This window comes from Tursiops truncatus, chromosome 14, assembly GCF_011762595.2.
Source record: "Tursiops truncatus isolate mTurTru1 chromosome 14, mTurTru1.mat.Y, whole genome shotgun sequence".
NCBI classification, from domain to species: Eukaryota; Metazoa; Chordata; class Mammalia; order Artiodactyla; family Delphinidae; genus Tursiops; species Tursiops truncatus.
The window spans coordinates 32,143,381-32,287,559 of NC_047047.1; the positions used below are offsets into that span (position 1 = coordinate 32,143,381).

At 40.6% G+C, this 144,179-nt stretch overlaps 1 long non-coding RNA gene across 1 annotated transcript; it reads left to right on the plus strand.

Annotated features, from left to right (window-relative positions):
- Nucleotides 1-10,991: 10,991 nt before the first annotated feature.
- On the plus strand, nt 10,992-118,289 carry LOC109551235 (uncharacterized). Its single transcript, XR_004521770.2, has 16 exons — nt 10,992-12,113; nt 12,523-13,570; nt 24,789-24,956; nt 34,991-35,113; nt 44,618-44,853; nt 58,235-58,494; nt 70,801-70,971; nt 72,695-73,053; nt 75,651-75,839; nt 77,050-77,229; nt 90,872-90,967; nt 93,806-93,905; nt 94,707-94,780; nt 109,130-109,275; nt 110,877-110,997; nt 118,021-118,289. It is a non-coding gene; the product is annotated as an uncharacterized lncRNA (long non-coding RNA).
- The last annotated feature ends 25,890 nt before the right edge of the window (nt 118,290-144,179 follow it).

Here is a 144,179-nt window from a genome sequence, read left to right on the forward strand (position 1 = left end):
AGAGAAAACCGGACATTCCCTCATCGAAAAGACTTCCCTGAATGTGGGAATCAAAGCAGGGCTCACAGTAAGAGAGTCAATATTCTGTTTGAATCTTTGAATTACTGCAAGGGAGGTTCAGGTCTCTGTCCTCACTCCATGCCCTTCCTGCCTCGTTTTAAATCCTCTTGGGGAGGCGATTCCCCCCAAGACAGTTACACCCCATCTCTAAGAGAAGGAGAGCTACTGTGTGTAAGGTCTGTCCCGCTAAGCAGTATGGGCTCTAATTTCATCATGACATGATGGAACTGATCAGTTTCTTTGTATAAAATCTTAAAAGGGCTCCATGGACCCTTTAAGCCAAAAAAGGGCTTTTGAAAACAGTTCAGGAAATGGCCATCATGGAAGCGATTTCCACATGTGTCTCTCCCTTTAGGAGCTGATCTTTCCTAGACTCTAATAAGAAATGAAAGAGCAGCATATTTTCTTTTGAAAAGAAGGCACAATTAAAAAAAAAAAGTCCCCAAGAATCCTGTACGTGGGAATGACATGCAGGCCATTAGCTTTCTTTGCTTGGCTTTCAAGCCGATCTGAATTCTCAATTTGCTGCGAGTATTCCGCTCCATCTAGGTCAAGAAGAATTAACGTGTGTGTAACTGAAGTGGAGTGTGGATTTTTAGCAGAGCATGTGATCCTAAGAACACAGAAAGATAGTATAAATTTGCATCTTCTTAAGAGGAACCCTCTGTAAAAACACTGAAACCATTTTAATCCGATAAAATAAAAAGAGAAGGGGTGGAAATTCCACCGGAAGACTTCACACAACCTTTTCTTTTCATCTGAGTAAAGAATTACAGAATCAGCTGTCCGGCTGTCAGATGTCTCTGGGGCAGATTTTTTAAATTGTAGTGCACAGAGAAATGGAAGATGAATATCATGTTTTGGAGACCAGGGGAACAGCTTCTGTTCTTGGGGGATGAGTCATGCCCTTCTTCCTGAAGGCGTTTCAGAAATGAGGGTTGAAGCTACCTGAGGGGCAGAGAAGCCAGTGTCCCAGGAGGTTCCATGTCATCAATGAGGACACAGAACATATTCTTTAGGGTATCTGAGCCCCTTTGATGTCCTGCCGTGGAGCAGCATCTTGGGCTCCTCCCAGTAGAGTTGCCGATGATTTACTGGAAACCAACATGTGGCTCATCTTGTGGTATTTCTTACGTTTCTGATTTTGAATTTCTATGAGCATTAGGCTTGGTCTTTTTCCTTCTTCTCTCATGTTGCCACTGGGCTGTGCAACCCAGACTGGAGTCAGATTTCTTGGAATGAGTTTCCTGTTGATTCGTGCCCATGCTTTTTCCTCAGCTCAGCATTCATGTGTCCAAGCCATTGGGTGACATATACAAATAGGCAAACGGTCCTAACTACTCTTCTGGCAATAGACCTGAGAAATTCAGGATAATTGCTTAAAGGGAGCATTTACTCTTGAAGTTGGTCCTTACGATTCAAGTTAGTTCAATTTCACAAGTAGTTTGGAGGGTCCACAGCACTATAGCAGGTGCTGTTTGGACTAGAAGGACGAAGAAGATATGGTTCTCTCCCTCAAGGACTTTACAATCGGGTAGGGAGGACAGTAGGGTCTGGAAAAAGTCTGGTAGCGTGAGATACTCACTGTGCTGTCATACAGACAATGGAATCCTGCAGGAAAAGTGTGGGCAGGAGTTGGGCTGGAAGGATAAGAAGGGTTTCACCATGTAGAGGAGATAGGAGGTAAGGGCATTGAGGGTGAAAGGAACAGGAATAAAAATGCTTGGATGAGGGAACCAGCTCTGTGTGTGCGCGGAGGGGGAAGTGCAGGGTAGTATAGACACTGTGTGCTAGATGCTGCTGGAGATACAAAGACAAGTCAGGCTCCAGGGCGTCCCAGCCCCAAAGATCTAGTATGGAAGACAGGCACGTGCATAAGTAACTTTAATATGAAACAGACTGCGAGAGATGCTGGGGAGAGTCAGAGGCTGCACAGGCTCTGAGTGCATCTGAGAGAGAGATTTAGGAAGGAAGAGTTTCTTAGGACTTAGCATGATTAGATCCAGGGAGTTAGACAGTTAGAAAAGTCAAAGATGACTTTTGCATTTTAAAGAGAGTACCTTTGAATGATGGAATAATAGACACACATTTTGCTCCTTGTTCAGATAAAATTTATAATTTTTGCCCTCTCATTCTAGACAACATACTCTGGTTTTGTTCACACTTTGGGATATTGATTTATCTAATGTCCTCATAAATGAATAGAAAAACTAAAGGCTACCCCAAAGGATAACAATCTACTGGCCTCAAGCCCTGTCCGCAAGTAGGTGCCTTCTAAAATAAGTGCTGTGCATGCGACATATGAAGAGTGAATGTATTTGCAGCGAGTGAAGGGTGTGGAGGAGACGTGGTGAATTAAAAATCCGGAGGAGTTAAACATCTGAAATGCTAATATCTGGAAAAATCTCATAGAACGTTTTTTTCTTCCAAGATGGCTTGGTGGGCTGTGGTTGTGGTGGGAATGATCTGTGCGTCAGGTTGGGATAAGTCACAGCTCTGAGAGAATGGGAGATGGGAAAATGTGTACAATAAGCATAACGTCTTGGGAGGAGAGGGGGAAGGGTTGAATTCCAGTCAGATGGCTACGGACTGTCATTTACTGAGCATTTACTACGTTGCAAATCCACGTGGCTGTAAGCACATTATAGCTACGAACTCATCTGAAGTTAATAACAACCTTATTAAGTAGATCTTATTATTACATTCCTTTTACAGATGAATAAACTGAGGCATTACACGTAAATAACTTGCCAAGACACACAGTTGTAAGTGAGTGGTACCCAGAGCCTTTGCACTTAATCTCTTTGCCAAAATCAGTCTCGATAAGAGAAGGTAAAAGAAAAGAGGTATTCCACCTTAGAGTGTTCCTGTAGAAAATAGTATTTTGTTTAGATTTGAGGAAAGGGAATTTGTAAAACTGTGTTAAATTCGCCGGGGAGAAAAGACTGGGTCATAGAATCATACAGTTTTAGAATTTTAAAGAGCCGTGATCTAGTTCTCATTCATAATAATTTTTTTTTTTCGGTATGCGGGCCTCTCACTGTTGTGGCCTCTCCCGTTGCGGAGCACAGGCTCTGGGCGTGCAGGCTCAGCGGCCATGGCTCAGGGGCCCAGCCGCTCCGCGGCATGTGGGATCTTCCCGGACCGGGGCACGAACGCGCGTCCCCTGCATCAGCAGGTGGACTCTCAACCACTGCGCCCCCAGGGAAGCCCCATAATAATTTTTTATTTTTTTCGGTGAGGGAACTGAGACTAAGAGTCAGTTAAAATCATCACATATTTGTTTGCTAGAGGTGATCAACGTACACGGAGAGAGGCAGAATGACGCCCGCCAGCTTGCTGCTATGACCCCACTGTGGGCAAGGACCAGGAAGCAAAGATCACACATCTTATTTAACACAGGGCTCTAACTCTGGAAGGAAACCTTGTAGCATGAGGGAGAAGGTCTACTTGACTTTCTAGGGAAGCAAAGTGGACCTCCAGGGGACTTCTGAACCAACTTTCAGATGAAGTGCTTACATTTCTCCTAAGGTGCCCTGATTAGCTGTTCAGTCTTAGCCACTGGCAGACCAGAAATAACATCCCTTTCTTTCTCCATAAACTTACCTCCAATAAATTCTTAATGTACAATATAGAATCTGTGTTGACTGGCAACTCGCTTTTCCGATCAAATCCAATACACTTTTGCATTCATTTGATGGTTAGTTAAAGTCCTCATAAGGACGATCTGAATGTGTGTGAGGTAGGTTTGCACAGTGGTGAGGGGTCTGGCAGATTACCTTGAGATGGCTTCAAGTTCAGACTCCACGATGACTTACACGTTTTGTAACCTTGGGCAAGATTCTTGACCTCCGTACGTATCAGTTTTCTCCTGTGTAAAATCAGTGAAATAATAATCCCTGTATCATAGGATTTTGGGGAGCATTAAATGAGACATTGCAGATAAAGGGCTTAGCATTTGCCTGGCTCATAATGAGAACTCAGTGTATCTTAGCTAATTTTAACGAACAAAATAAATTCATTGTAAAACTTGTATAAGTTCATCATTATTGAAAATATAAATTACAGTAAGATATATAATGAATCAAGAGTTAATAGTGTTTGTTTATTGCAAATAGCAAACTTCCTTTTCCAAGTTGGGTTTCCAAACTCAGGGTCCCTCTCAGTAGGGCAGATAACCATGTTTGGAAAACCTTTTATGGAGACTATTATGTTGTTTGAAATCAGTCATGGGAAGGTTCCTGTGAAAAATCTCCTCTGGAATTAGAGTTAGGAAATGCCTCTCTCCCTCTGAGGCTTTCTAACGGAAAGGAAAGCCACTTCACTCCCATTTTATTTTGACTGTCAGTAACCCCGCTGCTAAGTTTTGTGCTTAGCTGCAGAAATTTTCTTTAACATAGACTGGCTTTTTATTTTCCTTATGTCTTTTTACTCATTTTAATGATTTTTCAGTTTTATGATATTTGTCTTATATTTTAAGCTTTCTCAAAACACTTTTATAAGCTGGAGGAGAGAGAGCTAAGTAAATACCACAAAACACTACCACGCAGGTGGTTTTTCTTATAAACAAGTCTTACGACCAGTTCTACACCACACCTGATTTGAAACATTTTTTTATTTGACCAAAAGTCCAGTCAAAATGGCAAAGTTGATTTTTATATAAACATTTATTTTATGTTTTCAAAGAATGGAATGTGGAAGTCCCACCTTCACATGCCATTTAATTGCAATGGGGAAGGGGTCTTGCTGTGATGTAAGCTGACCTCTTAGGGACATAACTTGCTAATGAACCCAAACAGTTAATAATAATGATACAACGAAGCCGAACAACCAAGCAAACACAGCAGCTAACGTTTATAGAATATTCTACAAGGTATCCTCATATATCCAAGCTCATTTACTTTCCACATCAGCCCTGAAAATGAAGAAGCATTATTTTCAGCTCCATTTTATATGAGGAAACAGGCTCAGGTAGGGTTGGAGTCATGCTCCAGGTCTCATAGGAAGAAAATGCCCTAGTCAGGATTTAGAATAGATTTTGATTAAAAATCCCACGTTCTGTCCACTATTCCAGGCTGCTTTCCCAAGGCCTAACCTCTCGAGTGCAGTAAGCAAGGTCCTCCTTTAACCTCTGGCTCTGCATCCGAAGGATTGCTTGATGGAGGAAGGTAGGAGAAAGCCAAGGGTTTCTAAGTAAGAGCTGTCTTTCAGGTACATTTCATCTGGGGGTTTGTCTTTTTCTTGTCTAAAACTAGGATGAACCTGAATGTCAGTCTCTTCGTAGTTGGGAAAGGGGTTTGGCTGAAAAAATTCTGCAACAGCAGTCAGCTGGGCCCACGGTGTTGGAAGAGAGTCACCTTTGCTGACATGGCTGTACTTTCATGGGTCTATGCAGCGAGAACCTATCTAGAGCCATAAAGCCTCAGTAGTGAGTTCAAAAAAGGCAAGCAGTGAATTTTCATGAATTTTAAATGTCTGACCTGAGAGTCTTGGCTATTGGGTAAAAATAAATGTGACCAGTTTGAGTGAGACTGGGTGTGGGATGAAGACTCGCCCAACAAATGAAGATGGGGCTTCATGGAGACCAAGACAGCCTCCAGGCAGAGTTTCATCAAACACCTGCTGGGGAGGGATGAGTATCTAAACCTGACTTAGACTCTGGTTCTACCCATCTGTGAATTGTATTTTATGTGTAGGTGAACTGTTTAGTGGTGGTATGTGGTGTATTCCATCATGTGAGTTTAGTTCTTCCCACCCCTTCCTTTTGTTATCCTTATAAAACACTGAGTTATAAGAGCCCTTCAGGTATTGCTATGGAAAAGCCAGTGACTTGGGTGGACCTGGCCACCATTTGCCTTCACCACCCTGGTTCCTGGGCAGACTTGGGTCAACAGAGCTCCTGGCAGATCTGTGTCTGCTCTTATTCAGATGCAGTGCTCCTTACCAGCAAGAAGGCCGTATTTTCTTAGAGACTTCCTGATTGTTCAATATATTTTCTTCAGGAGAATGTGTTTTCTTTTGATCACCATTCCAGAAAATGGCGGAAACTTAGAAGGACACTAAGACGTCTCTGTTTTCCCCCTGAACAGCCCCTAAATTTTCAGAGTTTGAACTTCTAGGTCCTCCTTTTCCAAACTTGCAAGCAAGAGTTTCAACGGGCAACATAAGTTTGCACAATGTTACCTTTCTAGAAAACTTCACATTTTGTTTTGTTTGCTCCAGGCACACCCCTCCCCAAACCACATTCTTCACCTCTGAGTTTATGAGAGAACAAAAGTCCTATCAGGAGTAACGAAACCACCTGAATCATTCTTTTTATATTTCCAGAAATAGTTTATGGGGCCACTGAAAGATGTTGATGCTATCTTTTTAATATTCTGAGAAATAATCCTATTAAACAAAAAACAAGGGAAACTGTTATGCCCACAAGGCGGAATTACCCAAAGCCTCCTGGCAGGGGTCGAGTTACTTGACAAAACCCTAGCTGTGCGGGGCTTCTATCTCTCCATCTCGGGCTCCGTGAATGAACAATAATTTGTGGATTCTGCTCATCTCTCTTTGCCAACTTTGTTCTATGGAATTAGATACAACTTTGACAAATTAGAAAAGGCTCCCCCGTGCCCGCTGTCCTCAGAGCAGCACAGTCCGCTGATTGTGTGCTGGTCCTCTGAAGTCCGGCCGTGTCAGGCCGTCAGCGGCAGCCCGGCCACCAGAGCTCTCTTTTTAATAAGCAGATCTGTCAGCACCAGGTCCTTCGGATCTTCCGACCTCTCCTTAATCCTCAGGACGCACTGACTTTCTTCTCTGTTTCGCTGATGGCAAAAGGCCCTGTGACAGGAAAGAAATCTCTTCTTTGTTTACAGCATAGAGGCAACAAAATTAACCTTTGAGATTAACTGTAAATGAGTGAGGATCGTGTTTTATCTTTCCCCAGGACCAGGGGTCAGGATTAACACATGCACGAAGGAGGGAGCGTTTGTACGCGTGGGCGTGCGTGTGCACGCCCCTCCCCCGTTCCCATTATGGCCCCAAATATCTTTCTGCTATTGTCCTTTCTGTCTCTTTCTTTCTTTCTTTCTCTTTCTTTCTTTCTCTTTCTTTCTTTCTTTCTTTCTTTTTCTTTCTTTCTTTCTTCCTTCCTTCCTTCCTTCCTTCTTTCCTTCCTTCCTTTCTTCCCTCCCTTCCTCCCTCCCTCCTTCCTTCTTTCCTTTCTTAATTGAAATAGAGTTGATTTACAATGTTGTGTTAGTTTCAGGTGTACAGCAAAGTGAATCAGATATATATATATATATATATATATATATATAAATATATATATATAAACTTATTCTTTTTCAGATTCTTTTCCATTATGGATTATTACAAAATATTGAGTATAGTTTCCTGAGCTATACATTAGGTCCTTGTTGGTTATCTGGTTTTTTAAAAAATTTATTTTATTGAAGTATAGTTGATTTAAAATGTTGCATTAATTTCTGTTATACAGCAAAGTGATTCAGTTTTACATACATATATACTTTTAAAATATTATTTTCCATTATAGTTTATCAGAGGATATTGAATATAGTTCCCTGTGCTATGCAGTAGGACCTTGTTGTTTAGCTTATCTATTTTAAATATAGTACTGTGTATATGTTAATCCCAAACTCCTAATTTATCCCTCCCCTGCACGTTTCCCCTTTGGTAACCATAAGTTTGTCCTCTATGTCTGAGTCTACTTCTGTTTTGTAAGTAAGATCACTTCCTTCTTTATTCAGGTGTGGGTTTATTCTGGGATGGATAGAGCTAGTGAATGATATTCCATTTTTCTAATCTTCAATTGCATTTCAACTCTTACGAGAGGGATTATAAAACATCAACATATTATAAATGATGCCCAATAAGTTAAGGGTAAAAATGTCTTGGCTAAAGACACAGCATCATCCAGTGAAGTAAACAGTGTCTGGGTACTGGGCAAGAACTATGAATGACACCACAAAGATAGGGCAGAGTGTCTCTTCATTGGTTTACATGGCAGTGTATTCATGTTTAACAGTGTTGGATGGCAGCGTTGTGGTTCTCCAACATACAGGGAATGCTTTTCTGGTAAATAATCCTCTCCTGTTTTGTTTTTTTTTCCAAACACAAATTGTTTAATAAGACAAATATTTGAGAGATCTTGTCCATATTCATTTCTAACTGATTGTGTTCAAAGTGCAGTTCGACTCAATTATATTTGCTTAAAATTTTTTGACGGTAAAGTTGATACAAACAACAGCTATGAGATGAAATTTGTATTGGGGAGAGAATGGAAGCCAATTGCCTCAATATAGATGTTATTCTTGGTCTCTGGAAACTCTTTTTTCTTTGCCAGCTATCACAATTTTTATTTTTTTTTTAAAAAGTTTTAATATGCTGCTACTTTTTCCTATAGTCTTTTTGAAGGTGGGACCAGATGAGGTTGAGACTGGATTATTTCTGACTTATGGGGAGCCCAGAAGTAGACTCCAGACATCCTCTATGTGCTGCTGAGAGCATCAGGACCTCCCATTCTGCTGTGTGCTCTCCATTTTTGATGGGTTTTTCACCTTCAAAACCCAGCTCAATAATGACAGGGAATCACCACCTCCCTGGTGACCAAATCCAGGCATCCTACTTAAGGCTCCTGTCTCTATTTCTCGAAGTTGCTGAAATGTGTCCGGGACTTGGGACAGTGAATCATTCTGGCCACAGCCAATGCTTAAAGCCAATGGTTCTATTAGAAGCATATTCGGATCCCAGTTTCTTCGTTTTGGGGTTGGCTTCTGTGGAATCTGACCACTTCTGTAATTTTGTTGCCTTTTGCCTAACAGAATTATTTTTTGCTGCCTTCAGTTCTGCTCTCTCTCTTTCTCCCTTTCCTGTTTAATGAACAGAACAAAATAAAGTGACATGTAAGCATAGAGCTATTTTATTTTTCACTCAACGGTGGCCATGATCATAACAATGAAAACAGAAGAGAAAAGGGACTTCGTCGTAGGTGCAAGGTTGGGGTTATGCAAAATGGAGAAATAACCAGGTCAGTGCCCAGGAGCCCATCATACAATGATGAGCATTTCAGGGGAATGAAAAGAACATGTACGTTGGGATTCCCAATTTCTCTGTTATCATCGTCTTGGGCCAGGTATTTAACATGTGCTGCATTGGTTATGGCTGAGGAAAGTGCTTGGAGGAAGCAGTTCTTTAAGTTTACTTGTTGTGTCTGGGAGGTAATAAAGATCTTTATTTACAAATAATGCACTTTCTGGGAAGTGCCTTTGTGTGGGCATTGCACACCCTAGCAAAACGATGGGTTCTTTGTTTTGCCTCTGTGGGAAGGGCAAAAGTTGGTCTGCAGGACACTGTTTTGCAGCCAGACTTTTTACTCTCTGGGTGTGCGACACTGTTCATCATTTAACCTCTCTGCAACTTAGGATTCTCATTTCTGGAATGGAGTTAATAATGTTGTTAGAATAACTGAGGAACCAGGAGATGAAAGGACTGCACTTTCACTAATGCAATTTACTTCGCGTTTGCCTGGTATCTATCTTTTGAAATGCTGTCGTGCCACCTCCTCAGGGAAGCCTTCCTGGACCACTTGGGGGCTGAATGGCCCCCTCCCCTCCTTGGTGAGAGCACTTATCTCACTACATGTAGCCCTGGGTTTATTTGGCTATTCCACCACTTGCCTGTAAGTTCCTTTAGGATAGAAACAACGATCCTCATCTTGTATCAAATGAAACTTAGAGCCCAGCTCAGTGGCTGGCTCCCAGTAAAGGCAGTCAAATGATGGATGAATTGAACTCTATCATTAAAAGCGGTGCTCAAAAAGGCACTAGAAGCAAATGTCTATCAGCTCCTCATGGCAATGTATGGTGAAACAAATTTTAAATCAGTTTTCACACATTCTTAAAATAGAGTTTCCTAAAAGTCCATGGATGGGAGGGAGATGCAAGAGGGAGGAGATATGGAGATATATGTAGACATATAGCTGATTCACTTTGTTATAAAGCAGAAACTAACAGACAATTGTAAAGCAATTATACTCCAATAAAGATGTTAAAAATAAATAAATAAATAAAGTAAAACCAAAAAAAAAGTCCATGAAGTCTAAGGAAACAAAAAATAAAAGACCTTTACTGGGAAAAAAATTTGGGGTACCATTTCTCCCCCCTGCTTTCTCATATGAAATGATGGAGAAGGTATAAGAGTAATGATTGAATACTGGGGCAAAGATAAAGGCTTTGGGCAGACCCTGGATTATATAATCACCAGTTATACCCAGTATTCCTGTGTGACCTGCAAAACAAAGCATCTTTTTAGCCGTATAAAGTGATGTAGAAGTATTTGAGGCAGGTCTTTTTGATGTGTTTGCCTGGCAGGTGAAAGAACAAAGATACATGTACCACAGTGTTCATTGCAGCACTATTTACAATAGCCTGGACATGGAAGCAACCTAAGTGTCCATTGACAGATGAATGGATAAAGAAGATGTGGCACACATATACAATGGAATATTACTCAGCCATAAAAAGGAGCGAAGTTGAGTTATTTGTAATGAGGTGGGTGGATGTAGAGTCTGTCATACAGAGTGAAGTAAGTCAGAAAGAGAAAAACAAATACCATATGCTAATGAATATATATGGAATCTAAAAAAACGGTACTGATGAAGCTAGTGGCATGGCAGGAATAAAGACACAGGTGTAGAGACTGGACTTGAGAACACGGGGAGGGGGAAGGGTAAGCTGGGACGAAGTGAGAGAGTGGCATGGACATATATACACTACCAAATGTAAAATAGACAGCTAGCGGGAAGCAGCCGCATAGCACAGGGAGATCAGCTTGATGCTTTGTAACGACCTAGAGGGGTGGGATAGGGAGGGTGGGAGGGAGACACAAGTAGGATGGGATATGGGGATATATGTATACATAGAGCTTATTCACTTTGTTATACAGCAGAAACTAACAACATTGTAAAGCAATTATACTCCAATAAAGATGTAAAAAAAACGAACAACGGAAGTTATATTTTGGATTTTCCAGAAGTGAGGACAAATCTGTAAAACTAAATTGATTTCTCTCAACACACATGACCACTTTGATAGCGCTGGTCTGAGGAAGAGATGGCATGGTTTTTCTCTCTCATCTGTTCCTGTCTTCCTTCCCCTAACATCCGGTATTTCATAATAAAATTTCCAACAGATACGGGTTGTTCAACAGTCACTAGCAATACATTAATTAATTATGTGTGCCAGACTTTCAGCATATAATTAAGCTAAACAAAACTGCATTAAAGTAATATGAATAATTTGACTTCAAGCCACCAAAACAAGGAAACTGAGTGAAAGCAGAATCTCTGACCTCACTCACTTTAGCATATTGGAGGAGACAAAAATATAATCAGAGTTATAAATCATACAGCTGCCACAATACGGTGATGCAGAAAGGAAGTTGTTCTGACCTTTGATTTGGAGGAGTTTGAAAGGTAGAAATTAAAGTGAACACTTTGTTCTTCTGCTAGAAATAAAATTCTTCAACTAGGAAATACAAAACCAACAACAAAATACCTTTCCTTAGTTATGTGGGTAACGTCTGTTTTTGTTGTCTTTTTTCAGGTTATTTTCTTACATTTTCTTCAATATGATTGAGGTACAGAGCCTTGACATTGTCTCAAAACTATTTTATGTCGACACGTTTTACTGTCTCTAAAACTGAAATTCAGAGAATAAACTATATTTCACATCTACAAAAATAGGATAAGCTCTTAATACCCCCCCAAATTATAAAAGTGATACTATTCACTGTGGATTCGTTTGGAAAATGTGGAAAAGTGTGTAAAAAAAAAATCCATTCATAATTCTACTGTTTTGAGAATCTTGAGAAAACCACAGTCAAGACTAGTTTTCTTCCAGTTAGAGTGTGTGTGTGTGTGTGGGTTGATGGTTGTCATGTTATATATACACTCTGGTAACTGCCTCTTTCACTTATGTTTCACATGCATTTTTCCATTTTAATAGAAACCTGTCACATGGATAAATGATACTTTATTTAACAAGGTCAGTGTTTTTTAGCATTCAATTGTTTCCAATTTTTAATCATTATTTTAGAAAACCAATGAGCTATCCAATGTGCAACAGAGCCAGGCTTTAAACATTATTTGAAGAAAGCAAAACACTCAGGGAATATTGTCAATACTTTATAATAACTATAAATGAAGTATAATCTTTAAAAATTGTGAATCACTATATTGTTCACCTGTAATTTAGATAATATTGTACATCAACTGTATTTCAATTAAAAAATAAAATAGAAAAGCAAAACATTTGAATGAACATAACTCTGTATGTACAGTGAACATAAATCTGTATGCATGGCTCTGATTTTTGCTTCCTATTAACTTCCAAGAGGAGTTCTTTCAATAAAGGGTATGAGCAGTTTTAATTCTCTTGTTACCTCATATCAAAGACTCATCCAGAAAGGCCAGAGAAGCTAAGCCACTTGCACTCCCACCAGCACGGATGAGCCACATGACCAGCCCTGAAAAAGGATGTTCTTAGAGGAGTATTTCCATAGAAACTTGGGGTGAGGGTGGGGGAGGGAATGTAGAGTCATAAAATTGAAGAATCTAAATTGTTTTCCTTGTTTTCCTCCATGCACAAACAGCGGCAGCAGAGGGAGAGAAGGAAAAGAGTTGTGAAAAATGGCAAAGGCCATCTGAATGTATTGTTCTTATGAGAACCTATCTGTGAGGTATGAAACCTATTCGGAGCGAGTAGCCAATTCATCCCTCATCGGCATATCAGGAAGGATTTAAAGTGCAAAGATGCGATGAACCAGCTTAAAAAATGAAAAGAACCAAAGCACAGAGGGCTGCGTATCCAGACTCACTCACCCAGTAAATGGATATCTTCACTGGTAATAGATTTTGTTCAAGATGCCACCCCACCGCCTTTTCTGAGAACTGCTCTCCCACCTGGCCCATGAGCGTTGGCACCTAGCAACTATGGCTGTACCCCTGCTGTGCTGATTAGGCTGGCTGGCTCAAGCTAGGTTGGCTAGAGATTTTCCTGAAGATAGTAAGTTGGTCTTTCACATAAGCTGGTATCTCTTTGGTTTCGAGGAATAGAAAACTTGACTTACACCATCTGAGGCATAAAGGTATTTTGTTGACTCACATACCCAAACTGTTCGAGGAGAGACTTGGACTCTTGGAGTGATTTGATGGAGGACTCAAAAATGATGTCATCCAAGTCTTGGCTTCCTTTCCTTCGAGTTGGCTCAACCCTCTAGCTGGCTTCCCTCACGGTCGCAGGTTACAGCAGCCCCAAACTCACATTCTCACTCAGACACGGAGAAGAGTGACACTGTGTCCTAGCTTTCTAGACAAATCTTCCCTGGATTCACTCTAACTGCAGCTACTTAGGCCTGTGTCTTTCCCTGAACCAATCACTAGCCATGGAAATGGAAGCCACTGGTTGACTGAAGCCAATTTGAGTTTCCCTCTAGAGTGGAGGTAAGGTCCATCCTTCACCCACTGCACTGCTGGGGAATTGGAATAATGTCAGGAGCGGGGAGCTACATCCCACAGAGGAAATCAACAAATATGCACTAACATCTCCCTTGTGGTTGGGACTCTAATTTGTAAAACTGGTTGTCATGGGGGGTGAATTCTACCAAATGGGTGGAGCAGCAGTAGAATGACAAAAAGAAAGCAGGTGGGACAGAGAAGCAGAAACAGGAGTGAGAAGAGAATACTGATGAATTTGTATTTATTTCTTCTAGTGCTTTCAAGGTCTAGTTCTATCCTACCCTCTGTTCCTTGAGAATTCCCCATGTCCTTATAATAACCGCCCCCCTTTTTGATTAAGTCATTTTGTGTTGTTACCTGCAGCCACATGTGCACCAGTAATGGCTTCTAGAACATTCCCAAGTCCTGCCTACCTTTGGCTCAGACGTGAGCCTTCCATTTGATAGTTCTGTTACCTCTTTTATTTTTATTTTTTTTTTGCGGTACGCGGGCCACTCACTGTTGTGGCCTCTCCCGTTGCGGACCACAGGCTCCGGACGTGCAGGCTCAGCGGCCATGGCTCACGGGCCCAGCCGCCCTGCAGCATGTGGGATCTTCCCGGACCGGGGCACGAACCCGTGTCCCCTGCATCGGCAGGCGGACTCTCAACCACTGCGCCATCAGGGAAGCCCCTGTTCCCTCTTTTAAAGGTGATCTTATAAGGTGTCTTGGATTGAATGCAGCAAGCAGGAACAGGGAGCAGTAAGAGCTGACCATGAACCTGAGACAGGCTGGCAATAGTTTATCGCACCCATTTGATATGGGTATAAGGACGACATTTGACTCCATTTACTTAGCAGATGTTTATCAGTTCCCGCCATGGGAATGTTGCAAAAATCTTCAAAGAAGACTTTTCTCCCCTCCTCCCTGTACCTTGGATGCAATGTTCTGTGAAATATGTTGAATTTTTTTTCTTTACAAAACCCATAAAAATGTCCTGGTTGACGTGCAATGTTGTGACAAGCCCTAGTAGATTGTGTCAACCATATTACCTCATGTTACATTAAGTGACACATTGTAATGTGATTGATACAACATGGGATGACACATCATAATGCAAAATATCATCTGGAAAATGTAGAAAAACAACAGAAGACTCGAAGCCACTTTTACTTTCAAATTCTTTGAATGTGATGGTGGAAAAGATCTGCTTCATTAGGATAGTCACCTGGGAAAGGATTCAGGTCTTGTCTGGGTTTGCTGCTCTTTCCTTCGTAATTAACAGGGAATGTAGAAAACAATTGCATCTTTGGGGACTGATAAACTCCGAGTTTGAACTGAATGTCTCTAAGTCTTTGTACAGTTCTTCAGTGACACTATCTTTTCTGTGCATTAAAATTGCCTTCAGAACTTTTATATCAAAAGAACTCCATCCAGCCACCCAAGTTGATATTCTCTTTAAAATCTCTGATATTTCTTTCCCTCGTTCTCCAAAGACTGGGGAAAAAACACCTTTTCAGATTTCACTCTAAGGTCCATGAGGGTCTTGTAGTGGAATACCTTTTAAAATGTTTACTGTATCTGCAGAGTCTCACACAGTGCCTGGCACATGGTAACACTTAATATGTGTTTGTTAAATGACTTATTGAAGAGTCTTTATCTTTAATTATACTTTATTTGCATTTATTGAGCGGCAATTAATCAGATAGAGTAAAGCACCATGTATGAGTTTCTTAGCGCTGCCACAGCAAATTACTACAAACGTGGTGGCTTTATTCTCTCATAGTTCTGGGGGACTGAAATCTGAAATCAAAGTGTCAGCAAGACCAAGCTCCCTCTGAAGGCTTTAGGGGCAGGTGCTTCTTTGCTTCTTCCAGCTTTTGGTGGCTCCAGAGCTCCTTAGCTTGTGGCCTCATACTTCCAAGCTCCACTTCTGTCTTCACATGGCCTTTTTCTCTGTCTCTGTGTCGTCTTCTCTTCTTTTTTTTTTTTTATAAAAAACAATATTTTATTTATTTTTTATACAGCAGATTCCTATTAGTTATCTATTTTATACATATTAGTGTATATATTGTCAATCCCAATCTCCCAATTCATCCCGCCCACCCCCCTCCTGCTTTCCCCTCTTAGCATCTATACATTTGTTCTCTACATCTGTGTCTCTATTTCTGCCTTGCAAACAGGTTCACCTGTACCATTTTTCTAGATTCCACACATATACGTTAATATCGATATTTGTTTTTCTCTTTCTGACTTACTTCACTCCGTGTGACAGTCTCTAGATCCATCCATGTCTCTACAAATTCTTCTTCCCTTCTCATAGGATCCTTGAGTCCACTTGGGTAACCTCGAGATGGATGATTTCATCTCAAAATCCTTAACTTATTTACATCTGCAACTACCCTTTTTTCCAAATAAGGTTGTATTTACAGGTTCCTGGTGGATATATATTTGGGGGGGCCACCATTCAACCCATATACCCCAATTAACAAAAATAAAGATGGGGGTATGTTAGGGAGGTTAACATTTTGGGTTGACCGTTTCATAAAATCTCTCTGTTTTGATCTGTGTTGAAAACCTTGTCTGTTTACTTTCACATCTTAGTAATGATAGTATTATGAAGTTGATTATATGTTTCTTTAATAATAGTTATCTCTGTAATATCACAGGCAGCTTTCCTCATCTGAATATGAATTTGCACTATTAACTGAAGATAGAGAGAATGGAAAAAGCTGAGATGCGTTTATTGGCTACAATATAGACTCTTAAAGTCCTTTAAAACATGCCAACTGACCTCATGTCCTCCCTGAATGTGTGTGAGATACACGGGCTTTGTCCTGTGTTTAAACAGAGTGTATGGAGGGATTCTGGCTAGTTGATGATTTTGAGTATGTAAAGTTTCCCTAAATGTGAATTTCATCCCTGTTACCTACCCTTATGCCCATATCCACCTACAGAGAGGAGAGAAACAAATTTGGAGTGACCTCTCCCTTGTGAGAGAGGTAACATGAGAAGGGGACAGGCTATTCAAGAGAGAAGGTGTGGCCTTGCAGTCAGCTTCAGAGCCACCAAATGCTCATTCAAAAGAACACTCATTCTCTAAAAATGTGTGGCCAGATCCTGATGCCAAAACATCAGCCTCTGTACACCGGTGCCAAATTGAATCTCCGAGACAGAGCTTTGGGTGAAATAGAAAAGAATAGCTTTATTGCTTTGCCAGGCAAAAGTGGACAGAGCGGACTCATGCCTTTGAAAACTATGTGTCCCAACCCGGGGGAGTTTGTTGAGGAGTTTTATGGCAACAGTTCAAGGGTGGGCTCGCTGGTGAGATTAGGGTGTGTGCAGGGCCTGCACTCCTCTAATCTGGTCTCAGGTAATCTCCTTGATGAGCTCCTCTGGTTCCTTTAGTCTGGCCTCAGGTGGTCTTCCCTGGTGTGAAGAATGGTGGCATCCTCCACTTGTTGGGCTTTAATTCTATAAAGGGCTTCAAGGCATTGTTATGTGTATCCCTTGAGCTGGATACATATACAACCTGCCCCAAGGCTGCACTATTGTTTCTTGACTGCTCCTCTCTTGTCTCTGTATCCCCTCCCTTCCCTGTTTAGCAACTGTTCAGATCTGCCCTTTGGAGCTCAGGGAAGGTCCTGGAGGCTGGAGGGGGACAGAAGGGCTTCCATGCCCCGGACCCCCACAGGGTCTTGCTCAGTTTCTTTCTTTTAATTTAATTTTTATTTTTGGCTGCATTGGGTCTTCATTGCTGCACGTGGGCTTTCTCTACTTGCGGCGAGCAGGGGCTACTCTTTGTTGCTGTGTGGGGGCTTCTCATTGCGGTGGCTTATCTTGTTGCGGAGCACGGGCTCTAGGTGCGCAGGCTTCAGTAGTTGCAGCACATGGGCTCAGTAGTTGTGGCTCACGGGCTCTAGAGTGCAGGCTCAGTAGTTGTGGCGCGTGGACTTAGTTGCTCCACTGCATGTGGGATCTTCTGGGACCAGGGCTTGAACCCATGTCCTCTGCATTGGCAGGCAGATGCTTATCCACTGCGCCACCAGGGAAGTCCCCCTGTTCAGTTTAGTCCTCTTACTCATGATGGCCAATATGCCTCTGGTCCTTCTTTCTAACAGCAAGGCAGCAGGACCATAGTTTTATATTAACTTTTCCCCTCTTTGTTCAATATCTTGTGGCTGCATAGAGTAATTTAATAAATCAAAATCATCTCTTTCAATTTTCATAGTGGCTACATTGGTGTTCTTTTGAATGGAGTTCAATTATTGGGATGGCATATATTACTTTGAATCATTTTACAGCTCAATCAATACACACATCTTCATAATAAATATTGATGTTCCTTGGAAGCCTCCACCAGTGTCCCACACATTCAGCATGGCTGTTAGGATTCAGGCAGCTCGGGGTAATTAATATTTTTATTTTCTCCTTCCATTGAACTCACATCTGAATGTGGCCCTTCAAGAGGGAAGAGGAATTCTGAAACAAGTCAGTTCAAAAGCTATTTTACACTAACAACACTTCACAAAGAAGTTTGAGAACTGAAGTGTGCTCTGGAACGCCACTCCTACAGAATAAAGACTCAACTCATTGGGGAAAATGAATAGCCTAACTGCTTTCATCTTTGAAAATGACCAGCCAGGAAGAAATAGAATGTTTCCCTAGTAGGTTTAGAAAAGGGGAAATCTTAACTCAACTAAATCCTCAAACAAATATCAAAGGCTTGTAGCTAGGAAAACAAAGAGGATACCTGGGGAGTGTCTTCTGAAGGTGCAATGAAATCTGAACATCTGAAATCCCAAGATCACTATGTTTATTAAATAAGGTTCTTATCTGATCTTATATCTGAGTATATTCTTACAGTCAGATATAACTGATGATTTATTTTGGAGTTCAGAACACAGTGAATTATTGTCAAACAAATAGGAACATGTTTGAATTGCTAAAATATTTTGGTTTCCAGTAAGAACTGAACCCCAATCTACAGTGTCTACAGTGAAGGCATGGGGTCTCACCTACATCTTCACAAACGAAGAACTAGACTCCCCCCTCCCCAAAACACGTATTTCCTCACAAAGGGGTCACGTAATCTCTGGTATTTGTTCTTAATCATAATGTGTATACTATATACACCCATTTTTTAAAAATTGAAGTACAGTTAATTTACAGTGTTGTATTAGTTTCAGGTGTACAGCAAAGTGATTCAGTTATATATATATATATATATTCTTTTTCATATTCTTTTACATTATAGGTTATTACAAGATATTGAACATAGTTCCCTGTGCTATACAGTAGATCCTTGTTTATCTATTTTATACACAGTAGTGTGTATCTGTTAAGCAAACACCTAGATACTCTCTTTTTGTTGTTGTTAACTCTTTGGAACCCAGAGCATTGACAAAGTCATGTTAGTCAGGAAGAACTATCAGAAAAAAAATAGAACAGTTTTTTTGGGGGGGGGGGTTGGGTTTTTTTTTGCGGTACGCGGGCCTCTCACTGTTGTGGCCTCTCCCGTTGCGGAGCACAGGCTCCGGACGCGCAGGCTCAGCGGCCATGGCTCATTGGCCCAGCCACTCCGCGGCATGTGGGATCTTTCCGGACCGGGGCACGAACCCGTGTCCCCTGCATCGGCAGGCAGACTCTCAACCACTGCGCCACCAGGGAAGCCCAGAAATAGAACAGTTTTGAATTACAGCCTGAGGCTAAATTGTGAGACAAGAAGGATTTTGTTTATTTGTTTCACAAGCTTAGAAAGTTTTTCCCAAATGCTGAAAACGGCAGGTCCTCCAAGTGCCTACTGTGTGTACACAGAGCAGTGTTTTTCAGATGTTTCCAAAATATCTTCTCCAGTCGGTTTGTATCAGGTATTGTCCCAATGATTTTATTTTGCTCTTGTAATTTGAGCTACATTTCAGTGCTGATTTATTACTGGAACATGAAAATCCTTGCCAGTGGTTATAAAAGGAAAAGGCAAACCCTTCGCACGTTTAGCAGTATCACAACAGTGTTGACTCTAAACTTTGAAATCTTCAAAATGGTCTAAGCTCAGAGCCCTTTCTCTCCCATTTCTGTGCAATTTATTTCAAACCTTTCCCAGACCCAGAATTTTGAACGTTTCGTGTTGTATTTTCCTACTTATTTTTATCTCTGTTGCTCCTAAGACTAGAAAGCAATGCTGTTCAGAGTCAGAAAATTTTAAGTAAGAAAATGAGAGCCCTGAGTGTAAATTTAAGGCATTCTATGTTGCTTTACTTCTGTGTATATATTGGTACTGGTAATTTGATAACATAGGGCACTGAATGAAGAAAGTGAGGAATGATCCAGATATGAGGGAGCGTGCACTGCACATTCAGACCTTATCAGCTCCAGGATCAGTTATCTGTTTGAAGAAAATTACATTGCATCTGTCAATAGACTTAATAACTCAGTGCCTGCTATTTGATAATGGATAATCACACAAATTCAGGAAGCTAGACCATATGCCATTCCAGTTTTCTATTCTCTTATTCACCTTAATTTTCTAGATGAGTGAAATTATCTAGTCCTGGACTCAAGATGGCATACATGGGAATAGAGCCTGCAGGAATCCAGCTGCCTCTGATGTTAGCGGCCCACAGGGCGCGGCTGCCGGGTTATGTCTGCGACCCTGGCAACTAATTGAAATGGGCAGAGTTTGGAAAATTGTAAACCTGGACAAAGCAAGTGATTTATGGTTGGAAAAATAATAAAGGGTGGATGTGGGACAGCTGAGGGAATTGGCTGGTGGGAAAAAGTGAGGCCGTAGGGGCCAAGGATTCAGGCTCTAAGGAATAATTCTGATCTCTGTATTTAGACCAGGAAGACTAGAGACTAAATGGTGGAGATGATTTAGAGATGTTTTTCCCTGGAAGCAGGGGATGTTTCAGGGCTCTTCTTTTGTACTGATCCAAGATGCTATTTCTATTTACAGAATAATTTCTCTACTCTCAAATAATATGGTCATAATATCACTTAGTAGTGATTTTGATGATGATTGTTGAGTGAATTAATTTTAATGATAAACAAATAGATGTTCCTTGTTCTCAGATATCAAGAAGATCAGATGCAGGTACTTTCTGGTGTGGACCCGGCTGCCCGGGGACGTCATCAGGGACTCAAACTCTTTCTACCTTTGTGCTATGCCCTCCATACCAGGGTTCTTGTCTTGATGCTTGTTTCTGGTGGTCACCAGGTGGCCACCACATCTATATCCTCCTGTGCAAGATGGGAAGAAAAGGACTGAGTCATCAGCATTTGCCCCTTCACATGAGGAGAAGCAAACCGGCTCCAGAGGCTCCCAGTAGACTTTGACTTTCATCCCATTAGCCAGAACGGTGTCGCATCAACATCTTGAACTTCCAAGAAGCTACACAAGTGAGCATCTCACCTGCGGCTGGGCATATTGCTGCTCAAAAACAATCAGAGTTTTGTGAACAATGAAGGAAAAAAGAATACTTATCAGTTGGGCAATGAGCAGGAGATGCCAGAACCATCTACTTAAGATTTATTGTGGAAGAAGACTAAGTGTTAGACAACTGTGCTATCTCACATAATCACAGGGAAGAGGTGGTTCAAATGATGTCAACAGTGGGGGCCACGGGGACACCACTGTAGTCTCTCTTTACATGGTCTTTTTAATAGGAATGAATTAGATGGTTCGGGAATTTGTATCAAATCAAGCAAAACCACAAGGCTATACCAGGGAGAGCTGACTCAGCAAGGACAGGAAACTGAATCCACATTTCAACCTGGTTCTTGGCTAGAATTATCTCCTAGGTTTCTACAAGGCCAGAGTCTCAACTAAGCTCCTCTCTGTCTCTCTCCCAGATTTACTGACTTTCAGACCTCAGATTTCTGTGGGCTGGGAATAATAATCAAATCATGTTCCTAGAGGAAGAGGACATCTTGCTGCAATAAGAGTCTATCACCTATTAACTGAATCACACAGATAAGAACATGAAAAAAGCTACGTACATTTTGTACCTGTGCTACGTTTCTTTTTCTCCCAGGCAAGCTCACAGGGTTTGATAGGCATCTAACGTCTCCAGAAATGCTAGAGAGGGAAGTTGAGGCAGATCGTACTGTGTTTGACAGATACGGATCCTGAGACTCAAAGGCTTTTTCCTGAGTCACCAAGCAACAGTCACCACTGCAGATACTGCTGAAAAACTCTTTCCACTCGGCCACATGGCCTTGCTGCAAATGGATGCCTCTCAGAAAGCTAAATCACTACCTCGAACGAAGACAAGGCCATTGGTCAAGCATTTTCTTATTTTTTTTTTCTAAATATTCTGAGTCTCATGACATAGGCGGATTGTGTATTTATGACAACAGCAGTTTATTAATTAATTTATTTTTGCTGTGTTGGGTCTTCGTTTCTATGTGTGGGCTTTCTCTAGTTGTGGCAAGCGGAGGCCACTCTTCATCGCGGTGCGCCGGCCTCTTACTATCGCGGCCTCTCTTGTTGCGGAGCACAGGCTCCAGATGTGCGGGCTTAGTAGTTGTGGCTCACGGGCCTAGTTGCTCCACAGCATGTGGGATCCTCCCAGACCAGGGCTCGAACCCGTGTCCCCTGCATTAGCAGGCAGATTCTCAACCACTGTGCCACCAGGGAAGCCCAAGCATTTTCTTTTGAAGTGAGGATTTCCTTGAGTAGTCAGTTAGGGTGCGCCAAATGCCTCAGCCAGAGGATGTTCCAGGAGCTGGGCTTGTCTTGGTAGATTCATGAGGGCTTGACAAGGTCACCATTTTTGTTTCTGCATCTTTTAAGCGAGAGAAAAATGTGTTTCCAACTTAGAATTTGTATCCTTCATTCTTGTACCTAATTGTGGAATAGCTGTGAATAAGTATGTAAAGTTGTAATGGGCGAGTGTCCTTCTTTTTTCTATCATTTACTCACTCAACTATTTATGGTGTATCCACTATGTTCTGGGTATGGTTCTAGGTGGGGAGAATACGAGACAGGTGAGCTTGCTGCTCCCTGGGGCTTTCTTTATAGCAAAGGGGAGACACAAGCAGCAAGTGCGTGATTAGTGCTTTCAATGAGCTGAACTCAGAAGGTGGCAAACAGAATATGACTTCGTAGTTTTTCTTACCATTGTTCCTTGGAAACTGACTCTTGCACTATTCATCCTCATCCTGTGGACAAAACCTGGGGCTAGCAGCATCATTTTCCCACTTTTAGTTACAAGAAGAATCTCCAAGGTATTTGAAGGGTACTGCTCTAAGACAGAAGAAGGTAGGTTTGCTGAGGGAACAGGAAACCAAAAGCACCATGGTCACCTTCCTTCCTGGGAAGAGGGGAGAGAGCCTGGGAGCAGCTGAGGTGGGAACTCAGATGGGAGCTGGCCAGGTCCTGGGCCAGGAGTGCGGGTTTTATTTCTAGCTTGGGCAGCAGCAGTATCAGAGGGTTTTGAGCAGGAGAGTTATGTCCTCTGATGTGTAGTTTCAAAGATCACTGACTTTTGAGGGGGAGTGGATTGTAGGGAAGCAAGTGAGGAAACAGAGACATGGGTGGTTGGGGGAGGCTCCTGCCCTTTGTCCAGGGGAGGGAATGAAGGTGAGGAGGAAGATGGTGAAGATGGATTGGGGCCTGCAAAGTCTTTCAGGTGGACCCTTCTCTCTTCTAGTCCATGAAACCTACCCCTGTGGCTGCCATGCTGTAGTACTTAGTAAGTCCTCCATGAATTTCACATGGACATCTTTGTGAGTTAAAGAAGTGCCGTTGGGCTTCCCTGGTGGCGCAGTGGTTGAGAGTCCGCCTGCCGATGCAGGGGACACGGGTTCGTGCCCCGGTCCGGGAAGATCCCATGTGCCGCGGAGCGGCTGGGCCTGTGAGCCATGGCCGCTGAGCCTGCGTGTCCGGAGCCTGTGCTCCACAAGGGGAGAGGCCGCAACAGTGAGAGGCCCGCGTACCACAAAAAAAAAAAAAAAAAAAGTGCCGTTTATGTGATTTAAAGAAAAATGTGTCTTGTGGCTTCCCTAACTTCTTCTCTAATATCTCACAACCGCTTTCTAAATTTAGATCTTAGAATAAGCATGTATTAGAGGCATAAAATCAGGCTAAGGTAAACTTTCCCTGACTCAGAATTTTTCTAATTGTCACACCTTGGCATAATTCAGCCTTCAATCCCTACACAGAAGAAAAAGCATCATTAAATATTGGAATAATTTAGTTGACTTTTTAAAAAGGTATTCTCACTGCCCCTTCACTTTTCCTCTCTCTTTCTCTCCCTCTGCCTTCTTTCCTTCTCTCCTCCCTCCCTCCCTTCTTTCTCTCTTCCTTTCTTCCCTTCCTCCCTTCCTTCCTTCCTTCCTTCATTCCTTCCTCTTTCTTTCTTTCTCTCTTATTTCATAAATAAGAGAATAGGAAAGCAGAGGACTTCATTTGAGAGAGAAAACTCAAGGGGCAGTGCCATCACTTACCCAGTTTTACATTTATACACATTTGTCAATAATTATTTTGAGGAAACAAAAGGAAATTCAGTGGAAAATAAAGAAACAATCCCCAGTATAACCAGAAACCACTCCCAGAGCCACCATAAACGTTCAGCACAGTGCATGGCTTCAAAGCAGAACTTGTGAAGCAAAAACCATGATTAAGGTGTCCTTGTGCCTGTTGGGAAGGGATGCGTCAGGTCTCACAGGGGCCTGGTAAAAGGACTCTGGGGTGAGCTGAGTTTGTGACTGGCCAGGATAGACCTCAGTGCCTGCTGTTGAGCTCCCAGACCAACACCAGCATCTGTCTCTGGCCTCACTGCTGTAGGCTCAGTTCTGTCTGCGACGACGGCTGCCTGTCCTGACGTCTTGTTCTTGGGGCTGACGGCTGGCTAGGGACAGAAGTGGGGAGTTGGCCACCTGCCCTCTGCTTGTGGGCCCACCTCCTGTAGGCCAGGCCCCAAACAACTCCAGGAAACTCATTCTCAAGCAGGGAAGAACACAAAACCTATGAAACTTAGGAGACGTCCTTCTCTTTCTTTAAGGCATTTGCTTCCCCACGAATGGTCCAGTTCCTCTGTGTGCCCATCAGCCTTCTCTGCTTCTTCAAGGCAGTGAGTTGGCCTGGCCACAGACCCTTTCCCTCTGCGGGCCACAGGCCCTTACCCTCTGCGGGCACCACGGCCTGTAATATCTCCCAAGATGTTTCTGTTTGTTTCAAGGCAAATGAAACTTCATGGAGCATTTCTTCCTTCTTTCCCAGAGCAAAGGCTGGCACAAGGGAGGGAGCGGAAAACGGAGAAAGTCAACTTCTCAGCACCCACAGAGCAAAGTGCTGACCCAGCCAGCGAGGGGCACTGGGACCAGAGCTGACTCCGGAGCAGCTGGCGATGCGCAGGGCCCATTCATCATGCAGCTTCCTGAGCGGCAGGTGAGCGAGATTCCTAGGGATCCCGTGCTCAGTCTGTAGCTTAAGAAATATAACAATCTTACTTCTTCTCTCCTCTCTCTCTCTTCTCCCTCTCTCTCTTCTAAAATAGGAGGAGATATTTTTCATTTCTAACCCAGATGCTACTATTTCTCTGTTATTTGCACTTACTGTGTTGAAATGCAACAGATGTTTCAAAAGGCTTTAAATTCCTCATGCGGGTCCCTGACAAATAAACTGCACACATAACTTTACAGCCTTCCTTTGCTCAGACTCTTGGCAGATTCCCCCCCCCACCCCAGGGTGGAGAGGGGGAAGAAGAATTCTGTAGCAAAATGACAATGAAAAGAATATAATAATAATCATGACTGTTTATTGAGCTAGGACGTTTAGTTACCCCAAGTAGTTTTCCCTCTGTTATTATTAGTTTTTTTTAAATAAATTTACTTATTTTTGGCTGCGTTGGGTCTTCATTGCTGTGCGCGGGCTTTCCCCAGTTGCCGCGAACGTCTTTGTTGCAGTGTGTGGGCTTCGCATTGCAATGGCTTCTCTTGTTGCGGAGCACGGACTCTAGGCACCTGGGCTTCAGTAGCTGTGGCTCACAGGCTCTAGAGAGCAGGCTCAGTAGTTGTGGCGCACGGGCTTAGTTGCTCCGCGGCATGTGAGATCTTCCCGGACCAGGGCTTGAACCTGTGTCCCCTGCATTGGCAGGCAGATTCTTAACCACTGTGCCACCAGGGAAGTCCCCCCTCTGTTATTTTATTTGACACTTGTAGCTATGCCAAGAGAACAGGTATCATTGCCCCCATTTTACTTATGAAGAAATTGAAGCACACACAAGATAAGGAAATGGACTGAAAATAAAGCTGATCTATATGTGAAGATAAGAACTTGAAGACAGATCATGGAATCTTAGTCTTTGAGCACACACACAAAAAACCCTGAAATGAATTCCTTCAAGAAACCGAATTTCCCAGCCTTTACCAATAAAAGAGGTCCCAGCATAAGTAGCTCCCACATGTTATGGGATTTTAGCCCTCCTTGTAGTCTTTCTAATAGTCCCTAGGCATGTGTCAGGTATATTCACCAATGGCTTTCTGATTCTCCGCTTCCCTTTAGATGTCTGAAGCCATGCGCCTCACCCTTGCCTTATGTATGAGTACCTTTCCTTGCTGAGAACGTCTAGAAGCTCCAGTGCCAGGCCTGTCACCCTGTACCCTGTTGGCTGTACTGTGCTGGAGCAGGGCTGTGATCCGTCCAGAATGGGACAGTCCTTCTCCCCGAGACCCTCCTGTCTCCCAGGTACTCCCTAAGTCTTAGACTAACAGATTTTTCTTAGAACCTTCTCTCTGCCCAGGGCCCGAGCTGTGTGCAGATCTCAGTCTCTTCCGTTGTCCTCTCCTTGTCTCTGGTCCACCAGTTAATCAAAGTCTGACACTTAGGTACACAGAGTGCATAGCACTCTGCTGGCCCTCCCTCTTCAGCTCTTAAATATTAAACAGCTTGAAAAGGAATGATGAGTTACCTGAGCAACAGAAAAGTGAAGGTGTTCTTCATGGCATCCTTGCTTGCTCCTGAGAGGTCTTCGCTGGCAGGTCTCCCAACAGGACCAGTGAGTGGCCCTGCAATCTAGATGGGAGCAGAATGCAGCTCTGTCAGTCATCTAGTTGGTGAAGGTGATGGGACAAAAGGGTGGGAGCCCTGGGCTCCTTGTCATTCCTGCCATCTCTCTGCCAGAAGGCTCTTCTCTCACGGGATCCAATCTCTCACCTCCTTCAGGTCTTTGCACCAAGATCACCTTATTAATGAGACCTTTCTTAACCACCCTATTTAAAACCACCCTGGGCCTAACTAACCTACCTCTCTGTTTAATTGTTCTCCATAGCATTAAAAAAATAGACATAACATAAAACACATGTAACAAAAATTTATCACTTAGCCACTTAACTGAACTTCTAAGTGTACCATTCAGTAGTGTTAAGTATATTCATATTGTTGTGCAGCCAATCTCCACAACTTCTTTGTCTTGCAAAACTGAAACTCTATACCCATTAAACAATAACTCCCCTCTCCCCTTCCCAGCAGCCCCTGGCAGCTACCCTTCTATTTTCTGTCTCTATGAATTTGATTACTCTAGGTGCCTCATATGTGTGGAATCATACAGTATTTGTCTTTTTGTGACTGGTTTATTTCACTTAGTGTAATGGCCTCAAGGTTCATCCATGTTGTACCATGTGCCAGGATTTCCTTCCTTTGTAAGGCTGAATAATATTCCACTTCACGTATATAGCACATTTTGTTCATCCATTCATCCATCAGTGAATACTTAGGTTGCTTCTATCCTTTGGCTATTGTTAATAATTTGTCTCCATAGTATTTTTCACTTTTATTCTAAATTAAGTACTTACTCGTTTTTTGGTTTGTATCTCTCATTAGAATATCAGGTCAAAAATTTCTGTCTTTTTTGATTCCTGCTATGTTCCCAGCTCCTAGAAAAGCACCTGGAACATAGTAGGTACTCAAAAATTTTTGCTGAAACATGGATGGACCTAAAAGATTATCATACTAAGTGAAGTAAGTCAGACAGAGGATGACAAATATCATATGACATCACCTATATGTGGAATCAAAAAAATGATACAAATGAACTTATTTACAAAACAGAAACAGACTCACAGACAAAGAAAACAAATTTATGGTTACCAAAGAGGAAAGGGGTGGGGGAGGGATAAATTAAGTTTGGGATTAATAGGTACACACTACTATATATAAAACAGATAACCAACAAAAACCTACTGTATAGCACAGGGAACTATATTCAATATCTTATAATAACATATAATGGAAAAGAGTCTGAAAAAGAACAGATATAAATATATATATATAAATGAATTGCTTTGCTGTACACCTGAAATTAACCAAGGTGGTATTAAATGGTCTCTAAATATAAGAGTTATATTATCTCACTTATCTTCAGGTCACCTACGAACCAAGGTCCCTTTCTTTCTTCAATCAGACAATGACTTTAAAAACTGAATGCACAGGGCTTCCCTGGTGGCGCAGTGGTTGAGAATCTGCCTGCTAATGCAGGGGACACGGGTTCAAGCCCTGGTCTGGGAGGATCCCACATGCCGCGGAGCAACTAGGCCCGTGAGCCACAACTACTGAGCCTGTGCCTCTGGAGCCTGTGCTCCGCAACAAGAGAGGCTGCGGCAGTGAGAGGCCTGCGCACCGCGATGAAGAGTGGCCCCCGCTTGCCACAACTAGAGAAAGCCCTCACACAGAAACGAAGACCCAACACAGCCAAAAATAAAAATAAATTAATTAAAAGAAGGCTCAACATTAAAAAAAAAAAAAAAGCTGAGTACACAGGTGGGACTTGGCTGTGGTCCTCACCAATAGGACTGTCTCAGTTCTTTTCTCACAGGGGCTGATGGGAGGGGTCCTAAGACACATTTCTCAGGACAGCAGCCTGATGTTTCATTGCTGCCCCCAGTCCGATGCTGCCAGATTCCTCAAGTCATAATTTATGTGTGCAGTTAAGCTAGAGGGAAAGAAGAAGGGTAGGGGAAATAAAAACTCTTCTTCACGTATGTGCCTTGCCTTTTACTCATCTCCATCAACTATAGACTTTAAGGACCTGATTCCAAACAAGAAAGCTGAAAGAATAGCAGTGTTTTCTTGTAATAATTATTGATGAAACTGAAGCCCAGCATTCAGTTGAGTCCCTTCCAAATCCTCAAATATCAAATTGTCCTTAGAATAATCTGAGTGTAGATGGCTGCAGTGAAATTCTTCGAACATTGGTCACTTAGGGTCACTTAAAGTGTGGTCTGGGTACAAGCAGTGACATCAGCCTCCTCTGGGAGCTCATTAGAAATGAGCCTCCTCTGGGTACAAGCAGTGACATCAGCCTCCTCTGGCCTATCCCTGACCTGCTGAATCAGAAGCTGCATTTTGAAAAGATCGCCAAGAGACTCAAATACACCCTATCTTAGTGCAGGCTGCTATCACAGAATACCATAGATTGGGTGGCTTATAAACAACAGAGGTTTATTTCTCAGATTTGGAGGCTGGGAATCTGAGATCAGGGTGCCAGTGTGGTTGGGTTCTGGTGAGGGTCTCTTCCAGATTACCGACTGCCCACTTCTCATTGTATCTGTTGTATCCTCACGTGGTGGAAAGAGAGTTAGCAAGCTGCCTGGCCTCTTCTTTATAAGGGCGCTAATCCCATTCATGAAGGCTCCACTCTCATGACCTAAATACCTCTTAAAGGCCCCATCTCCAAATACCCTCACAATTCCAGCATATGAATTCTTGGGGGACACCAACATTCAGTCCACTGCATACTGTAAAATTTGATAACGTTAGCTTAAGGTATTCACTCATTTAAATAATTTCTTCTTCCCCAACTTCTAGGTACAATTACCCTATTGTAATTTCAGAGACTAAACTCTAGTCCGCACAAATAATTTGACGACAATAGTTATTTTGCATTTTATCTGGAAAGCCAGTTTATTCTAAAAGATCTGCTAATTTTCAGACTGTGTAAGTCACCTTTTGAAATCACAGTATCAGAAAATAAGTCTATGCAATTTAAGATTCGGGGGCAACTTGTGGAAAAGAACTTCAAACAGAGCAAAAGCAAAAATAGTGCTTTGGATTTTAATTATCCTTGCTCTTTTTTCTCAGAATACTTAGGTCCCTACTGGACATTGTATATCTAGAGGAAGTAGAGGGCTTTAAGTGAATTAATGTCATCCTACGTTTCTATGTCTGTTCCCCCAGACTGAATTCCTGCAGTACTTACATCCAAATTCTCTCACTTGTGTTACCCCCATTTCTGCTATCACCGCTTCTCATGAGTCCAACTCGAGAGTGCAGACTCTTAGTGATATCATTTCAGATTATTCACACTTTCCCCCTTCTGTCTGAATTATTAGATGAACTTGGGGAATACACACACGATACCAACAAACGTTTCTATCTGTGGAGCTCAGGTGTCCAGTCTAATTAGTTGAGCCACTATCGTTAGCTTGGTGATTTCACTCTTCCTTGTTGGAGTAATTCCTGTACTATGATATGTCCATAGGACCTAACTGAAGTGCAAATAGACTGGGGTTAATAGTTTAAAAAATATCTGTCTTTGAGAAAAAAAAGAACATGCTTGAGACATACTCTTGAGGCATACTCTGTGTTCTTTAGGGAATATTGTGGGCCAGGAGCCCCCGTGAATCAGAACTTGACGTTTAACAATCAGATCATGGGAGTTTAACCTCCTCATTGGACAGATGGGGAAATTGAGGGTCAGAAGATTTCGTTGTTCTGCCCGGGGTGACATGGCTTGTGGGAATCAGATGAGAGGAGAACTTGGTGATACCGTCTCCCTTTGCTAAATAGAACATTGGGATGTGTGCTGACCGCCAGTCCTGCAATTGAATGCATTTTATTTAAAAAACACAAGCAGGTATGCAGCCGAGAACTGCCACTTAACCTTCTGGTCCCCAACTCCTGCTGTGAGAAGCATCCCCACACTAAAAACAGGAGGACATTTTGAATAAGCAAGTGGCATTGGAGGTTTCTGTCTCTGGTCCTGTTAACAATAGGCTAAAAATTGGCCCTGACGTAGCGAGGGTGTACTGGTGACCTCTCCGGGGAAGTGTCTCTAGAGCACTTTGTTTTCTTGTGAGCTCCTCTTTCCATTTTCTGTTGCCTTAAAGTCAAGCCATAGAGAAACGAGGCAGGATGCCTCAATTTGGGCCAAATGACCTGTGTAATAGCAATAGTTACAACTGATTCCAGAGGACACACTCTCTTTGCTTCTTTCATTTCTGTGTTATGAGGCAAATAGAAAGAAGAATGAATATTTGGAGCAGGGAGTGAAAAATCACCAACTGTTTGTCTGGAAAGACACCAGCATAGATGTGTGAGCCCTTAACCCAGGGCAGATTAAAGCGCTTTTGACATGTCATACAACCAAGATCAGATACCACAATTCTGAGAGCATCGTTAAAAGACGTACCGTTGGGGCTTCTCAGCTTTAATCACAGGTGGTGATGAGGGCCTTGCCATGATGTGAGTGTCCGTCATACATACAGGCTGGCAAACCTTCCCTGGCAGAACGATGGAAGGGGCTGAGGCATAAAATAATGGTAGTGAAGTGCTGCTTTGGGACAGCTGTCCACCGGTGTTGAAGAAGCTGGGTTCTTCAACCAGGCAGGAGAGAGAGAGTGGGCGGTGATTCGTTTCTGTTTAAGTGTCATGTTTCATGTGGTAGGGTTGATTTTAATTCAGGTTGTATTTGACAGAAGAGGAGCTAGTTTGATTCCAAACAGGATCAGGTAAGTGGCTGATTAAATTCCGAGTTGCTTTCAGTTAGCAAAGACTGTGGCCAGAGATGGTTTCCAACGTACACAGGTGAGCAAGGAGCACATCCCTGGACCCGCAGCAGGCTGTCCTACCACCTCAGCTGGCCTGGGCCTGGTGGTGGCAGGTGGGAGACCTCTAGGAGTGCAGTGTGGTGTGGGGCCAGGGCTGGCCATCGGCTGCCCCTCCACCCTGGAGAGGCCGGGGCTGCCAGGGGAGGGACTTCCTTGAAAATCAGTGAAGCACGGGTCCCGTGTTGTTCTACAACGGAGCTGGATCAAGAGTCCGTTGTTAGAGTTGTGGGTGATTTAATTACAAGGAGGATGGAATTTTGTCTCATTTGTCAGCCCTCCCCTTTCCCTGTTTGGAAATCATGCTACTCCTCCACTGCAGGGGTGTGGTGACTGCTACATGTTATCTATGTAAAAAGCTCAGACCTTTTAAAAAAAAAAAAGGCCCCATCTGGTTTTTATTCAATTCTACTAAAACATTTAAAATATTGTTTGTGTTCTTAAAAGTATGAAAAGCCAGATGAGCCATTTACAGGCTTTTACAAATACATATTTCTCCTTAGACATGAGAGATAGTTATTTGCTCAAGGTATAGGAGGGGAAACTTCAAAAGACTTCAGTTTGCCTGCAAACCCTGTAACCCAGAATTTAAAAAGCATCCCGGGTACCTCTCCCACCGCTCTATTCACTGCATCCTTCACCTACAAGCGGAGACGGGGCTCTCCCCTGAAGCTTGCCCTTTGCCACGGACATTAACTCCCCACCCAAATACATCACCAACGATTTCTCTGTTGATAGATATTTTTCTTTTTTTTCCCACCCAAGCCAGAACCAGGACTGTTCTCTTTTTATTTCTAGATTTTTTTTCCAAACTCTCTGGCCAGCCCTGGGAGGTGCCTTTGGTCATTAATCAGCAAATGGTGTCTCTTCATTCAGCTCATTTTTTTCTCTTAGGTGAAATCCTGAGCCTCAGGTCAGCCTGAGAGTGCTAATGATTACTTGGTTAATAACTTCAAGTGGAAAGTAGAAATTCCCCATGTCACACCGAAGACCACCAGCTTTGGTCTCCATATTTTCGAAAAACCTCTTTTTAATGGCTCTGCATAATTCAGGGTCTCTAATTTTAAGTGGGTCTGTGGTCATCTGCACTATAGTGTATTTCAAATGATGCCAGGCCAGAGGACAGTAGTTTTGTGGAGGAAGTCAGTGCACCTTTATATTAGGAGAAAATTACCATACTTCAAAACATTGTCCCCTGCAATATTTGGGACATACTTATACTAAAATATTATTTGTTATGTATCTGAAATTCAAATGTAACTGACCATCCTGTATTTTATCTGGTAACCCTATATTAAAACAAAGGAGTGAGACCATTTTATGTGGCCACTGCAGTGAGAATATGGTCCAGCACTGAGACTTCTGTACCAGGAGGGCGTATCAAGAGAATAATCCGTTTAGGTTACTTTGAACTGCAGGGGGAAAATCTCATCTATGGCTCTAGATCAGAGTCGAAGAGATCAGACTTTGCAACAAGTATAAAGTGAGATCAGGAAAAAAGAAAAAAAAGAACAGTCACATTAAAAAAATAAATAAAATAAAAATGTATTGTCCACATGGCAAAAATGAAATAAAATAAAATGAAATACAGAGAAAAAAAGAAAGAAAAGCAGATCTAAATCAGGTGACCCGATTTGTCAGTTTTCTGCGTGAGGATGTTCTCTATTACCCATGCGTGTCTTTCTTCCTTTATTCTCCCTAAACTGCTCGTAAAGATGGATGTGGTTTGCTATCTAGTGATGCTATAGGAAGTTGAGCATTAATGAAGAAAATATGGCTGTCTGTCCTGGCTCAGGGCTCTCTTGGTGCTTAATGCTAACCAGCTTCTCTCCTGGTTAGTATTAAGATGGTGTCACAGGCTCTCTTATGCGGCCAATACTTAATGCATATAACAGGCTTGTTAAGCCGTTAAGGAAATAGGCATGGACCACAAATCTGCCACCATGGCGTCCTGACTCCTTGCTTTAGATCGCCACGCTGCTGGGGGAGGGCAGACCCTTCTGCGGAAGGTAGGACACTGGGCTAGAAATCCGGAGACCAGGGACACGTGGGCACCCAGCTTCCCAGTCTGTTTTTCAGTTTGTTTGCCCTTCAATTAGAGTAAAAATAATCCTCGTACTTTCTGTGTAAAGGAGTGGATGTAATAATCAGACAAGCTAGTGAATGTGCAAGTCTCCTGAAATGGACAGAATACCAGATAAACACAAGAGAAAGTTGTTTCCCTTTGCTAGTTTCTGCTGCTCTCTTCTTATTGGTGGGATGGCCAGATGTCCTAGTTTGCCCAGGACAATCCAGATTTGTGCCTATTGACCCAGTATAGTTATTAATAGCACCTCTTTCACTCACAAACATGGAAGATGCATTATGGTATTGCTTGAGTTATGGTAAACGTGTCTGTGAGTCCCAGCCTAGGATATATTTGACAACAGAGACAGAATACTTGATATTAGGACTTGGGAATTTTGATTTGTCAGAAGTCACACCATTGCAAAGAGGCCAGGGTGAGTGCCCATCTTCTAATCCCAAGGCGGGGCTTTGTTGCTACACCCAGTCCCACTTGGACCCAGGTCCCAGGTGGAGAATGGAGTGAGAATATCCTTTTCTTTCCTTCCCATAATCCCAGAGGATAGGATTCCTCAACCTACTGACATTTTGGGTAGGGTAATTCTTTATTTTAGGGACTGTCCCATGCACTGCTATCTAGTGATGCTATAAGAAGTTGAGCATTAATGACCTGACACCTTGTCTAGAACCTTCTCTGAGCCCAGTACCTTCTGAACAAGGATGTCTCCCTCTTACTTCCAAGCAATATTGATAGCAAATACTGAGTCTGAATATTTGCTCATTCTTTTGCAAAAAGCACAGGCTTTAAGCTTGGGATCTTTGTCAACCAGTATCTAATATACTTTGCAAATGCTGAGCTGGGGCTGTAACTGGGGCTCTCTGATGAGTGTGCTGTGTCCTCATTCTCCTTGTAAAATCAGTGACCTCCATTTTAAAATGTTTGTTGAGGAAAAAAATCACCTAAAACTCCCCTCTTGGGGGGTGATCTGATGGCTTGCTTTAGAGAAGTATGGACATCGTGATTCTTCCTGTGTAGTTGTTAAAGCCTGCCCGAGACTCAGGAGCACAGGGGGAGGGTACCACTATTTATCCTTTAATGCCTAACAATCTGGGGCAGGACAAACATTAAACTTCAGTATAGTCCTCCTGTTGTAGCTGATCTCTTTCAATTCTAGATTAAGGGAGAGGAATAGAAGCAAGGAGAAGCGGGTTCCCTGGGGGCATGAATATTGACAGGGAATTATGAATAATTAACATGGATATTAACCAGTAGCCGTAAGAACAATGATGAATCATCGTGTTTCGGAGGGAAGTTTGTTTGGGATAAAACAAGGACCGTGAGAGGTCAGTGAGTGAGAGATGCTTCAGTACGTCAGAGTTTTCTAACTTCCAAAAGTGCAGGGTGGCATGGTAGGACTTTAGGACTTGACAATGGAAAACTCATTATCTTGCTTAGCTGAGCTGGACTCTTGGTTGTCAGTTCTGAAGAATCTCTAAGGAAGGAAATTCTAACAGCTTCTTTTTTTTCTTTTTTAGCTAGAGTTAGCATCCTCAAATATGAAAATAATTGGTGCTCAGTAATAAAGGCTGTGAGTACATGTGGGCAAGAGGACGAGATTTCGCTGGAATGACAGAAGGAGTCATGGTTCCAGGAAGCAGGTAAGGATTCGGACGTTGACCCTGCATAGCCCAACCGTTGCTGTGGAGGGGAGAGCGGCACGCGAAACCAGTACCAGGGGCCCCTCAAGCCAAACTCTTCCCGCTGAATAAATGAGCTAATTCTATGATATCAGCCAGTAGATGGGTCTGTCTGTTATATCTCTTCTGATTATTACCTTGGCCATCAGACAGTTCTGCTACATTACTCGACTGCACTGCCGAGAGGGAATCGACAGTATTAAAACGACTCCATTGCTTTTATGAACTGGCTCTAGGAGACTCAAGTCCATTTCCATTACTGAGATGTGTCGTGCGTCTAACCAAATGCTTTTGGAAGCAGATAATTAGGCATTGCAGGCTGTGATTGTTTAAAGAAGATATACGACGAGGTTGCAGTCTTCAGCCATGGTTCTGTGAAATGTCTTGTCGCCTGAAGATCAGGCTTACTTTCAAAAGTGCCTCCGGGATTATTTCAGTTGGGAGTTGGGAAAACGGCAAGACTGCCTTTCTGGAGCGCACACTACAGTAGAGGCAATGGCAATATTTAAAACTCAAGCAGTCCTTGAGAAGCAACCGTTGAGCAGTTCTGAGAAATTCTAGCCCCATACCTCCCTGCCCCGGAAAAAAAAATCACACCATCATCGTGTCCGAGAAATCAGGGTGTTGCTTTTGAAATTTTAACCTTCTTGTTCTTGAAATGCCAGTGCCACCATACATAGTTTGTATGTTCTGATATAAAGCATATTTGAAATCTGAAAGCATTTAAGAGTTAAATAACACCAGACCAGTATCTGGAATAAATTACAGAAAATGCTGGTGTAAAGGGAACATATTTACGACACCTTGTAAGACCCCAAAGAGAGCCTTAAAGAGAAAAGAGTCTTTTCAGATGAAATATATCGATGGCCTGTGGATGATAAAGGGGAAATATATAAGGAGACCTTTTCCAGACCTTCCCAGGTGATCAGAAGTAAAGGTAAGATGATCATTGACCCCACACCTGAGTGAGATCACGAGCCGTGTCCACTGAGACTCCATCAGTACTTCCAGAAGGTGCTAACTCTGGGATGGGCTTATGAGGAAGTGACTCTAAGGTAGGTATACACGGATCGCAGTAGGAAGGCGTTTCTGGAAGCCAGTTTCTAGACCTACATCAGCCGACAGTCAGCTAGAACCTTGATGTTCAAAGTGTGGTTTGTGATCTGCACCACTTGGCGCTTTAGAGATGCAGACAGACTCTCAGGCTTCCCCCAGACCTACTGCGTCAGAGTCTACATTTTAACAAGATGCTCAGGTGATTTGTTTGCACGTTCAAGTTTGCAACCTCTTGGGCTCTCCTGCAAATGCTTCGGGGATAGAAATCATGTCATCTCGTCATTCTTTTATTTATTTATGTATTTAACGAGGATTCATTGAATGTCTACTTTGTGCTCGGCATGAGGCTAAGCCCTGGGCTAACAGGTCTTAAAGAAAGACAGGATTCTTGCCATCATCATATTTTATTTTTTAAATTTCTTGAAAAAATAGACATAGTATGCATCTTACAGACCATCATTCTCTGAAGTACTTCATGTATATTGACCCATTGATCCTCTAACAACTCTGTGAGGCAGGTACTATCATTTTTTACATTTTAGAGGTAAGGGAATGGAAGCACAGAGAGGTTAAGTAACTTTTCCAAGGCCACACAGCTTGGAAGTGGCAGAGCCAGAATTTGAATCCAGAGAGATCCTGCAGAGGATCCTGCAGAGTCCAGGCTCTTAACTATGATGTTATGCCAGCAGTAACTCAATCCACTCTTTACAACCTGTGATTTTGCTTTTAATAAACAGAATGCTAGTGATGGTTTAAAACTTAGCTAGGCAGGTCAGGGAAGATGTTTGTGAGGAGATGATATTTAACCTGAGACCTGTGGGAAGGGAAGGACCCAGTCATGCAACAGGGGGAGCGCCTTTGAAGCAGAAGGGATAGCAAGGGAAAAGACTGGAAGTAGAAAGGATGTGGTCTGTTCTGAGAACCTCCTGAAACCATCATGACTGGAACATGAGGGAAGTGAAGAAAGACAATAGAGGTGAGGGCTGGGGAGGTGGAAAGAGTAGAGTCCCTGGGGAGGTAAGCAGGGTAGGTGATGCAGGGCTTTGGAGGACAGGGATGGAGTTGGGATAGTATTCCAGGTGACCTGGGAAACCAGTAAGGGTTTAAGCAGGAAAGTGAGATGATCTGACTGCCCATTTGAGTGCTGAGATGGGCATGCACTGAAGGAAGCTAGCATGGAAGCAGCAGATGTCCAAGAAGCCATCGAGAGTCTATCTGAGCGGTCCGGTTGAGAGATGGCACAGAGAGGAGAGCACAGATCTGAAGGGGAGCAGAATATGCCACCCCAAATATGCCTCTTGACGTACAAATTATTTTGAGCTGATTGTTTTTGAGAGCCAGCAGTCACAGGAGAAGCTCGGGAAACAGAGTAGATGTTACCCTTCTGTAAGGAAAATCTCCGCTTATAAAGGAAATCTCCATTTATAAGGCCATCTCCCTCTCTGTCCCAAGAAGAGAATGACTTTAAAGCACTAGAAACACATCCCTGGGGAAGGCCACATCCCACTTAAATCTGCATAACAACCACACCCTTGTTTACTGTGTTTTCCTGGTCGCCTCTCATGTAATTGGCTTCCCCTCTGCCACAACATCTTTCTTTTGTCTGTCTTGAGCTCAAGATGATATTTAAGCTGGTGGCTTGGACTATCTTGGGGAGTTTATTCATTGTTCCTGGGTATCTTCCATGTATCCGTGATGTATACATGTTAACGAACTTCTATTGCTTTGCATCTTGTTAAACTTTTATTACTGGGCATCTCAGCCAAGAACTCAGAAGGGTGGAGGGAAAATTATTTTTACTCTCCTACAGACACAAGATCTGATTTGGAGACAGGACCAAAAGGAATGGTTCCTTGGACACGCACGCGTGTGTGTGTGTATGTGTGTGTGTGTGTGTACTACCAAAAGATAAACTGAAGCATATTACATTTTTTTAGGAGTTTATTTGAGCAAAATTTGATTTGAATCAGGCAGTACCAAACTGGAAGTGAACAGCAGCGCTTCACTGACAGGAGCTGGGGAGAGACTTTTATAGAGAAAAGGTGGATGCAAAACAAGAAAATGATTGACTGACTACAGCTTAAAGCCTACTTCGTTGTTTGTGATCGGTTATCCTTAGGTTTTGATTTCGTAACCTTGAGGTATTTACAGGCTTAGATTCTGCATAGGCGGCACCTGCATTATTATTATTAACCACCTGAGTCTAATAGCCTCCTTGTTAAATTAATTTCACAGGACACATGTGGATATGTGTGTCAGTGTGTGTGCACTCTTCTGTTCTTCTGTGGGGTGGTGTCGGTAAAAGGGAGGAGTTAGATTACGCCAGGGTTTCCAATTTGAGCACATTGGGTACCCAGCTCTGCTAGTCTCTGGTTTGGGTGGGTGGATTCTACTTAGGATGTATTCAATTTGAGATGCTTGTGGGGCTTCCAAGTAGAGATGTCAGAAAGGCATCTATGTCTTTCCAGCATTTAATTCTGGATCTAGAACAGAATCAGTACCATTAGGATCTGTTGAATTAATTTCAGGCAAGAAGACCTGGTAGGAAAAGCTCCTTAGGTGTTTACTATTGCTTGCAAGTTGCTCTAGCAGAAATCAAAGGTTTGCTTTTATAGTCGAGAATGACTTAGAAATGTAAACAGTCACCACCGCCACAAACAAACCACAAATGATGGAGAGGTACCACATTAATTTAATTTACACTAAGGTTTGCATGACAAACACTAGAACCTTCTTGAGAGCAGATTTCTGTAGGTGCCTTGGAAGCATGTTTTATTAGCACGAGTCCTCAATGAACGCTATTTTGAATGTGATGTCCAAAATGAATTTTGCTCAAGGCCAGTGCTGTTTCATTAAAGTAAATGTTGTGACCACAAAGTCTTTAGAGAATGTGAACATTGTCTGAAAGTCATTCACCTCCTACACAGCCACATCATCTGCTCTCCATACTTTGTTATCTTAGGTTCATCTATTCTATGACTTCGTCCATATCCGGGTCACAGAATGACTCAGCCTACGCTGAGATGTGCAGAAAAAGTATAGTTTCCAAATTTGTAGGCTGGTTCAAAACTTAGCCCACTAGGGTAAACGATCTCTTTGAGTTATTATTCAGATTCCTCCCTACACCTCATCCTCTCTTAAAACGTCAGAGTAAAGGAGAAAGATCTTCATAGGTTCAGGAAGAAGGGGTTGCCCCATGATTCTCCTTGGGTGAGTGCTGACTGGTGTCTGCTGAGATCTAGTTTAGCTGGCTGCTTCCTCCGGGCATTCTGCAGCTGATGAATTTGTGGTATGTTTCATAGCTCATGGTCCTGATTCTTTCCGCTTCTGTAGTTCACTGTGAGTCTCTGTCAAGTCCTCAAAGGGTTCCTGGACCAGGCCATCCACCACAGACCCTAACTCCTGCAAGGTCTCCATGGCTGTGCATTCAAAGTCTATGACACAGGCACATATAACTGCCTACTTCTCCATCCCCATGCCCTTTCTTCTTCAGACCTCCAAGGGGAAAGAGTTTTTTTTTTTTCTTGTCATTTGCTCATTTTTCTCAAAGTGGCCCCTGTCTTCTCTATTTCAATGGGGCTAAAATGGAGAAGCAGTACAAGGCATATGGAAACACACATTGGAAAGTATTTTGAAAGTAGACTGGTGATACATATTTGGAGTCAGAGAATGCTGATGAGAGGCCCAAGGTAGTGTAAAAGAAAGCCAGGGGAAGTCTCAAGATACTCTTTTTTTTTTTTCCCTTTTTTTCTTTATAGCTGCGTTGGGTCTTTGCTGCGGTGCGCCGGCTTCTCACTGCGGTGGCTTCTCTTGTTGCGGAGCACGGGCTCTAGGCACACGGGCTTCAGTAGCTGTGGCTTGAGGGCTCTAGAGCGCAGGCTCAGTAGTTGTGGCGCACGGGCTTAGTTGCTCCACAGCATGTGGGCTCTTCCCGGACAAGGAATCGAACCCGTGTCCCCTGCATTGGCCGGCGGATTCTTAACCACTGCGCCACCAGGGAAGTCCCCTTACGATATTCTTGATGACAAAGTGCATCCATCCAAAAGTGAGAAAATTGGCTCCTGAAGGAAGAGTATCACATCTCTTTGGGGTTTTTTTGTTGCCATATTTTCTTCATTGGCAAAGAAAAACCTTACTTCTCCTGTAACATAGAGCAGAGTGTCTAAGAAAATGAAATTGATTCAGTTGAGCCAATTGGGACTGTGTGTCCCACATTCTGCTTAGTGCTGTGGAGAAGATAAAAGATAAAAGGCACATTTACTATCCACAAATAGGCTTCAAACTTCTTGGGGAGACATGACCCACACTTAGGAAGCAGTTGATTTATGAGACCAGGTTGGATAGAATTGTTGGGGTAAGTGTGTGGCATAGACCTTGAATGCTAGAATAAATGAGGATTGGGAAAACCCCATCGGCTTGGAGACCTCAGGATACAATGGTTCATACGCTACGTATTACGGATGGCTGTGTTGCAGACAGGCAGAGAGGTATGGAAGGGAGAGGGTAGAAGGGAGAGTGTGGACGGTAGGAAGGTATGGGAGCAGCAAAAACCAAGACCTTGAAGTATAACTGCATAGAATTTCATATCCATATGGTAGCCACTAGCCATATGTGCTTACAAAGCGCTTAAAACATGGCTAGCTCATATCACAGTATTCCTGGAATAATTACCTTGCAGCTCATATCAGTGCAGATTGCCACATCTTCTTAGAAGTGTGCGTGTATTTTTTGAGGACGTCATGATGTCCCTTTAATAATAAAAAGATACAATTTTAAAATGTTTTATCATAGATTATCCATTTAAAAATTTCTATTACAAATGTATCCTGTATAATATGCACAGTATTTTATAACTGTAGTACCTAGGTATATTATCAATAAAATAAATACATTGGAAAAAAAATATGGCTAGCTCAAACTGAGATATCCTGTCACTATAAGATACATACGAGATTAAGACATACGAGATTAAGTCTTAATATGAAACAAAGGTAAACAACAAGGACCTACTGTATAGCACAGGGAACTATATTCAATATCTTGTAATAACCTATAATGGAAAAGAGTCTGAAAAAGAATATATATATGTATATGTATAACTGAATTACTTTGCTGTCCACTTGAAACTAACGCAACATTGTAAATGAACTATGCCTCAATTAAAAAACATGAAAAAAGTAAAATATCTCCTTAATAATTTTGAAAATACTAATCACATGTTGAAATGATAACATTTTGGATATATTAAATTATATTATGAAAATCAATTTTCCTGTTTCGTGTTTTAAAAAGTGGCTACTAGAAAGTTAAAAATTCCATGTGTGGCTTGCATTCAATTTTTATCAGACAGCACTGGGAGAAAGAAAGATGTCAGGGAAGAGACGGCCTAGCTGAAGAAATGGGTCTGTGCAGACCACAGGACCCGACTTCTCAAGGCGGACTTTTTTATGTTAAAAAAAAAAAGCTTCTAGGAAAGTAATTGCTCATTCAGTACTAAAGGCAAGCAAAAGTTCAGTAATATTTCTAAATGAACCATTACTATATGGGTTTCATACAAACTCTAGCAGTTTCATATATATATATATACATATATGGACAGATATGGGTAAGACAACCTTAGTGTATCAGAATCTGTGGCCCCTTGGACTGACTCTGAGGTCCTCTTGGTGTCTGCAACTGTAACTTTGGAGCTGCATCTGGGTAGCCGTGATGGCACAGTTGGCAAGAGAAAACTGGCTGCGTTGGGTAGAGCCTTGAGTGTCAGGCGTAGGAGTTGGGACTTTATTTCCTAGGCAGTGAGAAATCTTAAATATCCTACACTCTTCCACCCTTTCCTGTGCTTGTCTAACTGCTGTAGCCTTTTGAGGGGCTCTTGTCTTCCTGCTGACTTTCACTGTTCTTGAAGCTTGGGTATTGTTGGAAGCATCCTTGATGTCCACAGGAAGAAGTTGAAGGGGATTCTAAGAGACTGGGTTGAACCTTTCTGGGTGTCCTCAAACCTCTTTTAGAATCACTGGGGGGGTATCTGGTCAAGTCTGCATGCTTGGGTGACAGCTAGGGAACTGCTATGATCTTGTAGCCCGACACCCTGCTGCCCTCTTATCTTCTAAGTCTCTTGAAATCCTTTTCCAGCTTGTGCTAAATGCCTGACTTCCATTTTCAATGTCCAGTCCCGTCCTGAAAGATTTGAAGCATCCAACTTACCTGTCAGGTAGAAGATAGCCGTAACCCCTTGTCTAAAACCTGCATGTTTGAGGCCATTGCCTGGAAAGCAGGCCTGTGTGGGGCAGTCCTTGTGTTACTGCTGGGTGTCATCTGAGGTTGGTGATAATTATGGTCAATAAGGCCCATACCTGAGGGGTTAAAAGGAGACGTTATAAACTTGGGTAACCTTGCTACTGTTTGGGACACAAAGATTTATTTTCTGGATTCCTCAAGCCTTTCTCGGGAGATTTTGTCCTGTAAGTCGCGTTGACAGATTTATCCTGGACTCCTGTCATCTATGGCTGTTTTCTCACTAAGCAAGTGGAAGACAAAAGCCCGGGAAGGTGACTGCCAGCTGAGAGGTCATTTGTGAATTGGCGCCATGAAGTGGACATAAATTATATGGATTCCGCAAGGCCTTAGCCATTGCTTCTGCCTTGTCCTAGATTTTTTCTTTGTGATGGTTTTGCCATTGGTGTTAGTATTATTGTCTGCAGAGGTAATTAGAGATTTAGGCCTTGCCCGTACAGAGACAGAGGCCATCACAATTCCTCTCATAGGAGGGAGGGTTCATTAAAACAGGCCAGGGGAAATTCCATGATCCCGGGCTTTCCAACAGCATTTCCAGGAACACTTGAAAACTGGTGGACTTGCCCACCTCTCCTGCTCACCCCACCATCACCACCACCCACGGCCAAGGGGAAGATTCCTGTTTGACTTCGGTTCATCCTGAGGGTTTTGGTAGGAAGGGAGTGAAAGGATAAAGGCAATGAGAGGCAAAATGGTAGGAAAATCATAGAACTTTAGTCCTAGAGAGACTTTTAAAGATATCAGGTTCAGTTTTTTTCAGCCTTTCTTTGGACGTGGAATCCTTTGTTCAAACAGAATTGTTATAGTTAACATTTGTTGAGCTCCCACTAGAAACTGAGGAGTGAACTAAAGGTTTCACACGTATGACCTCATTCAGTCTTCACAAAATCTCCAATGGTAGGTAGTGTGATTGTCTTTATTTTCCAAGCAAAGGAACCAAGACACAGACGTTCAAGAACAGACGTGAGGTCACAGAGTTAGGAAGAGGTGCATCTGTGATGGGACCCTGGCACCTGGCGTCAGAGCTGGTAGGACCCAAACTGGACATGGTGGGGATGTCCTACATGTCACCTCTGTGCCCTAGTGGGGGAATAAAATGAACAGAAAATAAGGGAACTGCTCTGATTGGAACTGGGGTGAGGTGCAGCCCAGACCTGACCCTACACCTCTCACCCCCTCACCCAAGGGCCCTTAAGGGGAGCCAACCTCCTGATCTTGTGAAGTTCCCTCATGTTCCTGGCTGATGAAGCTGAGAAGCTGTGTTTGAAGGTGCTGGGCCTTGCCCCAGGGTCACATAGCCCACTGATACCAGAGTCCAGCCATCTTGATTCCCAGACCACTGCCAACTCCAAACCCCCAAACCGCCACACCAAGACACCTGACTGCACCTGAAATCCTGTTGTACAATTTTCTCAGAGCTAAAAAGTGACAGAGTAAGCCCAAAGGATAACTAGAATGTTCTACGGAAACACACAGTTTTGACACAACTGGGAAGTGGCACCTACCCTTCCACGTCCCTGCCAACAGCTGATGCCACAGTTGTTTAGGCCAAAGCCTGATTTCCCAAAATTATGCCCACCAAATGCCCGAGGATTTATTCTTAGAATTTCTCACATGGTTTTGGTTGTTACCAAGGCAACGTCCTTTAGGGTCGAAGCTAACGTGTCCTCCCTGCCCTGCTGACACTTTGGAGTCTGCTTTCTTTTGCTTTGCTGTGCTAAGAGCCTTTCTAGAAGAGCTATTCCACACTTTTTTTAAAGGGGAATTCACTGCCCCTGTCTTCCTCCTTTTAGTGGACTTCCTCCTTCTCAAAGAAAGGAACTTGACATTTTTAATTCAAACTCCCTCAAAGGACTTAAATCTGCCCTGAGGTTAAAAAGATGCAGGCAGTCCTACTGAAATTTAGTCTTAGTTACTTATTCCACTGCCCACTATGGGTGTCCAAAGTCTTCATGCCTGAGCAAATCTTGCCCTGCTCTGGGGAGGTAGTGAAAGTGTCCCTTTGGATAGAGAGCGTGGAGGCAACACCTGGAAAGTTACCTGGGGAGGGGGATGGTTGATTCTCTCTCTCTCTCTCTCTCTCTTTTTTTTTTTTTTTTTTTTTGATGTTTATAGCAGCTCCATTCAGAATTGCCAAAATTTGGAAGCAAAGAAGATGTCCCTCAGTGGGTGAATGGATAATTAACCTGTGGTATATCCAAACATGGAAATTTACTCAGCACTAAAAAGAAATGAGCTATCAACTCATGAAGAGACATGGAGAAACCTAAAATGTGTATTACTAAGTAAAAGAAGCCAATCCGGAAAGGCCACATACTATATGATTCCAACTGTATGATATTCTGGAAAAGGTAAAACTATGGAGATGGTAAAAAGATCAGCGGTTGACAAGGGTTGGGGGGCAGGGAGGAGTGACTAGGTAGAGCACAGTAGTTCTTTAGGGCAGTGAAACTGCTCTGTATGATATTATAACGGTGGATACATAGCATGTACAGCGACAAGAGTGAATCCTAATGTAAACAACAGAGTTCGGGCAATGATGACGGGTCCATGTAGGTTCACCAACTGTTGGTTGATTCTCTTTTGTAGCCCCATGCTCTGTTCCCAAATATGGATGCGGTCTTCCCTAAGCCTGGATCCGAGGATCCAGAAGGAAAGGCTAAATGGTTTTATATCTTTGAAAGCAAGAATTACTCTTTTTTTCAAAACTTTCAAAATTTCTTCCTTGCAACCAGGGCTTGTTTCAGGGGCAGGTGACTTGGTCAGTTGTATAAGGCACTGAGCTCAGAGGGGATCCTCCCTTGAGTTAATGCTCTGCATTCACCATCTTGAATTCTTAATGATTTTTTAACATGGAGTCTGGCATTTTCATTTTGCGCCAAGCCCTGTAAATCACGTTGCCTGTCTCATCTACAGCCCAGTTTGGGATATGTGTGTTTGTGGTGAGCGTAGGATAGAAAAGTTGTATTTGTAAGGGAGTTATGACCCATTCTGGTTTGCAGCCTTTTTTTTTTTTTTTATAAAAACTCGTTCTAGCATAAGAATATGTGTTTAATTCTGAGTAAAAGAATCTGTACTATATGAGAAGCATGTGGTTACACTGAATTCAGTATCTCACCTTTGTGAGTTAAAAGACTAGCCATTTCTCAGTGCCTTGTGCTATTTTTGGCTTATAGATCCCGAGACTCCAAAGTATGACCTTTTCTAACCAGTGCTTGCCTTGCTGGCAGTGAAGTTACCATGGGTCAGGGCCCAGATGCTTCATCTGTTGTTTTCCCTGTGGGTACAGAATGAGACTTCCTAATAAAGTAAGGAGTTTCAGACTTGTTTATCATCTTTCTACTTGATAATAATTAAAATAAATCATCAAATTACTTCTAGAAATTTCAGGTCATTACATTCAAAAGACCCAGTGTTATTTTTCAAGGTAAATGTTGAAAAATGCCAACATCGTAACAAATTAGTTTATCCATTTAATCCTCAGTAAAGTCATAATAAAATATATATTGAGTATTTGAAAGAAGACATTAGTAAATATTTCATAATACAGTTATAATTATTAGCAAGATTATCAACATCAGGTTTAAGATACTACAATGAAGAAAAATAACAATAAAATACGGGAAGAACATAAGTAGTTAAGTTATAAAAAAAGATAATGTAATTCTTAATCTCATTTGTCAAGGAATGTCAAAAACCAGAAGTCTACTTTATTCTGTAATTTAGAGTGAGGCAGGGGCCAATTAAGCCCTGTCATCTAGTTCTGTAGCTCTACTGTTGTTTGTAAATATATATGGAGCGCTAGGCATGGCTGGGTAGTTTTGACCTGTCTTCTGCTCTCTGCCTTCGCAGAGAAGCAGACCAGAATGCTGACCCTCATTTTGAAAGACTGAGTGATGTGTTTGGGGGTCTTTATGCTTTCTTCAGACGTCAAAAACTCAAGGAACTACAAGGGGCCACATGGGCAAACAAAATGGGTGTGTGCCTGCGAGGGGACTGGGATGAATTGGAGACCCATGTCCAGTCTCAAGTGGCCAGCCCTATACAGTTGACCGGAGGGAACAGTGTTGTCAGAAGTTCTGATTTTTCACAAAGTGTAGGTCGTCTTCACCGAGAGATTTGGAATGTTGGCTTGTGAATAAAAAATTTTTAAATTCCACTGTCCAAAAAGCAAACAAGCATCTATGGCTACATGTTGCCATGGGTTCCCCATCTTCAGCCAGTATCCTGTGTTCTTTTGTGTGGCCTGGGGCGTGGATAAGAGTAGAGGGCAAGGAAGACATCTTAGGGACCTTGTTTCCAGACTCAATTTGTTTTCATCAGCTAGAGTAAACAGATGCCTTTTTCATTAGGTTATGGGGCAACCCTTTTCTTGTTCGAATTTCACATGGTTCCTTATTCGTGGACTCCAGTTGCCTAATTACAAAATAGGAGTGAAAACCTCCTGGTCTTTACTTCACATTGAAGTTTAGAAAAGAAAGCAGTAGGTACAGACATTTCTGACTGAGCAGTGTGCAAAGAACAGGACCCCATGGAGAAGAGGGGAAAAACATAACTGTCTGGCTATTATTTGACTTAATCAACATAAAAGCTCTGCATACCATTCTGACATATATAATGGAACTGAGCATATTTTAATGGGGAAATGACCTAAGTGACCCCATCATTCTTCACCTTGAAATTTTATGAAATCAAATAATTGACTTCTTAGGATTTATGAACTGTTTTCCTTATTGGTGAGCTCTTAGTCTAAGCTAAGTATTTTTGATCAAGTTAGTAAATAAAGCCATTATCATTTATTTGTATATAGAATTATAATCATGCCTGTGTACAATTTATAACTGTGGATGTTAAATTTTATGGAATCAAATAACTAGAATATTAGAATAATCTGTGTCTCCCACTAGCATCTTTCTTAGATTACCCATCTTTATTTCTGAAAGCGAGCCAAAATTGGTTTATTTTGATGGAAATGTGTGTGTGTGTGTGTGTGTGTGTGTGTGTCTTCCCAGAGAGCAGCTTTTGATATTTACAGACTCAATGCTGTGGCCAAAGTTCATTACAGGACACCCACCTTCAGGGATGCATATAGTTCTTGCAATTATCCCTAATGGATTATCCCTAATTTCTGTCTTCCTCCTTGCTCGCTGTTTTCGTTTCGTGCCTACCTCATTTTCCCTCTCACCAGCTTAGTGACTGTCTCCTAGGACTCTCTTCAAAGCCAAGTGTAAATCTTCTAATGATTGACTTCTTTTTCTCCAGTTTTACGCTTCCAAATTTTCCTTCTGAACCATCAGAGGCCATCTTCCCATCATATTTCTTTTTCTTCCTTCCCCTGAATGTTTCCTACTTAGCCCTATACTTCAAACCGTTTCTTCATTCCTTACAGTTTAGTATAGTCTTCTTTCAGCCCCACCTTGTTACCTAATTTCTTGAATTCTTAGATCTTTTTCTTGCTTCCAACCCATTTTTCTTCCCCATTCAGAAAAATGCTTTTTTTCTTCACTGCATCGTCTCTCCTGAGAATTGAACTCACAATTTCCCCTCATCTCTCTCTGCCCCCATTTTGTCTCTTTCCTCTTTCCTCCTCTTCTTTCTTTGAGCCTTCTTATATTCTCAGCTATTTTCAAAAAGCATTTAAAGCAGCTTGCAAAGATGTTTTCAATAGAGTGAATTAAAGAAAGAAATTTAAGAGCGAGACATGAAGAGAGTTGGGATAGAAAATGTGATGTGAATGAGAAGTGAGGTTAGTACACAACCTCAGCCGTAGTCGAATTCCCTGGGGACTCCTTGCTTTTTCCTCTTGCTTTTCTCTGGTGATCTTTCTCCCTGGAAGCACGTCAGAGAAGACTTCCCGGAGCTCAAGGGTCAAAAGGCACTGTGATCACTTAGTCAACAGTTTGTTGGTGCCATAGCTAAAAGCTGGGGTGACAACAGCTGGGCTTCGGAGAGTGTCCAAATACCAGCCATTTTATTACTGACACCAGAACTTACTGACAACCGCTTTTCAAAGGGAAAATGCCAGTCATGAAAGAGTTGGCTGTCACCTCCCAATCTGCTTCTAGGCCTCATCACATGGTCACCCAAGAATGGATCGTGGGTCACCCCCAGTTGCTATCAAGTCGCCTCCGCCGGACTGCACTTGCCATTCCCTTTCTAGTTTTGCAAAAGCCCTGTGAGAAGTTTCCAGAGCTCTCTTCCACCATTCCCTTCAGGCCCTGGGCTAGAGGCCATTTCTGTCCCTGGAGTTTTTTGGGGCTTGGGACCATGGCAATTTCCTGGTGGCTGGTTCTACTATTGATCTTGATTTCCTTAACTATTTCTTCTTCTTTCTTCTGGAAATTTATGCCCGTTTCTGGCATCTGCCCCGTTCTCTATGAACACTCAGGCAGAGAATTCATTTGATTTTTTTTTTTTTTTTGCCTCTTCTGGCAGTAAATTTCCCTTGCCATTTCCCTGACCCCTTGTTCCTTACGTACTTAAAAATGTCTTGTTTGTTTCAACCTCTTTTATAATTTATCTTGCGTTCATTCTGCACCTTTGCGCGTCTTATCATTTTTTCCACTGCCTTGATTTTCCTCTGTAATAGTCAAGGACCTCCTCCACCTGTATTTTATATCTTGCCTAAATGCCCCTTCTTTGTCTTTGAATGATCTTCCGGACCCCAGCTTCCTCTCCCCTCATCTCCTCCCTCTCCCTTGCATGCCCTGCCTATTTATTTATTACCAGGTACTGCCTATTGGCCGGTAATCACTTACATTGCTTTTCCATTTTTTTTCTTCTCCCTTGCACCCTATCGCTTTATCCCACTGTCACTCTTGCATTAATTTTTCAGCCACCTACGACTCTTCTGAGTTGAGATGACTTGCTGCTGCCTCTGCCGCAGGCGCAGTGTGACACAGAAATCCAGCCCACCTGTCTCTTCTTTCTTCTTGCAATGAAGAGCCATGTTATTTCAAGTGCCTACCCATCGTATAAGAAATCACTCTCCAACCATATGGCCTAACTTATGGCTGCAAATAAAAATTCCCCAATGTTTTGCTCCTCACACGTTTTCACTTCCCCAGCACAGCTTGGGAAGTCCAAGATGTTAAAATCCCTACGGAGTGCATATTTTCATGAAAATTCACTTTCTACTTCTAGAATATTTCTTCTACTCACAGAGACTTGACTTTTCAACAGCATTATAGAGAGTGTCACAACTTTTCTAGCCTGACGCCCACCTCTGCCTGTGCTTCTTTTTTAAGGAAGGCAATTTTGAGTGGTTGACCTAGTTTGTTTTCCTCAATTCATGGGCTAGAGGAGTTATCCTAGTATAAATATAGGCTTTAAGCTCTTTTTCACTCTAACTTATGAATCAAAGCTCATATTAAAACAAAAAGGCGTATTTCATTTAAGTGGATTCTGTTTCTGGGGTCTTGTGTGAGTGGATGCAGGGCTACTTTCTACAGTGCTCACAGTGGTAATACTGTAACATTGCCTCAAACTCAGCCACTCATGTGCAAAGCCAGGGCATTGTAAGCAGTTGGTGGCAGCCGCATGGGGTCCCTTAGGACCTGATCCTTCTCCAGAGATGTTATAGAACAGCTTTGGAATTAAAAATCGGCACTAAATATACTTTGGTGTGGTGTATATTATGGAGATAACTTCTGTAATTAATTGGCTGATTGAAGTGATTGACTCATTCATTGATTCGTTCTTCATTCCAAAGACTGTCTGAGGATAGGAACAACGCTGGCCATATCATCACTTTGATCCAGTCCATGTTCACACAGTTTGGTAGAACTAATTTCTCCAAGGCTGTGGTCCATACCTGGTTATTAGGTCTTGACTTGATTATTGTTGACTGAGAGGTTTCCTGAGTTGTGATTTCCTATGTAGTCATTAGAGCATCCATTGCTTTTGGAAAGAAATCAGCAGACATGGGTTATTCTCTGGGCTCCACGCCTAGGTCACCGTGGGGTAAATGACTTAACTGTTGATGTCTCTTTTTCAGTTTATATGTCTTAAGAGCAGTGCTTTTCATTCTCTCTGGCTCCCAGTGATGCCTTGAGAGTGATAGGACATGGCCCTAGGAAGCAATTGAAAGGAAGAGCCGAGTACTGGTTAAGTAGATTTGCACTTACGATGTTAGATTTAACAGCCTTGCCTGGTAGATTTCGAATCACCGCTCCTTTGAAAGCTCTACTCTCTGAAGTCTTCTGGAATTCCCAACATATGATGCAGAGATTATAGATTTACCTGTCCTAACATCTTAGAGAGTGTTCTAGAAGACAGGGACTTTAAAATTTATTTGATGGCCATCCCTTCCACTTTTTTCTGTGTCCCAGTTACACACTCAAAATGATCACCTCTGAAATATGATGCTGAATCATTTATTAACCTTGAAAGTATACCTTGGGTATATGCAATGCTATGTTCTTACTGTTAATTCTTGGATCATGTTCTCAAAGGTGACTATATGTAGCACACATATAGTGTGGAAATTTTCCCTTTCCTTCCCTAGGAAAACCAGTAAACAACGTTCCCATCCTTATCGTAGTTCCTGATATTTTTTTTTACAAGAAAAACACTTTATTCCACAATTAAATATAGGATGGTATCAAAATAGCCCTAAGAGGAGTAATACAGATTTACATTTAAACCAAGGTTTAAACACGTGATACTGGACTCTTTTCTGGGCAGATCTGGTTAATCTGGAGACATCCTAGGTTCCTGAAATGTAGGAGTGAGACCTGAAAACAGATTCTGTCATCCTCACAATTTTGCCTTTTGCATTTTCTCAGTCCCTCTTATCACTCTATCCCAGCTACTTTTTAAAAAAATTGAGATTTAGTTGATTTACAGTATTATATAAGTTTCAGGTGTACAACATAGTGCTTCACAATTTTTAAAGATTTTACGGGATCTAAGCTACTTTTAAGAAGCCTTAATTTGCTTTGCAGAGCCCTTGATTCTTCAGATTCCATGATATTATACTTTTTGACTAAGGTGGAGACAAGATCCACAGAGCAGACTGGTGAAGATGGGTCGAGTGTTGTGGGAGAATCATTAGAAAATAACCGAGCTTTCCCCACCCCCTCAGCCAGGAAGGGGTCGGAGGACCCTGTTTCTCCAGTGGCTTCTGTTCCTGCCACTAAGCACAGAAGTTTCAGATGGGGCCAACACACCTTGAAGGGCTAGCAATCTCCCTTCTTACCTCTAAAGATGAGCTGTTTTTATTAGTCAGCTATCGCCTCAATACCATCCATAAAAAACTACCGCAAAACCTGGTGGCACACAAAAAATATTTCTTGCCTACATGTGTGTTGGTTGGCTGGTCCAGGCTCGGCTGGGTGTGGCTTAATTTGTATCTGGGTTCAGGTCTGCTTCATGTGTCTCCTGTCATCCTGGGACCTGCAGCTCCAGGAAGCTCTTCTTATGGCCATACATAAAGATAGCAAGCCTGCTTAGCAAGCCAATTTCCAGTTGTTCTAGAAAACTCCAAGAAGCCAAGGCAAGTCACATGACAAAACCCAAAGTCAAGGGGTGGGAAAGAGAATTTTGTTGACCAGGAGGCCATGTTGAGGGTGTGACTATTTAATACTACTGTAGGAGATCGGGGCCGATTGTTAAATATACCGCCGGCTCTGATCAATTAACATTAAAACTATTGGACATCCTCAAAGACTAAGACACTTAAAAAAGTGCCTGGACTTTTAAAGGGTAAATATTAATAAGAATAGCATACATTAATTTTTATGGTAAATTATAAAATAATAGAATATTTTCTATTATTCCAAGCTCCCCCATATTCTATCTTAGTTGGGGTCTCAGACCAAATGTAGGATATATGTGAGTGCGCTTGTATTTTTAACCATTTATCGAGCACTGACTCTAAGCTAGGCATTATGCTAAGTAGTTGTATGTTCATTATCTTATTTAATCTGTTCCCTGTTCCCACGAATATGGCATCATTATCCACTTTTGAGAAGTCTGAGCCTGAGAGAGCTGATGAGACTTAACCAAAGTCACAGAGCTATTAAGAAGTAGAAGCAAAAACTCACCGGGTGGCTTCAAAACATTTTCTCATATCTACTGTGCTATGTCCTGCCCTCCCATCATATGAAATCAACAAGCTATGACGTCGATGTTATCATTTTCATTTCACGGATCTGCAAAAAGAGAAACAGACAAGGAAAATGGATCCTGGTGCACAGGGGTGGTGCTAGCACCAGAATCGTCGTGTCCTAGACCCAGTCCCTTGGTGGCTTCAGTGCTGGCCTCAGACTGACTACTGGGATTCATTTATTTTTTAACCCCTTGTGCTTGTTGGTGTTCTGTCCCTTCTTCCTACTGCCTCTTTCTCTCTGGGTTCTTTAGTCCTCACCTAGATAGAGCTGCTTCTTTATAGATCTCTTGGGAGGATGAGCTGTGATGAAATCACATCACTATGCTTCCCACCTCTCTGCCAATTTGGGTTTATTTCTGTTCAGACACGGATTTGGCTGGCAGGGCTGTTGACGGTTATATGCCGAATTATTTCAGGTTGTTCCCCGAGCCTGGTCCACAAAATGGAATCAAGCAAAGGATACTCTGACTGTTTTTAGGAGGCACACTCTAGAGAACAGAGAATGCCGTGCTTCAAGGGCCAGCACCTCCTGGGGCTGGGATGATGACAGCTCTGGACTGATGTGTGTTTAAAATAGATTTATATATGTTCACGAAATGATTTTCTAGAGTAGTTGTGGAGGGGAAAAGAAGCCACAAAAAGCAACTTGAGGGAGGAATAACTTGGGCGAACAGCAGCTTGACTTACTTTACTTTGATTATTGGGAGTTTTTGTCTAAGCGTGTACCGATAGGCTAAATCTCGTTCCGTTTATACCTCCTTCTGCATCTCTGCTTCAAAGTTGTGGAAACGAGCGGCTTCCCTGAATTTGATGGCTGTTAGATGAACTTGGCTCTCCCTGAAAACTTTCTTAGTACCTCCCAGGAGCCAAGGGCAGGCAGGCCCTCCTTTGCCGGGATGTTATTCTGGACACCACGCCCTCCCTGATGTGAAACACCCTCCTCTGTGGTCAAAAACTGGAGCGAAAGAGCCAACCCTGAGGCCGGGATTGGGGAGGAATGTGAGGGGCCACCCCTCCCTCTAGGCGTTCATGGCACCATGGCCACCGCATCACTGAATCCCAGTGTTACCAGGTTAACAGAGGTTAAAAGAAATAGTGACCTGAGACCAGCATAGGCTTGGAAACAAACAACTTGTCATAAAGTTGAATGTAAGAGGGAATGAAGTATTAAGTCGGGAAGGGGTTGCAAATGCGGCTTCTCTTATTGATGTTCTGGTTATGGTTCATTGTTTACTAATATCGGGGTAAGGGAGGGAGAGAAACACAAACCAGATGGAAAATAAGATAAACATGCACAGTGGGAAAAGCAGTGAATTGACGGTGGGGAGACTGGGCATTGTCCCTTTTCCATGGGCAGTTGTGTAGTTTGGGGAAAGTTACTTAATTTCCCTATGCCTTCTGTGAAAAGAATTAGGGCCGAACCCAAACTGCTTCCTATAGAGAGTTGATTTGAGGAACTAATGAAATAAAATACATGAAAGAATTTTGGAAATGGGAAAGTCCTATCCAAATATCAGGGTTTATTATTCTTTCTTAATCCTGCCATTCCACTGCCCTCTCCTCTCAAAGAACAGAAAAAATGTTGGCACAGGATAATGTTCACAGTTTGGAAGGAGAAGTAAGTTGTTGCCTTTGCACCCTTCATGCTAACATCTGTCACCCCAGCTCTGACAGCTGCTTCGAAGTTTCCACTCTGAAAGTAACAAAACAGGGTTGGGTCAGCCCCCAGTCTCTACTCTGCCGTGATCCAAACCTTATTAAAAAATTAACATCTCTTTTTTCCATATGCTTGGAAAGAGGCCATGAAGGAAAGCTCTCGACAATCTTTTTATCCTGTTTTTCATCTGGTTTGGGTTTCTCCCCTCCCCCACCCCAATATTAGCAAATTATAAAATATAACCAGGACATCAATATGAGGAGCAGCATTTTGGAAACCTTCCCCACTTAATAATTTATTCCCTCTCACACAAAACTTTGCGATGAGTTGTTTTGTTTCTCAGTACCCCATCCAAGAAAATCTCCCATTCAGTAATATTAATAATAATATATTTTTAAACCTTGACTTCAAATTACAGTAAGTGCCAAGAGGCTTTAGTTGCTATTTTGTTGAAATAATATCAGGTTCCCTGCGATGCTTTACATAGCTGTCATCTCTGTGATATGATACTTCTGTGATTTATTGACTTACTAAAAGTGCTGTCATTGACTTGTCATAATAAACTTTTCTTAAAATATGAAAGCATAGAACATTGAGTAATAGCTCAAACCAGGACACAGCCTCAGTTAGGTTGTGGATTTGGGTTTGGCGGCCTGAAGTTCATCTCTTACGCCTTGAAGATGAAAGTTCGGCCTTCGCCTCCTCACACTCCTTCCTCTGCTCCCCCTACCCCCCGCCCCAGGCTTAGTTGTCACCAAATAGATGACCTGAAGGACTGACCATAAGTTTCAGCCCAAGGGTCAGTGCTGTGTCTGGAAAGGCTTTCCAGTGGCCTCAGCAGAGAGAATTCCAAACGCTGGGATTCTCACCCGACTAATTTGTCTTTGTCAACGGGCTTTGCATCCACCGGGGTGGTGGAGGGGTTAATCTTTTTCACAAAGGGAAACATAGTTGGCCATGGAATCTGAGTTTTTTGTGCATGGAAAGGGGAGCAGGGAGGAATTTTGAATCAGGGACTACCCAGATAGAACCATGAGAGCATGGAAGATTCGTAGTTAAGTTTCTGCCTCCGTTCAGGGATCTGTACCTCTGCCCCTGTCATGCCTGCCAGCTGGTCCTCTTGACTTTGGAAGGAGGTTGATCCTGGTGACCTGACCACTATTATCCATTGAAATATGCATACTCTGACTCTGGTCTTCCCAGATTCAGCTGGCTGTTCTGATAAGTTTGTGGTGATGGGACAGGGTTGGGAGATCCTCCCCATGTAATATACATGTATTTAAAGTGGAGGTTTAGGTAAATCAGTAAAGGTACAAGTCCTAGATCCCAGGAGTATAGGAGTGGGGTAAGGTTGGGGGATAAGGGAACAAGAGAGGTAAGGGGGATAAAAAGGAAAGCTAAAAATAGAAATGAGAAAGGACAAACAAGAAAGTCAAGTGATAAACCACAATCTTGAATAAGGAAATGCAGTAAAGCATTTATGGGTATATATTTTTATAAATATATATGCACAAACACACAGCCAAAGCCCTAACAGGTTAATTAACTGTCACCAAATTACCTTTGAGAGTCTAAATTTTAATGTAACTTTTAACCAGATCAAATCTTATAGAAACTATTAAAAAATTTTTTTGGTTTTCTTTATCCACAGAAATTCCACTTGCATAGAAGGGTTGAGTGAGAGATTTTGTCCATTTTTTAACTGAGGGAAACACGTTTTGAGAAGAAACCATGTGTATCTGTAGCAATATATAATACACATCTTTGAAGTTTCATTACACTTTAAAATCATTTTGTCACGTTAAAAGTATAAATATATAAACGTATTTAAATATATGAAGAATTTTGAATGCTCACAAAATGACCATGCTTGGACCATCTGGAGATATGAAGGCTTGAACAAGGCTCCAACAAAAAAACCCAGCAAACAAAGTATGCTCAACAAAAACTTGCTTACCGACAGGTAACAAGTCAAGGTGTGTGGTAAGAGACACAAAATTTATGTAGAGAAAATGTTTGTGTTCTAAACCAAAAATTCACTTGAGAAGGACTCCTGATTTTGTTGTTGTTATGATTTCACATTTCGAGAATAAAAAAGAAAAGATACAGAAATTAACTTTCCTTATTCAACCAGCCCTTTTGTGGCTAACGCTTGGTGTTGTCAGTGCCAATGGATCAAAAATATTGAGGGCCGTTCAATTTGTTCTCCCAGGATAGAATGCTAAGAAATCAGTCACTAAACCTATATCACAGAACTGCTCAGAGAATGAAATAGAAAAGCATTTTGAGACAGGAATAAAGACACAGGCCTACTAGAGAACAGACTTGAGGATATGGGGAGGGGGAAGGGTGAGCTGTGACAAAGCGAGAGAGAGGCATGGACATATATACACTACCAAACGTAAGGTAGATAGCTAGTGGGAAGCAGCCTCATAGCACAGGGAGATCAGCTCAGTGCTTTGTGACCGCCTGGAGGGGTGGGATAGGGAAGGTGGGAGGGAGGGAGACGCAAGAGGGAAGAGATATGGGAACATATGTATATGTATATCTGATTCACTTTGTTGTAAAGCAGAAACTAACACACCATTGTAAAGCAATTATACCCCAATAAAGATGTTAAAAAAAAAGAAAGCATTTTGAGAGAGAGAGGGCTTTCAATGGCTCTATAAACATAAAATAAAATATTTTCAGTTACCGGTTACTGGAAATGTATGAGATGGTCCTCTTATTGCTACTCTAGATCTTAAGCCTCTTGAGAATAGGCATGAGATAATCAGACAATCAATAGGCTATAGGGTCCAGGAGATACACTAGGCACCGTGAAGATTCTTTCTTTTTTTTTTTTTTCTCCTGCAAAAATATTTATGGAGCTCGTATTATCTTCTAGGTCCTTTGGAAAGTGCAACCAACGCAGCAGTAAACACATCTTAAGATTCTTCATGGTGTTTACATTCTAGCAGAAAGAACTGATAAAACATGAAGAGTTGTTTTTTTTTTTTTTTTCCTAAGCCTCAAATTGCTTACAAGCTGGATTGGATTGAAAAGAAACACATTTGAAAGAGCAAAGGCGAGATAGTATATCATAAAAAGGGCATATGTTTGAACACTTCAGAACTTCTGAAGAATAGAAATCCATGAGCTATGGAAGACTTTGAAAGGAGATCCAGTATTTTTGGCCTTGAAAGATGAATGAGGTTGAGAAGGGAAGAGGGAAGGGGTTCTTGACAGGAGGAGCATCAGTCGGCAGGGATGAGAATAAAGGGGTCTGCATCCTCTTTATATTCAGCGGATCTAGTTGGGGGCCAAGGACTGGATGGGCATCCTACAGGGAGGCACCCTTTCCTGTTCCTCCTTTAAGCTCTTATTGTTGACAGAATGAGGGAAAGGCTGGCTTACAGCACATGTTAGCATTGGTAATATTCCTGCAGGATGACACACCAAGGGGGTGCCTTTACCCATATTTGAAATCAATGCCTTGTTGACAGAACTTTTTCTTGGAGCTGGAATGCAGGAAGACCCATGGGTCTCATGTTGCTCTCCCCTGGAAAAGCTGGTAAGAAACCAGGGTTGGACTTGTAACTCACAGGAGCCTGGCATAGGACACAAGGAATTTGGTGTGGCTCACTCAGGAAACCAATTGATTGGGACTCAGATAAACCAAACATAAAATGCAAATCCCTATGCTCTTCTGAGGTTGTCTATTTCAGGACTAAATTTAAAGGTTTAAAGGGATTTTTCCCCTTGGGGAAGAGTTAAGTGGAGAGGAAGCTATGTAAAGGAAAAGAAGTCAGTTCTTCATTTTTTTTCGGAGGGCATTCACAAGGTAAAAAGAATTGTAGATCCAAACTGAAACAGAGAAACACGATTATTTTAGAGAAAGTCAGTCAAATCCTTTGTTTGCTGTTATGGAAACAAAACAACTGCTGAATTGAATGATCCTAATGTTATATTTTTTCTTTTTCAGCTGTTCTTAGAAACTTGTGGAGACATAGCAGAAGTTTACACAGTCTTAGATTAATTCCATAACCTGTGTAAAAAATTAACTGCCTCAGAGATAGACCTAACATTCTAAAAGGAAATGCATGGAGTCTGCACAAACAACCACAGAAAAATAAACGTTACATTCAAAAAATCAAGAAAAGCATTTGAAGAATAAAATTACAAATTTAATAAACTGCACAGTGGCTTCTTGAAGGACAAGCATGTGTCTTCCAAAGAGGTCTGGTGAGTCTTTGCAATACAGCATGAACTAATGTGCTTGTTATATTTTGACATAAAATCCAATATATAGAGAGAAGCAGCTAGGAGGACATGTTTATTTAAAATAAGTGAGGAAAGAGATTGGATAAATAAATAAGTGGGAGAGAATGCACAAATCTTCCGTAAAGAAGAAATCCAAATACTGTAAGTAGATACCCGCTCTCTAGGAGATAAAGCTTAATTCCCCTCCTTCTCAAGTGGGTGTTGGATGTAATGACATGCTTCCAAAGAATAGAGTATGGGAAGGAAAAAATAGTAACTTTACAGAGGAGAAACCTGGCAGATCCCATCTTCACAGAGTGAGCAAGGTGTATATCAGCAGTAATAAATCATGTTGATGTCCACAGAGCCTCTTATATGATGCAATGAGAAGGGTACTTGAACTCTGTGGTATTCTTTCCAAAAATCCACAACCCCAGTCTGGTCATGAGAAAACATGAGACAAACTGAGGAATGTTCTACAACATACATATTCCTCAAAATGGTCAAGGTCATGGGAAACAAGGAAAGACTGAGTGGGTGTCACCAGCCAGAAGATTGTGGAGGTGTGACTAAATACACAATGGTATCCTGGATTGAATTCTGGAACGGAAAAAAGGACAGTATTGGAGAAACTGGTGAAATCCAAATGAAGTGTGGAGTTTAGTTAATAGTAATGTACGAATGTTGATTTCTTAGCTTTGGCAAGTATATCATGGTCATGTAAGATGTTAACACTGGGAGAAGCTAGGTGAAAGGTATACAGGAACTCTCTATTATCTTTGCAACTTCTCCGTAAATCTAAAATTATTCCAAATGATTACTGCTCTTTCTTTTCTCTCCTGTCTATTCTCCATCCTAGATTCCATGAGTGTAGGACTTGTACCTTTATCTAATTTCTCTGTCTCATGAAAGGCAAAGCTGTTCTTTGCTAAGTAGAAGCAGATAATAAAAAATTCTCCCTCATTTAAAGCTCTTTTTTTTTTTATTTTTTTGGCTTTTTCTTTGGTGCCATGAGGTCCCAGTATATTTATAAAACTCTCGAGTTATCTTTACTCATAAAGTCATGAGAAAGTAAATTTTTTAAAAATCTGAAAATGTTAATACCCCTAAAGATTAGATTCAAAAGACTGTAAATAGCTAGATTATCAAGTAAAGATATATTTCAAGTGAAACACCAACTGTATTTTTAAATGCCACCAATCCTTGAAGTTCTGTTATGAAACCTCACATCCTGAGCACAATATTTCAGAATATCCAAGCGAAGGACAAAGGATCAAAGATATACTTTCTTCTTATTTAAGGGTCTTCTTTCATTTTATTGCAGGGCCCTGGGGTAACCTCTCAGCTTCACCCAGTGTTCACCAATCACTTGCTAATAACTGGAGCTGAAAGAGGGCTCTGCCCTAATGCCATTATGTTCAAGAGCCATGATTGATTGTGTTATAGTATGTTTTTGAAACCTAATTACTGTCTGAGTGAGTATCTGAACTCATTAATCTTTAGTCCTGTAAATAAGTAAAATTGACTAAATAACTGGATTTCTCTAATGATGGTTTAGGTTATCTTTGGACCTACTGCCTTGCCCTACCCTCTTCGGGGCAGCAAATTATTTTGCTTAATGGTAATTGCTCCCCAGTTTTGAAATCAATTTGTAAAAGTCGGCTTATAAAACAATTTTCTATGTTGCCCTGTGATTGCTTGGTCCCTACTCTGTCTTTGTGGTATAATGAGCACATCCCGTGATGTGTTCACAAGCCACTGTATTTGCTGATGACCCTCCTTTGTGAGGAGGGTCACATCGCTTAATGAGATAAGAGGCTGTGTGTGTGTGTGTGTGTGTGTGTGGTGTGAGAGGGAGGGATGGGTTGGAAGAATGGCTTTCTTTTTCCTTACTAACTCTACCTTGTTTTTTTCCTCCCCACCAAAAGAGAAGAGAATTTCATATAGCATGGCCTGTTTCATATACTCCAAATAAGGTAGTAATCAGTAAAGGCGATTTCCTTCTCTTTTCTCTACTATCCAACTCCAGCATAACTGTGGTGTGGCATTTCACTGTACTTTCTTCTTTCTCTGATTTTTTTTCATGCTTTACTTGTTGTTACCATTTTATTATACTTTAGACCTGTTCCCCAGAGAGTATCTCTATGAGGGAGAGGATTAGGCAATGTTCACATGTACTCTGGGACTTCTGTTTCCAGTCAAGATAGAGTAACATAGACTGGTTATGGTCTCCCTCTGAAATAATTAAAAATCAACACATTGGACATCAGGCATCAAAGGACAGAGATCCCTGAGAGATGAGAAAAACTTAATTGAGCCCTACAATTGCTACAGCTTATAGTCTTGAGAAAGTTTACAGGCTGTGGCTCAAGGAGAGAGGACTCCCTGAATGAATATTCAGTTGAGTACTAATCAGGACATGTGAATGAAGAAATTACCCTGGAAGAAGAAAGAATCACTCAGAAGTATTAGAGAGAACAGGACCTGACATTCATACAAGGCAAAGAATAGTGATTGTTTCCACCAGTCAAATTGGAAAACTTCACAATTCTTTGGTCATTGGGTAGAATTTTAGAAGGTTTTTGCTAGAGTAATGAGAAACAAATAGCCCTAGACCTAAGGCTACCTAGCAAAGCTGAAAAGAAAGTCAACCATAGACCAAATTTTCCAAATAACTTAATATCTCAGGACAAAGTTCAAAAATATTTATGGGAATTCAAGAATATCCAACATCCAACAAAATAAAATTCACAATGCTTAGCATCCAATTAAAAATTACCAGGCATGCAAAGAAACGAATATATAACCGATCTGGGTTGAAAATCAATTAATCAAAATCAACCTAGAGCTGACAATAGTAGTAGAATTAGCAGACAGGACATTAAAGACAGTTATTATAACTATATTTCATATGTTCAAGAAGCTAGAAAAAAGATTGAACAAGTTAACTGGAGACATGGAAGATGTAAAAAAAAAACCCTAAATCAAACTTTTAAAGATGAAAACTACAATATAATGCCTGAGATAAAAAGCACATTTGATGGAATTAACAGCACATTAGATATTACAAAAGAAAAAATTAGTGAACTTGAAGACATAGCAATAGAAACTATCCCAAAGGAAACACAGAGAAATAAAGCTCAAGAAAAAATGAAAAGAGCATCAGTGAACTCTGGGACAACTGCAATCAGCCTAGCATGCATATTATTGGAGGTCTTGAAAGGGAAGAGGAACGAGACATAAAAATACTTGAAGTGGGACTTCCCTGGTGGAGCAGTGGTTAAGAATCCACCTGCCAATTCAGGGGACACGGGTTCAAGCACTTGTCTGAGAAGATCCCCCACGCTGCGGAGCAACTAAGCCTGTGCAGCACAACTACTGAGCCTGCGCTCCAGAGCCCTCGAACCACAACTACTGAGCCCACGTGCCTAGAGCCCATGCTCCACAGCAAGAGAAGCCACCGCAATGAGAAGCACGCGCACCGCAACCAAGAGTAGCCCCCGCTCACCGCAACTAGAGGAAGCCCGCGTGCAGCAATGAAGACCCAATGCAGCCAAAAAAAAAAAAAAAACCTTGAAGAAATAATGGCTAAAATATTTCCAAATTTGATGAATGCTGTGAATCCACAGATCCAAGAAATTAAATGAACTCCAATCATAAGAAACATAAAGAAAACCACACCAAACATATTGTAATCAAATTACTCAAAGCTAGCAATAGATAAGATCTTAAAAACACAAAAAAAGACACACAGAGGAACAAAGATCAAGATGATGGCTTATTTCTCATTAGACACAATGGAAGAGAGAAGACAGTGGAGCAATGTCTTTAAAATTGTAAAATAACAAAAGCAAAAATTGCATAACCAGTGACAATAGCTTTCAAAATGAAGATAAAATAAAGACTTTTTCAGAAATACAAAAACTGGAAAAATGCATCATCAGGAGAACTGTATTATAAGAAATGTTAAAGAAAATCATTTAAGCAGAGAGATGATACCAGGCAGGAATATAGATCTATACAAGATAATGAAAACATTAGCTACATAGGTAAATATGTAAGGTTCTTTTTTCTTATTAGCTAAATCTCTTTAAAAGACAATGGACTGTTTTAAAAATAATAATACAGTATAACACCGTATACGGTATAACATACGTACCGGTAAAACATATGACAAAGGCCAGGAGAGGAGAAATGGAAGTATATGCATTGTGAATCCATTCATAAATTAACATTTACTGTTTATAAGGGTGAAAAACTGTTTATTTCGCATCTATTATGTATTAGGCACTATTCTAGTGGTTACAGATACTATGGATAACAGAAAAGATCCCTGATTTCATGGATTGTACATTTCAGTGAGTTGGCAGTTAACAGACAAGTACACAAATAAACAGGAGAATTATAGACCGTTGCAGGTGCCATACAGGAAATAAATAGGATGCTATAATAGAGAATAACAAGGTATAAGGAATGAGTTAGAGTGATCAAGAAGGTTTTGAAATGACAAGGGGACATTTGTCCTGAGATCGGGGAGATGAGAAGCCAGCCAGTTGAGAATGAAGGAAGAGGATTCCAGGTTGAGTTAACTTCCAGGCAAAGGCCCTGAAGGTGGGTAAGAACTCAGCCATTTCTTGAAACTGTCCAAGGGCTAGTGTGACTGAAATATAGTGAGAGAGGGATAGAGAGGTGTGAGATGATGCTGGGGCAGAGGTCAGATCACGCAGGGTCCTGAAGCCGTGGTCAAGGTCAGGGATTTGGGCTTGATTCTAAGCACAGTGGGAAAACGTTGAAGAGTTTCAGCGAGGGAGTAGGATGTATGGTTTCCTTTAAACAACAAGGCAATTTTGTTATAGTATGAAGAACGGAAGGTAAGGGGCAAGAATAGAAACAAGGAGGCTAGTCACGAGCCTATTTCTGTGGTTGAGGGAAGAGGTGATGGTGGTATGAATAGAGACAATGGCAGTAACAAGAGAAGTAATTAGATTAGATATACATTTTGGAAGAAGAGAAAGGCTTGATGATTGAATATGGAGGCCAGGGAAAGGGAGAATCTAGTAAGTAGTGGATCTGGGATATGACCCAGATCTGTCTGAGTCCCAAATTTTTTTTGTTTGTTTTCAGTGCTGCCATTAATATGTTGAACACCTGTTATGAATGGTGTATCTCATCAGTCATGAAAATATCAAAAAGCATAAAACCATAGTCTCTGCCATTAAGGACAAAGATAACTGACAATAAAAGAAACATATGCTAGGACCTAAATGACACCAACAAATCCAATGGAAGAGAAAGAGAATGGATCAAAGAATGCAGACTCAGAGGAGATTGCTTTCACAGGGAAGGAGAGAGCATTGTGTGAGGGTGAGTGACCTGAGCAAAGACCTGGAGTTGGGAATTTACACAGAGTTTTCAGGGAACGATAGCTACACTATGATGGCTTAATAGTAAAACAAAGCATGTAGGCACAGCCTGAGACAAATGGTGAAAGCAGAATTTGAAAGGGAGAATCGAGTAAGTAGTGGATCTGGGATTTAACCCAGATCTGTCTGAGGTTTGTTTGAGGTTTTTCTACCTCTTCATATAAATGAAAAGTAATTTCTTTACCCCTTCTCTTTCCTTGAGCTTCTTCTCTAAATAAGAATATACTAGTGTTTTTCCTAGTACTGTGGTGGTCACCTGTGAGCTGTGATAGTTGCAACTTCCTTGAGCATTATCAGGATGTATAGATGTAAATGGCAGTAGCCCTACCCATTGAGAGTATTCTGAAATCTCTACCAGACTCCAGAGGCACCAAAGATTAACCCAATAGATTGGTCCTATGGAAAGCAGCCTCAACTTGCCAGTCTTATGGAGTCAAGGAGAGAATCCTCAGAGAAATGATCCACTGGAATTCTTTGGTTTGGTTCTGGAACCAAAAGGTGGCCATTGCCAATCTTGGGCCCCAACTTGAGGACTGGAAGTCTGAAATTCCCAATTTACTAGCTCAATGGCAAATTACTTCCAACTGAGCCTTCTGCAGTGAAACCCTTACTTATTTCCATGTGTTTCCAGCTGTGCAGTAAGAAGAAATTAATCAGTTCTGAAAAAATAACACTAGAATCAAGTCTTCTTTCTTTCTTTTTTCCAGATCAAACTCCAGACTCTTTTCAAACAAGGAATAGTTGGCATCAATGATCTTCCTTTTCATCTCTGCTTGCATCCCACTTCCAGTAGTTTGAACTTATTTAGGTTCTAAATACTTTTTTTTAACCTATAAATTATTGGGCAAGTGTGTTATTCATCATATTCTGGCTTTGTACACACACACACACACACACACACACACTTCACAATTCCTAGACAACATGCTCAGTTTAATCAAATGATTCCTACTCTATCAAAGTATTTATTTGGAAAGTTTATAGTTTGAGAATTAATTATATTTTTAAAAACTTTGTGACTGGCTTGATGATAGCAGTTGAAGGTAATGAGATAGCATTTTAACTCTCAAAAATAAACAATAATATTAGCTCTATAGTACAGCCAAAATATTAGGGCAAATGAATAAAAGAATGTATTTCCACAGGTTGGTGGTTCTGTATACAAACCTCTCACTTCCACACAGGGAATACATTTAAATTTCTATCTTTCCAGAGGCAATAAAGCAAATTTCTGATATTTGATTCATATCACCTTTCAGGCTGCAGTTTCAAGGGAGGTCAGTGTTCATCTAACCCATTATATAAGTCAAGCTGCTTCTCTTTGGGAGATGGTTGGTTCACTGGTAATTGCTAATCCCTCTTCTAAGAGCTGGGTGTGTTCAAAAATGAGGAGGAAGAAATTTGGACACTGGTGGGGACCCACTCTTCAATACCAACCCTCTTCTTGAGTGATATTCATCTGCTCCAGCCCTTGGTGATGCCTTGGGTTTTTTCACCTCTGCATATTTGCTGACCCAAGTTTACTATTTAGGACCTTCTGTTCCCCTCAATCTACTTCCATTGCTTCCAACCAGCTTTCCAGGCCCAGTGAAAATCTCACAGCTTTTGCAGGGCCCCCTGACCACACCAGCCTGACCTGATGGCTTTCTCTCTGAGGTCTCTGTTTGGGCTTTTTGCTGTTTTGGGTTGTTTATGTCCTTCTCATGTCTATCTATCCAGTCTCCCAACTAAATATAGATAGATGAATATTAAAGATGTTAAAGCAGGTGATCATCTACTGCAGACTTCTCAGTTTGCAAACATTTGATCCAGTGCTCTTTTGACTGAGCCCTACTACTGCTTATTAATTTTACCACGCCCATTAACTCTCGAGGGCAGTGATTTATACATTTATTGAGTCATTTATGCATCACTAAGTAAATAGTCATTGAGCGTCCGCTGGATGCCAGGCTCCATCCTAGACACTTGGAGATATAGCAGTGACCTTAAGAGAGTGACCATGACCACTGTCTCAAAGAGCATGCATTTTTGTGGAGGACAGAGAAATAAACAAAGTAAGCAAACAGAATAGTTTTAGAGAATCAGTGCAGTATATAAAACTGAAGAGGATAAGTAGGGCAGTAGGGTAGAGAGGGATGGTGAGAGCAGAATGCTACTAGGGCCGTCAAGCAGAGGAGATGGCATTTGCGTTGAGATTGGAATGGTGAGTTGGCGACAGTCTTGGGGATGGGTTCTGGGAGAAGAATGTTCCACTCAGAATGAAGAGTAAATGCCAAGGACCTAGGTCAGAAAAGAGCTTGGTGTTTTCGAGAAGAAAAATATCAGTGTGGCTGGAGGGGAGTCAGAAAGAGGAAGTAGGGCAAAAGTGGTGAGAGATGTCGAGGTAGGCTGGTCCCAGAACATGCATGATAAAGCAAGTGAAGAGTTTGCAAGTCATTGTCATCAGAAGCAGGAAGCTCAGGAAGGCTTGATGTAGGAAGTGACATTACGTGAGACATGTTTGAAACTGATGACTCGGGGAGGGTTTTTTTCTTTACTTTCTTTTTTTTTCTTTGTCTTGCTTTTCCTTTTGCTTTTATTTTGAGGGGTATACCATAAATAAAGTTCATATATAGTAACTAACTGTCCAGCTGCATGAATTTTTACATTTGTATATACCTGTGGAACTACACCCATAGTAAGATACAGAACAATCCCAACACACCCCAAGGGCTCACTCATGCCCTGTCCAGCCATTACCTCCACCGCTATTATGATAACTTCTATCACTTCTAGTTTTGCCTATTTTTGAACAAAATATAAGTGAAATCACATAGTATGCACTCTTTTTTTTTTTTTTTTTTGGTCTGGAAAATATTTCTGTGTGACATTCTATGGAACGAATATCTCACAATTTATCTTACAAATGATGGACTTTTGGGATGGGGTGATTATGAATAAAGCTGCTATGAACCTACTTGTACAAGCCTTTTGGTAGACATATATGCTTATTTAGGTTGGATATATACCCGGGAGTAGAATTGCTCCATCTTAGGATTTATATATTTAGTAGATAACCATCAAACTGTTTTCCAAAGTGGTTGTACCAATTTACGTTCCCACTTAAAATACATGAGAATTCTAATTCTTCCCATTCTTACAAACACTTGGTATTATCAGTCCTTTTAATTCTGTTTTGGTCGGAGTATAGTGGGGGAGGTCTCATTGTGGCTTCTTGCAGGGGAGTGGAAGGGGTTGTTTCTTGTAGGTGTTTATGATTGTGTTGTTGATTATACAGTTTGGTTTTAAAACTTCGATTTTCAGGCTTCCTGGCTTTCATTCCCTTTTCCCAACACCACATTATTATTTTTTTTTTCCCCTTGTAATACCCCCAAAGAGCAGCATAAAAGCCAAGCAGGCTGATATGACATCATCATTGTCTTTCAGGAATGTGAAATTTCATTTTTTATAGATTGACCCTATTCCAAGATAGAAGGGAAAATAGAAAACAGGGCTTAGAACTTGAAAGAGAAAATTTGGGTCAGGCTCCGGCTTAATGCAGTTTCCATTCTTGGAGCCAAAAGACCTTCTAGTCAATGCACAAAGGGAGTCACTGGGGTGGGGATTGTTGGTTTCATTTCATGCTCATTGTATCACTGCATCGGGGTATCTAGGATTTTGCCCTCATGAAGAAATTAAGGGCGTTATGCTTCATTTCCTGTTTTGGAAAACAGAGTCTCTGGCTTAAAAAGGCTACTTGCATATTGTTTTAAAAAATTGGGTTGATAGTTCATCATATCATAATTAAACTAATTCAAATACTGTTATTTTCCAACAGCTTTAATGAGGTCTTCCACTTGGCAGAGAACTATGAGACCCCAAAATATTGCCATTTGTTAAAAGATGGAGAAACTCTGATGACAAATGACTCTATTCAGCTGCATTTCGGTTAATAAGATTTATGCATTAATCTAGTTATACTTTGTTCCCTCGAGTTTGGCAAACTTCTGAAGTTTTCCGATTTTCTACTGTGTCTCCTGCTCCCCAACCCCATCTCCTCCATAGAGAATTCCTGGCGTCTGAGTTAAAATAGGTGGAAATATTCTCTGTTTCCAGCCGAGGCTCCCCAGCTTGGTTGGAATGCTCGTCTGGTTGTAATAGAGCCTGCTTTTCGGCCAGCAACTCTTAAAATAGCTCCTCGGCTTATGAAGCAGAAAATAGAAGTTTGGGCAGCCCAGTGTCAGCTTACAGGATGTTGCTGGCTGCTTGCTTTGGGGGGCACTGTTGCTCTAGCTTGAGAACTCAGAGAAAGCCTCTGGTGAGTGATGGCTCTCCTTTGCGCAATTTTGTATCTGCACTTCTTGTCAAGTAATCATTACAAATGTTTCGTGGAGAAAGGAGTTGGCTCCGAGCAGAGGTCTGCCTCTTGGAAGAAGTGAGGCCCTGAAGGGTGGGCACTGGTCTGTCTGTGGTAAAATTTTCCCCTTTGACAGTGTAATTAAGTGGTAATTAACCAAATGAGTGTAAATGTTGAAGGCTGAGATAAATATCTGCATTTCCTTAATCTATTTTTCCCCTCTAAAATTTGATAAAGGAAACTTGGATTTAATGGAGGATATATGTCAATTTTTTTTTTTTTTTTAAGATTACAAATCTGTTTAGAAGGAACTCAGGTCCACGGGTTTGGAATTCTACAGGAAAAGTTAGCAGCGTATAAAGATAGAGGAGGTACCATAAAATGTGGATGCGCTATTGCAATAATTATGTTAAGAAGGCTTAGTGGAGCTACCTTTTGGAAACATCTGGTTTATTTCTGCTCTTTCCATATCCTGCAGATGTTGCTGAACCCATGAAATGTACTGACAGGAGAATACATTAGCTCACGAAGTCATTCCAATGAATAAAGCAAAGAATGGCCTCTTAACTTTCTAAAAAATCTAGTTAGGAAAGAATTCTGCTTTCAGAGCAGGCAGAGATTAGGCCAATAATTGAGAGGGGCCCAGGGCCTTCTAAAAGTGTCAATAGTGATCTGTTCTTGCCAAAGGGGAAAAGAGATGCTTTGTGGAGGGGCGGCCAGAGTAATAAATGGGAATCTTTGTAATTCAAGTACTTTCTCATTACCTTCCTTGGTTAGTGATTAAAAATAGGGCTGAGGATGGGGCAAGGGAAGCCCACTCCTTCTGCGATTGGTCTTAGAGCTAAAGGTTCCTGAGTCCATCTGGAGTTCAGCTCTTCTGCCTCACCTCCTGGCCTCTGGAGCCCCAAGTGAGACTCAGAGGCAGGTAGACGGCTCGTGTGGCCAAGGCAGACGCTGTGGGAAGGATGCATAATTGAGGTACCATCTGTGGCATGGGGCTGATGACAGCTGCACGATGCCCTGACACTGCTGTGTCAACACCCTCGGCAGGCAGGAAAAGACAGGGGCAGGCGCATGTATGCTAAGGCTTTGGGAGAGCAGACACAGGCATCCCTGAGGGGGAGGGCCTGAGGAGTTTGAGTTTATTAAATAGGAGTTGGTTGCCTATGAGATTAACACCCTGAAATAAATGCAAAGTTAAGAAATATTTTGGCCTCCAGCCCACTTGGCAGGAGGATTAGGAACTTGGAGTGGTCAGAAGGACAAAGCCTTAAAGGGCCAATGTCACATTTAGTTTCTGGCCAGCTGTGATCTCTAAATTTCCCTATCATTTACATCATTCCTTTGGGTTATAGCGTCATGTGATGTGTTCCACAGACCCCTATTAAAATGTGTAACAGATGTTTTTCTGGCCACCGGCCTGGCAGACGAGAAGGATGCACTCATATAAACCTATCTATGAGAAACTAGTATTTCTCTGGTTCAGCTCTGAATCGTTGAACTGCCGTTACTGACATCCAGCCCTATTTGCCTCCTTCCCTCTGGGGCAAAATGGATAAATCTCTGGGATGTCTCAGAAAAGACTTTCTTGCACGTTCTTCTAGGGTTTCTGGCTTCCTTCAGGTCACTGAGGAGGGGGTCTCTACTGCTTGAGCCAAAGCCCTCCACTTCTTCAACAATTTCATGTATGTTTCCACCAGGCACCTAGCTCCTGGCTGACTGTTTACCCCTTTCCCTAGGTCAGGAGAAATCTCTTATGAAAATCATGTAAGCTCTGTCTCCTCCTCGGAGAATGATTTTAAATTCCCCCTAACCTTTCTCCCCACCAGGGTTACACCTTCCTTCTTCTTCTCTTTTGCAACTGGCAAATTTCTGCTTTTGATCCTTCAGCTGTTATTTCCCTATACTCAATTGACAGATTAAACCCAATATGACCAGTTTTTAAACCTCTTTGGGAACTTTTGACACTAATGTAAATGTGTAACTTCAGGAAAGAGGTTTAGCGTCGCTGTCATTACCATCATAATAATTTTTAACGTTTATACCACCTTTTAGAGTGAATGACATGTTTTCCCGTCTATTATTTCTGCCGATCCTTAAAGCAATACTGATATAAGCAAGACAGAAATTACGATGCTGAGGTTACAGGTGAAGAAATCAATGCTCACAGAAAGTAAAGCTGTTCATTCAAAGTCATGTGGCCAGTTCAGCTGGGATTCAACCCATTTCAGATTCCAAGCTCAATGATTTCCTGCACATAGAGAGCCCTTATTAATACTTTAACATGGTAGGAACTTAAAAGGATAGTCCACAGGATGGGAATGTTTTTGTAGGGCAGTGTAAGGATGCCAAGAGTTCGAGAAAGTAGGGGATCCAGACAGAAACAGAGATATGGAATCTAGAACTCCTTTTCCCTAAAATGTGTACTGCAAGATTTCAATAGGTATATTGTCAGCTAAAGAGTTCCATAACCAGAGAGGCTTGATACATATTAAATTAAACAATGTCATGAAAATTTTCTGATTACAGCATTCCCAGAGGCTTTGACACACAGTACGAATTGCCAAGGCAGGGATCAGACATGCCATGAGCATTTGCAAACGTGTTTGATACAGGGCCCTTCTTGACTAAACCATCTCATGACAACACCCTTGGGAGAATGCTGGTCAAAAACACCATCATTTACTACCTCAGATGAAGGTAAGTCGGTCAAAGAGGGGAAGGGTGAGAAGTGTTCAGATGTCAGGGAAAGATCTAGAAGTCAGGTTTATTCTGTTATCTAATTACTGAATCAAAAATTTGATCATTCAGTTTAGTTGATTTTATGTTAAGGTCCTAGAAAGGGTAAAACTAGTATGTCAATATTCCAGATGTGAGATTTTATTGGAAGAGGAACTGGCAAGACTAAGGGGGGGGGGCAATTGGGTGAGAAGACCATGCAGGAAGAGGATGGAGAGCAGGTTCTCGTCTCGAATGTCTCTAAATAGTCTTGGCCGTGTGACTTTGGTCAAGTCACTACACCATCTGGACTCTGGTTCCCTCTACTATGAAACAAGCAGAATAGATTAAATGGTTTCTTTTCAAGGTTTAATAATTCTATGAATAAACGTTATATGTTAAAGAGGGAGATAGTGGCTGTCTAAGGTGAAGATGAATTGGAGAGTTAATTTCCTGAGGAATCTTAATTTCTATAGATGCTAGTTTAGCATTGCCAGAGGGGAAAGGTGAGAGGCCAAGTGGGATCAGAAGCAATTTGCCTTGTGGACACCAGCAGACAAAGGGTCCGCCATGTTACCCCTACTATTAAAGACAAATGACCCCAGGATTCCAATCTGAAAGCCAGAGAAGAATCATTAGATAGCTAGCCTTGAATGGAAAACAGAGATTACCTTACCAGCCAGACAGCAGGTTTTGGAGAAAAGAGGAGGAATGAAGGTTAATCAGAAAACCTACTGAGAAGGGAGACAAAATCATCAGAGAGTTGAGGAGGTTGGTGGAGGAGTCAAGGAAATGGAGAATAATAATTGAACCAAGTGTAGGGGGAGCTCTTACAAATGGGGAGGGAGAGAAACTGGGGTTGGGAGGATGGAAGAAACATAAAAATACCTGAATGGTTGTGGCTTCCTGTGAACAGATCTTGACACCCATGACACAGGAGGAAGCTGATATCATATGCTTCTCTACTCAAGACCCAAAAAATATAAAAATTGAATTCCGCACTGTTTCTTTCAAAGAGGCTCTGGTCAGGGGCATGAGAAATACTGGAATAAGAGTTAATAGTCTGAATGGATAAAGAAGATGTGGTATAGATACATACAATGGAATACTACTCAGCCATAGAAAAAGAATGAATTAATGCTTTTTGCAGCAACGTGGATGGACCTAGAGATTATCACACTAAGTGAAGTAAGTCAAACAGAGAAAGACAAATATCATATGATATCGCTTATATGTGGAATCTAAAGAAAAAGATACAAATAAACTTATTTACCAAACAGAGAGAGACTCACAAGCTAGAAAACAAACTTATAGTTACCAAAGGGGAAAAGGGATGGAGGGATAAATTAGGAGGTTGGCATTAACATATATACACTACTATATATAAAATAAATAACCAATAAGGACCTACTGTATAGCACAGGGAACTATACTCAATATTTTGTAATAGCCTATAAGGGAAAAAAATCTGAAAAGGAATATCTGTCTATCTACAACTGAATCACTGTGCTGTACACCTGAAACCAACATGATATTGTAAATCAACTATACTTCAATAAAAAATTAAAAGCAGCTCATAATCTGAGACCAAAAGTGGTTCTGGCCCAATAGCTCTTGAGTCTTGGAGTATAATGATGGGTATGAATTTGTTGTCTATCCACCATTGACCCGCCGAGTGATCTGAAAGTCATTTCTTCTCTCCAAGAGGTTTGAACTCACTGGGAAGCAGAGAACAGAGGAAAAGAAAAATTGGATGTGAAGGCCAATATTTTCAGGAGGACAAGGTTAAAGCCTACATCCCTTAAAATCGGAAGTACTGAGCCTCCTGGAAATTGCGACTGCTTAACTTCTCTGTTCTACAGATGGCCGTCATCCCCATGCTGATAGGACACAGGAAGCAAGGCAACACAAAGTTGCCTTAATGATAGGTCTTTGTGGTGACTGGATCCAGGAAGAGAAGGAAATGAGACGCAGTTTACAGCAACATCACAGTGTTGGGCCAGACCCTGCCTGGGCATCTGTGCCTGTGTCAGGAAGCATGGGGCCTCAGCCATGACCCAGCAGGTCAGTCCGGTGCAGAGTTGTTCTTTGTTCTGCTCTTCTCTAATCTCACTAAACTCTGCAACAAGTATGAAATGAAAAGTTTGAAATGAAACAAGTATTATGTGTACACATGTTAGAAGCCTCCTGAGATATATTCCTTGGTTTTAGAAGCTCTAGGATTCTCTGACCCTTGGGAATTTTCTGCAGCAGCAGTGTCTACATTGGGCAGCACAAAATATGACCACACAGTGTAGGAAAAGCGTCCTAATAGAGGGAAAATAAATGAAGAAAAAGCCCATGTGTCCTCTGCTATAGTCACTCATCACAAACAGAAAGGTCCTTCTGTGAGCCTGGCACCAAGCTGAACCAAAATGGCACAGACATGGCCGTGTCTTTCTTTGAAGGGTTAACAAGGGGGGATACTCTTATTTAGATAGGGAACAGCGCTTTCTTGGAAGTCCCTTGGCCAATAATACACTTGATTTTACCTGTGTAGAAGTCATCTCATCGCAGCCTGTTTCTAAGGCATGCCAAAAGTAAGCTGAAAAGTGAAAATGTCAGCTAGTCAAGCAGACTTTTCTAACTCTCTGGATCCTTAGCAACATGCACGGCAAACTTCTGTTTAGCCAGTTAGCACATCTGTCTTGGAGGAAATAATGGTGTCTTGCCACCATAGATGTTTGAGTCCCTGTGAGTAAATGGGTAGGAACAACCCATCCAAACTCATCTCACATGAGCTGTCTGGAAGGTCAGGCCCGTCTTGCCCTTGAATTGCAAAGCTATCTTTGGTCAAAGACTGGCTTTTCGTTCCTAACTCTCGTGTGTTCAGTGGCTCAAGAAATACATGCCGATGCAAAAGTGAGCAGTGCCAGGCAATTCAGATCTCCTTTTCCTGGTCAAGGAGCAGCAACGACATTGACTTTCTTCTCTATAGAGCCTTACTCCTCACCAGCTATGAATAATTTCCCCCCCCTACCCACGACAGTCTCTTCCCCTTGCTCCCTCTCAGACTAGCTCCTCAAGGACAGAATCCATATCCTGTTGCCTTGTTCTCCCATGACTGCCTGGGTACTGTGCACATAGGAGGTGATTTATAGATATGGGCTGAGTGAATGATGTTCTTTTAAGAAACCACATAGACTTTTCCATGCTAAGCCAGACCAGCCTGCTCCAGGTCCTTTGCTCTTCTTCTTTAGATCACTTTAGTTTCCTCTTTTTATCTGTCACCGCCTTTTCTGCCCCTTGAGGTTCTTCTTCATGCAAGTTAGACTAAGGAGACACAGTGTTCCAGCTCCTCTCTTTCTTTTTGCTCTTGCTATAGACTGAATGTTTGTGTCCCCTCAGAATTCATATGCTGAAAACTAATCCCTAATGTCATGTTATTTGGAGGTTGGGACTTTGGGAGGTGATTAGGTCATGAGAGCAGAACCCTCATGAATGAGATTAATACCCTTATAAAAAGAGACCCCAGATGTATATATGTGTATATATATTTATTTATATACACAATGAACTATTACTCAGCCATAAAAAAGAATGAAATAATGCCATTTGCAGCAACATGGATGGACCTAGAGATTATCTTACTAAGTGAAGGAAGTCAGAGAAAGACAAATATCATAAGATATCACTTGTATGTGGAATTTTTAAAAAAAGATACAAATGAACTTATTTACAAAACAGAAACAGACTTGCAGACAAAGAAAACAAATTTATGGTTACCAAAGGGGAAAGGGGTCAAGGAGGGATAACTAGATATCTATATTCTATTTATGTATCTATCATCTATCTATCTATCTATCTATCATCTATCTATCTATAACTGAATCACTTTTCTGTATACCTGAAACATTGTAAATCAACTATACTTTATTAAAAAAAAAATGAAGATGCACACATTAAAAAAAAAAAGAGACCCCAGAGAGCTCCCTTGTCCTCTCCACCGTGTGAGGACACAGAAAAAAGGTGATCGTCTATGAACCAAGAAGCTGCCCTCACCAGACACCCATTCTGCTGGTGCCTTGATCTTGAACTCCCCAGACTCCAGAAGAAATATATTTCTGTTGTTTGTAAGCCACGTGGTCTATGGTATTCTGTTATAGCAGGTGTAATGAATAAGACAGCTCCTGAAAATAAGCCCTCTCTCCTCATGAGGTTTTCCCTCCTGATTATTGTAGGAAATCACATACAAAAATAACAAACAAAATCATGCCATGTTCTGATAGTCCTGTTCTGTAGCTCTAATGCCTCTGAAGTTGCCAATGAAAGAACTTGCTGTGTTTATTGCTGTAACCTGAATATAACTAACATACCACATGGCCCTGTCTATGCACAGTATAGAGTCAAAGAAAGAGCAGTATGTCAGGGGAAAATAATAGAAAGATGTTTAAATGTTACTACTCTCAAAGGGAAGGGGTTGGCAAACTGTGGCTCCCAGGCCAAATCTGGGGTTTTTTTAAATAGTTTTTTGCTTGTTTGTTTAAATAAAGTTTTATTGAGACATAGCCATATTTGTTTATGTTTTATCTATGTCCACTTTTTGTGGCAAAGTTGAGTTGCTGTGACTGACACTGTGTGGTTCTAAAAGCTGAAAATATTTACTATCTGTCCCTTTCCAGGAAGTTTGTTGACCCCATCTTAGAAGATGCCAGAGTGGGGAGATCATTCTTAATGTACTGGAAAACATTTTTTTTTCCTATTTCTGCTACACTTTGTGACCACCATGGAGACAGCAGGTCTCTCAAAGAAGAAAATGATCCTTTTTGTTCTCTCAACTTCCATCAAAAACTCCTTGAAATACAGCCCAGGTAGCTCCTAACTCCCCCATTCTCACTTATCCTCTTTTAAATCAAATCCTTGTCTCCAGCTAGTAATTCTAATTTTTCCCCCTAAATACAAAAACTCTACCCTGACTCTGCTCATTCCATTTGTCAGTGCTTTCTACTGTTTATCCCAAACAATCGAAGAGAAGGTTCAGGGTTCATGCCACAGGGGTCTTCCTTAGGAGGGTGTGTGAAGCCAAGGCTGATAGGCTGGTCAAAATCATACAATTTGCTCCTGCTACAGAATGAATCATTTTGACGATAGTCACAGTCCTGAGGTGAAGCTCACCAACAGCTCAACTTTATGCAGTCCTGGCCTTTTCATCTGAATCTAGAACTCTGCATGGCATCCTCTCTTCCTGCATGTAGCCTTACAGTGATGACTGCCCACTTCCCTCACGTGGGTCTCAGGTGGAAAATCAGACCCTCTCGGGCTTCTTACGAGCATCCATCCATCTCCCAGGGCTTCTGCCCCTTCCAGTCAAAATTCCTCTAGGACATTTCCTTATTCTTCTCACAGCGTTCACGTTTGCCATATGTGATATGTGTGTGTGTGTGTGTGTGTGTGTGTGTGTGTGTGTGTGTTTTAGTAATTTATTTTCCTGGTTTTAAAAGTGAATTCTATTCACTGCAGGAAAGTTAAAGTACAAAATTGTATACATAAGGAAAAAAATCACCTATAAACCCATATGCAGAAATAACCAGTTTGGGTTACATTTGGGTATGTAATTTTATAATTATTATTGTTAGTGTGTATGTGACTCTTACACACACACACGTACGCATATATATACGTGTACACACACGTACACACACACATATATATATAAAATCGTTGAGTCAAATTTTCATTTTGAGTGTATTCTTAGTTTTATGTTTCTTTTCATTTAGTGCTATATCCTGTGTCCTGGCTTTTAGGGTTTGTACTACTATAACTTAACTTGTAGTTCAATAATTGCTTCCATGGACTTTTCTAATTAGTTCATAAATTCCTTGAGTGCAGGGATAGTTTCTCCTTTATAGTCTTCTCCTCTCCTTACCTCCATTCCCATTCCCGCCACCACCAGTATCATTTAGGAGTACAGAAGGAGTGTTTGATAAATATTTTCTGAGTGGAATGGACTAAAATGATGTGCACACACCCATAGGAGGAAACCCGAGGGCCTGATCTTCCTCTCTTGTTCTTGCCACACAGGGGAGGTCACAGCTTGAGACGAGCCGCGAATGGTTCTTTGGCTGGCGTGCGCAATACACCTGCTGAGTTATGAGCCTGATGAATCATTTGCCTGGCTGTCTTGTTAGTCATGCTGAACTGAATGCTACTTTTCCAACCAAAGAGGTCCAAACCAGGACTCTTCCTTTGCTTTGGTCTTGGGTGAGTGTTTTCTCTGCAAATAGTCTCCCTCCTTCTTTTAAAAAAATCTATAATAATGGACTTACCAAAACAGTATTCAAAGAATATTCTCCACCGCTCTTGCTTTTCTAATAAGAGTTTTATTCTCTATGGTCAAGTGAATTTCATTTCTTTTATTTATACATAAAACCGAGTAAAGATATCAACCTTGGGATAAATGAATAACGAGGCATGACCCTGCCGGGTACTTCCCTTGGGGGACAAAACAAACAACAAAACCACCCCCCCCCAAACTCATTCTTATCTATTTCATTACATGCTTTGGCAAGTCTAAATGACCCACTTGCTTAACTGACCTATTGGTTTTGTTTATGTTTTTTAAATTTACTCTTTTGCGAAAGTTAATGTCCCCTTGCTTTAGCATCCAAACTTCTCTCTTCTTTCCCGGGCTTCCTTACAGACACCCCCCGCTCCCCCATTCCTTAGATGAGGAACTGCAAGGGTCACTGAAGTTAATGAAAAACACAATCATGACAACATGAAACTAGAGGCTCAATTTGGCTTGAAGGCGCTCCGTTTGGGTGTATCACATTGCATTAGATGATGTAAGGGCTTCATATGGGTTAATCAAAATGTAACCTCAGCCTTACTCAAATCACCTGTTGGACTGCTGTTTGCCAGAGGTTGAGCCTTCCTGATGCTGCTGGGTCTGTAATGCATTTAGCTAATCATAATCCCTTCCATTTGGGAGAGTGCCTTCTACTTTTCAAAACTCTTTCACCTCTATTATCTCATTTGATCCTTACTCAGCCCTGGAAACATTTCCCATTTTACAGATAGGGAAACCCAGAAGAAATTGACTTGCTTATGGTCACACAACAAGTTTCTCCAGTATCTCTCTCTATCCTTCCCTCTATCTTTCTTTCTCTGAACTATTATAAATAACTCACTAAAGTTTATGCATCTTTTTCGTGTTTCTACTTAACACCATTCAGTGTATTTTCTTATGGTTGGGATTAACATAAACACACTGCTAAATATAAAACAGATAACTAATAAGGACCTACTGTATAGCACAGGGAAGTCTACTCAATATTTTGTAATAACCTATAAGGGAAAAGAATCTGAAAAAGAATATATATATATATATAAAATATAAAACTGAATCACTGTGCTGTACACCTGAAACTAACACAACATTGTAAGTCAACTATACTTTAGTACAAAATTTTTAAAAATTAAAATACAATCATATTAATTGCCCATGATTTTATATTAAAAGTTGAGTTCTCAAGTGCCATATTCCACAATCCATGATTTAAAGACACCCAGTGCTGAAAAGAAATCTAAATGTCCCTCAGTCTACACCTTGGCCTCTTTGTCCCTACTTTCAAACCGTCATAAACTGGGACACTCTGAGGGTGACTGACCTCAGTTCCATTGGAACACCTTTCCCATATCCATAGCCTTTCCCATAACCATAGCCTTTCTCTGGTCCAACTATCCTTTTGGTAAGAAGTCTCTGTCATAACTACCCAAGTCCTTTCCTCTGCAATTTCAACCACTTGCACCTTCTGCTCTCAACACAGTCAGCAAACAGCCCTTCTCTTTTTGTATCCAGTATCAGATTCTGATTTCCTGCCCTTTACCTCTCCCCAGGTTTGAGGTTTTGCATCACATCAAGATGATTTATGACCTAAAGGAGGTTAACACCCTGGAACTTATTTTTCTGATAAAGTGTAGCTTCTCTAACAAAAGACCTGAAAGTCTTGACAGCAAGTTATAGCCAGAGTCAAAGCAAACTTTTGTCTCTTTGGGACCCTGTTTCCTGAATCTCAATTTCAGAGAATCCAGGGACACTTACACGCACTCCCAGGAGTGGGGACGTGAGGTGGCGTCAGCCACATGCAGGCTTCCCTGTGGCTGAACTCAGCTGCAGACTGTAAACTATATGTTACTCATACAATCCCATTTTCTAGTCCCTCTTTATGTGTATTTCCCTTTTGTCATCCTCTAACCTCTAGTAAACTCTTGTTTAAATGCTTCTGCCTCATTTCAGCTGTACTACGGGGAATTTAGGAAAAGGTTGTGCCCATACTTGGGACAGAATGTGAAAGAGGCAGAAGTTCCTTCTCTGCCCCAGGGTTGACGTGTTGAGCTGATAGCCAGGGAGAGCTGAATGTCCAATATGAGGGACAAAATCAAGTGGCCTAATCACTCGTCCCTGTTGGAGAGCATCCCTCCATTGTCCATCTTAAAGGATCTACCCTTTATTTTACTGAGGATGACAGTAGCTTTTTATTTGGATAAAGAATCTTATTGTTCACTCATTTAGCAAATACTGAGCACTCAACCTATGTAATATATACGAAGGTTCAAAGATTCATGTGGTACTTTATCTGTCCTCAGGGAGCTAATAACAGGTGGATAAGACCTAAACATCAATGACTATAATCTTGAGGGCAGCTGGGAGGTACAAGGTAATCACATGTTAAAAGAGTCCCTTTCAGGTTCTGGTCCAGGCAAGGCTCTTGGTACTGGTAATATCTGAACTGGGCCTTGGAGGCCAGGAATTTCTGGATAGGAAATGGCCTTGGCAAAAACACAGAGGCAGGACATCTTCAGGATTCAAAGAGTTCATGTAAGGGACGAGTGGGAGAGGAGTTGGACAGCAAGATTGAAGCCTCGTCATGTGTATCAAGGAAGCAGGTATGGAAGGCCTTGAATGCCACTGTCAGTGACTCCCACACCGTTCATTCACTTGCCGGTTATACATGGTGAATTCCAAAGGTAGTGGCAGATTCAGGGACATCGTGCTGTGGGTAGTAGAACAGAAAACATACGGACCCTGCAGTTAGGCAGACTGAGTGAGAATCTCATGCCTGCTGCTTGCTGCTGTGTGACTTGGGCCAGGTTATACGACCGTTTATGGCCTCAGTTTACATGTCTGTAAAATGCGGATGAAAGGAATAAAAATGCCCTCATATGGCCATTTTAAGCCTTAAATGAGGCAATATATGAAAAGTGAAAAATATAGCAAGCATGTAAAAATATTTGAATGTATTCTCATCCCTTTCCTGGGAATTGGCAGAGTATTACCCAGAGAGTCCCTGTAAGCTTCCCCAAGGGTACCCATACTCCTGGGAAGGAGCAGTCTAATCCTCATCCTTTACTTTACCTGCAGCCTAGCTTGGTTTCTACCTAATAGCCCAGAGGTGCCTTGTTATATTTTCTAGAGTAGGGCTGGATAAAATATAGCCTGACAGCCCAAATCCAGCCCGTTGCCTGTTTTTGAATGTCCTAGGAGTTAAGAATGATTTTTAATGATTAAGAAAAAAATCAAAAGAAGAATATCTTGTGACATGGAAAAATTACATGAAATTCAAATTTCAGTGCCCACAAATAAGTTTCATCAAAGCACGGCCATACTCGTTTGTTTACATATTGTCTGTAGCTGCTTTTTGCCTACAATGGCAGAGCTGAGTAGCTGAAACAGGGATCATATGGCCTGAAAAGCCTAAAATATTGACTCTCTGATTCTTTACAGAAATGTGTGCCAAACCCTGGTCTACATCACACTCTTCTAATTCCTGTTCCAAGAGTCGTGATGAATCTATATAGCATGAACACTTAATTTTCCATTTTAGATCTTATAAGTCTGCCTGAGGAAGTTTTGCATTGAGTAATGTTTGCTTACTTTCCAAAAGGAGTCTCCCATGTCCCCAAGTGCATGTGGCTTATTACCCTCTCTCCATGGGGGCATCACAGACACAAGTAATGTTATTTTAATCTGCAAAGGTGGAATTGAAGTTTCAGTATCAGAGAAAAAATTTCTGTGAACTTTAAATGAGCAGTTTATTTAAAACTTTTAAAACATCAAAAGTTTAAAAACAGTGAAGTAAGAAGGAAAAGAAAGCCCTGTTGCTTTTTAAGTTGAATTCAAGTTCTGAGGCTTAGGGATAGTACCGATGATTGTTTTTGTAAGAATGAACCTTCTCTTTTGAACAATGTTAAGGATAAATGTCCTCAGGTTGCCTGTCAGTGTTGCTATTGTAGAATCTGCCTCCATGCAAGTCTGTCTACCTTTTCTTATCCTTAGATGAACTTCAGTATAGTAACCAGTAAAGAATGAGATTGTGCTACTCAAATCTGATGAGTCAAACCTTCCCTCTGTCAGCACTAGAGCTACTTTTGCTCCAAGGAAGCCCATGCTGACTGTCCTTTACCTGCAGTCAACCTGGAGCTTTCATGGTACTAAGTTACTTAAAGGATGTCTGAGCAGACAAGGCTTGGAATATAATCTGTGAACATTGTAAATACTCCTTTGGGCCACTCAAAGCCACTAACAGAATCTCACTAACTCACCCATCTTTTAAATATTTATCAATTTAATAATTATCGACACTCAAGAAAGGTTGAGATCTATGGAAGATGTAGGTTAAATAATTTATTTACACAAAAATTTTCTTTACTGCTTAATAATAACCTATGAAATAGGTGCATTCCCTTCCTTCCTTCCTCCCTTCCTCCCTTCCTCCATCTCTCCCTCATCCCTCCCTCTCGCTCTCTCTCTTTGGATAAGGTGATCACAAAACCTAAGTGGTATATGGATCATAATCGCTACAGGCTTTCAATGACTTACTATCCATAATTAAGGTAAACACAATGTGCTCTTGAACCAAGAAGAAAAATGCCAGACCCCGATTGGGAGACTCAGAATGACTTCCTGAAAAGATACTTCGGGCTGGGATCTGAGGCTTCAATCGAATTTGTTCTACGAAGAAAACAAGGAAGGACAGTCATCCTCAGTAAAGAGATCCTTGTGGATGAAGACCCAGAGGTGAGCCAGCCCTGAGTGTCTGGACATCCACAAGGAGGTCAGTGTGGCTGGAGGACAAGGTATGAGGTGGGGCTGGTCCTGAGAGAAATGGCTGGAGGACAGTAGGAACTTCTTATACACGACTGTATATCATACCAAGGAGCATGCACTTTTGCTTGAAGGCAAGGGAATAGCATAGTCAGGTTAGTATTTTAGAAAAATCATCACGAACAAGTATGAAAAGTGAATTTGAGTGAAGCAGAATTGAATTGGTTGTTAGAAGGCCAGTTGCAGTAATCCAGGCAAGACAAGCAAATCAGGATAGAACTCCTGGTGGAAACTGGGCTTTCTCCTTCTGATCACAGAACCTTCTCTTTGCACACTATGTGCTCTCTGCATTCTTAGTTGCTGTCTGTTTCTCCCACTGGCTTGTGAGAGGAGAGATTATGCTCAGCTTACTCTTAACAGTCTTGTAGAGAGCTGGACACAGAGAAGAATACACTCCATAGAGTTGCCTAACAAATAAATTATTGAATTAATCATTCTATCTCAGAGCCTATCCATTAATTGTTAAAATAATGAATAGGTATCATCCTAGTGAGAGCAGTGCTCATTTTAATGAGTTTGGAGCAATAAGTCATGTACTGTCACGTGCTTTTCAAATCTCCAGCTCTGTAGAAATCCAACATCTTGGTCAGTTTAATAAAAATATTAGATTTCTGTTGTTTTATCTCTTTCAAACTTTTTGGAAATATCTTTCCTTTCAGAGATTTTCTTATCCTGCATAAATTAAACCAGTAAGATAGTCTTATAATAAAATAGGAGACTAATATCTAGGGCTAGACTCACTTTTATTGAAGTGACAGTTTTCATAATGCCTTCCCCCTTTAAGCATTAAATCAATCAGTAAATAAATTTTAGTGTTTTATAAGAAGAAACTTCCAATGTTCACTATTATTCATGAATGGAATGACCTATCTACAAAAGAGAAAGTCCTCTGGCTCCAGTGCTGTTAAGATAGATCAGTTGGTCATTTTCTGGGATGGTACACAGGACAATTCTGCTCTGGGGAACACTGGATTAATTGAGCTTTATGATTGCTTCCAACTTGAAGATTCTGGAGTCTATTTATTGAAAATCTATTATTTGATGTATAAATTATTATATTTATTTTTTGCTGAATAAAAATTTCCATTGGTTTTAAGTGTTGGCCATATAACAGAAACATTTTCAAGAATCAATATTGTGAAAATGACTATACTACCAAAAGCAACCTACAGACTCAATGCAAACTCTATCAAATTACCAATGGCATTTTTCACAGAATTAGAACAAAAATTTGACAATTTGTATGGAAACACAAAAGACCCCGAATAGCCAAAGCAATCTTGAGAAAGAAAAACGGAGCTGGAGGAATCATGCTCCCCAACTTCAGACTATATTACAAAGCTATAGTAATCAAGATAATATGGTACTGGCACAAAAACAGAAATATAGATCACTGATACAGGATAGAAAGCTCAGAGATAAATCCACACACGTATGGTCACTTAATTTATGAAAAAGGAGGCAAGAACATACAATGGAGAAAAGACAGTCTCTTCAATAAGTGGTGCTGGGAAAACTGGACAACTACATTTAAAAGAATGAAATTAGAACACTCCCTAACACCATACACAAAAAATAAACTCAAAATGGATTAAAACCTAAATGTAAGACCGGGCACTATAAAACTCTTAGAGGAAAACACAGGAAGAACACTCTTTGACATAAATCACAGCAAGATCTTTTTTGACCCATCTCCTAGACTAATGGACATAAAAAATAAACAAATGGGACCTGATGAAACTTAAAAGCTTTTGCACAGAAAAGGAAACTATAAACAAGACGAAAAGACAACCCTCAGAATGGGAGAAAATATTTGTAAACAAAGAAACAGACAAAGGATTAATCTCCAAAATATATAAATAGCTCATGCAGCTCAATATTAAAAAATCAAACAACCCAATCAAAAAATGGGCCAAAGACCTAAGTAGACATTTCTCCAAAAAAGACATGCAGATGGCCAAGAGACACATGAAAAGCTGCTCAACATCATTAATTAGTAGACAAATGCAAATCAAAACTACAATGAGGTATCACCTCACACCCGTTAGAATGGGCATCATCAGAAAATCTACAAACAATAAATGCTGGAGAGGGTGTGGAGAAAAGGGAACCCTCTTGCACTGTTGGTGGGAATGTAAATTGATACAGCCACTATGGAGAACAGTATGGAGGTTCCTTAAAAAACTAAAAATAGAATTACCGTATGACCCAGCAATCCCACTACTGGGCATATACCCAGAGAAAACCATAATTCAAAAAACCATGCACCCCAATGTTCATTGCAGCACTATTTACAATAGACATATCATGGAAGCAACTTAAATGCCTATCAACAGATGAATGGATAAAGAAGTTGTGGTACATATATACAATGGAATATTACTCAGCCATAAAAAGGAATGAAATTGGCTCATTTGTAGAAACGTGGATGGGCCTAGAGTCTGTCAGACAGAGTGAAGCAAATCAGAAAGAGAAAAACAAATATCGTATATTAACACATATATGTGGAATCTAGAAAAATGGTGCAGATGAACTGGTTTGCAAGGCAGAAATAGAGACACAGATAGAGAGAACAAAAGTATGGACACCAAGGGGGGCAAGCAGGGGTGGGGGGGTGGGATGAATTTGAAGACTGGGATTGACGTATATACAGTAATATGTATAAAATAGATAACTAGTAAGAACCTGCTGTACAAAATAATAAAATAAAATTCAAAAAAAAAAAGAACACTCCCTAACACCATACACAAAAATAAACTCAAAGTGGATTAAAGACCTACATGTAAGACCAAATGCTATAAAACTCCTAGAGGAAAACACGAAAAACACATTTTGACATAAATCACAGCAAGATCTTTTTGACCCATCTCCTAGATTAATGAAAATAAAAACAAAAATAAACAAATGTGACCTAATTAAACTTAAAAGCTTTTGCACAGCAAAGGAAACCACAAATAAGAAGAAAAGACAACTCTCAGAATGGGAGAAAATATTTCCAAATGAAGCAACAGACAAAGGATTAATCTCCAAAATATACAAACAGCTCATGCAGCTCAAAATAAAAAAATAAACAACCCAATCAAAAAGTGGGCAGAAGACCTAAATAGACATTTCTCTGAAGAAGACATACAGATGGCGAAGAGGCACCTGAAAGATGCTCGTCATCACTAATAACTAGAGAAATGCAAATCAAAACTACAGTGAGGTATCACCTCACTCCAGTCCGAATGGCCATCAACAAAAAATCTACAAACAATAATTGCTGGAGAGGGTCTGGAAAAAAGGGAGCCCTCTTGCACTGTTGGTGGGAATGTAAATTGATACAGCCACTATGAAGAACAGTATGGAGGTTCCTTAAAAAACTAGAAATAGAACTACCATATGCCCCAGCTATCCCACTACTGGGTATATACCCTGAGAAAACCATAATTCAAAAAGACACATAGATCCCAATATTCATTGTGGCACTATTTATAATAACCAGGACATGGAAACAACCTAAATGTCCAACGACAGATGAAAGGATAAAGAAGGTGTGGTACATATATACAATGGGATATTACTCAGCCATAAAAAGGAATGAAATTCGGTCATTTGTAGAGACATGGATGGACCTAGAGTCTGTCATACAGAGTGAATTGGTCAAAAAAGAGAAAAATAAATATTGTATATTAATGCATATATGTGAAATCTAGAAAAATGGTACAGATGAACCTAGTTCCAGGGCAGGAATAGAGACACAGATGTAGAGAACAGATATATGGACAGCAGGGGAAGGGGAGGGTGGGATGAATTGGGAGATCAGATTTGACATAAATACACTACCATGTGTAAAATAGATAGCTGGTGGGAGCCTGCTTTATAGCACAGGGAGCTCAGCTCAGTGCTCTGTGATGACCTAGATAGGTGGGATGGGGCAGGTGGGTGGGTGGGAGGGAGGTCTAAGAGGGAGGGGATATATGTATACATAGAGCTGAGTCAGTTAGCTTTTCAGCAGAAATTAATACAACATTGCAAAGCAATTATACTCTAATAAAAAAAATGTATCCAGTGAAAGACACATAAGGTATGTAACTCTCCCAGGAAATGCAACGGCTCAATATATTAGTATTATTTTGATGGGATGCGCTGGGGAGACCAAGACATTGGTTTTTAAAGTCATGGAAACATTGCATTTTGGTTGAATCCCTAAGTAGGAAGGATAAACATTTCTTTCTCTTCGAGTGGTGTTTATGTTATTCACAAGAAACATGATTGATAACACATAAGTGGGAGGCAATAGTATATTTGTGTGAGACCCACACAAAGTAATCCCACATGGAGAAATATCCTATAACACAATCATTAAGGATGACTTGACCAAAGTGTTCCTTTTCCTCCAAGGAAAAATATGTCTTTTAATAACTGAATAATTCATCTATTTTGATTCTTCAGACTAGATTATGACCTGAAGTTACTGCAGTACTACAAGAAATCAAGTTTGATTTTGTAATATAGTCAAATGAATACTTTAGAGTGCCATGTCTGAGATCAATAAGGAAGTGGTAACTACATTTACTGCCATATGATGATATTGATGTAAAAACATAACAGTCAAAATTATAAAATCAATTTCATAATTTAATCAGAAATGTTTATTGATACTGTTAAAGTCGAATTCAATAGCTTCTGGTATGTAGTTAATTTCCTACCTGTCAGAAAAATGTATTGAAATGTTCTTTCTTAAAAATGATTGGAGTTAATTCAGTAGAGAAAACAGCAAAGTTTCATGATAATAGATAGATATTTCTTCTCTCTCCAATCCTTGGTGGTGAATGCTGGAAGTTTTCTGTTTGGTTCTTTTAAATATGACACAACAAGGAAATATCCACCAGCCACCCAAGTGATTGGCATTGTCGTCCCCTAAAATGTAACCAATTGCCTTCTTGGGATGAAGACAGAGTTTTAACTTTACTGCAAAACTGAAGAAATGAATAAGCAACATGTGTATAAAGATGTGAGAGGAGTGTAAAGGCTCAATAGCCCCTTGTAAAATAACATCTAGTTAAAAAATTAAATAAGAAAGAGAAAGTTCTAGAGACTGGGATTCTTTGATGCTTTTACTTTGTCGCTAGCTACCAGTTTTGATCTTTATTCACTTTAAGTTGGAGGTATCTTAATTGAAGCAAAAGACACTTAAAAGAATGTCTGTAAGTGTGACTTGTATGTTTGAAATAAAACTCTTATGGATTGTGAGAACCCGTCCAACTCATCCAATTAAATGAGATAAAGACCAAGCTCTGAAGGTTTAGCAGTTCATTCAGATGTATGAAACATCTGTATGTCATGACCAATAACAATTCTGACAGCCTTCATGATTCTTTAGAAGTTATCATTTTCTTGTTTAAAACCTAATGATGGTTCCCTATTGTGTGGGGAATGAAGTCAAGTTTTCTTATATGGGCATTCGAGAGTTTTCACTCTTTGCCCATACTGTTTTCTGCTCATCCTCTCCCTCTCCTTCACTCATTCCACTTTGGTCAAACTTGCCTTTAAACTCTTCTTCAAATGGCCCATGCCTTCTCCTTTGTCCGTGATTGTTGCCAACACTATTGTCTGCTTAGCACTCAAAAAAATTGATTCATGTCCCATTTCACCCTGTACTTGCATTTTCTCTTTGGTGTTGCTTCACCAGTTCGACGATAAGCTCTTGGAGGTTGGTACTGGGTCCCACATCCTCCAGAACATTAAGCAAATGCACACGGAGTGGTTGCTCAGAGCGTTTGGTCAACTGAATGTTCTGTGAAATTGTTAAGATTAGAGTTCCCAGAGGCAGAATTTTGGAATGCAGCCAAATTCACACTTTGGGTATGCTTCAATTCATTGCAATGAATCAGAATGGAATAGTATTCTTTTTTTTTTTTCTTTTTGGCTGTGTTGTGTCTTCTTTGCTGCGCGCGGGCTTTCTCTAGTTGTGGTGAGCAGGGGCTATTCTTCGTTGCGGTGCACAGGCCTCATTGCTGTGGCTTCTCTTGTTGCGGAGCACGGGCTCTAGGCACGCGGGCTTCAGTAGTTGCAGCACGTGGGCTCAGTAGTTGTGGCTTGCGGGCTCTAGAGCGCAGGCTCAGTAGTTGTGGCACACGGGCTTAGTTGCTCCACGGCATGTGGGATCTTCCCGGATGAGGGCTCGAAGCCATGTCCCCTGCATTGACAGGTGGATTCCTAACCACTGTGCCACCAGGGAAGCCCCAGCATTCTTAATTAAAATAAAAATTTCTGCACCAGGTGGAACTGCAGGTCTCATTGTACAAAGGAGAGAATGAAGGCTCAAAAAGTTCACAAAGGTGTTTAGCATCAGAGTCACCATCAGACCCCAGGTCTCCTGATTCCCATTCACTCCTCTTTTTGCTATACCATGAGCCTCCTGAGGAGCTAATTCTAATTATCCACGGATGGTAAGAAAGGAGAGACAGGTTGCTTTAAAAATAAACAAAATCCTTTGAAGATGAGGTGATGCTCCAGAAACTTTAAGAATTGATCACAGAAGATACCAAAAGTTTGCTTGGGTTCCTAATTTTGCTAATTTTTGACTTTGGTGTATAAAACATTATTACTGAAACGAATAAAACCAGTGGTTCGGTGAAGAACATAGCTAGACTACGTGAAAAAATATACTGTATTTTGAAACAGAATTCATTGGATCTGTGTTCTAACTCTAGGCTTGCATGGGATCTGCCTTTAGGATTTTCCCCCTTTTTCTCTAATTGGGTTGCTCTTGACCTCCTTGGGCCAACTCCTGCTTCCCGGAAGTTGGACTAAGGAGGGCTTCCCACTCTCATTTATCCAGGAAATGTCAACTAAGACTATGCCTACACAAAAAGAAAAGTGTATATTCATGTATGAACAAATTAATACATAAGGAAATATATGGGTACTTCAATGCGAGTATGAGTCTGTCTATAAAACTTATATGTTCCAGCAAAACTAACTGTAAGGCAAAACCTTTTTTCCTATTAACTCTCATATAAGTTTCTAGGGGGGATAAACACCCAATCATTTGCGTTAAGATGATCAAAGCAGGATATACAGGGCTATTGATATACACATGTAATAAGATATAAAGAAGACTATATAAGATATAAAGAACACTATAGTACTTTTATGACATAAAATCCATCATTCATTACATGCTTATTATATGTTGGCCCTATACACGCCTTACACATCTCATTTAATCATTGCAATAACCTCACAATATCTATATTATGATCTGCACTTAAAGAAGCTTCAGAGCACAGTCTTTTAAGTCAGAGGTACCTGGGTTCAACCCCAGCTTCCTCCCTTAATCAGCAGTGAGATCTTAAGCAAGTTCCTTAACTCTGCTGAACCTCAGTTTTTTCAACTATAAAAATGAAAGAATCATAACACATACATCATGGGATTATGATAAGTATTAAAATAGAGAATGATAACAGAGCCCCAAGTACATTGTAGTTCTCAATAACCTAACGAATTTTGCTTATTATTACTACAGATGAGGAAACTGAGTCTTAAAGAAGTGAAATCACTTGTCCAAGGCCACACAGCAAGTAACTGGAAGAACTGAAATTTAAACGCAGGTCTCTCCCAGTTTCGTGTCTGGGGGAATATTGTGGGGTCCCATGAAAGAAGCAGGGAATGGAGTGGGCCAAGGCAGAGTAAATGAGAATAGAAAAGAAAGAATATACGTGTGTGAAGCATATTATGAAGCAAAAGATGATTGACAAGCTGTACCAGAGAGGGAGAATGGTCATGCATGACGTCAAGGCTTTATACCTGGACAGACTAATGGAAAAAGGAGGAAGCTTCTGGTGCTCTTGGACTGGAGCTTAGGAGCCCAGACCTGCTGCTGCCCAAACTTCCGACGGAATGCTGCCTCGGGGTAACCAGAACCATGGTCTCGGCTGCCCACTCTGGGGCTCTAGTGGCTGTAGTTCCTCTGCGCCTGCTGTCACCATACCATCAGAAATTCCTAGCGACTGCTGTGCTGTTGAAATAAGAAGCAGAGGAAAAAAAACCAAACCACTGCTTCTGTCTTTCCTCCCACTTTCTAATCTTCGAACAGTTCCTCCAACTGACAGAACATGAATAAGAAGTCAGCTGGCAAGGAATCTGGGAAATGTAGTTTGCAGGCTTCCAGCCCCAGCAATACCCAGCAGAGTGTAGAAGGGAAGGCTGTGGGCCTGAGAAACAAAAGATAAATAACCAACATGGGGGGAATCATTATAAGAGTTAGGAGCTTCAGGAGGAAGAAATGGTTTTAGAGAAAATAAGTTGTTTCGGTATAGATAACTTATATCACAGAGAAAGGTAAATGCTTCTGCTCTTAGAAATGCATTAAAAATAGGTTACGGGCTTCCCTGGTGGCACAGTGGTTGAGAGTCCGCCTGCCGATGCAGGGGACACGGGTTCGAGCCCCGGTCTGGGAAGATCCCACATGCCATGGAGCGGCTGCGCCCGTGAGCCATGGCCACTGAGCCTGTGCGTCCGGAGCCTGTGCTCTGCAACGGGAGAGGCCACAACAGTGAGAGGCCTGTGTACCGTAAAAAAAAAAAAAAGGTTACATTGTTTGTTGGAACAGACCTGTAAACGTTAATTAAATTCCATTACCTATGATCATGTTTTAGCTTTAAAAGGAAAACTAATTAAAGTAAAGTATAATAAATATAACAACTGGGTAATGTGTATATATCAGCCTCTCCATATTTCTCTTATCAGGTGCTACATAACAGACTTACATTTTCACTCATCTACGGGCCTCTAATAATTGAGAAGAAGTCACTCAAGTGAGGAAGATCTGTAGGTGCGTGAACTGTAAGTTGGTTCCATTTTCTTTTTATAACACACATATAGTATCTCTAGGGATTGAACACTGATGCTTTGGCATGAAAAGTTCTCAAGCTACTAGACTTTATCTAAACTTGGTGGTAAAGCCCTTGACTTTTTCCCTTGTACCCTAGAAGAAAATATGGAAGAATTATTGATCACTTTCTGAGTATTTCTTTTCCCTTAGGTCCATTGCTTGTCACAATACTTACTTTCCTCCCCCTACCCTCCCTTTTTTTTTTCTTTGTTCAGTTAAAGCAGAAAGCACATGTATCATGAGACTCTTAGACAATTTTGTAAGAAGATTAGGGATGCTTTTTGGCAATTTTCTACATTGCAACTCTCCCTTCATCTGTAAACATGAAGTCTGTACCATCAAGCTCAGAACTTATGGCTGAAGAAGGTATCTTTTAAAAAATAATTTGCCTATAACATTAAAATTTTTTTTAAATGGAAGGATATATTTTCATCCTATGACCATTTTCATTCTATGACCAAAAATTTTAGTGACCCTCCCTTCTTTAATTTTCATCATCTTCCTTGGTAACTAGGGGACAAAACAGCTAACAGCATATGAACTTTTCACCCTTGTATCAATTGTCTAGTTCTTTGCGTATTTGAAAACATAGATCAAGTTCTTAACTTTCTTTGAAGCTCTTCCTGACTGTACCAATTTATAGCAATCTCAACAGCTTTCGGAAAGTGGCTTTACAAAGACATCCAGGCTTCACATCATGTTAGTTAGGATTGGACTAAGGAGGGATTCCCACTCTCATTTATCCAGGAAAGTATTGGATAAATGAGGTGATGATGAGCGGGCCCACTAAAATGGTTACATTTATCCCTCGTCAGCTCCCCATCTATGAAGATGTGTCCTCCTAATCTCTGCTATAGCCCTTGCTTCTTTGATTCATAGCCTGGTTTCTACTGCTCCAGATTCTCCATGCCCAGTTCCACGAACTGCTGCCAATAGCTAGATGAACTGCCTCCACGGTGGCTAGGGCAGATCCTAGCAATACTTACCAATGTGTGTGTTTCCCCTCCTCTTTCTGGAACATTCCCCAAGCCCACTGAATCTAGGTCAAGCTGTGGGACTGATTCTGGTCAATGGGGTGTGAAGAGACTCCACCTCTTAAATCTCCATGAGATTCTTGGCTTTCTTGCTTTCCTCTTCCCTTGTGCAGTTGCAGAGGATTTAATGGGGCTCCAGTCAGAACCACTTACTAGGTACAACCTGAATCGCTGAGTCTTGCCTGGAGCAGAGCTGGCTGACCTATACCAGGAGAAAATTAATTGCTGTTGGGTAAAGTGGCTGACAGGTATCATCATCACCACCACCACCACCACCACCATCGTCATCATCATCGTCATCACCATCATCAGCCTCATGTGCCTCTCTAATGAATACATACATCCTAAGAAAACCATTTGACAAATCTCTAATGAATACATACATCTGGAAGAAAACCATCTGACAAATTTAACACCCTAGTCTTAAAGAGATTAAGTAGTTTGCTCAAAGCCCCAGAGTTGGTAAGTAGCCAACCCAAGTCTGCATTATCAGATTTAAGTTAATTTAACCTCACAGCTGACCATTAACCTATAACCTGATTGCCACCATAGCTCTGGCATCAGGATGCCTGGAGATGTTTTAGGTCAGTTAGAAAGGTCTACCAGTTGCCCACTGGCAGACTGAAGAGCAATACGAGATGAAATGTAACTGACAGGTATCAGGCCGAGGAGGAGGAAGCTGTGTGGAACCTCTGGCCATTCATTCAGCCTGAGTGTATCATTTTGCACCTCTAATGACCCCCACTGAAGGGTATCAACCACATCTTTACCACTTCCACCTTCACCCAGCCTAATAAGACCAAGCCCTGCCTCTCATGCAGCCACAAAACCCAAAATGGGGAATTCAAGGATTTGTTGCAAAAGGTCAGGGCTAGTTTTTCAACTTGATGCACTAGATGAGGTTAAGAAGAGAGGTCAAGCGATCCAACCTCCTACTTCAAGAAGACTCACATTGGGTCTGAGTTTTCCACTGGCTAAGTTTAGAAAGCCCTGTCATTTTTCCTGTGAGATGAAAGAAACACCAAGAAGAGGCAATGTACATTTTTCCTTTGTTCTTTATGGCTTATCTAAGCATCTGTTTTAAAAGGGTATATGAGAGCAAGCAAAAAAAAAAAAAAAAAAAGGCCATATTTTAGACTATAGCTCATTGGTATTAGATTGATCACTTTTGATCCACCAGGGCTTCAGCTCCTAACTCTGGATTTCTACTTTCCATTCCTGCTTCGGGCCCCTTGGTTTTAGCCTTTGCTTCAAGGTCTGCTTTCGATTCTTTAGATTTCAGCTTTACACCCAACTCTTTGCTCAACCTCTGATTTTTGGAAGTTCCTTCGTCTATAGTGGCTCAGTGGTATTGCCCACCAATCCTTACTTCACCCCCCAGAAAATTGCAGAGACTTTTTTTTAAATCAGGGAATGAGAATGAAGACAACAGAGCACTAGTGAACGTAAGATCCTGTGGCCTTAAAACAGGTTCAAATTTCAGTTCTTTCTTATCTGCCAGAACCTATATCATTTGTCACAGACTTAGAGCAAATGACTCTTGTCTTCAGATTCCATCAGCAATATGCATCGGGGGCTCAGCCAGAAGCTAGTGCCTTTATCCTGACGCTCCAAATGGGGCTCACTCTTTCCTGATGGTGATATTCGAAACTTGATGGGACACCAGATGTTCCAGCAGCCTTTCCTTAATGTGAAGCTTCTCTGATCAGAAAGCTGAGTGGCTATATTTGCATATGAAACTGTTTTCTATGGCAGTGCTGGGAATATTAAGTGGTGATACTCCGTGGAGCTCTGGAGACCTGAGTCCTTAGCAGTGATTTAGGAAGACCCGTTGCAGATGACTACAGTGAAATTGGTAAGCTGTGCAACTGATGGCCTTGATGGGGTCCTGAGGAGTGTCTCTCGAGTCAGCTAGAACTTATGGCCTTGAATTATTCTCAGTGCTTCCAGGATGGATTAAAAGATGATAAAGACCCTCCCCTAAAGGAACTTACAGTCTAGTTGTGTAGGTAAGACATACACACAGGAACATTACAAGGTGACATATGTGAGCGAGGTGAAAGTGTGGGACAGAATGTTTATGGAAGCACTGAAGGGATTGAAGGTGAAGCCGGGGTCATTCTGCTTGTCTTTTTTTCCATGGACTTAAAAATCTCCCGATAAAGTAAAAAACGAGGCATCCGTATCTGACTACTCTTTGTTGTTTATTTCTAAATTCCAGATGACTTAGTCATGATTTTCAAAGCTGACAATAAACGAAATGTGATTGCTTTGAATATGCAGAGGTGAAAAATGAGCTATGCCTTCTTTATTAGGGATTTAGAATGTACTTTTATAATATAAATCCTGTCCTGTGCCTATTCCACCTGAGACTTTTGGACAGTCGCTAAACCTTAGTGCTTGAAGGCATCAATTGTCACCACTTGTTTTATCTTCCTACTTTTATTCACCTGCATATACGTTAGCATTTACAGTCTAGTTAGAGGTCTTCATTTTTGTGGAAGAATCTAAAGTGGTTAACAGGTTTATGCAGACTCAATTTTTATGGTCAGTGTGATTGGATGGACAAGTATCAGGCAACCTGAAAACTTTAGCTCTAATGAATGTAATTTTGGCTGTATGTAATTCTACTATAATCTTGGAATTTGTTTTTCAGGCTCCAGGCATGAATGCTATAGAAAAACACAAGGACTGCACGGATCAAAAGCCAGATACAGACATAGAAATGAGGTACAGTGCAATAACACTGCTCAGGTTCTGAAACAATGAGGAATTCTTTTGAGGGATTTTGGACAATGTGGAGAAACAGTTACCAAAGCCGCAGGAATGCCAGGCCTTAAGCCCAGGCTACAGAATCTGAGTTTAAAGAGATGATGATGGATTACCCAATTCTTCCCTAAGACCCTTCTCAGAATCCCATGGTGAATGAAGCCCTGGTCAACACGTTTTTCACAAGGTTGCGGTAGTAACTGAGAACGAGCAAGGATAGGGAATAAAGTTGAAACTAGAACGAAAGGGAATGAACTATGAAGATGGGCTCAGTCCCTTAATCTTTTAAAGATATTTTCCAGGTGGAGGGACTGAGCTGTGTAACATTTCCAAACATGTAGATAAATCTCCTCATCTATCATGATGTCACCAACGACCCTGAAAATCTGCAATCCACGGTTCATCGTGAAAACATTTCATGGATGCTTTATTATTTCTCATGAAAAAGGGTAAACTCAGGTTTTTGGAATTTGGAGTTTGCTCATTACGGGCTCAGGCTGAAGTGCAAGTGTGTTTGAATTCAACCTTCAGCATGAGGATGTTTGAGTATAAAGCTACAAGGTCTTTTATTAAATTTAAAATCGTGGGTTACGTGTTGAATGGCCTGCATTCCATCCCATTGTTTAAATTCATCAAATAGTCACTCTGGAATTATTTCTAACAATTGGGATGACTTCATTTGTGTTTGTTTTCCTTTTCTATTAATCCATGACAAACTGTGAAATTTGCCATTCTTACCATAACCAGGCCATGAAATTTGTCATCTCTCTCTGTAATTTACATGGAGCCTTGGCTATAGATACATTTCAGGCAGGATGATTACTTTCCATCTGATGCAGAGGACAGAACAAAGGAGGGATACACACAGAATAGAACACAAACAAATTCAGAGCAGACATCAGGAAGGGCTTTCTTCCCCTTTTTTTCTTGAATGCTGTAAAGTCCTCTAAAATGTGCCGTCTGCCTCCCAGAGGAAAAAAAGTTGATGGGACAAACTAAGGCACTCTAGTCAAATCCAAGAAACAATACAGTGGCACTCTGGGGAGAGGGGAGAACTTAAAAGATGAGATGTCTTGACAAACTGGAATGAGTCGGAGGGATGTGGGGTGAAATCATATGAGTAATATGGTCGGGAGGCATCTGGAAGTGGAGTTTCAGAGGCATACCACCATAACAGTATGAGAGTTTTAAAGCTTGTTCACAAGCAATTGTTCCTGGGATGGTGAATTTTCCCTTCTCTTTTTTTTTTTTTTTTTTTTTTTGCTGTACGCGGGCCTCTCACTGTTGTGGCCTCTCCCGTTGCAGAGCACAGGCTCCAGACGCGCAGGCTCAGCGGCCATGGCTCACGGGCCCACCCGCTCCGCGGCATGTGGAATCTTCCCTGACCGGGGCACGAACCCGTGTCCCCTGCATGGGCAGGTAGACTCTCAACCACTGTGTCACCAGGGAAGCCCCCTCCCCTTCTCTTTTGACTCCCTCGTCTCCAAAATTGAACATAAATTAGTTTCGTCCATGTCAGGTGAATGAAAAGTCCACTGAACCATTTGAGTTGAAAATTAGATTGGACATTTTGCAAGGAAGTTCTCATATCTGTTCCTAATGATCTTCTTCTTGGTTGGGAGAAGGAAGGAAAGAAAAGAGTTTTCACTGTCCGTTTGCCTGACGTGCGAAATACAGCATCTTCCTGGAACTGTTGACTTCAGCAAGCTAGGTTGTGGCAGCGGCTAACCGACCACTGAATGGAAGGTCGCTCGGCCAAGTAGATGTCCTGCTTCTCCACTGTAGATATCACTTTGGTGTTGTGAGGTTCCTCTGAAGGAGGAGCATTATGGCTCTGTTTGACGGTGGCTATGAGGCTAGAAATGAAGGGGATGAGAAGGAGACCTCTAAGCACTATCTCATTCCCCTTTGTTCCCATCTCTTCCTGACCTGAGGGAGTGAGAGAGCAGGTGGGTACCACATAATCACATGAGCCCTAGGAGACTGAAGGTTACTTAAAAAGACACATGTGGTTACTTAAAAAGACACTTTTTTTTTTTTTTTTTACCAAATTGCATTCCAGAATAGATATACCAATTTACATTAATAACAGACTGTCCACCTCACTTCACCAGCACTGAACATCCTCATTTAAAAAAAGAACTCTTGGGCTTCTCTGGTGGCGCAGTGGTTGAGAGTCCGCCTGCCGATGCAGGGGACATGGGTTCGTGCCCCGGTCCGGGAAGATCCCACATGCCGCGGAGCAGCTGGGCCCGTGAGCCATGGCCGCTGAGCCTGCGCGTCCGGAGCCTGTGCTCCGCAACGGGAGAGGCCACAACAGTGAGAGGCCCGCGTACCGCAAAAAAAAAACAACAAAAAATACAAAACTCTTACTTTGATAATTTTAAAATAAAAAACAAAATGGTCTGCTATCTTACATTTCACTTTTGTGACTACCAGGGAAACTGAACGTTTTATATTTCCTTTATTGTAAATCACCCCCTATCCCTTTATCTCTCCTGGTGTGGCAGCCATGAGAAGGTGCCTCCCAGGCCTCTCACGTTGAAACCTGTGGCCTTACTTACGCTGAGGCCACGCCTCCTGGGCTGCGTCCTGCCAATGACCGCGTATGGAGTGTGGTGAGGATACTGAGGCAGACCCATTCCTAGGAGATGCAGAACGCCTTTGTTGACTGGCTCTGACTCCCCTATGACTTCCTGACCCCTTCTTAGACTAGAAGGCAGTCTACACCCTCTCTCTCCATCTCTGATGCCCTCCCTGCCTCCAGCCTGCTGGGCTCCCTCCTGATTTCCTTCCACACAGGCTGTTCCTTTAATGTTACGGGTTAAATTGTGTTCCACCCAAGTTCGTATTTTGAAGTCTTACCCCCCCCCAATACTTCAGAAGCTGACTTTATTCAGAAATAGGGTTGTTGCAGATGTAGCTACTTAAGATGAGTTCACCCTGAAATATGATGGGCCCCTAATCCAAAATGACTGGTCTCCTTCTACAAAGAGCACCATGTGAAGATACAGACACTTACAGAGGGAAGATGAAATGAGGACATGAGGAGAAAACCATCTACGAGCCTAGGAACCCCTGAGACCACCAGAAATTAGGGGAAAAGTATGGAACAGACTTTCCCTCTCAGCCCTCAGAATCAACCCTGATGACCCCTGGGTATCCAGCTTCTAGTCTCCAGATCTGTGAGCAAATAAATTGCTGGTGTTTAAGCCACCTAGTTTATAGTATTTTGTATGGCAGCCTCAGGTAACTAATACACCTGATAAAATCCTCCCATTTTTAATCCTGTCTTATTGTCTGCTTCTTGGACACCTGAACTAAGATAAGCTTTATATGAGCTTTTAATATATTGAATATTAAACCTCTGTCAAAACTTTTATGTGTTTAAATACTCAACCTTCTCAGGGGGTCTTCCTTCGCGGTATGAGGGCCTCTCACTTTTGTGGCCTCTCCCGTTGCAGAGCACAGGCTCCGGACGCGCTGGCTCAGCGGCCATGGCTCACGGGGTCCAGCTGCTCCGCGGCATGTGGGATCTTCCCGGACCAGGGCACGAACCCGTGTCCCCTGGATCGACAGGCAGACTCTCAACCACTGCACCACCAGGGAAGTCCCATTCTTCCTTCCTTCATTTCCTTCCTTCTCTCTTGCTTTCAAGTCTTTCCCTGCTGGAGAGATGATAGATAGTCACCCATTTGGTTTTTTGCTGATTGTTAAAGTCTGGCCTTTACATTTAACCCTTGAGTATATTAAGAACTTTGTGTGTGTGTGTGTGTGTGTGTGTGTGTGTGTGTAGTGAAATATGAACTCTGTGGTATTGCACCCAGTCTTTTTTCTTTTCTCCTTCAAAATATATTTAGCTATTCTTACATATGTATTCTTCCATATGAACTTTTGCAACAGTTTTCAAGCAAGCTAAAAGAGAGAAAAATGCCGTTGATGCTTTTATTGCATATGCTTTAAACAAACAACTCAATTTGTCAATAATTAATATGATTACAACATTTAGTTTTGCCATCTGAGAACATTGTCTCCAATTATTCAATAATTAGTTTATATTTTTCAGGAACCATTTGCCATTTTCTTTACATAGGTTTCTTGCACGACTTACTAACTTGAAAGTATTTTACGGAGTTTGCTTTTATAAAGGTCACATTTTTCATGATATTTTCTAACTAGTATGAAGAAAAGTTATTTATTTCTACATGATCATATCATATTCAACCACTTTTACTAAAATTTGTCATTAATTCCAATTTTGGAGACTTAGCACATTTTTTAGACTATCCTCCGTGGTGGTAAATCTTTTAGAAACAGGCTGTGAGAGCTGGAAGATTCTCAAGGTCATCTTACCCTCTCATTTTGTAGATGATCCATTAGGGGGCCCCAGCAACAAGCGCCAAACATTATGAAATGAAGGCCTTGGAAAGGCCCCACCCCATCTTCCTGGAGGTTCTTAAACTAAAGATCAGACAGTTCAACATACAGAAGTGATTTAACATTTGTGAATAATTATAGTGATAAAATAACAGTAACCAGTTATCAAGGTCCAGGCACTGTGCTAGGTGCTTTACATGGAACAACTCATTTTATTCTTACGACAATCATTTGAAATACAGTTTTTCAAGATTATTGGCAGATGTGTTTAGCTGGAATGTCTGTCCTCTTCATACTCTGGCTGCCCCTCTATCCAGCTCTTCTTAGAGGCAGAAGGATATTAGCAAGTGACTTCTTAGGCTTCTGTGTCAGCCTTAGTTACTATGAGTCTTAGTCTATTATTAAAAATTGAAAGAGTTGAGCCAGGCTTTTTATGGCCAAGAACAGGTTTCTCATCAGCACCCCTACACAAAAAAACAAAATACAGTAATAAAAAGTGTTAACAACTATTTAAAAGTTTTCATTGGCTAGATAAGCACGCCAAGTTAAGAAGAAGTTGAATTTTTAAGTATATTTTGATCCTATGCTATGTACCCTATTAGAGGCTTTTTAAAAATACCATGATGGCTTCTAACCAGAAAGAGTTTACATCTAGAGTGATGAAAGCCATGGGATGGAAGGGACTTGAATATTATCTGGTCCTGCTCCTAACTGATGCTCCCCTGATGAATGCTTGGCTGGTCTCTTCTAGAACAGCTTTCTAATTGAGAGAGTCCCTTCTGAGGTCTGTCTCCTGGCGTCTTCTACCCACTTCTACTCAAGTGCCTTTTGTAGTCCCAAAGGGTAAGTTACATTTTTTAAATATTTGAAGACAACCACCACGTGCTGCGTTCCTCTTTCTCAGTGAAATCTCTTTTCTTCTGTGGTCCCCACTTCCCTGAAGCGTTTGTCATGTGAGCCCCTTTTCCTTCCTGGACTCTGTTCTCTGAACGTGGGTCTCTTTGTCAATGTCCCTCTTAAAACGTAGGGTCTAACATTGAACAGGGTTGTTCAATGTTAGATGTGGTACAGACAGTTCACAGTAGATGGGATGTATGGTGTCCTTTGAACTGGATGTTACACTTCTATCAATAGAGTCAAAAGTCCCATTAGTGGTTTTTTGGGGGTTTTTTTAGCAATGCCATTACATAGTTATTAATCTCATTTCCCATGTAACTTTTGATTCTCTACCCTACTCCCAATTCTGTTCCTCCACCAGTATTTCTCATCTTAGTAAGTATCCCCATGATTTACTCAATTGCTCCAGCCAACACCTGGTTATCATATTTGAGTCCTCAGGGCAACACACTGGTATGTCCCATCTGCGTTTCCTTCCAGGGATATCGCCTCTAGCATACCTCTCCAGTCACCTTCATCTGTCTTCCGGGCTGATAGGATAGCCTCTTAACTTGTCTTAGGGTTTCCTCTCTGGGATCTTATTTAACATATGCTCCACAAAGCAGACAGAGCAATCTTCTTAAACTGTAAATCACATCATGATTCTTCTCTACTCAGAACTCTTCAGGATCCTCCAATTCACACAGACAAAATCTAGTCTTCTTCACTGTGGTTCCAAGACCCTCTGTGATTTTCTTACCTATCCTACTGTACTCGCTACTTTCCTCTGCTCCAGCCACTGGGTTACTCTTTCTGTTTCTTGAACACACAAAGCTTTATCCTTACTCAAGACTCTTGTACATGTTGCCTCCTATGCCTGGAATATTCATCTCCCTAGATCCTTTCTTCATTTGTTCCCTTAACTCATTGCTGCTCAAATGCTACCTACTCAGAAAGTTCATACTTGACTACTCTGCCTAAAGTAGAACACTTATTTCTCCCCACACTCACATTCTGTTTTCTTATTCTGCTTCATTTTTCTTCTTGGCCCTTATCACCAACTGCCATTATATGTTTATTTGTTTAAGTTTCTTTTTTTTTTTTTTGCGGTTCGCGGGCCTCTCACTGTTGTGGCCTCTCCCATTGCGGAGCACAGGCTCCGGACGCGCAGGCTCAGCGGCCATGGCTCACGGGCCCAGCCGCTCCGCGGCATGTGGGATCTTCCCGGACCACGGCACGAACCCGTGTCCCCTGCGTCGGCAGGCGGACCCTCAACCACTGCGCCACCAGGGAAGCCCTATTTGTTTAATTTCTGACTCTACCACTAGAATGTCAGCTCCATCAAAGTGGAAACTTTGCCTTGTTTTTCGCTGCCCCAAATAATTTCAGACACACATTAGGTAGTCCCTGTCACTAGTAGGTTCCCGACTCACATTTTTTAATGAATGAATTATTGAATGAATAGGTTGTATTGAGTTTGTAGCCAGACAAACTCTTTAGTCCTCGTTTTTCCTAAGATCTCCTCTATGCATTTTGGTTTCCTAAAGGATTCAGTAATTTTGTCTCAGGTGCATAATTTCTTCTGAGCTACAGGATTTAAATTCATTCCCTACAGCTTCCTAGTCTTATATTTGACTCTTGACTTCGGCTCTATTTTCTCTCACTTAAGTTTGTCCATACTCTTCTTTCTAGTCTCAGCATCTTTCTCTTTGACAAAGATGAAATCTGGGACATTTTATTTAATTTTGATATACGTTAATGTATTACCAGCTAATGAACTCAGCAGGCTCTGTCTCCCTTCCTACTCTTGTTTTAAAATAGCAAATCAAAAAAATAACTTCCTTCCTAAGCATTTTCCCTGAAGTTTTCCTCTTTCTGGGCCCACTGTCTTTGGAAAATCAGAGCTTTTAATAAAAGTGAAACAACGAGAGAATTGTATAAGATGTTTTACGATTAGGTGATATAGCACATAGACTTTAGGCCTTTCAGAAAATGAAATGAGTCTGAAGAACTAAGAAACATTTTGTGTAGGATGCTTCCCAAGTCTTAAACATGCTGGTATATATTAAAGAGTAGAATCGTAGATTTTTAGAAACGGTAATGTTATAGATAGTTTTAAAAGAAATAGCAGAACTTGGTGCTGGTATTTCTGTGAAACCACATGTCTTAGCTGTGCATGAATTTTATCATCAGCCAAAAAGACATCAGGGTCCGTGTGAGGTCAAGGGCAGAGTGGCAGAGATTGTTTAAAGTTTTCAGGTCGGCAGACAGCCTTGGATGTACTCTGGGAGGGTTAGGTCAGTAACATCACGGCAGCAAGCGTAACCTAACCATCTTGAGAGATTAATGATTCGCTGCTCTCCTAGCCCAGAGACCCCGCAACAATCTTCTCAAAATAACTCCCTGTACAAAGGGCAGAAGCACTGTGTGTGTTTGTGCATGTGTATGGGTGAGTTTGTGAGTATATCCCTATTATGAACATACATGCCTATGTGTACCATAAGGGAAGAGGCTTGCTCTTTTATTATAATAAATCCTTATTTTTTTCTTTCTTGTTTCATATGTCATTGAGCCCCTCCAGTCTTCAAAGGCCTTGCCAGATTCATTGTAATGGCTCTAAATAGTAGGGAAAAAGTAGTGGGTTGAAGCATTTGAATGGGATGACCCTTCAGCTCTAGTGAATGTTGATTTGGAGTACAGGAAGGAACTGAGAAAGACTGGGGGGAAAGGGGTCTGACGGACAACTTTGAGGGTTTTTTTTTTCATAGTGACAGCTTAATCTATTGGTAAAGTTGGCTGATTGGTGGTAAACCTCATGGAGCATGAAAATTATACCACATGGCTAAGTTTTGCTTTTTCAACAACTGTGCAGTTCGGCTGACCTAAGTCTCATTTCCTGTTTCCATTATGGTTGTTAGTCCCAATTCCTTTCACATCTGCACCCAGACATATCTTATTCTGCAACCCGCCTGCCCATCTGGGCTCTGGGTGACCTCATGCTTGAGATGAGGCCTGCAAGCTGTGCTCAAGATGGACGGCCCCTGACGATGGGTGCAGGGGTGCTAGGCCTCCCTTTGCTCGTTGTGCTGCGCCGGGCTTTGCCAAAGCTTCTCAACATATGTTTGTCTGGATCTTTTCAAGGCTCATGTAGCTCTGTTTTAAATATTTAACCTTATATGAGGATGTCTGAGGCTTCCTGAAGTTATTCCTGTGATTTACAAAAGAGAAGAAATCTGATCATACAAATCTGAAGAGAATGATCAAAACACCAAACGGCAAATCCACTCATTTGCTGTCTTTGTTTTGGGAACGTTATGGGCAGAGAACGGAGCTCTCCTTTTTTGCCCTCCTTGCCAGTTTATCTGTCTATGCGTATTTATTGCACATCGTAAGTGCCAGGCACCAAGGTAGATACAAAAAAGCAAAAGTCTTAGAAACCCACCTTTGAGGCATATGGTCCTGTTGAGAGATATGGTTGACTAGTACGGAGTAGTGTTAATAATAGTAAGAGCAAACCGTTTTTGAGTGCTGAGTCTGTGCCAAGGCTTAATGTTATCTTTATTTGGGGGGGACGGGGGTCATATAGTGTATACTTTTTTTTAAATTTTAATTTTATATTGGAGCATAGTTGATTAACAATGTTGTGTTAGTTTCAGGTGTACAGCAAAGTGATTCAGTTATACATATACATATATCTTTTCTGTTTCAAATTCTTTTTCCATTTAGGTTATTACAGAATAGCATTACCTAGAAATGTATCATCTCATTTAATTCTCACAACAATCCTATTAGGTAGGTGCTGTCTTTCTCCCATTACTCAAATAGAGAACCTGAAGTTGGCGTGACTGAGGAACTTGGCAGAACTGCTCTTCCAGGAGAGCCAGGATTCCCACTCAGTTCTTTTTGAGTTCACAGCCAGCTGGGGCTCCAGAGCTCCCATCTTCACTCGATGCTACAACATCTCTCCAGTGCCAACCTCTAGAGTGCAGAGTCAGCTCCATTGGAGCAAGGAGAAAAAGACCTGTGAAGGTTGGAGTCATCACTGGACTTTTCCCACTTACACACGGAAGTGGGACTTGGGCCTTCATTCAGGTTATTTGGAGTGAGCCCTGAACCGGAAGTAATTCACATCGACCCAGAGTTAAATTCCCGAGTCTGTTCCCAGTGTGTTCCTTCTAAACCAACATAATAATATTAGCACAAATGAATATATTAAGAGATGGGGGCTTTGGTTGTTGTCGTTGTTTCTCATCCCGATTCTTCCCACCGAATCTACTTTAGATTATGTGGATAATTTCTTTCAGTTTAGAAGTTAAATCAGTGTAAGAAATGCAGACTCTATAAGTAACTCTTCACATTCTTTGTTTTCTTTTGTAATTTCTTTGTAATTCTTTTACTATAGTGCAGTGATTAAGAGCGAGGGCTTTGGAGTCACACTGCCTGTATTTGAATCCTAGCTCTTTCACTTACTCGTGGTGGTCATACCCTCTCTGTGCCTCAGTTTTCTTATTTATACCTACCTTATAGGATTGTTAAGAGGATTAATAAGATATATAAATCTTAGAAGAGTGGCTGGGGCATAGTAAATACTTAATGCATGCTGGCATTACTGTTCAATAATGGTTGTTAGTTATTACTGGTGGAGGTGATTGGGCATATCTAGTTCCTTCTCAGTGACTACTAGCATCACAGGTGTTCTCTAAATATCTGTTGAATAAAAAACACAAAGATTTTCTTTACAATGTGATTCGAGACTTTGAGGCCAAAGGCAATGGTCACAGAATGAGCCTGAATTCTCAGGATTCTGTGTATTTTAAATTTACAGAATGTCGGAACTACAAGAATCCATACAGCTCTCCGGTTTTAGACCTGCTTAGTTTATAGATGAGCAAACAGAAGTCAAAAATCCACCCCACCCCAGTGAGGCAGCCTGAGCAGGATTTTTATCCCCATTTAAGAGCAGCTAATAACAAGGGCTCTCAGCCTTGTAATACTCCAAGGCACCTTCAATTAGTTAATTAGATGGCATGTAAAATTCTCAAGACACATTGAAAGTACTGTTCATCTTGATTCTTGATTAGAAGTAAACATCGACCATACAGAAATTCTCAAGGGATGTTGATGATAATCAGTAAAACAAACCGGGGCTGCCCCACTAATTCCAGGGGCCGCAATTCCCATCATCGTCATCTATAAAAACGGTACCCTCTGGAGCATGCCCAACATAGCTCTGGCCCTGACTGAGAATTGTCTGCAAGGGTTGATTCGCAGATTTGTTGTATTGGTTATAATATGGTGGCAGGTATAGCCACACTGTGAACCAGATATAGTTCCTATTCATTTAAAACAAACAAACAAATGGACATTCATTCAGCAAATTTACTGAGGACCACGATTCAAGAACTAAACCAGGAAACTATGGACGCCCTCATGGAGATGTATGAACAGTTCAGAAACAATGGACTGGTTTGATAAAAAAAAAACAAATTAAGTTGAATTATGTGATGCAAACAACTAACTAGGCAGCCAGTTAAACTTCTAACAGTGTTACTATGTGTGTTGTAAGGAAGGCATAATGTAAGTAGAACATATACCTGAGAATACACCATGCCAGGAATCTATTTTTTTATAGTTACTTTGCTTCATTTTTCTTCTGAAGATGAAAGTCAATATTATTTTCTCTTAAGGTAATGAGGTAGTCAACAGAAATAACTTGAAGTCTTGAATAAAGTAAGTTGCTAACTGGGTAAAATTTGAAATTTCTAAATAATGCTATAGATTTCAGAGATGTTTAAACATATGCTCAAAATTCCTAATTTTATGCAATATTTAACATTGTGTGATTAAGCCAGATTAAATCATATCAAAGACTAGTATGTTTATAACTCATTGGTTTTCCTCACTCAAGTCTACTCCCACCCAGTTTGCCTACCACACAGCAAATTTGTGGCCTTTGATCCATAAATACATCTTTTAAAAAATTAATATTTTCTTTTTCCGTGAAGTGAGTTACTAATCCCTTTATTTCTTCAGAGATATTTCGAAAGAGAACTTGGCAAGTTTTGGCAACCAAGTTATGCTTCAGTAGATGAATAGATAAACTGTGACACATTCAGACAATGTAATATTTATTCAGAGCTAAAAAGAATTGAGCCATCAAGCTATGAAAAGTCTTGGAGGAAACTTAAATGCATACTACGAAGTGAAAGAAGCCAGTCTGAAAATGCTACGTACTATGTGCTTCTAACTATGTGACATTCTAGAAAAAAATCAAACCGTGGATACAGTAAAAAGATGAGTGGTTGCCAGGGGTTAGAAGGGAGGGAGGGATGAATAGGCAGAACACAGAGATTTTTTAGGACAGTGAAACTACTCTGCATGATACTATAATGGTGGATACATCATACGTTGGTCCAAATCCATAGACTGTCCAGCACCAAGAGTGGACCATAATGTAAAGTATGGGCTTTGAGTGATAGTGATGTGTCAGTATAGGTTCATCAATTGTAACAGAGGTACTGCTCTGGGGGATGACATTGATAATGGGGAAGGATATACATGTATGGGGGCAGGGAGTACATGGGAAATCTCTGTCCCTTCTGCCCAATTTTGTTGTGAACCTAAAACTGCTCTAAAAAAAGAAGGTCTGTTAGAAAAAGAGACAGAGAAGTTTGGACTATACCTGCGTGTCATTTTCATAGTTCCGTTAGCCAGAACTTAAAAAAAAAAATTTGAATCCATGTAAACATTTTGATTGTTAGATCTTAAGTATGTCTTAGTAGATTAGGATTTCAGGAAAAAAGACACCTCCAAGGTGAAAACGTGTAAATGATGCTTCAGCTCAGAGTGACCTGAGCTCTCAGGGACATTAGAGCTCATTAGCGGGATTCTCCTACAGAAGCACTCCCGGTCCTGGTCCTGCATTTCACAGTTCTTAGAAAAATCTTCTCATTGATGCTGGGGTGTTGCACTCCAGCTGAGAGCCTGAGGTCTTTAACTGAAAGGCAAACATATTGGTTTTATCTATCTTGTGCTTTCTGGAGGGTGTAGCTTTTTTATTTTTAAAGCGACAAGGGTGAGAAAATGAAAGGGGAAGATCCAATCACATGTAACTATATTAAACCGCCCACCAGCTGTTTATAACTTAACACATCATTCCACCCTATAAGAAGTCTTTAACATATGAAAAGGACATCCTTGCGGAGGTGTGGGGGGGACTGACAGGTGGAACTGGGTGAAATGGGACACTTGCTTTTGATGGTGTGAAAGTTATCTTTTGTGAGTTATTGGTATTCTTCTTCCACTGTTTTCTTAAAGATTAGCCTTAGGGAACTTAAATAATTAGGCATAAAATCTCTGGCAGGATATTTAATCAATCACATCTTGGTTTCAGCCAATGGGAGCACTGTGGTCAGCTGTGTCCCGGTGTGTTCTAGAACAAGCCACAACCTTGGACAATCCGGTCGCACTGCTGGCATTTCTGTTTATTGTGTAGCCTGAAGTTCTTCTTTGTAGGCAAACTGAAAAGGAGCAGCAAACTAATAATACTTCGAAAGTCTACACCTCAGGGAGAAATTTGGGGATTTTCTAACTCTCAAAGTTCCAGTAAGGATGGGGAGAAGTGATGTAATTTGTGTAGGCTGGTAAAAATGCCCAGTCTGGTTTTTGACATTTCAGTTCATGGGTGTATTAGTCAGGGTTCTCCAGAAAAACAGAACCAATAGGATGTGCATGTGTGTATATTAAAAAATTATACAAATATTTATTTTAAGTAACTGGCTCAGATGATTATGGAGGCTAGCAAGTCCAAAATCTCCAAATGGACCATCAGGATGGAGACCCAGGGAGAAGCTGGCAGTCACGAGCCTATTCTCATGTTTACGGGGGGCTGGGGGACCGAGTCTAGGCTGTGAATTTGAGAATCACACTGCTAACAGAACAAAGTCTCACCTCTGAGCTGGTCCAGCCCTCCCCCCCAGTACCACAGGGAGCCCCGTTAGCTTCTCCCAAGCCCTGGTCAGGCCTGGCATCATCTCAGACCCCTGCTTAGGACAGGGGATGTGGCCAGCATGCTTCTTCCTTCAACCTGTTGGTACATTTTCTTGAAAGAATAAAAGTTCTCTTTCTCCTGTGGTGAAAAAAAAAAGTAGGTTAACAGCAATAGGATGAGCCTAAATAATAAAAAATAATAGCTGACAGTTATTTGCTACTGTGTGTCAGGAATGTTTGAATCCTCACAAAAGTCTATGAGGTAGCAAATACCCTGGAATCGATAAACTGCTCAAATCCCAATTCTCCCACTCACTGGCTGTGTGAACTTGGCAAATCCTTTAGCCTCTCTGTACTTCAGTTTCCTTACTAGGAAAATTAAGAATAATCACAGCATGCACTGCTGAAGATTATTGGGAAGATTCAATGAGTGATCCCACACGGAGTGTGTATCAGTAGAACAATGCCTGGTGTATTAGAAGCAGTGAGTAACAGTCAGCCATTGTCATTATAGAGGAAGATAGAACAAAACAACGGCGGGGTATAGGCATGGCAGCCATCTGCAACCTAGAAATTGTGTATATGCCGGGTATCCCCGCGTGAGAATATCCAGCATATTTGTTAAGTAGATAAATGAACACATCCTTCCACTGAAGTCTTATCACCCTCAAGTTCAACCGAAAACACCCCATTCCAGTCTCCCTTGGCAAACCCACAACCAATCTTGCCAACGAGAATATGAAGGGAGTCCTGACACTTGTCATGTGTGTTCTTCAGTACTTACTTTTGATTATGTTGATTGAGTTTGGATTAAATCCAACCACCTTATGCATGGAGTTTCACCTAGAGATGGAGGCAGATTAAAGGGCACGGCAGCATAAAATAAAAATGAACCACCCAAGATAATTCAGGATGCGCTAGCATGAGGGACTCACAGACCTGAATTTCCCCGTGTTTATTTTATTGTGTCTCAGGCTACAGGAATTATCTCGCAGAAACATTTTTCGACTTAACGGTAATCTTGGGATCTCCGTACTGAAAATCAATGTGCATTTTGTTTCATTCTAGAGTGCTTCAACAACAGTAGCCTAAACTGCTTTAGGATACTCATTGTGCCATTAGAAGTCAGCCACCGCCAGTAGACCTTAGATTTCCTGTAACTCAGTCAAGGACATTTTGTAGCCATAATGGCCCAAGTCACAGGGGAACTACTGGTAAGATCTTTAGGTTTAAGTGACTTCTTGATTTAACGTCTTAGGGTTTCTCCACTTTTCCTACCCTTATTTGTGAAACTGAACTGATTTCTGAATGTAGTTTGCTCGCCACTTTTTTTTTTTTTTAAAGAACATGTTGGGGGTAGGAGTTTATTAATTAATTAATTTATTTTTGCTGTGTTGGGTCTTTGTTTCTGTGCGAGGGCTTTCTCTAGTTGTGGCAAGCGGGGGCCACTCTTCATCGCGGTGCGCGGGCCTCTCACCATCGCGGCCTCTCTTGTTGCGGAGCACAGGCTCCAGACGCACAGGCTCAGTAGCTGTGGCTCACGGGCCTAGCTGCTCCGCGGCATGTGGGATCTTCCCAGACCAGGGCTCGAACCCGTGTCCTCTGCAGTAGCAGGCAGATTCTCAACCACTGCGCCACCAGGGAAGCCCCTGCTCGCCACTTTTAACTATTTGGTTTCTTTTACTTCTCTGACTTTGCTTATTGCTGCTTTGGAGACCGATGCCCTTGTCGGTTTCTTTTGCCTGGGGCTTTGGCTAAATGAGAACTTTCAAAACCCTCACACAGTTACTCTCTGACCATGAGAGAATCTTGCTTCAGAGCACTCCCCCTAGCCTGAAAACCCATGCCCTAGGCCCCATATAGTTGTTTTCTCCTGGTGGCCTCAATCTTTCAACTCTAAGTATGGAAAACCAAAAAACGGCAATAAATGGTTTTATGCTAACTAGGTTGAAAGGGATTCTCCAGTCTGCTATTAAAAAATCAAAAATCAGTTAGACCGTCACGTGGAGGCCAGCGCATTGTTAGGTAATCAGGGTTATTTACTAATGTTTTGACAGCTCCACTTAGCATAAAGGTCAACTGGAGACACTTCTGACCACATAGGCCCTCACACAATGTTTTATTGACTTGGCTGACTTATAAATCCTATATCCATGAGATAATTGGCAACACACTCCTTCACAGATGTGAGTTATGCAATCAGGGTGGGAAAAAGAGCTACTGAAGCTGGCTTGCTGGAAATCTTTACTTCCAATCTATAAAATATAATAAGGTTAAGAATAAAAAAGAGTGCCAAACACCAGTGTTTTGTAAAGCGGTTTACAAATGTAAGGCAATATTGTCGGCATTATCAAGATTGATTGATCATCTATCTATCTATCCAGCTATCTATCCAGCTATCTATCTTTCTATGTCTATCCATCTACCTATCTATTCTAAGACATCTAAACCTGAGGACTCCATTAAATGTCAAGATAATCAGTGTTACATATTTTTATTTTTTGCAAATAGTCCTCCAGACCTGTACAGTGGAGACCAACTTTGGTTTCAAAGACTGTGTTTTAGGTTGTTGTTTTTTTTTTCAATGAGTAATTTCTTCTGCTTACCCATTCTTTATTTTGATACTGAGTCTCATAGATCAATTACTACTATTAATCAGCTAGAAGAGTAAATGAAATTAATACCACAGACACATGAAGGGTCAGTCTTGCCAGCTGGTGTGAACTGTAAAAGGTGGAGTGTGTGTGTGTGTCATAAATTGTTCTGTATGATGATATGACTATTGTTATTTGCAGAAAACTTTATATTTTTTTAGGTCAAGAAGCCTGTAATTCTCCAAGTGATCTCTGAACCTTATTTAATGCAGCAAACCACAGAAGGAGCTGAGCTAAACAGTGTCTGCAAGTTGGGAAGTAATAACTTTCCTCATCCCTTCCGTAAGTGACTTGTGCCTTTGTGATGAATGCAGACCCTTCCTTCACGAGGGTTTCCCGATATTATACACTTGTAGCAAATAAGGTTAGAACCTTTAAAATATAGCATTTAGTAATGTGCTGGAAATAGCTTCTTCTCGATTCCTTTAAAGGTCACCGCATTTGCTTTCCAGGCGTCATTTTAGCTCAAGCCTCTACCGAGTGGAACTGAGATCATGCTTGCCTTTGCGCCTTCAATTTTCCCAAACTTAAGAGTGAAATGGCAGGATAAAGTGGAGTGTGTGTGTGTGTGTGTGTGTGTGTGTGTGTGCACGTGCTCTTGTGAGTTTAGATGTAGCAGTGCATTGTCAAGATAATCTCAATGTTGGATACATGCAGGCGGCTTCTTCAGTTGGAGGTAAGGTTAGGCTTGTATTATCCTCTGTCCAGAAGCCAAGCTTCTAGGAGTGAAATTGGGCAACAGGTACTAAAAGAAAACAAACTCTGCAGAAAACTCTCAAAGCACAGAAAACTCTTTGTGCCTTGCCTGAGCACTCCATCTGTCCCCAGCCAAAGTGTATTAATAAGACCCTAGCCAGGTAAATTAGCATCAACCCACAAGTTTTGCTGCTGTTCCACTGGAAAAAAAAAATTCATTAAGCCATTGATATAAAGCAAGAATAGTCAACCGCAGCCTTGCTATCAAAATTAGTATTGGAATGGTAGAGTGACACGAGAGACAATTTCACACCAACTGACACAAATCAAGGCCAAACTGGAAAAAATAGAACGGCTTCTTTTGTAAAGCATGGTTCACTGATTCTAGAATCATCGCTGTCTTTTGTCAGTACTGCCAATATCCTCACCTTCCTCATATCATCAGCACCATGGCTAACATCATCTTCATCATGTTTATAGTCGGCAGTCATGTTTCCTTTTACAAGTACACTAAAGATGAATAGTGGTCCATATCTGCTGAGAGCCTGCCCTCCATGTTCATGTCCCAGCTAATTCTGATCCCCTCTCCGCACATTAAAAACTACCTAGAACTCCAAGCCCAAGGTCGAATGTCTCTTCCTCTTTCTAGGGCCTCTCTGCTGAATTCCTCATAGTAGCCACTGTCTGGCTATTAATAATTTTTCATTTGTAATTATTGTTTTTGGTTGTTAGCCATCTTTTCAAGTGTGCATATTTTGTTGGTTCGGCTAGAATTTGAGGGTTTGATGGCAGAGACTGTGTTTTTTGTACACTGGTGTAGATACCATATTATTTATATTAGTGCCTTATTAAATGTAGCACTTAATAAATAGTCAACAAATAGTTATCAATGATCGCAACTTTATAGGGAAGTTGGAGAATTTGTTCATGGCCAACTATCCCTATAAGTGGTATTAAGTTAGCCAGATAAGTTTGTGGAGACTGTGCCGTAGGCGCTCATGACAGGGAATATGAGTGTCAACGAAGGAAGGGTGCAAAGAGGTCAAGAAATTTGGAATTTGTATTAAGTGGAGGTGATTTCTCAGAAGAAGAGGGACTTGGCCTGGGTTTTAACATGTTCTATGCACTTGACATGTAAGTTTCACAAACTCTGTTGAGAGGGTTAGAGAAGATGCTATGAGGAGGATGTAAATGTGAAATCAGAGAGTTAAACCAGCAGCACAAAGAGGAAGTGATATTAGTGAAAATCAGGGTCAAGAGTTTGCATTTGGCAACATGGATGGACCTAGAAATTATACTAAGTGAAATAAGACAGACAGAGAAAGACAAATATCATATGGTATCACTTATATGTGGAATCTAAAAAAATAATACAAGGGAACTTATTTACAAAACAGAAATAGACTCACAGACATAGAAAACAAACTTACGGTTACCAAAGGGGAAAGGGAGTGGAGGGATAAATTAGGGATTTGGGATTAACAGACACACACTACTACATATAGAATAGGTAATCAACAAAAACCTACTGTACAGCACAGGGAACTATATTCAATATCTTGTAATAACCTATAATGGAAAAGAATCTGAAAAAGAATATATATATATATATATATATATATATATATATATATATATATAAAACAATCACTTTGCTGTACACCTGAAACATTGTAAATCAATTGTACTTCAATAAAAAAATTAATCTGAAAAAAAGAGTTTGCATTTGGACTAGACAGATGACAATTGTCCTTAGAAGATTTTGAATAACTGAGATATGCCCTCCATTCAGTACATGTAAAGGATTGTATTAAAGTCAAGAGGAAGTGAACAGGAAAAGAGGTTACCGTCACTTATGGATGGAATAACCAGAATCTGAGCAGGGTCTTGAGGAAAAAAAGGGAGAGAAACGAATGAGAAGCAGAGCGAGCTGCTTAGACTTGCTAAGGAATGAGAGGATGACACTGTCGATGATACTGGAGCCTCAGGGGAAAGCAAGGATTCACCTTTGTTCCGTCCCCAGGTAAGAAGGGTGAGTGGTGAAATACTATAATCCCAGCTGATAATGAAAGTAGGTGGGTGGGAGATCTTCTACTCCCTAGTTCCAAAGAAATCTCTCTTTAGGGTCCAGCTCTTGGACAATGATGGGAAGACTTAAGGTTACATAGATTTGAGGCAGGTGAATTGAACTATCTTTAGCCTTTTAGCAGAGAGATGGTGAAAAAAGCCATTGATTGGAAATCAGGTGCTCTGGGGTCTCCACTTGCCATGTCTTTTAACTGCACATCATTAACTTCTCTGAGCTTTGAAAAAACAGAAGGAACAGACTAAATAATTTCTAAGCAAGCTTTCATATTCTGTGTTCTATACTGGGTTTCGGCACACCATTGCTTCAGTAGGTTGGTCAATGAAATATACAGCAACGTGTTTGCATCATTACAAATGAGAGTACAGTACAGACTTGCAGACCCACACTTGTGCAGTGTATTTTCCTCCAACTTGGAAATGTTAGCTGTGTGAGTTTCAGAATAACAACCTGCCATGCGAACTCCCTCCATTTGGGTTATTTATTTGCTGTAAACAAAATGACACCTCGCTGTAGCTTGGAATCTCTCAGGCACTTTTGAATATATCTATGAGAAGATATATGAATACATTTCCTTGACTGATGGTTCAACATGCCATCCACACCTGAGTCTGATGAAGATTCTAGCTCCAGCTACCAATTTACAGGAGAGAAGAGAGAAAAGTGTTAGCCTATACCATGGGATTGCATTCAGCTTCATCCAGACTGTGGAAAAATCTTCAGGGCATTATTACCTGATTGCCTAACAAACACATTATAAGAAAGACAAAAGAGAAGTGAGATGGAACCCATAGATACTTTAAATGCTTATAAATGAATTATAATATGTGAACTTCATTTGCCTCCTAATTCAAACATACAAATTTAAAAATTATGACGTTCATGCGAACTGTAGATGTGATCACTGACTAGATATTTGATAATTATTTACAAAATATTGCTAATTTTAAAGGCTGTGATAATGGTATAGTGGTTTCTTAAAGATTTGATCATCTTTTAGAGATACAGGAGTTACATACTGAAATATTTACAGGTGAAATTACATGGTATACAGTTAGCTTCAAAATAATATGGGGGGAGGGGTGGCTGAAACCAGGATTGGCCATGTGTAGATTATTGTTGAGGCTGGATAATGGCTACATAGCATTTCATTGTACTTTTATGTGCTTAAAATTCTCCACAATAAGAAAAAAAATTAATGCCATCGACTTACACTGAGCATTTTCTTAGATTCTTGGAGCTTTCTTAGTACTTCCTCAGTGACAGGTTGGACTATCCCTACAAGAATGTGATATAGACACTGATGTTTTTTGGTAGAAGATTATTAATGCTTAAATGGGGAAAGAATTGCTAACAGATATAAAATTTAGTTTTTATTGTTCTAATGGATTCCCCCTTTCCTTCTCATCCTCAGTTTCTACACTGGGATAAGGAGGGAAAAAAAACAACTTAATTTTTCTGGCATTGCCATCTCTATCGGGAAATCCTTTGGCCTTTTTGTAGAGGCAAGTCCCTAACTGAGAACATCCCCTGTGCACTGACCAGGCCCATCATTTAGACTCAGACTTAATTCTCCTGGATTCCATGTAATTTCCAACCAATAAATATGCTCTAGAGAGACTTAGGACATTGGGAATCCAAATGAAAAAGCTGTAGTTGTGGACCTTCTGGGGCCCATAGAAAGTTGAGATGAGCCTTTTCCCTTTGCCCTCACATCCCTCCCTATAGTGATATTTGTAGTGGACATTTGTTCTAAGAGTATCCTGATTTTCACTGTTGGATTCTCTTCTCCTTTCCTCCAATAGACTTTAGAGGAAGCTGACCTCACTCCCTGATCTAGGGGTGGTCTTGGAGTGGCTAAACCCAATCAGTACATTCCATTCCCTTGGTTATGGCCGTTCATTCTGGGGAAGACATATGCCCCACATTGGTCCAATCAGTGTGTATCTTAGCACTGTTGCAATACTGGGGCAGAAGGAATCTCTCCTACTGGACTTGAGCAAGGATGATTGTATCCCTGACTTTGTCAGACAATTATCCTGCTACAACTAGGAGAGTAAGTATTAGGATGGAACTCAGGTTGAGGATTGCTGAGCAGAAAGATGAAAAGAAATTGGCTCTTTGGAGACATGACTGAGAAGCTGGATCTATCAACCATGAAACTGCCGTTCCTTGAGACTGTATTTGTTCTGAGGGCCAACAAATCTTGATTGGTTAAGCCAAATGAATTGTGCTTTATTTCATTTGTTTCTAAGAGCATCTTAGCATAAATGGAACATGCTTACCTACTGACATAGAAAAGCTGGAGATAGAATATTTCAGTGAAGAATCCAGGGGTGAGAATATACTGCTCACTTTGCCTCTTAAATGGGTCTATGCTCCATATTGGGTATATTAAAACAAGATTGAGACAATCTAGTTGGAGACATCAAATAAACAAATGTTAGGTGATTAGACAAACTGAAAGACATGATTTTGCTGAGTCTGATCCTGTCTAGTGAAGCTGGACAACTAAGTAAAGGGTAGAGGTAATAGGTCAAGATTAGCAGAGTAACCTGAGTGATGTCACTAGATGTCGGGGGCTAGGAGCAGAAGGAAACCTGGGTTTAAACTCTTCCTATTTCTGTTCCCTCTTTGTAAAAACCCATATCAACTGTATAGACCAGAAGGCGTGTCCCAGATGGCACTAGATTGCTCCACGAGAATGGACCACACTTGACTTATTCACCTTTGTATGTATTAATTGAATGTCACGTGTATGTTAGGCACTGTTCTAGGCACTGGGAAACATTCCAATATAAGGAGATCAGATCAGTAAGCAACTAGACAAGTAAATAATATATAGCCTCTCAGATAGCAATAAATTTCATGGAAAAAAAAAAGAAAGTAGAATAAAGCAGGCAAAAGAGTGCCAGGGAAGAGGGACAAAATATATAATGGCCAAAAAGATGACATTTTAGCAGAAATCTGAGCAACATGAGGAGAGAGCCATGTGGACATCTAGAGGAAGAGATGGCAGCCAGTACAAAGGCCCTTGGTAGGAGCAAGCTTAGCATGTTTGAGGAATGTTAAGGAGAATCAGAGTGGCTGGAAGGGAGTAAATAAGGAGAAGACTCACAGGAGCTGAGGTCTCAGAGGTAGTGAGAGGCCAGAACATAAGGGTCATGGAGGCCAATCTAGGCACTTTGATTGAATTATGAATTATTTGGAATGCTATCACAAGTTAAATTGGGGAACCACCATGTTTTACTCATTTCTTAGTTTGAAGAAGGAAGTGAAAATTATAATTGCTTATAAAACAAGCCAAACAGAACAGAAGTGGGCAAAGAAAAATGCAAACCTCCTCCCTTCCATACCTTCCTCCCATTCTCTCCCATCTAAACACTCCTAGAAACAGAAATTAACAATTTGTTGGGTAGTCAACTATACATCTTTCCTAAGCTCATACAAATATATATCTCCCTGCAACACACATAGAATATGTATGTATGTTTATAATTATTTCTTATTCTTATTAAAATACGATTATATTAGGGACTAGTCTCTGCATCTTGCTTTATTTGTGGAACAATATTTTGTGCACCAGGTCAACAGACATCTAACATAATCTTCTCCATCTTGCCATTTTGTTGTTCCTCATTTTCTTACACCTCTCATGAGGATGATGGCAAAGAATAAGATCTGTGATGTAAGTGAGTCCTCCTAAAATTTTCTGATATAATATTCCAGATCATGGATGTCAGTAGAAATAATTAATAAATGATTTTTTACAAGTTCAGCTCACTCTTGGTGCTGAATCAGAATTTTCTATCTTTCCCTCTAATCATCGGTTTGCGCAGGCCTCAAAAGTCATTTTGCCTAGAAATTTGGGACAAAAATCAAGAAAAGGTAAATATTAGAATCATGGAATTTTGGAATTGAAAGGTACTTAAGATATTACCTGATCTACTCTCCTTCTCTAATTAATTCGATAAATATATACTGAGTGCCTAGTTCTCGGTAGGTACCAAGGAAGATGTTAGAGACAAAAAGTTGTCTAGGACACAATCTCAGTCTTCATCTTAACATCAGGGCAAGTGAAGGCTCAAAGAGATTGGGAGGCTTTTCCAAGACACATTAGGGAAGTGACAAATGTGATTGGAACACAAACCAGTTAAACCAGTTAACCAGTGCAGGCTTCTTTCCATTGTATCTCACAGCATATGGAAGTTTATAACAGTAAATAACTAAAGGCCAGTCCTGAATGCTGTCATTTGCAAAAAGTTTAGCTATTAGAGGTCCACGCAGTGAATGAAATACTAGTTAGACTGCTCTCATCTATCAGGAGCTGGTAATTTACTCTGAAAAATCTAATTTCAACCCACTTTCTTAGAGGGTAAATTTTATTCCATTTCCTTTTCTCAAGGCTCTGTCATTAGCATATTAAACTAATGAGTGAATCAATTATTTAAAACTGGCAATATTTTTTATTTGTCTAATTAAGTGTTTAATCAGGACATTCTGGTCTTTAATTCTGAAAACAGCATTCACCACAGGATGAATGAAATGACTGGGTGGAACTTTCCTAACAACCTCTTGTACGCAGAGGACTAGGAAGGAAGCTGGAGGCTTAGAGGCGAAGGTGAACAGGAACGAGTCACAGAAGAGACAGGAAGTGACAACAAGCCTAATCAGCAGCAGCTGAGGATGATGACTGCATGTTTCTGAACAGACTTGACAGTGGGGAAGGGTAACTACCACCTCAACTTCAGGATATGGTTCCTGGAGTCTCCATTGCACAATAAAACTGATATTTAGGGCAGTTAAAGCATTCTTTGCTTTTCTCTAGACTCCTCTAAGTATTTACCATATCATTTAAGTGTTAGGTAATGAAGTACCTCAATAGTCATACAATATTTTAAAAACCATCTGAAAATTATTTAACCAATAATTATAATACATTTCAGGAGATGTTTTTGATTTCAAAAACACATACTTAATATTTACCAAGTTCACTGTACCTACTGGTATGCCAACATATTACCTAAAGGCCAAACTATCCTAAAACTAACAGTAAATCATTACAAAAAGATCCCAGAAAATGTCCAGGAGCCACTCAAAGCAGATAGGGAAAGTGGGAGACAGAGGTTAATTCACATATTCATTCCTTTATTCAATGAATACTTATTCAGTGCTTCCTGTATACCTGAAACACTCTGATTCTTACTAGAGATATAAAAGATAACAAAACAGTCATGATTCCTACTTTCTCAAAACTTGCAGTTTACCAAGAATATGGACAAACTAGAAATTACAATGCCGTGTAGTAAATAGTAAGATAATGTTACCAAATCCAAATTCATTCTGCTTACTGCATGACAGACCATTAAATTGGGAGACGAGGTGTTTGGGAAAGGAATAACAACTTTATTTGGAAAGCCAGATGTCTGAGAGGATGGCAGACTAATGTCCTAGAGAGCCATCTTACCCAAGTCAGAATTCAGGCTTCTTTTATACTAAAAAAGGGAGGAGGTGTGGTTGGTTGATGCAAACTCCTTGGTGTTGGAATCCTTTGTTCTTTTGGCTGCCCACATAGGTCAGGTCACTACGTTCCTATGAACCTCCAACAAGACAAATGTTATTCTCTGTTCTGCAACTTTTTATCTCTATATGAGTGGGAAAATGTTATACCCTTACAGGTCAGAGCCTTGAGAATGGACTATCCTGTATATTTCAGGCTATAGGCAACATTCTTAACTCAAAGCAAAAACAATAGAATACAAAGGTTGAAGTAAAACCAACAGATCTAATATGGAGTCAGATTTGTTCTTCCCTATTACAATAAGAGTATGTTCTGAATGCTACAGGAGTACTCAGGAAAGGGAAGTCAGGAAGCTTGTGAGAGGAAATTGTATGAGGAAATGAGTTGACAGCACCAGACCAGTAGAAGTGAACTTCCTTTTCCAGCAGGAGAAATGAAATATTCTAACTGACCCACTCACTGAAAACAACCAAAAATGTTTGATAAGCTATTTTAAAAATCTTGTATTTTTTCACATGTGTCAGTGAGCAGGAACAAAATTAAGTCTAAAAACTAGATGAAAACAAGAACTCAGGTCAGCACAGCAGGAAGCTAGCTTTTGCCCTAAGTACATTCTCCAAACAGGGTGAACTTGAGCTTCATATTTTCACAGACATAGTGTACAGGGGACGGAAGACTTCCCAGTGTTGTCCCCACAATTGTGGAGAGTCCAATAGGTCAACCATGAGGATTAAGCTGGGATACCAAAGGTATGTACCCACAGTGTAGAGTGAACTAGAAATAAACATACCTCAACTCTCTTTTTACTCCAGGAGACTGCAAATAAAGCTGTTATTTTTAACTTTAGCTCTGAGTGGAAGAGGAAAAATAATCCCTTGAGAAATAGTAAAACTTCAAGCCAGCCCCCCAAATATTAGAATTCTGAATGCTCAAAACTTAGGTGACTCCAACCCTCCTCCCCCGCAAAAAAAAAACCCTCTGAAGATGAGATGTTAGCTTAAATCAATTTCAGGTTGGTAACAGCTCTCAGATTCCTGGCAGTAACAAACACAGGTCTCTCTGGGGGAATTTACCTTTAATCCACATTATACATTACACAAAGAAATAAGACACCATGAGTGAAAGCCAGCAGAAACAAAAGAGAGAATTATCAGACCCTTCCCTAAACGCTTCATATATGAGAATTATTTAAAACAACTATCATTAGTAAGTCAAAATAAATAGAACAAGATTAAAAATATGTTTTGGGTGCAGAAACTATAAAAAGTGACCTTGCAGATCTGAAAAGGTACCAAATAAAGCTTCTAGAAATTAAAAATAGAACAATTGAAATTAAAATCTCAATGGTTGAGTTTAACAGCAGAGTAGATTCAGCTGAATTAACAAAATTAATGAAATAGAGATATATTCCAATTACTATATCTCTAGCAACCAGAATGCAGCACAAAGAAAGATGCAAAGTCATGGAAAAAATGAAAGAGAAATTAAGAGAAGTGGAGGATAGAGTGAAGTGATCTAGCATCATCTAGAAGAAGGGGAGAAAGAGTATGTCAGAATCTACTAGCCACTCAAAAGGATCCAAACTCTCTATTTCCAGGACACATAGACTGTATTTCTTAGCCTCACTTGCATTCCATCAATGAACACAAAAATTATGTGTGCCTGTTCTAGATTGGTTCATAAAACACCTTTCATGTGTGTTCCTCCTGGTTCTTTTCTCCTTCTGGCTGACTTCGGTGGAGATGCCTTTGGAAAGCCATATGTTTAAGAAGCAGTGCTTCTGTCAGCTGGGTCCCTGAATGACCATGTAGAGGAGATTAACCCTGCCTAATTATGCATCTGCTCATGACTGTTAAGAAATAACAGAGATCTATTGTGTTGAGCCACTGCATGTTTGGGTCCATATGTTACCACAGTGTAACTCACTGGACATGTACTAGAGGCAACACTTTAAAGACAATGGCAGATAATTTTCTAGAATGGATGAGAGATCCAATCTCCTATATAGGAATCCAAAGAAATGGAAAGTAGGAAAAACCAGCAAATAAACAAAATCCATACTAAAGTGCATTATAGAGAAAATGCAGAACACTACAGACAAGAAGATCTTAAAAGTAACTGGAAAAAATGCCAGGTTACCTTCAAAGAAATAATATTTCAACTGAGAACTGACATTTCAACAATAACAAGTCACAAGAAAGTAAATTGATATCTTGAAGATATATTCAGAGAGACAATATTATCTTACAATTGCATGCTTACAGAAATATCTTTCAAGAGTAAATCCAATGTAAAAACATTTCTAGACAAACAAATACTAAGAATTTATCACCAAAGGAAGCTTACTAAGGAAATACTAACAGATACACTTCAAGTAGAGGGAAAGTGATCCCAGGTGTAAGATCTGAGGATGAATGATGAAAACAAAAATATAAGTGGATAAACTTAAGTATTGACTATAATGTATATATCTATATATATAAAACTGTATATATCTATATAGATATAGTCATTTCATTGACTATGTGAAATGACAATTACAGTGTCTTAAGTGGTTCAGAATAATAAAATGACAATACATTAAAACAACAGAATTAAGTCAAGAGCTGGAGGTTGGGATTGAAAGGTTGAGTCTCTTTTATTTGGGGGAAGGAAGTAAAGATATTGAATAAATTTAAACTTTGATGATACAGGCCTAGATGATACAATTTCTAGAATCAAAATAGTGTATATTACTCTAAATTATGAAGGGGGATAAAGTAATGATAAAAAATTGTCAAATGATACAAAAGGCAGCAAGAAAGGAGAGAAAAAAAAATTTTTAATGTAGAATAATTAAATGGTCCATAATTAGATGTTTGAAAGTACATTTAAGTATATTGTTAGCTACAATAAATATAAATAAGCTAAGAGTTCCAGTTTTAAAAAAAGATTGTTAGACCAGATAAATATCCACAATATAGCATATGCTGCTTACAAGAGATACAGAAAAACTATAAGGTCACAGAATAGCTGAAAATCATCAATTGGGAAAAAATATGTTAAGATGAATTCTAACTAAAAGATTATATATATTAATATGTAATAATAATAAAGTATATTATTTTACATATAATTATTATATACTGAAGAATAGAATTAAAAACAATACATTCTAGGTATTAAAAAATTGTTGTATAATAATAAAAAGTTCAGTTAACCAGGAATGTACAACAATTCCATCCTTTTAACAACTAAAAACACAGACTTAGAATATATAAAATGAAAACTAACAACATTCAGGAAGAAATTTAAAAATCCATCAACATAATGGGAGATATTAACATACCTATTTCAAAAACTCATAGAGCAAGCCAAAAATAATCAGCTTAGATATAGAAAATTTGAACAACGTAATTGGCAGATTTATCAGTTGGGTTCATATAGAACAATGCAATCAACAAATGCAGAATAATTTTTTTTCAAGCACAAACCAAACATTTACTAAAATGGAACACATAAAATGGGCCATAAAACTGATTAATAAAAGTTTAAAATATATAGTTCTGCTGACTACAGTGAAATTCTTAGAGATCAACAATAGAAAGCTGACTGGGAAAAAAACTCATATATTTGGAAATTAAGAAGTACACTTTTCCACTAATTGTGGGTAAATAAATCACAATGGAAATTAGTTTATATTAAATTTAACACAGAATTGCCAACATGCAACAATTTTTGACCTACAAAAATAGCAATTTTATTAAAATTAACCTAATATTTAGAAATGAACCCTAACCAAAATACTCCATTATTAAAACGGGGGATATAGCTAAAGCTGTACTATAAGAAAATGTATAGCCTCCCAAACATTTTTTTAAAAGAAGGTCTGAAACTAAATATGTCAATTGTTTAACTTGTGAAGATAAAACTCAAAGAAAACAAAAGGAAGAAAGTAATGACTGAAAACCAAAAAAAAAGGTGCTTTGAGGGAATTGAAAACAAACAAAAAACCCAGTTTGATTGAATACAGCACAGGATGGGTGAGAGACTAGCCTGGAGAGTCACACAGGGACAAACCACGATGTGTATTTTTGCCATATTACATTAATTATGAATTATATAAGCTCTATTACTTACTCGGTTTATCAAACTTCATTCTCCTAATGAAGGAAGGTCAACATTGCCTGAACTCACAGTGGGTATTGGCTGCCATGCACAGCCATTTGAAGTCTGAATTTTCAAGATGTTCTGGTCTGTGTGCTGTTTTTGAATCTTGGATACATACATATAATAGATACCACACATACACACACATCCATGCACACACACAAATATATTTACACATCCATCCATCCATACATATATACATGAGTTTTTGAAATGAGCAAGAGGAGGTAGATGGAATGCAATTAATCAACATCTAGAACTCTCTTGTAAAAGCAGAAAAGTGTACAAATGGATTGTTTGTTTCTGATCTTTTGAATTTAGAAACAAATGGATTTATGAACTAACCTATTTTTAAGTAGACGATAGTGTCTCCACCGATCTTTAGTTGTGGTCCATAACCTGACTATGGAAAATAGTATCTTATAAGCCAAACACCAGCAGGACAGAACTTCTAGTTAATACCTATGAAGCATTTATCTTAAATTGACTGGTTCTTCTATCACATATTGACAGTTTGGCTGGCCCTTTCTAAGCAAGAGAATCCTTTAAAAAGCTTGCTGTGATAATGCTTTTACAATACTCTGATGGACCACTTGTTAGAACCAATGTGTCCTAAACCACAGTGGTCTCTGCCAAATAAGTTCACATGTGTGGGCTGCTTAGTAATTTCAGATTACTTTTATCACCATGGACTGTTGTGTATTGTTAATAATGCAACAACCAGCTTATTATCCATTGTCAGAAGATCTGTTTGACCACCATTAATGTTTTCAGAGAAAAAAATTCCCTTCCAATGAATTTTCTTTATATGCTTTTGCTATGATTCTTCAGGTCTTTCAGAACTGAAGCTCTGTAGAAAACACGAGAGTTACTCGCATATGCCAGTTGGCAGGCTAGCTCGAGATGTAATTGAAGACACATTTTTCCATGGATTAAAGTGTTTTGTTTAGAAATACATTTCCTATTATACTTTTTTGCACATTTAATGTTTTTTTCAGAAATAGTTCCTTTCATGGTTTCCTTTTTTAAAAAAAAATATTTAATAATGTGAGAAGAGGTTTGTTGTGGTTTGGGTGTGGCTAAACCAGTTGTGGCCCTTCAAATATTCATGCATTGGAATAATCACATCCTTTTTTATGGGAAACCATTCTGTTTTTCTCACAAAAACTCACGAGAGTTTGCAACTTCCGTTTTCCTTAAATCTGGGTCACACAGGACTATAAATCTTAGGCTCTTGGGACCAAAAGGCCATATATTGCTTAAGGGACTTTTTCCATGAGTCCAGAGGTTTTGTGATAGGGTGCTACCATCTCTTCTCATCGTCCTCTTCTGGGACAGCCGCTCACGTGTTGGAGAAAGGCAAGAACTGAATGTCACTTAGAGAAAAGAGGCAATCAGCAAGTGGAGGTTTCCTTCATTGTTCAACCCTATTCTGGTGAACAGGCTTTGCGTTGCTGGTGGAAATTCAAGCGTGAAGCCAATTTTTATGCTCTAGATGACAAAAAAATGCAGCTAATTCCAAAGGGTTTCTCCTTCTTTCCCTGGCAGCTGGTGTGTTTACATAGTGGGGATAAAAGGCCTGACATCTGTGTTTACATTTCTACGTAGCAGGGTCCCCCAAACCCACAGTTAGGAATCATTTATATCCAAGCACCTCTGCCCCAGAATTACAACAGCAAAGTCTTTCAACTTCTCCTCGGCAAGGGCCTTTGATCTCCCTGTGCAAAATGCTCTCTGATGAGTTGTGATTGGAAGAAGAGGGCTGGGAAGGTTTTATTCTTTGACAGCTTCCTTCTCTCTTTCCACCCCCAACCATACAGGAACATGACCCAGGCCTTTAAGTACCCAAACCTCTTTCTATAAATTCAATTGAGTCATCAGAATAAAGTTAAAACAGACTGGTGCAACTAAAGCAGTGGGTTCTCAAAATAATTTGCATTTTTAATAAGCATTCCAGTTGACTCTGATTTCTGATTCCAGGTAGATTAGAATCACCTGGGTTGCTTATAAGATGTGAAAACTCCAGAACCCTATGGAAACCTACTGAATGTGCATTTCCAGGTGTGGGTCTAGAAATCTGTATTTTTCACATCTTGATATGAATCTTATGTATAGCGTTGTTTATATACAATCTTATGTATATGTAAGATATACAATCTTATGTATATCAACCCTTAGAGTAGGCGGACACTAGAGGGTGGGAGTTTTAATTTGAGGGTTAGGCTATACCGGTCTTTGTCCAAGACACCATCTCAACCTCTGACCCTTTCAATGAGACCAACGTGACGGTGGTCTCCCCAAGGTGTAATCAGTGTAAGTTGATGAAATGAAATCATCTTCTCTGAAAGTGTGGATGTCTTATTAAATTTTTTCTGGATGCATTATTCTACTTCTATTCATAAAATTTTGACTTGTAAATTGAGGCAAAGTAGTTTAGCAGGTTAAGAAATATTTATAGAACCAACTTTATAGAAATGTGATCTTAGACCTGATCTAAATTTTAATTGTTTAGTTTATGCTATACCTTATTATCTGAAATGACATTCCACTTTTTAAAAGTTGATTTTTAAAAATTGAGGTAATTATAGATTCATATACATTTGTAAAACATAATACAGAGAGATCTTCTGTACCCTTTATCTAGTTTCTTCAATGGTAACATTTTGCAAAACTATAGTACGGTATCACAACCTGGATCTGACATTGATACAATCCACAGATCTTATTCAGATTTCCCCAGTTTTACTTGTACTCATTTGTGTGTGTGTGTGTGTGTGTGTTTAGTTCTATACAATTATATCACATGTGTAGGTTTGAGTATCTACCATCACAATCAAGATACTGAACAGTTCTATCACCACAAGAATTTTGGGGTTTCCCTTTTATAACTATACCCATCTCTCTCCTGCTCCCTCTCTGAACCCTTGATAACCATCAATCTGTTCTCTCTTGCTGGGTTTTTGTTGTTCCAAAAATATCATATAAATGGAATCGTACAGTATGTAATATTTTGGGATTGCTCCTGGGATGTTCACTCAGCATATTTCCCTGGAGATTCCCTGGAGTTGTTGCATATATCAGTAGTTCTTTAATTTCAGTTACTGAGTAGTGTTCCATGGTATGAATATACCACAGTTTGTTTAATCAGTCATTCATTGAAGGACACCTGGGTCGTTTCCAGTTTGGGGCTATTATAACTAAAACTTCTGTGTACAGGTTCTTGTATGAATACAGCCATACTGATATTTTTTACCCTTTTCAATTTTTATAATTTTTAGGCCAATCACAAACTATATCGTAACCATAAAATCTTTCCATACCTCACCAACCCCTGTCATTTCCTCTTCTCATTTCCCTTCCCCATAACATCTGGACAACTCTGCTGTGAGACAGTTGTGAAAAAGCTGGTCACAAGAGCTAAAGGTGCTTTCCTGTTGGGTATAGTTGAAGAAGCTGCCTAGAGATCAGATGTCCAAGGGAAGGTCAAGGTCTTCACATACTGTAGCTCTGGGTCCATCTGTGGTCCACAGAGCCAAAGATCACTAGAGCAGTGGGCATTAGAAATAAAGTTATAATTATCACTACTACACCACCACAAAGACCCCTAAAAAATCACTTAAAAGGGAGACCCTGCATGGGGCTCATAGTCTCAAGATATATGTTATCAAAAGCAATATAGTTGCACTCTCTGGGCAATAAGGCTTGGGAAAGCATGGGTCCTACATCTTCTGGTATTTTGGTGAAGACTGAATAGTGAATGTCAATGCCAGTCACACCTCAGATACTGGCTGTGCTAATTTGTGACCAGGTGTAGAAGACATGTACCCACAGCCAAGAGACGTTAATATCCATAGAATTTTGTTGACGGTTCTGTCCCTTACACTTTTGTGTTTGTTTCATTTCCATTTTCAGCTGTGAAGGAGAAACATTTATTAACAAATTCCTAAAGAGCTCAGTTTCTAGTTTTACATGTCTGCAATCAGAAAATGTTCGTTGCCTAAGGGTCTGCAGCATAAAGCAAAATTATGTGTAATTCCTAAATAGTTATGGAATTTCAGGCACAAGTTCACTTAGAGTATTAATGACTTTAATGAAGACAGATGTCTAACTTAAAATCAACAAATCATTAGACTTCCAGTAAAAGTGTAAGCAATGTCTAATTAATATAATTGTTTATTATTTTCCTCAATAAAAAGTTGGTCCTTAAGTCTAATGGTGCCTCAAAGATCAACTGACTAGTAAGGAAGGCAACCAGCCAATGACTTGAGGCCATTTAGCCAAAAGAGTACTTTCTACCACTATCCTCCATCAGACTAATATCAATTATTATTATTGTCATATTTTGGTATTACTATTATTTGATCTGGTTTTATCTGAATAAATTCGAACATTATGGGGTGTAGACTTAGCCTCAAAGTACTCTATCAAGTGCAAAGCAGTGTGATATTAGAAATATAAGTTATATTTTCCATTGTTCTTGAAAAAACCTTTTTGGGTTCAAGTTGCACTCTTATAGGGGCCTTATTTTACACTAGCTCTAACCTATGGAGAAACAGGTGGCTGCCTTGTGATCACTGAGGACGGTCAGCCCTATAGTTCCGCTTCATAGATGAGGAGTTCATGTAAACTAGCCAAGGTTTCATAGTTAGAAAATGGTAGAATAGAAATTAGAAGCTAGGTTTCTGTGACTCCAAAGTTCCCATTATACATTCTTCATGCTGAAGAAAAATAATCAGGATATGTGAATCACTAGCCTTAGCCCTCTCCACCAAGTATATTCCATATTATGAGAGTAACTTCCTCCCTTGAGAAACCAGGAGTAAGTAGGCAAGCAAATTCCTTGAGGAACACAAAATATTTAATTGCTATTTGTCATTTCTCTTACTCAGGATAAGATTAATTAACTCTGATCTTTCCATTTGCACGGAACTAATGTGATGGCTTAATAATTGCTTCTTTAAAAAGAGACTCTTCTGAGAAGATATCATATGAATTAATCTGAAATCTCTTCACTCTTACTACTGTCTGAACTTGTTTTAAACAAAAGAAGTCTGTGATTAAAACAAAAAAAAGCCAAACATTTCAAATCTGGTGGTGAAAACCCTTTTCATCATGCTCACAGATACCATCAGAGTCCAAGAAATACTGCAATGTATCAAGATGTATATTTTCGAGCTTGATGTAAATGACAAGGTCTCAAGCTGCTGTGTGACTCCAGGCCAAAACTAGACAGTTCCCAAATTCTTCAAAGTTATACCCAGTAAGAAGCACTGCACATAGGCTGTTGATGTGTCAAAAACTTAATTTTCCATGACAAGCTCCATTGAGGAATGAGGAAAGTCAGTAGCCTGAAGTTCACATTACCTTGGACAGCGGCTAGAAGAGGGTAAAATAAAGGAAGAGACCATAAACTCTGATAAGCAGTGATTTACCAATTAGATGCGAGAAAAATAAAGAACCATTAAAATGACAAAATACCATGAGTCATTAAGGGTTGGCCTAATTAAATAATAGCCCAATGTAAACCAGAGATTTGTGCTCTACCAGCTGCAATGTGTGTTTATCAAAATAATGGAAATTGACACGCATTGTACACATAGCCTCTCTTCAGCTGTCTCTTTTAACATCTATCTGGAGGTCACCTAGGGGAATATGCCTCCAACCTAAACTAGTCACTCTATTATTTCTGTTGTAACCCAGTTCCCAGTGGAGCATTTATTGCCTTGTCCTGCCTGATGGACAGAATGATGACTTTTCTTGAGTCTTACAGTTTTTCTACCTTTGCGTATTTTGCTTTACTCAGTCATGTTTCCCGACAGTGTTAACATCTGAATGTTTCTTTTGGCAAAGCATCCAGAGCAGCAGTGCTCCAAGTGTTGCCCTTCAGGGACTTTGGGAAGGGTGTGAATTGGGCGGGATCCCTGTACGTCACCACTGTTGCACATTAGCAGCATATTATATCTGCCCAGTGGACTTGTGGCCATGCAATCCTTGACCATGTCAGTACATGATCTGAGCTAGAGAATGGCAACTCCAGGACGTAATATGATTTCCTCCAAAAATAGCCTCCGTGCTCCTCTTCCTCTGTTCTCCTAAGCTTCTGACTTCCCAAAGCCTAAGGATACGTGGAGTTCCATACAACATGACCTCTATCAGTACAGCCTGAACATGTGCCATTTGAAGGTCCAGTTGTTTGTTCTATTGTTTACCCCCAGTTTCTTCTTCTTCTTACATGCTTTAAAATATTTATTTTCACATTAGTTTCACCTTAGCAACTGTGCTAGCCCAGGCATCAGTGACTTTTCTGGTCCTTTCAGCTGCGTTGGCTGTCGTTCCATTCTCCTCACACCATCCAAGTGCCTAAAAATCTCACTGTGTTCTCCTCAGTATCGCAAATGTGAAGTTGTGGCCTCTTCCAGGATATAAATCACCCCCACTGATGGCAACTCTTTTGAAACATTCTGCGGCCTCTAGTCACTCTGATCAATTATCTGAAATAACGGATGCGGTCATGAGCACCAAGCTCCTGTCTGACAAAATCATCCTACCCTTGAGTCTAGTACAGGTCATACCCTTCCCTTGGCTGTACCTTCAGTTCCTGGATGAGCATGAAGGACCAGAGGGTGTCACTTGACTGTTGTAATCTATTTCAAGAGCAGCAGAATTTGGTGCCTAGAAGCAAAAGCTCCCTAATAATACTACCACGGTGTTTCTTTCTTTATTCTCATTTTGTGAAAGCTGTCCACCTCTTCTTGATGTTTCCTTCTTTCTTTGGTTATGCCCATGTGCATAAGTGGTTAGATTGCTTTAGTCAGTCACTAAAAACCATCTGAGTTGGATTGAGCCCTCACTGCTTCTCTTAATCTCCAAGCTCCTTTTTTGGTCCTGAACTTTTCAAGATTTGTGTTGATTCTTTCCTTAGGAAAAAAAATCTTATGAAATTTTGTCAAGAAAAAGTGATAAAATAGCAGGGTAATTTATTGAACATGTCTATTTATATGCCAGACATGGTGCTAAGCACTTAGTATACTGTGTAGTGAATAATGCACAGTCCCTTCCCTCTTGGAGCTTGCAGTCTACTGGGTAAGACAGACAATGAGTAGATAAGCAAACAAATAAATATATAATTAAAAATTGATGAAAGTATGCAGGTGAAGCACATAAAATAGTGCCTGGAACACAGTTAATGTTGAACTAGTAAAAATAATTATTTCTGTTAATAATAATTATAGTATAATTAAATTATCCTTATACAAAATATGACAATATTATTATATAATTATTATTATATAAGAGAGTGGGTATTCTGGCTATCTATTGCTGCATAACTAATCACCCCAAAATTTAGTGACTAAAAACTACCATTTATTTTGCTCATGAATCTGCAACTTGGGCAAAACTCAGTGGCATCAGTTGGGGATCTCAACTGGAAGTGGGAGGATCTTCTTTCAAGATGGCTCAGTCACATGGCTGCAATTAGCTCGGAGCTCAACAAAGGCTGTAGGCTGCAGGCCACATTTCTCTCCATCTGAGTCTTGTAGTGGGGCTTCTTGAGTTTTTTCACTGCTTGGAAGCTGAGTTCTAAGAGTAAGTCAAGTGAAAGAAAGTAGAAGCTGCCCTTCAAGCCCTGAACCTAGAAACCAGCATCATCACTTCCACCATATTCTATTGGTCTAATAGTCATGGAGCCTGCTCATTTTCGAGAGGCCATAGGTCTCTCTTTTTAATGATAGGAGGGTCAATAATTTGTCTAAAATTTGTCTTTTTTTTTTTACAAAATACCAATTGATTTGATTACAGCATGTTTACATTTTAAAAGCAATTTCTCTTTTCATTTTGGATCCTTGTGTAAGATAGGTTGAATAAATGAAGTTACCCTCACTCCACAGGCAATGGAGATAGTGGGATTTTGACTTGTTTAAGGTAACAGTCATACTCTAGAAAACCTGGGGAGGTTTGCTTCCTCCCCGGCCCCAGATACTTCCTACAACTTTGTCCAGTTTGTGATTGGACTTTGACCAATCGTACATACTGGCCTGTGGCTCAAGAAGAATATAGTTTTGATGGTCAGACCAGTGCACCACTGGTACCCAAGCTTTATGATACCCAGTTGCAGAATGTCTCACCATGTCTCTGAGGCCTCATTATTGAGGTCATTGTTCAGTTTGGGTGTACCATCTGTTGTCCCAGTCTTCCTAAGTGATTTTCCTGGCTGTTTTCCCTTTTCACAGGGAATAGAATGAGTTGTCAAAAGCCTAGTACATTCTTTTATGAATTGTAAAGCCATCAGGATTTAATTAGGGAAAAATTCTTCAGCAACAATTGATTTGTTCAACCATCATTCAATTTGAAGTACTCTCTGCTTATTAAAAACTACTTGAAAGTTGTTGGATGCTCAGCTCTGGGTTTTTGAGTATGTCTCCATCTACTTTATATCCTGTCCTTAGCAAGTTTACCATAAGTAGATTACAGTTTGAAAACTGCCTCTAGTTGGAATTTGTTAGAAACTTTCATTTAACACTGATTCTTCTTAGATGTCTGTAGATTCTGATAACTAAACTAAAAAATAGATTTGATTAAACCTGACAGCTTTGAGTTTTCATAAAGTGCTTTAAACCATTGCTCAGCATCTAAGTTTTTGGAAAATCTACTTCATGTTTGTCTCTAACTCCTTTTGCCTGAAGTTTTAGTCTCCTTTGTGTTTAGAGAAAAGTTGCAACCACATGTTTCTGATTCATTTATAACTAACGTATAGAATTAGCTCATGAAGCCATTTTTTTTTGTAAAAACATGTACTTTCCAGTTGTATATAATCCATTTTAAGCCCTTTCTTTTCTTTATATAAGAAAACAATTCTGCTACATTTTACCTGAAAATCAAAAATTGTTTTTTCTTCAAGATGCTGGAGACATTGACAGTACTTAAGCATTGCCCCAAACTCTCAGTCTCTCCATGTTTACCTCAGTTTGGATAAGGATTTATGAAAATGTCTTTGGATCATTGGGCCATCTTTGACCAGTGTGTAGTTGAAGTTTCCCCAGGACCCAAAGAACATCCATTTATCTAGCTATCTACTTAACAGGATATTTCCAATTTTTAAAAATTGGAAGAATAATAGTTTCACATGGAAAGATGAACATCTTTGTAAGCCCAACAAAGAAACAGTATGTGTGGATCAAATGCAGGTCAAAGTATAAAGGAAACAAGAAAATAGAAACCTTAAGAAACTAAACTACTGGAAGAGTAGAGGAAATGGTGAGGGTGAGGTGAGGAATGATATTGTAACAGTGGTTCTAAACCTGGCTAATAACCTGTTACCTGGATGAACATCTGTTTCATAAGTACAGATTCCTGGGTCTCAGGATGGGTTGGTCTAGGCATCTGGGAGCTTTTTAAAAACTCCTTAAGCCATTCTGATGATAAGCTTAGTTATTGGAAATAACCTGCAAACTCTTCACACACATGTGCACACAGACACACACACAAATGCACAATTATCAAGAGGAAATTAAGATTCAATCTGGGCTACATCACTATATCTTCATCCCCTGAAATCTGACTCTGCCCTTCCTCAAACTTTAGGAATAAATCTCAGGAAAATCAGCAGCCTTACTTCTACAGAATAGAGGGTACAGAGTATTTCTTCTACCAGGTCTCAACTCAGAGCCTGAGTTGGGAGGACAAAACACTACAGATGGCTATTAAGATCGAGAATTGAAGAGAAGTGTTCACCTGGTATCCCTTTAATCTTTAACTTCTAGCTCACAACTTTACTATGTGCTTAATGACGAAAGTCCAGCGTCATTGCTGAGGCATTGACAGATGTTCAAATCCTTTAAACCAGGATTATATTATATACATTTTCCTGCCTTGTGGAATCTTGTCAATGCCCTCAATGGAATTTCTCAATTGCCCAAATGGAGTTGAATAAACAGGCTGGTGATTGCTCCAAGTGATTAGAGCCCCGAGACACCACATTGCCGGTCCAGTCAGGAAGTGCTTTCCCAACATCTGCCTTGAGGAACACCCAGTACCAGGATTGATTGTTTCAAGATAATGTTTGGGAATTGGTCCAACTTGGTTTCCACAATTAAATGCACCAATTAAAATCTCTTCTTATGATTTTATTAGACTAGCATTTTCAACAGCCATTAATGAGCCAAGTACTATGCAATTTTATAAATAAAAGGATTCAGGCTATCATTATGTATAAATCCTCCCCAAGTCACCTGCTCTCATCAGAAGGCACGATCCGAAAAAAGAAATGACAATGTTTTGGAAAATGTTGACATTTGTAAATAAAATCTGGCAGCAAATTTCTTGGCAAAATGAGTACTCAAGTCAACATGTCTCAATTTATTGCTACATGAATCAGAACTTAATTCTTCCTCAATCATTCTTATACTTCTGAACTCTGACATAGTTAACAGAGTCTGAACACTCCACAGGTACCTGGACTCAATACAATAAGCTAAAATGAATATAAATGGTTGAAGAGGGAAATAAATTAGTTTTCTTGAAATTTTCTGGAGAATTGAGTTTACAGTGACTAGAATGTATGAGGCTACCAAAGGGAAGGGAGTTAGGGGATGGGCAAAGTGGAATTATTATGTCTTTCATGTCCATAAAGGTTTTTGTGTTCCCTGGGTGATAACAAACACCAAACACTGAAAGTATATATTGGCAAGGAGACATTGTTGCTGGAAATGTTTTGCATTCAGCTTCTTTCATTACTTTTTCCATCTCCAAGGAGCAATGCATGCTCTAAGTCTCCTTCTGGAGTCCTTTCATCCCATCCCTGCCCTTGTCATCTAACCTTCCAACCAAATATCAGAGAGGTATGAAAACATTCAAGAGTCTTGCTGAGGAAAATATATTTGCTGTTAATGTTGCTTGGCAAAACACCTTGATGGGGTATTTTGTTTCTGAAAAGTTAAGCCCCGAGTCAGGATGTAGAGGGAAGGAAGCAAAATAAGGGGGACACTGAACTACTCTTACATAAAAAGGTGTGGTTAGAGAATTGGAATTCAGACAAAGCAGAGTATCAGAGTAGGAGGGAATTAAGAGACAGCAAAGCCCCTGAGCCTTCTCTACTCCTGTCTCAGTTGCCATCCACCTCATAGATCTACTAAGATCATGGCTTAACAGGTCTTGCTGTCCCCCGCCTTGCTCTGCTACAGTCCATTCTCCACAAAAGCAACTAAGATGAACTTTTAAAAATGTAAATTAGAAGATGGAGGAGTCAGTTTTCTACCATCATTCCCCAAAGAACATTGATTTTTTGACAGCCACCTACAGAGGAGGCCAGTAGTTCAGTAGAGAAAGTCCAGCACACTGTTAGAATAGATGCATTGAGGAGGGTAAGAAAAATAGTTTCACTTTATCCTTGCTACCCCTTCCCCAAAGCACCACAGCTCAGTGCCAAGAGAGACTCTTTCAGCCTGTGATTTCTCCCACAGTGGAAAGTGTGGACATGGTGAGTGAATGCCCAGCTTCCCTACCACGTGGGATGCTATCCAAGAGGCCAAGAGCTATGCTGATGTGATCAGCATAGCTGAGGGTTTGGGAGAGGCTGGGAGTGCAGCAACCAGGACTTGTAACTCATCAAAGGGTCACAGATCTTACTATACTGCTCTGTTGATGTAGTGAGGAAGCTGCCCACAGGCTGCTTGGGGCTTATCACCTGCAGACCCCCCCAGGTGCTCACAGGCCCTCCCAATGCTCTGCGTGCCTCACGCACCCCCTGTCTCCTCAAGTGCGCCACTCCCACCACAAGCTTTTACAGATGGCTCCCAAGCACACACAAGAAACAGAAAGCTGGCCAGCTCTGTGGGACTGGGAGAAATCACACACCTTAAGCAATTCAGAGTACTGCACTCAGGAGGCTCTCAGTACCAGTCTGATTTTGCAGGATTGAAAGAAGACATACAGTCTTAAGAATTTTCCCTCAAGAGGGAACAAGAAGTATGCAAACTACATGGAAAAAAAAAACAAAACAAAACAGCAACAACAAGAAAACCACTAAAGGCCAATATCCCTAATGAACATAGATGCAAACATTCTCAACAAAATTGAATTCAACAGCACATTAAAAGGATCATATACCATGATCAAGTGGGATTTATCCCTAGGAGGGAAAAATGGTTCAACATATACAAATCAATAAATGTAATAAAAGAATAAAGGATAAAAATCATATGGTCATCTCAACAGATGCAGAAAAAGCATTTGATAGATACAGTAGCATTTCATAATGAAAGCTGTCAACAATTTAGGTATAAAAGAAATATATCTCAACATAATAAAGGTTATATATGACAAGCCCACTACTAGCATCACACTCAAAGGTGAGAAACTGAAAGATTTCCTCTAAGCTCAGGAATGAGACCCACTTAGATCAGGAGAGTAGCCCACTCTAGCCACTTTTATTCAACATGGTACTGGAAATTCTAGCCAGAGCAATTGGTTAAAGAAAAGAAATAAAATCCATTCAAATTGGAAAGAAAGAAGTAAAATTGTTCTGTTTTGCAGATGACATGATCTTATAAATAGAAAACCTAAAGTCTCCACCAAAAAAACTGTTAGAACTAATAAGTGAATTCAGTAAAGTTGCAGGATACAAAATCAACATGCAGAAATCAGTGCCGGGCTTCCCTGGTGGCGCAGTGGTTGAGAGTCCGCCTGACGATGCATAGGACGTAGGTTCGTGCCCTGGTCTGGGAGGATCCCACATGCCGCAGAGCAGCTGGGCCCGTGAGCCATGGCCGCTGAGCCTGCGTGTCTGGAGGCTGTGCTCTGCAACGGGAGAGGCCACAACAGTGAGAGGCCCGCATACCGCAAAAAAAAAAAAAAAATCAGTGCCATTTCTATACAAAAACAATGAACTATCCCCAAAAGGAATTAAGAAAACAACCCCTTTTACAATAGCATCAGAAAGAACAACTTACTTAGGAGTAAATTTAATCAAGAAGGTAAAGATCTGTACACTGAAAACTATAAAATATCGATGAAACAAATTGAAGAAATCACAAATAAATGGAAAGATATTTCATGTTTATGCATCAGAAGAATTAATATTGTTAAGATGTCCATACTACCCAAAACAATCTACAGATTCAATGCAATTCTTATTACAATATCAATTGGCATTTACCGTAAAATAGAGAAAATAATCCTGAAATTCATATGGAACTACAGATAACCCTGAATAGTTAAAGCCATCTTGGGCAAGAAGAACAGAGCTGGAGGAGTCACACTTCCTGATTTCAAATTATATTACAAAGTTGTGGTCATCAAAAGAGTATGGTACTGGCCTAAAAACAGAAATACAAACCAATGGCATGTAAGAAAGCATCCAGAAATAAATCTGTGCATATATGGGCAACTAGTCTTCAACAAAGTCACTAAAAATACACAATGGGGAAATGATAGACTCTTTACTAAATGGCATTGGGAAACTGGATATCCACATGAGAAAAAAGGAAATTGAGCTCTTACACCATAGACAAAAATCAACTCAAATTGGATTAAAGACTTAAACATAAGATCTGAAAGCATAAAACTCCTAGAAGAAAACATAGATTAAAAGCTCCTTACCATTAGTCTTCGCAATGATTTTTTCATCTGACACCAACAGCACAGTCAACAAAAGCAAAAATAAAGAAGTGAGACTACATCAAACCAAAAAGTTCCTGCACAGCGAAGGAAACAATCAACAAAATGAAAAAGCAACCTACAAAATGGGAGAAAATATTTGCAAACCATGTATCTGATAAGGGGTTAATATGTATCAAAATGTATAAGGAACTTATATAACTCAATAGCAAAAACAACAAATAACTCCATTTTAAAAGTGAGCAAAGGGCTTGAATAGACATTTTTCAGACAGACAAATGACCAATAGGTATATGAAAAGGTGCTCAACATCACTAATCATCAGGAAAATGCAAATCAAAACCATAATGAGATATTACCTCACACTTGTTAGGTTGACTGTTACCAAAATGTCAAAAGATAATAAGGGTTGGCTAGGATGTGGAGAAAAGGGAAACTTTATACAGTGTTGCTGGGAATGTAAACTGGTACAGCCATTATGGAAAATAGTATGGAGTTTCCTAAAAAAATAAAAATAGAACTACCATTGATCCAGCAATCCCACTTCTGGGTATGTATCCAAAGGAAATAGAATCAGTAGCTCAAGGAGATATCTGCACTCCCCTGTTTATTGCAGCGTTACTGACAGAGGCCAAGATATGGAAGTAATCAAAGTATTCATCTAAGGATGAATAGGTGAAGAAAATGTGGTATAGGTACACAACAAAATACTATACAGCCTTAAAAAAGAAGGAAATCCTGCTGTCTTCAACAACATGGATAGAGCTTGATGACATTATGTTAAGTGAAATAAGTCAGACATAAAGACAAATACTGCATAATCTAACCTATATGTGGAATCTAAAAAGGTTGAATTCAGAGTAACAGACAGTAGAATGATACTTACCAAGGGCCAGGGGGTGGGAGACATGGGGAGATACTGGTCAAAGTACAGAGACTTTCACTTATAAGATGAATAAATTCTGAAGACCTAATATACATAATGATGACTATAGTTAATAAAATGTATTGTATACTTGAAGTTTGATAAGAGAGTAGAACTCAAGTGTTCTTACCACACACACACACACACACACACACACACACACACAAATGTTTACTGTGCAGTTATCAAAAATGGTAACTGTGTGTTAATTGGCTGATTGTGATAATCAATTCTCAATGTATATGTATACCAACACATCGTGTACATCTTCAATGTATACAATTTTTGTTTGTCAGTCACACCTCAATAAAGTTGGGGAAAAAATGTAGATCATATCACGACTTCCCATCCCTTTTAGAATAAAACCCAAACTCTCTGCCTTGTGTCAAAAAGATCTTGTGTGCCTGGCTCACCATTGCCCCTTTGACCTCTTCTCTTTCACCCCATAACTCCCGTCCTTGGATCTACCCACACTGGACTCCTTGTCATTTCTCCAATGTGCCAAACTCCTTACCATCTCAGGGTTTTACATTTTGTGCCCTCTCTGCCTGGTATGCTCTTAACCCAGACTCTGGTTCCCAAACATCACTCAGACCTTAGCTGACATGTCACTTTTGCAAAGAAAATTTCTTTGACCTTCCTGTTTAAAATACTTGTCCCTTAACCCCGTACTTCATATTCTTTACCCCACTGCATTTTTCTTCACAGCACTTTTCATAACCTTTCATTTTTATTTCTTTATCCCTATGTTTCTTTATTTTTTGCAGTCTGTCTCTCTGTGGTTGGCAGCCTCTAAAATGGCTAACGATCTCTGTCTTCTGCTACTTGTTTGTGCCCATGTGCAAATTTCCACCAGCCTGAGTGTCAGTGGGACCCAGTAACTCCTTTCTAATGAATAGAATCAGCAAAAGTAATGCAAGTACTTTACGAAAAGCACTGTGATGTCCATCTTGCCGTCTCTTGCCCTCTCTCACTCTCTCTGGGGTCTCTGCAGGCAGCAAACCACCCTGTTGTGAGTAGCCTATGGAGAGACCCATGTGGCAACGAACTGATGTCTCTGGCCAGCAGTCAGCAAGGGCCTGAGGCCTATAAGTGGCCACACGAGTGAACTGGGAATGGATTCTCTCCCAGCTGGGCCTGAGGTGACTGCAGCCCAGCTGATGCTCTGTAGCCTCATGACCCTGAGTCAGAGGTCCCCAACTAACCTTATGAAGTAATAAATATGTGTTGTTTGAAGTGGCTCAGCTTTGGGGTAATTTGTGAAACAGCAGTGAATAATTAACATCTCCAATGGAATGTAAGCTCCACGTGGGAAGAGACTTCCTGTTTGGCATTTTCTCCCAAGTAGGTAGCATAAAGCCTGGTGCTCAGAGCCTGGCGTTCGTTGCGTCCAATGACGGACGCAACGAACATTGACTTTAAATGACTAATGAATAGTGGGGTGGGATGGAGGATGCTGAGTTTCTCAAACTATGTGGGATGGAGGCCTGAGCCAATGCTGATGTTTAAACTGAGGCTGTTCTTAGGGTCAAAGGTGACTCCGGAAGTCTCAGGAGTACCCAAGTAACAGACATTCTGGAAATACCAGGGTCTTAGTACTAATCTCTTGACCATGATTACTGAGGCTTGTCTATGTGGTTTAGCAAACCCTCACTGAGTGCCTGGACAGCCTCAAGCTGAGGGCAGGGAAAACGTTCCACAGTTGCTCTGTGCCCTTGGAAGACTGACTCAGACCTCTTACTTTTTCCTCATCTGTGAAGACCTCACAGGCTCTTGGTCATACATAGAATGAACTACAAAATGGGCTATGGATTTCCTTCTAATGGCATACTCTAAATTATATCAATAAGTCCTGGAGGTTCTATGGAAAACTAATAACAATGATCATAATCATAAGGGTTTTTTTTCTTTTGCTATGTGCTGACTAATATTCAGATTGTGAGCGGCTCTTTTGGAAGGCAAGGGGAAAGAATGGATGTGGAATTATGTCAGAAATTTCCAGCTTTCTGAAAGAAGTTTTACTTTTAAAGGAAAATAACAGCATAGTAGGAACCACGTTAGAATGAGCACATTCAATACTATGGAGAAAAAGCCACCATGGCTGTCTACACATATAGGCCGGTCATTCAAACTGGTTCAAAAATTCCATTTTCCGTCAGTGGTCTGTGTGTGTCCACATGGTGAGAAATGGCCCAAGCAGGGCTTTTGAGGTGTTGTCGCCATCAGTGAGTGCCAGAGGGAATGTGGTGAAAGTTCTGATTTGGACCTTTCAGACCAGAGGTGCTTGCCAAAATGGATGGGTCCTTTTGGCCACCTCTTGTAAGTACAGCCACAGGTATTCTGTTGAAACCTGTGGGTGAGAAAGACATAAACAGGTGCTATAAATTTGTCAGACCAGGAAGCCACAGGCCATTGAGTAAATGGTAAACCCAGTGGTCCAAGAGAAAAAGGAGGTTCTTTTCATCAGAATGATCAGTCTCATTCAACAAATATTTATGGAGTACCTACTCTCAGCCAGACCTAATAGAAACCGACAAGGTCTCTTATTTAAAGAGTGCTTGAAGTGAGGGAGCAAAACCCCAAATCACCTGGGACAGCGTGGCCCTAGCTGTGCACTGCAACTTGATGGAGAGGAAGAGCCAGTGTCCTGGGGACAGGCTGGACCACCTGAATGGCATCTATTCTGCCCACAGACTCCAGGGGGCGCCACTCTTACGGGGTGAGCCTTCTGCCTTGGTTTGTTCAGGCCAAGACCTTTCACATTTTGGAGGCAATGCAGCTTTCACTGTAGCATTTCACAAACAAGTCAGTGATCTCAGTGGAACTGAAATAGCACCATTTCCAAACTGAAATCCGAATTTCGTCTCCCTGAGTTGATATCTGTGAGTAGAAACTGTTGAGTTAGAAAGCTTAAAAGGATGTTGAAAGTTAATTTACTCACCACATTCCTGGCTCCCACGATTCTAAAAGATGAAAATATCTCCTCTTAAAGCAGGCCTTCTGAAAAGGAGGGGCCATTGCTTCTCGTAGTATGGGTCGTGATGTTTTGTTGCCTTCCTAGTTAATTATTTTTATCATAGTTAACCTAAATCAATTCAGCATCAGTTTATATCTATTTTAAAATATTTTGTTCCTGGAGAGCTGAATAGTAGTTGGTAGTTGATCACAAGCCTCATATAATAACAATTATTTAATTGTCTTCTCAGTGTTTATCAGATCCAACTCCTCTTAACTCTTTCTCAGGAACACGGATGTTATAAGTGAGCATGCTGGGTGGGCTGCCAGGAACAATGATGATACTGAGCTGTTACCATGAACTGTCTTATCCGGATCATCTCAGTCACTCCTTACAGCAAGCCTCTTGGGGTGGTTCCAATCATTTCTTCCGTGTTATAAGTGGTGAAAACTGAGGCTTTCAGAGAAGTTCATTCTTTGCATGAGACCACAGCTAGGAAGTGATGGAGCTAGGATGTGGAGACATAACAGTGCCCAAGTTTTCCAATTAATTACAGAGAAAAGATTGCCTACATTTTATGCTAATACATCCAAGTATTAAACTGAGTGTTGCCTAATCGACACACCACAAAATAAACTTGATGATGTTCTAATGCCCATTTGTCACCCAAGTGTTTACAAAATCAGAGGATAATTTTTCCAAACTCTTACACTTTTTCCAATTAGAGGCTCTTTTTTAAACCTTTGTTTAATCTTCAACATGAAATCCACAAAAGTAATGGCTGGTGATACGTCTAATACTTTTGCTACTTTCTTTGGGCATACAAGTCTTTAGAACTATCTGGTTAAGCCAGAAGTTTCCGTCTTGGCTGTACATTAGAATCACTTAGAGAAGCTTTTAAATATCCTGATGCCAGGGCCACACCCAAGACCGATTAAATTAGAATCTCTGTGTGTGCTATCCAAGTGATTACAATAGGCATCCAAGGTTGAAACGACTAATTTAAAGAATTCTTCCCTGGACTTTCCCTATGTATTTATTTTGCCTGTGGGCTGCTTGGGCTTTTACTCATATAGCTAGAACTATGAGTTGGCCAATTCAACAACCATTCTCAAATGTCATCTCATTACCTGACTCGAATATAGAGGCTGAAGAAGCAAAAAAATCTCTTTCCCAGACCTCCTTGAAGATGGAAGAGCTATAGGATGCAGTTCTGGCTAATGACAAGAATGTGACGGCCTGCCGAGGGCTTCTGGGAAGCCCATACATCTAGGTGTTCTTGATAATGACTTAGTCAATTCAGGTGGTTGGATTTTTCCCTTTTCATCTGAATGCTTATATTTATCTGAATGTTTCCTTAGACATAGGCTGAGCACATGACTTGAATCAAAGGTACTTTGAATGGGAAATCCAGGGAGAATTCTATCTCTTCTTATTGATGCCTTAGTCTCTCTATTTCCTCATAGAGACCTTGGAATCCATGACACAATTGTCTTACAGAGAAGGCAAAGGCTAAGGAATTTGAGAATGCTAAAATTTTCTTTGAAATTCTCGGGCAGAGGTGGCAAAATGATCACCTCCAGAATGTTTGTCAGACATTTCCATGTTAGACATACAATATTTACAGGGAGAAACAGAAGGGATTATAGGTAATGGAGTCTCAAAGTGGCAAACACTGAATCTGAGCCTGTATATTCATAATATATGTGTGTGTGTGATCTCTGCTAATTTTTTGTGTAACTTTTTATTGAAGTACAATGTACATACCAAAAAGTACACATATGGTAAAGAAGAGCTCAGAGAATTTTCACAGCAAACACATCTTTATACCTAACACTTGGGTCAAGAAACAGAACGTGAGACTTTCCTGGTGGTCCAGTGGTTAAGACACTGTGCTTCCACTGCAGGGGGCACAGGTTTGATTCCTGGTGGGAGAACTAAGATTCTGAATGCCACGTGGTCAAAACCAAACAAACAAAAACAAACAAAAAAAGAAACAGAACACTACCAGGACCCTAAAACCCCCCTTATTCTCCCTTCTAATGACTCCCCTGTCGGCCAAGGATAACCACAGGCTACCATTTCTTTCTTCAGGAAAAAAAAATTTGTAGAAGTACAAGGTCACCTCTTTTCCTGTTTTCACGTGCTCTCGATTGAGATGGGAAAGTCAGACCTATCCCAGGGCACATTTAATTATGGGAAAATGAAAAGAAAGAAATAAAATCCAGACCAACAAAGCAAAGATTTAGGTTGGCATCGCTCTCCATATAATTGTGATACTGGCAGACACTCAATAAACATATCAGCATGGTTAAAATGATTTATCAGCCAAATAGTTGAAAGTAAAATATTATCAATACAGGTGTCATCATTGATCTTTCTTGGGTCTCACCGCTGAAGAATGGGGCCACTAAGATGATTTCAACAAACAATCCTTGACAGGAAACCAAAGGCAACAAGGCACAGGGACAGACAGCTGACAAATGCAGCACGGGGCCATTAAAGCATGTGATGAATTTGCCAGGAAAGTATATATTTGTGCAAGAGGTGAGCTCATATCTCCCATAAATTTGTCAGCCATGACACAGTGTTCTCCGGCTTGGCATGAGTAATGCCTTGCTATTTGCTGCCTTTGTCTGGCTAAAGCTCTATCAGTCACTCCAGGGTTATTTACAAAGAAATGTGTCTATCAGTTACAAGGACATGACTTTGCCACTAAAAGATAACAAAAGAGGAAATCAGGCAGTGGCCTCTCCGAGAGGGATGCGTCTTTTCCAGACAAGCTCTGGACTGGAATGAATCAGATGGACGGCAATTGGCCGGGCTGGCCTTGTGCCTGGCGTGACCAGCCTTAGTACATTTATCCACACTGATTAGATTAGAAATTATTAATAGGGGGCTACGGAGTAGAGCAAAAGGTCATTTAGAGTTTAATTCTGTTCTCAGGTAACTTCATTTCGGCTGATGGGATTGTTATTGTAGGAGTTTTATATGTTTATAGGAAACAATATACTCAATAATGAAGTCTTGCCTGCTTCTGCAAGGTCAGGAAAGCTATTGTGTAGCTAGATTGAAGTCTTCACAATTGTGTTAATTAAGTAACAGTGATTGGGCTTGGTCTCCTCTTGAAATGCATTTAAGGCCCTAAAAGCTGCTGAGAATGTATTCTTTCAATATAAATATATAGGAAGGCAAGTGTGACCAGAAAGCAGCCTGCGATTGAGTAAACAGAAGAGCTGACATGAAGCATTTACTTAAGGCAGCCAGGAGCCTGGTTGGCAGATGTAACTTCTTGCCTCATAAATACAAATATCTTGTCAGTTTAGGATTAAACCTAACAGGTCCCTATTTCTTTACTCAATGCCTGACAAACCTGAAAGATGAAGTTATAGAATTTGATGTTGATGGTACATTATGTCTCATCAGTTATGTTCCTCCCTCCCAGGCCTGCCTGTTTGGGGTAGACGATCAGTGTGCAGTAATAGCCTTGCCCTTCTTGGATGAAGAGCCATTTCCT